The following is a 142,048-nucleotide window of genomic DNA, read 5'->3' as shown; positions in this document are numbered from 1 at the left end:
CTGCCAAATGTCCAGGCGTCCACCGCCGCCAACCAGCCGCTCCAAACTCCCATCAGGCCATTCACCAGGGCCAGTAGACCAACTAGCAGCTTGGGCGGTGTCAGCGAGGAGGCTGGGGAAAAGAAAACTGACAGGAGGACCAGGCTGTTGCTGACCAACGAGAGCACCGCGATGAGCCACATCCCCCCACGGATCAACCAGCTGCCGAGCAGATGGAGGCAGGGGCGGAAAGGTCCTGCAGGACGATCAAACCAAAAATCACTTTACGATCAATCCATAAATCATCAATAAATCCTTTTTAATTAATGTGATGTTTCTTGTGTCTATGATTTTCACGACCGGTGTGAGAGGAGGTAGTAAATCACTGAGGGTGGGGGCAGGTAAGGATAACCTTGTCTCCTTCACTTGACTGTAAATAATCGTAAATAGTATTTTATAGGTGTTATATGTAATATGTGTGGAAGTTTAGTGATAATCTGACATATATTTAGTATTAAACCACTGCAGTAGCAGTTCAGACCTGCAGCTTTAGTTTTAAGGTGTGTGTGTGTGTGTGTGTGTGTGTGTGTGTGCGCATCTCCGGGTGTGTGTGTGTTACCTGGTGTAGGGCTGCAGTGGACAGAGTGTTGAAGTTTGGGTTGATCTTCAAACTCCAGCAGGAAAGCATCCCAGTCCTGATCTGCTGTAAAGACACCACAAGGACAGCAGTCAGTATTTACAGACTTTTATTTTGAAATATCACTCATTTGCTCATCTCACAATGTTAACGACTCCTCACAGCTCAGTCTCCAGTGTCATGGCGGTATTTAGCAGAAAAACCAGCATAAGATGCCAATTAAGACTAAGGGTTAGGTAACAAGCTGCGCCATTCCTCCACCGGCAGACACTGATATCATGATGGGACACTCTGAGCTGCTGATGCTGCGTCGGACTCCAAGCGGCTCTGATTAAATAACTGATGATCAACTCTGAAACAGGCAGTGGGAAGTGCTCTCTTTGCTTTGGAGGTGACGGTGTGTGTCTGCCGTCACCTTGGCTGGACAGGACGGAGGTCTGTTTCCCAGTAGAGTCTGCTGCCTCCTCTCTCTCCCAGGATGAACCTCCTCCTCTCCTCTCACAGGAGACGAAGGCACAGCACTGGAAGGCATAAGGAAGCTCCATCACCCTGAACACACACAAAACCACTTTTTCATCTTTGCTATTGAACAGCAGATGTACTAACACGCTCAGATAAACAAGCAGAATGTCCCTTTAAACACTGTCCGACGGCCACAACAGAGATGTGCGTACGTGTGTGTGGATGTGTGTGCGTGTGTGTGTGTGTGTGTGTGTGTTCACCTGACTCTGGGCAGGTCCTCTCGGGGTATTAACTCCATCAGCTGTGTGTTTCCAACCAATCGCAGGTGAGTTAAACCATGCAGACCAATCAGAGGCAGAGACGACAGCTGATTGGATGACAGGTCACTGCAGAGAGAGATAACATCAGGATGTTTCCATGACTACCATCACTTTGGGGACATCTCGAATCTGCTCTGTCGTCCCGAAGGCTCGTTTTATGTGCGTATTTACGCATTAGCCTTACTGACCACTCATTTACCCATTCACACACACATTAACACGCTCATCAGCAGCAGATGCTAACAGCTGTCTCGACACTGCGAGCTAACGGGGAGGTTTCCTCACTGAGGAGGTCACTCACAGTTTGGTCAGAGCGGGCAGAGCGGAGAAGGAGTTCGGCTTCATTGATGACAGTCTGTTCCATGATAGGTCGCTGCAGAGAGACGGAGTTAGAGAACTTACCCAGAATCAGTTTGAGTTCACTGTATCTCTGCATGTTAACATGGATTAAACAGCAAAGCATCACGAGCTGTCATTTAACAGCCAGTCTTTGTTTGTAATCCCAGGATTAAAGGACGTGTGTGTAAATTATAATACTCTTATTCCGCTAATACTGTAATAACATAAGTCACGATGTTCAGAGAGGCGTCACTGAGGATGAAGGAGAACACGGTGAACGTTAATGTGTTACTTGATTGATGTCATCACCTCCAGGTTTTTAGTTTAAAAGGAAATTTAACTGTTGTTATTAATACCAGATGTAAATAATATTGCAGTATATAAGGTCATTAAAATCAGATCTTATTGCTTCACCAGCCACAACATCAAAGTGATGAACACATGAATGCTTTAATTATTATAGTTCAATAAAATCATAAACATACACCTAACCCTACTTTTACTTTTGGTACTTCAAATTTTGCTGCTAATACTGTACTTTTGTTGAATATATGACTTTTACTTGAAACAGAGTATTTCTTCGGAGTATCATTCATAGTATTTCTGTGTAGATTTCTGACTCTGAGCCAATCTATGGCATCATACCATCAACCAGCAGACCACCTGCATCTGTGTGTGTTTCCATTTGGAAGTATTTAAAGAGGGCATCCTCGGATCACTGCTGAGGATCTCCAGCCTAATTAAACCTGCAGACTGAGAGTGTGTGTGTGTGTGCGTGTGTATGTGCATGTGTGTGTGTGTGTGTGTGTGTGTGTGTGTGTGTGTGTGTTCTTACAGAGAGCGCAGTGACATCAGACCGTGGAAGGTGTTCTCCTCCAGTTCCTCTATCTCGTTATGGTGCAGATCACTGCGAGACACACACACACACACACACACACACACAGATATTTCTGAGTGATTTGACTGGTCAAACATAGACTAACCCTAATTATTCCCATAATTAACAGCTGGCTGATCAACATGAAATGATGAAAGCGTTAAAAGATGAAACTCACATCTTCTGAATGCTCTCACAGCCAGAGAAGCTGGGAAGAGTCTGGATCTGATTATAGGAGAGATCACTGCGGAAAGAAAGTGTCAGCTGTCAACACTGTGCAAAAGTCCAAGGAACACTGAACGCATCACGGTCAACACGTCAACACGCGGCAGACGAAGCATCGTATTAAAAATATTAAGTATCCAGCATCTGATGTTTTTCTGCCGGCAACATGCCGTGATGCCGGTCAGTCTGTCCAGACTGAATTATCCCAACAACCACATCAGCGATAACATAAAAGACGGACAAGTGGACAAATTAACGGACTACAATTTCAATACAAAGTGGTAAATATTGTGTGTTTAATCAGTTTATACTTGGACTTACAGCAGCTGAAGATTTTGAAGCTGCTCACACACTGAACTGGGCAGAGATTTGATCCGAGCTCCTGTGATAGTCCTACACACACACATACACACACACACACACACACACACAAAAAACCATATTACATGTGTGAGGTCATGGTCTGCTCAATGGCACTTGGGCAGTGTAGGCGTGAGGGGCATTAAACCTTGATTCTGCTGTATTATGAGCCCAAATAGGACAGGGGTCAATGCAGTGGTGTGTTCAAGTGCATCAAAGGTGCGATACATAGTAGTATGGTGTGTTCAGGTGCCTTGGAGGTGTAGTGGATAATGCAAGGATGTGTTCAAGTACTTTTTAAGTGCATTACTGTGAGTTCAGCTACATTTAGGTTGAATTAGGTTGTACTATGGTGTGTTCAGGTGCATCACAATTGTATTAGGTTGTCCTATGGCGTGTTCAGGAATAGTGAACATGTATGCAAATGTGACTAGGTAAATTATGGTGCATTCAGGAACATTTAAAAATCATTATGGTGCATTTATGAACCTTTTGAAAGCGTTATGGTGTGTTTCGGAGCACATGGCACTGATTAAGACAAATTAAACAATGCTAAAAATAAAACAATTACTAAGAAAACCCCATTAGATGCACGCCGTTAGTCTTATTTAATCTTATAATAAACTCTGGGCATAAATGAAAGCTAGCGATGCCACATTTTAGACGGATTTCAGTGGACATCAAATGTACATTCAATGTCCTGTTGAGACAGGACGTTGAGACATTCAGTAACGCTGTGTGGGATCATTTAAAGGCAGCGAGCTGAAGAATGTGTGACAGTTCAGAGTTTTTATTTCCACCTACCGGTTCAGCGTGAGGTTACTGTTAAACACACGCTTCCTTCACATACGAGTTTAAATGGAAAAATACAAGAAAATAAACATTGTGAAGGTGTTTATTATGACATGGAAAACTGGGTCGCAATGGGGGGGGGCTGTACGGATTAATAACAGCAGTTTGATTTGGGCTTCAGCTCTCAAAACACACTGATGTCAACTACAGCAGCAAACACACGCAGATATGAAGCATTCCTCTGTCTGTGTGTGTGTGTGTGTGTGTGTGATTGTGTGTGCGTGTATGTGCTTGTGTTTGTCTCACAGGCTTTCCAGGCTCTTGGTTCCTGTCAGATCTGGAAACTCAGTGAGATCTGCAGCTCCATTCAGAGAGCTGAGAGACACAGAGGGTTCGTGTTAGTTTCCAGCTGAGAGACAAAGAAACGTCGTCGCTTTTCGTTTGCTTTGTGTTTACATTCTTCGTCTGCTTAGCGTCTAATTTACTGAGGCGGCGGCTAATCCTGAATCAGCACATTGGACTGGTTTCCTCCTGATGAAGGAGAGTTCACAAACTGAAAGTTAAAGTGCTCTGATACTCAGATAGAATTGCAGTACAACTTCATGAGAAACTCAGAACCATCAAACTAATTTCAGAGGACACGATTAAAGTTGGATGACATGAGCCTTTATCACTTTTGGGAAACAAATCATCGTTTCCCTTTTAGGCCACTTCCTGTTACGAGTTTCTTATTCAAATCAGGACGTGCTGCACATTTTATTTTCCGGAATCACCAGGAGGATTTATGTGAACAATTTCAGCATTTAAGGTTTATATTGTCCATTTCTCATCAAGGAGAATGAGACAAAAGCACAGTGATGCTCACATGTTGCTCAGATCACTGAAACGTCACGCAGAGAGCAGCAACCATGTGTGACGGCTCAATTTGTTCATGAGGACCAGGGCTATTGATCTGATGATTGACAGCGAGACGGACCAATTGGTTACAGATATGCTGTTCCTGCTTTGACGTCACACATCGGTTGTGCAGCACACACAGGTGTTTTCACTTTCTGCCCAATTAAGACTTGTTACAGGACTGTGTGGGTGTGTCCACAGAGCTTGATTGACATCTGTCTGTTCCACCATTCTCATCCTTTTTTTCTCATCAAGTTCGGTGACTTTAAGTAATTGAGCAGAGGTTTAACTGATACAACTATCATCTCACACAGAACACACAAACCCAGGAATGTTTTCAGACCACGCACACAGACTATCATTCAACCATTTCACTACGATGAGCGCACGTTCAGCACGAACATTAACGTGGCAGTGCTGAACGTGCGCTCTCTTTTAAACAAGACCTTTTTAATGAATGATGTTATTTTAGATCATAAGTTAGACTGCCTTCTTTTAACCGAGACATGGCTTGGCACTGACGCACCTGTTGCTCTCAACGAGGCTTCCCCGCCAAATTTTAACTTTTTATTTTCTACTAGAGGGGGTAGAAAAGGAGGTGGAACTGCATCAATAGTAAATAACACACTGACTTCTACTGTAGTGTCTTTTAACAGTTTCTCATCATTTGAGCACCACGCCTTTGTTTTTAGCAGCCCTCCAATTCTCTGCATTACTGTATATAGACCACCCCATCACTCTAGCTCTTTTATCAGTGAATTTTCAGATCTTTTATCAATCATTCACACTTCTTACAACAGAATTTTAATAACTGGTGATTTTAACCTACATGTTGATGACACCTCGGATCCAATATCCAGAGAATTTTTAAATCTTTTAAACTGTCTAGATTTTAAGCAGCACGTCACGCAGCCAACTCACAACAGAGGACACACCCTGGACCTGGTCATAACCCATGGCCTGTCCATTGGTGTGCCCTCTGTTGTCGACCTGGCTGTGTCTGACCACTACTGTGTGTTTTTTAATATCACCAGTTTTAACCAGCGGGATGCCCCGGTGAGAACAGTGAGGAGGCGCTACCTAACTTCTGAAGTGGCTGCAAATTTTATCAAGATTTTACAGAGTACTCCTGCTGAAATTTTACCTGCACCATGTGATTTTATTGTTGATAGTTTTAACAGCAAGCTGACGTCAACTCTCGACTCAGTAGCTCCACTTTTAACTAAAACAATCACAAAAAAACCTATACCCCCGTGGAGAAACAACAGTGAAATAAAAAAAACTGAAAAGAGAATGCAGGAGTACCGAGAGGAGATGGAGGAAAACTAAACTATCAGTCCACCTCGAGACTCTACGGCAACAACTCAAAAGCTACAATAACGCAGTTAAACAGGCAAGAATTTCTCATTTCTCACAACTTATCATAGACCACAAAAACAATCCCCGGTTCCTCTTCTCCACCTTTGATATTTTAACAAGCACAAGTTTTAATAAAGTTCTTAACAAGCCATCAGATGCTCTCTGTGAGAACTTTGCAGACCACTTCAGAACTAAAATCAAGGACATCGGATGCAGCCTTTTATCCCAACAAGTTTTAACTGTTAATACACCTAACTTGCTGTCTTTGACCGAGGAAACACTGGAGAGTTTTGCCCTGGTTGATGCGAGGACACTTGGTCGAGTTTTCTCCCAAGTAAACCCAACAACCTGCCTTTTAGATCCAATTCCCACTTCACTTTTAAAATCATTTTATGGATTCTTTGAGGAACAGTTTTTAAACATTATGAATTGCTCCCTTCAGACGGGTGTCTTCCCCACCGCTTTTAAAACAGCTGTGGTAAAGCTCCTTCTGAAGAAGAGCACTTTAGACCCCAACGTTTTTAAAAACTACCGACCTGTATCCAACTTACCCTTTTTAAGTAAAATTTTAGAAAAACTGGTTTTTAACCAAGTCACTGACTTTTTAAACAGAAACAACATTTTAGAGAGACATCAGTCTGGTTTTAGGATCAACCACAGTACCGAGACAGCACTTTTAAAGATTTTAAATGACATCAGGTGGAACTTAGATAACAAGAAACTCACAGTCTTGGTTCTACTGGATCTAAGCGCCGCCTTTGATACAGTAGACCATCACATTTTATTAAATAGACTCAGACACCTGGTCGGCCTCTCTGGTACTGTTTTTAACTGGTTCCACTCTTATCTCACAGACCGATGTTTTTATGTAAGTATGGATACTTGTTCCTCAGGAACCCATGAAATTAGCTGTGGGGTTCCCCAAGGCTCAATTTTAGGTCCAATTCTTTTTAATCTTTATATGCTTCCTCTCGGAGACGTCATTAGGAGACACGGCATCAGTTTCCATAGCTATGCTGATGACACACAGCTGTACATTGCCGTGTCTCCTGATGATACAGGGCCAATTGATGCTCTTTTTAACTGCATTTTAGACATCAAGTCATGGATGGCAGGGAATTTCCTACAGCTCAACCAGGACAAAACAGAGGTTTTAGTTATAGGTCCTGAAGGCCAGACTGAGAAACTTTTACCAAAACTACAAGATTTTAAACCAACCCAATCTGTAAAAAACCTGGGCGTGATTTTTGACTCTGAGCTGACTTTTATCCCACATATCAAAAATATAACAAAGATAGGCTTTTATCATCTTAAGAACATAGCCAGAGTCCGCCCGTTTCTCTCTCAGGCCAGCACAGAGGTGCTAATGCATGCTTTTATTTCCTGTTGTTTAGATTACTGTAATGCCCTGCTCTCTGGTCTTCCTAAAAAGAGTATTTCATACCTCCAATTGCTGCAAAACTCAGCCGCACGCGTGCTGACAAAGACCAGAGGACGGGCCCACATTACACCAGTTTTACAGTCGCTGCATTGGCTCCCTGTCCGCTTCAGGATCGATTTTAAGGTTCTTTTACTAGTTTTTAAATGTCTTAACGGGCTTGCACCCTCTTACTTATCTGATCTGCTTTTACCATATCAACCCTCGCGGACCCTGAGGTCCTCCGACACCGGCCTTTTATCCATACCAAAAGCCAGAACAAAAACACATGGTGAGGCGGCATTTAGCCACTATGCCCCACGCCTGTGGAACAGCCTGCCAGAGGGCCTCAGGACTGCAGAGACTGTTGACATTTTTAAAAAAAGGTTAAAGACACACCTTTTTAATCAGGCTTTTAACTGCCTTCAAATTCTTCTTATGTTTTTATCATTTATCTTATGTTGATGTCTTTTATTCTGATGTCCTATATTTTGCATTATTTTACCCTATTTTATCTACTTTATTTATTATCTTATGAAATTCTCTTCTTTTAACTGTTTAATTTATTGCTTATTTTCTACTTATTTATTTATTTTTTGTTTTAATTCCAGTGTTTCCTCTGGGGGGTCCTCCACACTGAGAGTTGTCTGGTCTGCTCTGGGGGTGCTGTCCTCGGGCCCCATCGGCCCGGCTGGTGGGGGGGCTCCCTACCTTGGTATGGGGACTCGCCGGTACGTCAGGGTCGGTGGGGCCCGGGTGCTGGTGCCCCCTGTGCTCATAGCCCGTGATGACTCCTCTCGGTGTGGACGGCCCCAAAGGTGGCATTCTCCTCAATCCTCAGTGCCTTGCATGTCTCATTACTTCTGCTACTGTCTGTGGTGAGAATGTGTGTGTGTGTGTGTGTGTGTGTGTGTGTGTGTGTGTGTGTGTGTGTGTGTGTGTTTGTTTGTTTGTTTCTGTGTTTGTGTATGCATGTGGTTGAGGGTGTGTGTTAGCACACATGGGGAGTGGGAGGGTTGGGTTTTTCATGTTATTCTGTTTTTATTTATATTGTTTTTAACTCTTGTAAAGCACTTTGTGTTGCACTATGTATGAAAAGTGCTATATAAATAAAGTTTGATTTGATTTGATTTGATTTGAACTGTGTTGAGTTTGTGCGTTCCTCACAGTGTTCGCAGCTCCGGAAGGTTCTGAAAGGCAGATGGTCCGACAGACTGGATCGGGTTGTCGTAGAAAAATCTATAAAACAAATACAGACGCAAAAATACCTTGAGTAAAATGGAAACTGAACAAGAGTTAGTGACTGTAGAAGAGTCGCTCAGCATCTGTTTACTTTAAGTTTACATCACATAAGATATAAAAGAAACACAAATACATGAAAGGACTTTAAAAGAGGGAAGTAAAACTAAGCGTGATTAATTATTAAAGTTCATCTTCACTTCATCCCAACTCAAGGTGCCCTTACAAGCTTGAGCGGTACCCACATGGTGATGAGCGAGGGGTTCCCAGTGAAGGCGTGCTCCGGGATGGACTGGATGTTGTTACTATGGAAACCACTAAACAGGAAACAGCCGAAATTAGTTTTCCTCCATCCATCACTCCTGATCTCTTTGTGGTAAAACATTGAGTACTCAGACCTTCTCATTGTGTCATTACTGATGTTACTCAGTTCTAAAAGTCCTCCATTCATTGTCTTGCTTCAGTGTCAAAGTATAAGAAGAGAAGAAGAGAGACGTACTTTATTTATCCCAACACATAACACAATGCACATTACATGCACACGCCATGCTTCATGTGAAATTATTTCTCTGCATTTGACCCATCCTTGGTCAGTCCTTCCTCCGCTGCGGACCAGGAGCAATGGGCTGCCAGCCGACAGCGGCGCCGGGGACCCAGTTCTTTTTGTCACCATTGGTCAGGTGGTGATCCTATTGCATGTTTTTAGTGGGTTTTTTTTTTTTTTTAAACGGAGGATACCCCAGGTAAACACGGGGAGAACATGCACACAGACTCCACACAGAAAGGACCTTTTTTTCCTCGAGACGTGGCAGCAGGCACCAAAGGTGGAAGACACGCCCCACAGCGCCCCAGACGAGAATCGAACCTGGGACCTTCTAGCTGTGAGGCGACAGTGTTGCTACTGTACCACCGTGCCACCTTAAGGGTACGTACTTAAAGTATCAGCAGTAAAAGTACTCTTTGTGCAGTAAAATGTGTCCTGTGGCTGATCTCTGAACTGATTTACAGACGTTTGCTGTGAAACACTGGATACTTTGACATCTCTAAGTCTTGAACAGGTATTAAATCAAACCGCGTTGTTGTAGAAGTTTTCTGTTTGGTGTAACTCACATCGTGTCACATACTAACAATACAAACAGACTGTGAACAGTGATCTTTAATAACACGGGGATCTATGAGTGTGTCACTTGTGTTTCCTTGTGTTTTTGTCCCTTTGCGTCTCTTCAGTCCTCACCTTGTGTCTCCTCTTCGTTGTGTGTGTGTGTGGACTGGGCGGTTCCTTCTCAATCATGGCTCACCTGCACCTGATTCTTGTGTCACTCAGCCACCACAGCTGCAGCCAATCCACCAATCAGCAGCCACAGGATAAATGTCTGGTTGCTCTCACCAGATTCTCGTACTCATTAGCCTGGAAACTCCAACATTTAGCTCTCTTAGCATCTTATTCTTTGCTTTAGCTTTGCCTTTTTTCTGAGTAAAGTCCTTCCTCCTTGTGTCTCAGGTTCATCTTCCTTGTGAATCTACCTGCAGAGTCTGCCCACCTGACTCACCTCACCTGGCTGCTCTTTCCTGGATCTGTGCTGATCTTTTCTGTGACAATAAATCCTTTTATTATTTAAACCATCCAAATCTGCGTCCAGCATTTGGAGTCCAGCTGTTAACTCAGCCCAAAACAAACACAGTACTTGAGTAAATGTACTTCTTCAGCTTCTGTTTGACATTAAAATCATCATCATCAACCATTAACCACCATTATTGTACACAGCCAAAGCGAGTAACTTACACAGGAAGTTCTGTTTGTGTTTGCTTGTGTTGTGTATTTACAGACATCATCACTCATGAGGTCAAAGACAATGACAGAGTTCACACTCACAGCTCTTTGAGGTGGCTGAGCGAGCGGACCGCTGTTGGAAACTCCACCAGACTGTTGTAGTTCAAATCCCTGAGACACAGAGGAGAAGTTATACACACATGCAGTACACACATGCAGTACACGTACACACTGGGAATACCCGATCTGCACTGTAACTGTCAGCCCTCAGCTGGGATCTCTGCTGCAACTGATATGATCCAGCTAAACTGGGAACGTCGTACCTTTAAACCAGGGGTCAACTCTGTGCTGGGAATGGTGACTGGGAATATACTGGCAATGTCAGCTCTTAACAAGCAGTAACAGGTTCAACTTGGAACATGTAGATCAGGGGTCAGCTTTTAATGGGAATACTGGATCTGCACTGGAAGTTCTGTCTGATCTAGACTGGGAATACCAATTCCATGCCGGATTTAGTCTGTCCTAGACTGGGAATACTCACTGTACTGGGAACGGAATGCCAGATCCACACTAGAAATGGTCAACTCTGAACTCTAAACTGGGAATATCAACTACACTATATACTGGGAATGTCAGTTCTAGATGGGAAGTACTAAACACATGCTGGAAAAAGTCACAACTGGACTGGGAATAGCAGATCTGCACAGGGAATTGTGATCTGTAGACTGGAAATGTCAGCTCTAGACTGGGAAAACCAACTCTAAACTGAGAATGTTCCAGCTCCAGACTGCTAATACCGACTGTAACGCTATGCTGGGAAATGACACATCCACACTGGGAATATCATCTCCAGACTGGAAATACAGCTATTAGGAATATGAGCTGTATACTGGGAATGAGAGTCCTCCATGCTGTGGGAATGGAAAAGCGTTTCATGTAAATGTTTGTGTTTCAAACCTGATGTTTAGCTTAATCTTCTTTCCGCTTTCCGTCTTTCAGTTTATTAAAGAAACATTTAACTGTGCCTTGTTCTCTTCTTTCATCACCAGTAGAGACTAGAGCATTCTCCCAGTCTACACATGGCTCCAATTAGGTCCTCTCATCCATCTCTGGGATGCAGGTGGCTATTACACACACATACATCTTGTGGAATGAAGCTGTGAAAATACCATTAAATTGAAATTGCTTCAGTCTGGTGTGCAGTGTGTGAGTACGTGTGTGTGGTGTCCAGAGGATGATTTGCAACAACAGTCGTGTTCTGCCAAAGTATTGCTGGAATCTGGAAGGTTATGATTGGGTGAGAGCTGAATCAGAGGAGTCAGTCAGTTTAGGGGCTCATGGGAGATGCAGAGTTTTTTGGAAAGTCTTAATTATCGTAATGTCATGCTGTAAATGGAGCATGCTGATTGGGTTCAGCAGGTTATGTTAGTGTGCAGTGGAACATCAGCGTTCTGCAGCCACAGCATCTATTCATCAATCTATTCTTCTATAGATTATGTTAGAAACTCACTGTATCAAGCATGTTTACGTGTGCACTAGTGTTATGGTTTGGTTTTTGGAGTCTCCTGGTTCTCACCCAGTGTGCCCTGACAGAAACCAGGACGATGTGCAAGTGCAAGTTAAGTCCCAGTTCCAAATGTGTTGAATTATTCCTTTAATGCTGTTTAGGAATGTTTCTGTCTTGATTGACAGGCGTCTCCAGTCCAGTTCTGGTGGTTTCTGGGGGTCTCGTGTTGTGGAAGCCTCAGACAGTTGCAGTGTTTTTGTGGTGCTTCAGAGGTTTCTAAAGGGATGTTTTGAAAGTTGGATTTTGGGTTTTCTGCTCACTTACTGGAACCAGAAATCCTAATTTGGGCAGCGGGGGCTTAGATGACACTGAGGTGGGCGAGAGAAGGGAAACCAGCACAGCTGAACTGGACGCCGACATTCTGCTCAGACCTGGTTGTCTTCTGCCTTAAGGCTGAACTGAGCTTGTTGGATTCATTTAGTTTTTTCTGTTTTCATCTTCTCTCTGTTTGTGTTCATAGTTTCAGATGAACATGAGTCCCTGGTGCAGTTTATTATTGCTGATCGTACAGGTATACAGCCTCCTGACACACACAACACATGCTGCCTGCGTGTGTGTGTGTGTGTGTGTGTGTGTGTGTGCGCACGAATAGTAATTATGATTAGCATAAAGCCAGGGCCACACACAGAGCCACACACACACATGCAGAAGTATTTCCAAATTAAGGCAGTGTGTGTTTGTGTGTTTAAACCTGCTCCTCTGGTTGACTGAGAAAACAGAAACATTTCTATACACAGACACACAAATTCCTCAGATTACACACACACCAACATAAACACACAGAGGTTAATCTGTCTCTGACTCTCTAACATCCAGAACTAGTCACTAAATTCAGATGCTAACCGCTCAGCGCCGAACAGCAGCTGATATCTTAAATTTTGAACGTTTAAAAATGTCTCATCGCTCTTAGAGGGAGACACAGACTCTCACCACCAAACACCTGCACTATTAATGCAAAGGAGATGCTTTTCAAAGAAATATCTTCTCAGGCAAATATCCGGATAATGGCTTCACTGTAAATGAATAAGTTTACTTAAAACAACTTAAAATTACAGACTTTCTTAAGAAAGTCATCTGTGTGGTTAAATTAGTGCTTGTATTCACATTTTTTGACAAACAAAACAAATACAGCTGACCACAGGACGGAGCGGACTAATCAGATGCTCCCGTTTGACGATGGGGAAGATAAAAAACAAAGATTTCACAAACTTTCGGAGCGTGTTTGGATAAATCCTGCTGAGTTTTCTTTACAAATGTATAAATTAAAACTCCCTCTCATCTCCTAACCCTTCGCCCTGACCCCAACTCAACCCTGACTTCTCCAAATTCTCCCAAAACACACATCACGCACGCACACACACACACACACGCACACACACACATGCACACACAGAAACTCACAGCGTCTCCAAACTGTGGAGTCCGTGGAAGCAGTTCGTCCCCATGGAAACGATCCTATTGTTGTTGAGATGCCTATGGAGAGAGAGAGAGACTGATTGAAGACTGAAGAGTGTGTGTGTGTGTGTGTGTGTGTGTGTGTGTGTGTGTGTGCGTGTGTGCGTGTGCGTGCGTGCATGTGTATGTGTGTGTGTGTGTGTGTGTGTGTCCTTTTAAAAGAGGTCCTGGGGCCTCTCAAGAAGGTTTTTTTTCTTTTGGTAATTTCATGCAAATTAGCTTCAAGCCGATTGGACAAAAGAAATGACAGCAGACTTCAATGCTGCCGCGCTGAATGCCATCACACACACACACTCACACACAAACAGAGAGTTTTGCATGTTATTAAGGAGCTATTACAGACAGTCAGGGACAGTCACAGTTAAACTTAATGCAGAATGCAGCAACAGCTCCTAGCAACAGTACACACACACACAAACACACACACACAGGCTCAAACAAAAATATTACCAAAAAGTATTTGTGTAAATCTAAAGAGGAAACCTGGGTACACACAAGTTCAGTTAATTCGCTTTCTATCTGGCCAAACAAACAAATAACTAGCGCTAACTATCTCGGCGCTGACTGACTGCCTAATGTTAACTTAGTGGTTAATCAAATGCTAACCTTATCAGCTCAATAACCTACTAGCTACCTTACTAACCGACTGACTAACCTCATGGCTAACTTATTTGTGTACTTGGTAACCTACTATAACTGACTGACTATTGCTAATGTACAGCTAAGCAACTGGCTAGCCTGACTAATTTAGTGCTAACTTGCTGGATAATGTAGTGGCTTAACAAGTATCTAACTTACTACTAACAAACAGCTTAACCTCCGGGCTAACTTATCTGTAAACCAAACAGCAAACCAACTGATTAACCTACTGGATAACCTTGTGACCAACTGGCTAACAATCATGGAGAACTTACTTTTTAGCTAAACACATAACCAACTGGCTATCTTTCTAGCTTACTTTCTTCTAACCAACTGCCGAACATGCTAGCTAACTTACTTGCTAACTAACTGACTCACCAACATGGCTAACGACTAGCTCACTTGCAGGCTAACCAACTGTCTAAGCTATGGAGCCCTCTCTGTTCTTCTTCTTTAGTTTTTTTCTCCTTTTTTCCTCCACCTCCCTTCAGCTCCTTCTCCTCTTCTCATCTGTTCTCTTCTCCTAATTCCTTTAACTTTCTTTCACCTCCTCCAGTCAAAGCAGACCAGAGGAGCAGAAGAAGAAGCTCAAAGAGCAGAAGGACAAAGTCTGTGAGTCCAAACATTCGGCTGATTTGTTTTGATCTGTTCTTACAAACAGAAGAATCCATAACTCAGCCGATGGAGGAGCTTTATTTGCTTTAATGTGTTTTAATGGAGATAAATCAGGTGGAGGTGTTGAGTTATTGTCAACTCACATCACACTTAAGGCGGTGTTGTATTTAATGTGAAGTCAGTCCCATAATATATTGACTTTATGAACCTCCTTGTTGGACAAAGTTTAAAATGTCCTGCTGGAAATCTGAGGCTACTCAGAGACTCTCAGGCAGCCATGATGGAAGTCTTCTCATCTACCAGCTCGCCCAGTTCTCACCCTCAACGGAAACCTTGTTGATCTGTTGTTTGAGCATTTCTTAAATAAAGTCCAGCAGATTTGAGGATTTCTTTTAACCCTGAAAACTGAATTCTCTGCTGATTTTCAGGCCTGTTTTTAACTTGTCAGTGTGTTCGTGTTGTACGTACAGAACCACCAGGCGGCCCAGCTTGCTGAAGGCGTGATCTGGGATGTGGCTGATGTGGTTCAGGGCAAGCGTCATGGCCTGCAGGGCGGGCAGCTCGTTCAGAGCCTCCACTGGCACCTCCGTCAAAGAGTTATCGTCCAACCACAAGTGACGGAGGGAGCGCAGGCCGGAGAAACAGCCAATGGGAACGCTGGAGATGTGATTGGCATCCAGGCGTCTACGGAGAGGAATACAGAGTTTCATTTTACTCTTTAAGATAGAAATGACAATAAAAAAAAGGATACAGAATAAAAAAGAGATTATAAGAATACTATTGCCAAATAGTGTTTCTGCTTTTGCAGAGTAGAAAAAAAATACAACACAGGAAAAATTGTGTCATATTGAAAAAAAGTGCATAACCAATTATTGTTGGGTTTTTGTAATAATTCTAATGGTATGATTTTATTTGAGGCCCTGAAATGTTTGACTTGGTTCAACCAAACACTTTGTAAATTTGGTTTGAAAAGTTTTGTATAAATTAAGTTTATTTTTAACTCGCCTTCATCAGAGAGGAAGCATCAGGACGTTGGCCAAAAACTGCAGAAAGTGTGAGGAAACCAAACTGCTGACAGAAAACATCTACTTTTTCAATACATAAACAAGACTTCGTAGTGAGGCTCTGAATATAAAACACGAGGCTTCACCTCACTTTGAAGCAGTTTAAGAGGAACATTAGGGATCAAGTGTTTGAACAGCACTGAGGAATGATCGGCAGGCTGCTCGAGCGTCACTCCACCGGCCAACGAGCTCTCAGGCAAAACCAAGGGATTTTAATGAGCTCAGACTTATTGCTGAGAGCGTGTGTGTGTGTGTGTGTGTGTGTGTGTGTGTGTGTGTGTGTGTGTGTCAGTCAGTGCTGATGCATCCAATCAGCAGCCACACAGGGAATAAGAACTAAAATTCTAAATCATTATTATTGATTGAAACCAGAAAATAATGACTTCATGATCAAAAGGAAATGCTGCGATCTCAACATCATTCAACGATTTGTTGAAATTAATTTCTTGTGACCATGAATTGTTTTTATGTTCATGCTGAGATCAAAAAAATATTTATTAATGGACACAAGACAATGAAGCAGGAGATGTAGCAACCAATGGTGGGCAGCAACTACGCACTGCATATGTACAACTACTGTACTCTGTACTCTTTTGTACTTCAACAGTTCAGAGGGAAATATTTTACTTTTTACTTCACAACATTTATTGAACAGCTCTACTTGCGCTACAGATTCCATTTTACATTTAAACGTGATAAGATTAAAAATTGCCTTGTCAAAGATAAAACGGAGGGTTTCCAACCTTTTTGGCTTCAAACAAAAGAGCAGCTGTTATAATTTCCAGACATTTTCTAAAAACTGAGAGTTCTGCCAACGACCCAGATGGTTTCATTTATTGATCAAGACTCAAAGAGCTAAATATCTAATATTTCACAAAAAATGGAAAAATTTGATTAAAAAAAATACAATATATCCTGTGACCCTTTGGAGGGGCCGGGCCTCTATGTTGGGCCCCATTGGCCCAAACTAGCTAACTGTATATGAAGTATTTGAAACTATCTCCACCTGCAGCAGCTCCAACACGAAAATGCTGCTCTAACATTGAAGCTTCAGTATTAAATATCTAATAATGTCACAAAGAGTCAGTCACCGGAGACATTTTATTGCAGGATAAATACCTTTACTGCTCATACTTGAAGTCAATTCTACTGATGATACTTTGGTACTTTTACTGAAGTAAGACTTTTACTTGTAACTACATTTTTTATTGGCACAATTTGTTCAACTTTGTGTTCCTACTTCCTCCTTGGCCTTCAAAGTAAAAGCTTTTCATAACAGAATCTCTGAAATAAAGGGCTGAAGTTTAACGTGTGACAAGAAGAAAGAAAAAGACAAACAGTCTTAAAAAGTCCAAAGTCGAGACTTTTCAGTCAACTCCACAGGCCAGGCCACAAGTCCAGACTGCAGGTCCACCTTCACCTAGCCAGTGCTGGAGGAAGTACTCACACCTCACATACTGTAATAAAAAAGTTGTAATCAGTCTGGACTCAAACGTAAATAAAACCAGAATCAATCATTAATAATCAAACTGTGTTTCCTGACAGCAGTTTTCTAAGTCCATGTATTAACCTCAGAGGAATAAGGTTGTATAAAATGGAAAAACTCAAGGAAAGTACAAGTAGCTTGCGTTTGTACTTAAGTCATTACTTGAGTAAATGTACACTCCACCGCTGGTCCATCACAGTTTATATGTCTTCGCAAACACGAGCTCGCCACATTCACATTCAACTAGTTCTGTGTTGGTCCATCTTTGTGTTCAGGTAAAAAACTCACAGGTTAAAGACCTGTGAGCTTCAGGTCATCCAACATAAACATGTCCTGTCTGTCCGCCTGGCTGTCTGTCTGTCTGACTGTCTGTCTGTCCAGACAATATGTTCTCTGTTCACACACAAAAAGAGAAGGATGGGACTTCACATAATGGTCCATCAGATAAACGAGAGGGAGAGAGAGAGAGAGACCTTAGACAAAAAGAAATACTCAGACGTCTCCATTCTTATGGCCTTATCTACACAACACACACACACTCACAAACACACACACTCAGGTACAGGTACAGTTTCAGTATAATTACTATGTGTTATCAGAATGAGGGAACACACTGTCTGGACTGCATACAATAATATATAGGTCCGTGTGTGTGTGTATGTGTGCACACGCACGAACATGCATGCATGTGTGTATGACTGAAGATTCCTTTCCACCAAAGGGTAAAATGAGACAAAAGGATGAGTGTGTGTGTGTGTGTGTGTGTGTGTGTGTGTGTGTGTGTGTGTGAATTACTGACATTGTGGGAACATAAATCTGTTTACAGTTACATTGTGGGTGTGGGTTAAGGTTGGTTTAGGTTAGTCATGGTTATGGTTATGGCTTGGGTAAGTCTCCAGGAAATCAATGTAAGTCTATATAATGTCCCCAGAAGTGATGAAAACCGTGTGTATGTGTGTGTGTATGTGTGTGTGTGTGTGTGTGTGTGTGTGTGTGTGTGTGTGTGTGTGTCTCACAGTGACTGCAGGTTGTGCAGGTTGTTGAAGGCCTCAGCAGGGACAGACTTCAGCTGGTTGTTCTGAAGCATCCTGGAAACACACGTCAAGTAAACGAATGGAGGGAAGAAGAAAAAGAGACTGAAGGACAAAGATGCCTCTGGAGTTCACTGCAGGTCAGCTAGTTTGGACAAACTGACTGATGTCATTAAAAGCAGTGTCTTACAGAGGAGAGGAGTACTGGTTGCACTGGGTTTAATGGGAACAGCGCAGTCGGCTCAGTAGGACACCGACAGCAAATGTTGTGTCTTACTGGTTGATGTGGCTGTGGGAGCAGCAGTGGTAGTTGTACCAGTGCTAACAGTAGCAGTTAACTGTAGCAGTTGCTGTAATAGAAACTATACAGTAACTGTGCTGTTTGTGTCTAACAGTTGAATAAATGATAACCGAGCCAACAGTGAGGAGAGGGATGGACGGAACAACAGAAACAGTCGTTTGAAATGAATAATAATACTAATTTGTTTGATACAAGTAAACATGTGAAGCATAAATCTGAACTGTAGAAACTCTTCATCAAACCCAAAATCTCATGAAATCTTCAAAGTGTCTCTGTGAATGATTAGCACCAGTAAACACACACTCTGTGTGTGTGTGTGTGTGTGTGTGTGTGTGTGTGTGTGTGGCGGTCGTTGTGAGGACCCATGACAGCGAGGACATGTATGCTTTGTGAGGACATTTTAGCTGCTGCTTCAAAGGACTGGTTTAAGGTTAAGAGCTGGTTTAAGGTTCAGGCTGGAATCAGGTTTAGGGTTAGACTAGAGTCAGGACTGGGGTGATGTGTACCACACATCATTACAGTGTGTGTGTGTGTGTGTGTGTGTGTGTGTGTGTGTGTGTGTGTGCATGCATGTGTGTGTGTGTGTGTGTGTGTGTGTGGACTTACAGCACTTTGAGGTTGTAGAGGCCGGTGAACGCTCCTCTGGGGATGAATGACAGATCGTTTCCCGCCAAACGCCTGAAAAAGGCAGAGAGAGTTGAAGGCCGGGACTTTTTACTGGAATCTCTCCTCTGAAACTTTCAGCATGAAAACTAACAAAGAGACCTGAGAGCTGTTCTAGTGTGCAGAGGAGCACCACATGTGGTGAGCCAAAACCACTTTCTCTAAACAGCATTAGCCTGTTGTAAATACTGCAGTACAACTATAAAATCCATTTTATTACAGTAATAAAATGTGCTTAACTTTTCGACCTGTTTGAAGTAGACTGAGCCTGATATGAATGAAATGTGCGACAGAAATAGACGAGTTACTTTACAAATTAATTATTTTTACACAGAAAACACAGGAAGAGTTTGAAATGTAATGTTTTGTACAAAAACAGCTGAAACTTTTCATTGATCTTTAGGGTAGGGTCAAGAGGACAACAGACACAGAGGACACAATAATCTAAAGGGACCAGGGACAAGAGGACGACACTTGAATCCTCATTATACTCACTTTTACTGAAGTAATGTTTTTAATGCAGGACTTTTACTTGGAACAGGGTATTAGAGTAGACTTTTACTGAAGTAAAGGATCTGAATACTTCGCTATAAAAATAGATAAACATTAAGGATAAATGAAACTATTCAGAACTGCAAAATGGGAATATACTGCTAGTGTATTAATATTCTGTAGTACTGTAGTACTGTGTACACCATTAGTTAACACCATGATTAGTCCAAGTGTCAATCAGTATCTTTGCTGCCCAGTAAACATGATGTTCCCACTAAGTCTTTCCTTTAAAATCAGTAGAAGCTCTGAGCTGTAACGGGTCCTGCCGGTCTGTTTGTTTTCAGAGGCCACACAGAGTTCAGCCAGTCCGCAAGTCCCCAGCATGCATCTCTGTGGTGTCCTATCGCCGTAGTGACGTTTCTCACGCCACGGTGACAAATATCACACACACGCAGACACACATATAAACACACATAGCTGGCAGCACAGCAGAACAGCAGTCAGAGTCATGTTCAGGTCTCTGTGAGGTCAGCTGTTCGCTGGCTCAACCCTTTCTCTCTGGCTCTGTCTCCACATCTCTCCACCGTTCCGTCCCTCTCTCTGTTTTCATTTGGTCCATCAGATGCAGTCTGGAGAGTTTAATGTTCTGAAAGCGTCCATAAATGATATGACACTGCCTGCAGGTGAGGAGGGATGGGATTAGATATCATGTCTTTAAAGATATCTGAGCTCATCGCCCGCTCAGATGCCCTCGCTAAGTATCATCCGTCTCAGTCTTTCAGTGACTGACCGGAGTTCATGAAGACATCTGAGGGGACAGACAGCTCAATGCTCAACAAGGCAGTCTGACAGAACATATGCATTACGCAGATGACCACTAAAAGCCTGTCAATCACACACATCTTCCTGAAGCCAAAGGTCTGGCTCCTGGACTTCTGGATCCTTGCAGACTTTGGTCATAGCTGGAGGAAAAAAGACACTGAGACAGACCTCACTTCCGTATAGATGGTTCTGCTCTTTTGTCATTGTAAAACACAGGACTGCATATTAAACTGCAGTTGTCACCCCTCCAGTCTGGACAGACCCCATGCTGCACATGATGTGGTGCAGGTTGTAAGCAGGGCTGCAGGTAGCCAGAGGCTTGTTTGCACCTGACTGCTGCCAGATATAAAACACCATCCTCACCTCCCATCATGCCTCAAGTGGAGCAGTCCACTCTTGATCTCCGCAGTTTGAAATCCTCACTTCCAACATTCATGGGGGTTCAAGCCCGGAGGGGGCGGAAACCTTCTGGGTTTGTGACGGGTTTATTAGTATTATTGTTTGTTGTTGTCTTATGCTGCAGCTCAAATGCTGAGAGCTGGAAACATGAAACTTCCATTAACTGGAAACGATGCATGGTCCCAAGAAACATGAACCAAACTGGACAGAAGGTGGCGCCATCGTGAAGACCCAGTCAAGTCCACCATGTTGAATTTTTTAGAAAAACATTAATATGAATAGAACTTTTTTTTTTAACTATATCAACACCAGGTTGGGTTGTTGTCGTTGTGGGACTGAAGAACACATTTCTATCATGAATGAGCTCAGTCGAAAACATGGCCGCCATCAACCAATAAACAAGGTTCTGGGCTTAACAAGAAAATGGCCATAACTCATAATCTGGGTACATGTCTTCAGGGTGCGTGGAAATAGACCTACTGAATGTTTTCAGGTTCATAGTCTTCAAGTCCATCTACAGTTTGTCTCATGTCCTAACAGTATAAGACAGGACGCCAGAGAGTCTCTGTGACTGGTTTGTTTGTAAGACGTCATAAAACGTTTCTGGTCCAGACCTGGAAATCTTGTGGCTTTGTTTCAAACTGAGATTCCCATAATTTGAGTCACCTCCTGAACACAGTAAAGTTAACCTGTGTGTGTGTGTGTGTGTGTGTGTGTGTGTGAGTGTGAGAGAGAGAGAGAGAGAGAGAGAGAGAGAGACTCACAGTTCCTCCAGGAAGTGCAGGTTGGACAGAGCTCCACTGGACAACACAGTCAGATTATTCATACTGAGATCACTGCAGAGAGGGAGAGAGAGAGAGGGTACAAATGCTGCTAACTGCAAACACAAACAACACAAAACCAACATCCTGACGCAAACAGCCAATCAGAAACACAAACAGTGAATTAACTACTCATCAGAATGAATTAATAAAGAGGCAAAGTTCACAAAACGGCCTCAGAGAGTCACACATTTCACACATGAAAACATTCAGTCTGACAAAGCATCCAGTCATCACACACACACACACACACACACACACACACACACAGGGTGCCCGTGAAAGTCAACACACACCTGAGTGAGAAACAAGACGGCAGTGGAAGTTACTGGAAAGAGACAGAAAGCAGGAAAAGGATGAATGAATGAATGAATGAAGTTTCTCAGCCTCCTCCTGTCATGACCTGAGATCATTCACTGAAGAGAAAGTAGATACTAACCTGAGGTCAGATCAGTTTGTGATTGGTTCGCATCGTTTGCTCTGTGTGTGTGTGTGTGTGTGTGTGTGTGTGTGTGTGTGTTTGTGCAGACGTGACGTTCTTCCTCCTTTCTGTCTTTCCTTCCTTATCTGACCTGGTCTGTTTTCTGCTCTTTGTGTGTCTGATGGCTATCAGCAGGTAGCGTCTCAGGACGGCCGAGGTCTGAAAGGAAACAGACTGTCTCTGTCTCACACACTGAGGGCGTGTCTGCAGGTTGAATATAAAGCTTGTTAAGGAACTTTCTCAACACTCCATAAAGCCTGTTAATGTGTGTGTATGTGTGTGTGTCTGTGGCTTTACAACATTGTCAACAGGTAGTCCAGCCACACAAACACACACAGAGAAGGTTTGTTAGGACTTATTTTAGCCAAACGTTCCTTTACTCTAACCAGACTAACAGAGTTACGGCTGATTGGCTTTTACTGCTTTGACACACACACACACATACACACACACACACACACACACACACACACACACACGTTTGTATTACTGTGCTTGAAAGCAGATTTCACTGACTTCATTCATTAGTACCTCACTCAGAATATATGACACGTGTGTGTGTGTGTGTGTGTGTGTGTGTGTGTGTGTGTGTGTGTGTTTTTTCAGACAGTGAGCTGTTCATGGCCCACACTGAGGCCTCTGTAATATTCTCTGCATGTGGTTGCATATTTCAAACAGTTTTCACAAAAATCTATATTTACACTTTATTTGTTCATTATTTCAGACACGATTTAGAGAGAATAAGTCGAAAGGCCTTTATTAGAGACAAACAGCAGAAACACTTTGCAGCAGTTTAACGAGTTTGCTGGTTGTCCGGCTAACTGCTTGATCTTTTCGCTGAAGTTTAACTTTACAAGGCTAATATTATGTTAGCTTTTTGCCTTGTTATCTAAAGTGACATCACAGGTAGCTTTGACCTCTACAGTTACGTTAGCTTTGAGTGCTGGTTGCTAATATTAAATGGTAGTTTAGCATACCTTTGTGCAATGTTACCTGCCACCTGCTTGTAGCCTAGCCACTCTAATGTTCCCATAGCACTAGGCCCTGTCAGCTAATGTTGAATCACTGGTAGGCTAGCACAGCTTTACTCTGCGTTCCCAGTTAGCTGTTCATTTTGTGCTCTAATGTTATATCAGATTTGAGTTTGGTTAGCTAATGTACAGGTTGCTTAGCATACAGCTATGTGCCCTGTTAGCTGATGCTGAATCGCCATTAGCCTTGCCTTTGTATTATTACATTATCTGTGCCGTGTTAGCTAATGTTGAATGACAGGTAGGACAGTTTTGCCCTGCTAGCATATGCTGGATAACAGTTTACTTTGTCCTCTAATGACACGTTAGCTTTAGATCCTGTTAGCTGATTTTAGATCACAGGTAGCTTATCTTATATTGTAGTATGTTAGCTTTGTGCTCTATTAGCTACATCAGATCATTGGTAACTTTGTCCCTCTAATGTTACATTAGCTTTATGCCCTGTAGCTAATGTTGCATCATAAGTAGTGTGGCTAATATTACATTAGCTTTTTACCCTTTTAGCTATGTGAAGTTATCAACATCTCCAGTTCAGAAATACTTGTTGTTGCTCTGCTACAATTAGTCAATAAAAAAGTTGTTAGCAGACGAAGCATTTGGTTGGAGTGTGTGCTGTTTTGATTTCCTTCAGAGACATTTTTCTATTCAAAGACACATAACACTGTGACAAAGATGACAATGATGATGATGATGATGATGATGATGGCAGAGGCAGTTGTGCTTTAACAATAAGGAAACGCCCAGCACTGATTACCCTGCTGACTAAACCTGTGACGTCACATGACCTCATACCGTATGAACAACAGTCAAATCAACAGTGTGATGCTCAGATTAGTCTGTTGTGACTTTCACTGCTTTCTGAAAGCAGCTTGAACTTTGAAAAAGCTGGATTTATCTGATAAAGCATTTTATACTGCAGACAGACTTAAAAGTAGTTCGTAGTTGATGTGTTTTTATGGACTTCTGGAGAATTAGCGCCACTGTTGACATTTTAATAGTTAAATAAAAACTTTTAATGTAAATATTTTGTGAATTAAGTCAAAATGTGTGAGAAAAACATATAATATTTTGAGTTTAAAGTTGTTTTAATTTGACAATAAAATAATAATGCAAACAAAAGTCATATTGCTGGATTTGTTTTTTAGATGTTTAAGTTTAAATATTTTGTGAATTAAGTAAAAATTTAAGAGAGAAAATTGTAAGTTTAGATTTAAGTCATTTAATTACTCAAAAATGAAAAAATGCACAACTTTTTATATGCTATTTAATACTTTTTGCTGGAGAATGGCTTTAAGCTGTAATTATGAGAAACCGTTTAATTTGACTTTTACATGGATTGTAAGCAGTATGAAACTGATCCTGAAACAGTTATTTCGGGATCATGTGTGCCAAGGTTTGAGCTGCAGCTTCAGATCTTTGAACTGCTTTAGTTTTTTTCTGTGGACTGAAGAGAAAAAGAGGCACGAATGAAGAACAAGAAGGATGAAGGGATGTAAGAAGAGAAGAATACATTCACCATGTTGTTTTTTCTCTCTTGGTAATGACTGTGTGTGTGTGTGTGTGTGTGTGTGTGTGTGTGTGTGTGTGTGTGTGCGTGCGTGTGTGTGCATTGTCTTTTTCCGTCTCCTCAGGCTCAAACTGATGGATATCAGACGATTATTCAAATGGCCGCAGAAAGACAAACTCTGTAGAAAGAGAGAAAAGAGAGTTGTGTAGTTTGGAGGCGTAGTGTGACAGTGAGGCCTCTCTCTGGTTTTGTCCTCTTTCACTCTGTCTTTCTGTCTTTCTCTCTGTCTTTCTTTTAGTCTTTCGGGGGCGGGTCAGCGGGGGCCCCCCGGGGCGAGCGAAGGCGGAGGGTTTATTCCCTGATCCGCGCTGTCAGTCCGTGCTGCCTCCTCCCAAAGAAAAAGATACCAGCAGGATAAACAGCAGCTCTGTGCAGAGCTGCGTGTTTCTGGGTGAGCCAGGACGCAAACAAACACTCCAACAGAGTTTTAAAGGAGCCGATGAGCTGCTGTGACACCTCATTATGTTCGCATCGTACAGTTTCACTCCTTAGAGAAAGAGTGGAGGGTCTGTGTTTCCTCACTTTAAAACATTCTCACACAGCTTTGAATCCTTCTTTACGTCCATGTTTGCTAGCTTCTTCTTCTCTTTACTGGCACACTGCTGCATTTCTCTGTGTTACCATCACCTGTTGATGCTAGTGTAAATCATGATGCAGAATGGCCCGTTTCACAGTCATTTATCTCATATTTATATGTATTTATAATATGAATCTGCAAACTAATCAGCTAAAATTGATCAAATACACAGAGTGAAGTCCATACTCTGCTCTGAGGACAGCTCTACATCGCCCTACATGACCTCTCTCATGGGCTCACAGGGAGACAGGTAGTCCGTTTACCTGTCTGATGTTTGAAGCACCTGTGTGTGTGTGTGTGTGTGTGTGTGTGTATGTGCGTACATGTATTACATCTGTTTGCAGAGTCACGTTGTGAGGACTTTCCTTCCTTAACCTCCCCACAACGTAAATCATTCGATTATAGGTCAGTTTAAGCCTCCAGGAAATTAATGTAAGTCTATGTAATGTCCTCTGAACTGATGGAAACGTGTGTGTGTGTGTGTGTATGTGTGTGTGTGTGTGTGTGTGTGTTTGTGTGTGTTGGACCGTGGCATCCAAAAGCACCTCTTGGCGACAACTGAGCTCATCTGACCCTTGACGGAGACTTAACGCTCTCTCACACTCAGACACGAACAGTACAAACATCCAAACATCCTGCACAGGTAGACAGACCACCTGTCTTCGTCTCAGACCAGGAAGACAATGAGTGTATCTGTCTGTCTGTTCTCAGTTCTCCACCAGCCAGGCTCGATGAGGATAGTTAAGCTAAATGAGAAGCGACAGGAGGCGACGAAACGGTCAGATCAGCTGTTCAGCTCAGGATGTCAAACATGGCTGCCAAAGGGGGAGTGGCCAAAAATCCTTCATATGTACATCAGCTCATTCATCACAGTGAAGCTAAATGCATTCCTGTGCTCCTGCTGTCAGTCAGAGGCAGAATAGAGACTTACAGGCCCATTCAGAGCTCAGGCAGCTCTGCTTAGGCATGCAGCACACACACACACACACACACACACACACACACACAAAGGCATTGACAGATGGCAGCATTCAGAGTGACGGTGGTCAGACAGACAGACAGACAGACAGAAGGATTTTGTAAAGTAACTCCCTGATGTCCGTCTGTCTGTCTGAGATCAGCGACTGTTTCATTTTCTGAGAAAGTTTCTGTTCAGAGTTCTCACAAATATTCAGTGACAGAAAAAACTGCGTATGACCTCGACTGGGCTGACTTTGACTATTACAAACTGTAGTAACAATACCACACCACAGTATAAAATACTTCATTACAAGTAAAACTCCTGCTTTCTAAATCTTATTCCAGAAAAAATAATATCAGCCTCATCATTAACTTAAAGTACTCCTCACTGTTATATATGCAGAGTCTATGTATATTATTGGAGTATTATTATTGATGAGCAGCATTTTCAAACACCTTTTAACTAATTCATATACTGTTATACAGTTTAATTTATGAAATGCATCACATTTTATATGTAAAATCTTGACCTGAAAAGTTGCTAAAGCTGAAGAATACATGTGGTGAAGTAAAAAGCATAAATTAGCTGAAAATGAAAATACTCAAGTTAAGTACACATACCTCAAATTAGTGTTTAAGCACAGTACTTGAGTCTGTATCGTGGGCTGTGTATTGGAGCAATTTATACATTATGTTGCAGTATTATTATTAAAGTACCAAACAGTTTAAATGAACTCCACATCGACCAACCACACGTCTGAAGTACATGTTTACACCTCATCACTTACGGTCCAATAATGTGACACAGACAGGGACCACTGTGGCTAATGAGTACTTTTACTTCTGATACTTTGAGTCCGGTTAGATGCCAAAACTTTGACATATGTACTTGAGTACAATTTTGAATGCAGAACTTTTGCTTGTAGTGGAATACTTTAATGGTGTAGTATTACTGCTTTTGCTGAAGTGAATGATTTGAACGCTGTACTTCTTCCATCTCTGTGCACGATGTCTCACCTGTGACCAAAGAGCACCTGAACACACCTGGAAGATACCAACTGCTCACGTTTCCTGACTTAGGTTAAGACCACTGAATGCATCACAAAAAGTTGACCAGGGATGAAACTAAGCACATTTACTCAAGTACTGTACTCTTGAGGTAGTTGTACTTTGCTTGAGTCTTTTCTTTTCATTCTACTTCTAGTGCACCAAATCTCAGAGGGAAATATTGTATTTTTACTTCACCATCACCTTTACAGATTTTACCAAACAGTTTATTAAAGTACAGCTGACACGATCAGTCAATTAATAGATGACTGATCATCTATCGTTTTAATGGTTTCAGTGATTTCTGCTGTCAAATCATCTGATGTTTGATTTTATCAGTACTTTCAGTACTGAAGTAAAGGCTCTAAATACTTTGTTCCATTACTGCCCGCCTGCAGCAGATTGTGGGATTCTGGTGACCAACAGTTATTCTGACAGGACGAAGTTACCAACCGGCAACTTTCCAAAACTCACAAACACACAGAAACTCCTTGATGTTTTGTTGGATTCAATTCATGATTGGAGCTTTAATAAAGACACAAAGAACCTTTGATCGACTGTCGCTCTGTGTGTGTGTGTGTGTGTGTGTGTGTGTGTGTGTGTGTGTGTGTGTGTGTCCATCTGCCTGTCTTAGACAAACTGTAAGGAAAGGGCTTCCATTCATACACACACACACACACACACACACACACACACACACACATAGAGCTATTCTGAATAGAAGGAGGTTTCCTTTAATGAGAGTGAAATTTAAATCCTGGACATTGTGCTGCTTTTAAACCACAGCCAAGACAGGCAGGTTTTCCTTACACACACACACACACACACACACACACACACACACACACACACACACACAGCACGGTGATGTAATGGTTTTGCCAGAGCTGAAACATGTCTGGTATCGAGGCCGGTCACCTGCTGTGAGGTGAAATGGATTTGAATTAGTTTCAGTGTTTCGCTTTAACAGGAGTTTACACTCAAACAGAAACACTGAAACTCGCCTGACACTGTTGTTGGAGGGCTGAAGCTCTGCGAGCCAACGGGCAGTGCTCGCACATTCAATCATGAGTGCTCAGAGGAAGAACTCACAACTATAATGGAACTGATTGTTTTCCTCTTAAGTTCGACCTGATTTTACAAAGACAGAAATGATTTGATAAGAATCCTGGAGGGTCATCCAGCTGATGAGCGTCCAGGTAAAAACGGTAAATGTAAACAGCTGTTTTGGATGAACGGCAGATGTTTTTATGAAATTAAGAATTTATTAAATCTAAAATCAAATTTAGCTGGTCGGTTACACTTGAATCAAGTCTCCATTTGGTAAGTTCCACCTCTTACATCATGTCAACGAAGAGCTCATGTGTTTCTTCCTGTGTGATCACTGTGAAGTCCACTATCCAACCCTGCACAACATGGCCTCGTCAGAGGTCACTGCTTCCAGACAGAGAAAAGACCTAAAAATGCTGAACTGATCAGAATGAAGGAGGAACATCAAAAAACCCTGAAACCTCTCAAAAGCTTGTGGAATCTTATCAAAGTCCAATGGAACATCCTCAAGGATCCTTGAAAGAACCCCTAAATCAATTTGAGGATCCTCAAATCCTGAAGTTTCAAAGCTCTCTGACACCTCTCCAAGTACACCTGAATGCTCCTCAAGAACCACTGGAACCTCTTCAAGGAGGACACCTGAAGCCTTCTCAAAAATTACTGCAGGTGCTTCAGGAACTTCTGGAAGGACCTCTGAAATGTTCTGTAGAACATTTTACAAGCACCACTGGAACATTGTCATGGAAAACTGGAACCTGCTTAAATCTCTTAAAAACATCTGTACCTCTCAAAATTCTCAAGGAGAACTTCTTCAAGAACACTTTGTGCACTCTTGGAACCCACCCTGTCCGCCCATGACTCTGTGAATCTAGTTGAGCCTTCTCTATAGAACCTCTTTAACAACCACTAGAACCTCCTGGAGGAGGACATCTGGAACCTTCTCAGGAACCACTGAAACCTAGTTGAGTGCTCCAGAAACCTGTTTCAGACCCTGCAGACATTCCTAAAGAGACTTTGGAACCTAATCAAGAACCTGTGGAACTACAAGGAATAAATAACTAAGTAATTCTACTTCTACTGATGACTCCTGTTCCTCAGTCTCTTTCTCTGAGTAGCAGTGAGTAACAGAACTGAACCTCCAAAGCCACTATCTGAACAACATGACATGCGCGCGTCGTGGCAGCGCGCGAGGGAGATAAACAGAGGCAGCGCGAGACAGGTGCTCCGTTTCTCACGACTGGATCACGTCCGTGCAAGCGCCCTCACGCACGCACGCACACATACACAGTTTGAGCTGCTGTTTACTGACTGTTTGTAACAGGTTGGTAAAGAGTAATTCAGCGAAAACCCTGAGTGTTGACTTACAGGTAAGACGTGAACACGCTCAGGTTACTCGGTATCTCCCGGAGCCCCAGGTCCGAGCAGTCCACCCGGTGCAGCAGCCCGTCCACCTCGCACCAACAGCGGCCAGGACAACCGGCTCGTCCCGCTCCACCGTCACCGTCCTCGGAGCTCTCCGCTCCGGCCACCGCGAAGCTGCTCGCCGCAGCCGCCGCTGTCCTCTCCACCGCGGGCACGGCGGTGCTCTCCTGCACGGCCACGGAGGTCTGCATCTCCACCGCGGCCGTGGAGCTCCTCAACGCGGCCGAAAGGACTGCAAACACGGGCAAGAAAGCCACAAACCCCGGCATGTCCGTGAAAGTTTCAGGTCCAGAAAAAAACCCTCCGAAATAATGAAAATACACAGACTGAGTTGCAGCCTTGGATCCCGATGACGTTGTGTCTGTGGTCCGTTTTGGTCCCTGCTCTATGGAGCTGGACTGGAAACGGTTCAGATTAATTTCTGATAATCTGGACTGAAAGTTGCGCACAAGAAAGCAAAGCAGAGTCCTGAGAACTTCAGCTTGTTGGAATTGAAGTCTGCAGTTTGGTCGCTTTCCAGGCTGCACGCGTGCAGCCGCACAGCCGGAGTGTGTGTGCGTGTGTGCTAAAGAGTGTGTGTTAAAGTGTGTGTGAGTCCCTCCACTCACTACAACTGTGTGTCAGCCCCGCTTACTTTTATATGGCTTGTCTGTCTGTCTGTCTGTCTGTCGTAACAGATCAACAGCACAAATGTCAAGATCAACCAGAGAACCACTGAATGAATTCATAAAACAGAACCATGAATAAATAAATAAAAGCAAAATAACTGAAGAAACTGATCAACTAAATCATCAAAATAAAAAGACCAACTAAAAGCCCTTCTTTGGGCGGACATGTAATAAATGCTGATTTTATAAATTACATTTATGAAAGTACAAGTACAAAAGTATTAGCTACAAAAAGGCTCGAAAGTACCCCAAAGTAAAAGAAGTGAGAAGGACTTTCAGAGATTTAAAGCCCCAAAACAACTTTACCATCGTTATTTGTCAGTTATCTGTGAACTGAATGCTGGAACACCTTCAGGACCTGAACTCTAGCCTGAGCCACACACCTGAAAACACTGGTTTCAATTAACTCATTAAACCAATGTGATGTTTTTCAGATACAGAATCTTTGAAATGTGAGACATTTTGACTGAAAGGAGAAAATGATTTGAAGAAGAAGAAGAAGAAGAAGAAGAAGAAGAAGACATTTTGGGGACATTTGACATTTGTCAGAATTAACATGTTGATTCATCACATTCTTTTTTTAATTTAATAAATGCATCTTTTTGACTTGTTGAAAGTAAAATCTCACTGATATATTTCTGATTTTTGTCATTTCAATTGAGTTTTTATCATTTTGTTTTATTGTTCTACAGTGTACGTTTGTATTATTTTGATCTGTTTGTTCACTGTTTCGAAAAATGCTTATTATAGACATTTAAAAAGTTTAGTGTTTTATTGATATTACTCCAATGTGAACAAAAATGACTTAATACTGTGGATGTTATCAGTAAGATGAACTACTATCATAATCACTGGATAACAGAGATGCTATTATTAATAGTACTAAAGGTCAAATAGCCAAAATGAATGAACAAAATAATAAAACAACATAACTTGGCTTCACTGTTTAGAGACCACAGTGGAAAGAAAGACATATTATAAATGAAATCTAAGTGAATTTTTCTTAAAGCTGCAGTAAAGTACTTTTGGCCACCAGGGGGCAGAAAAACATCAAAACAAGCAGACAGATGCCGCTGCAGCTGTTTGTGCCAGCTGATGGATGTCAGTCCAGTATTCTCCCTCTTTTTGCTCTGGTTATGGTCTCCAGCAGCTCTTCAGGGAAACGCCTTTCTCTTTGTCTAGTGAACATCGGCGATGTTCATCGGCTTGTCTCTGAGTCCGTCTGTCAAAGACGGACTGAAGGAGGTGAAGACGCTGAGACTGAACCAGACAGACACCAAACAGAGAGGCTTTGTCACACCTGCATTTCAGCAATGTGGCTTCATTCAGTGTTGATATGATCCCTGACTGCGCGCGCGCGTGCACACACACACACACACACACACACGCACTCACACACACACACACACACACACACGCACACACACACACACACACACACACACACACACACACACACTAAGCTCTGGTTAATGATTGGTACTATATGACTGTCTTTTGCACTGACTTCTGTGCAGGCGTGTGTGTGTTTAATGCAGTGTGTGTGAGTGTGTGTGCGTGTGATACCTGCACTAAGGCAATGATGCAACTGTTGACAGTGTGAGGCAATCAGTCTCAAACCAGGAGAGAGAGTCTGTCTCAGTTTATTTAAAGGAAACTTTTGCATTTTTATCTTCTGAGACTCGCAGCAGGTGCTGGCTTCATATTGACTGACTGTCGCTTCAGTCTCATGAACTCACCAGCAGATAAGTATATTTCCCAAAGTGTCAGAACTTTTCCTTTAAGTGCAGAGCTGAAGTCAGGATCTTATTACCAGGACCAGGACCTATCAGAACCAAGCTTAGCATAGAGACTGGAAACAGGGGAAACAGCTCCCTGTCCAGAGTTTAATAATACACCTACCAACATGTCTAAAGCTCACTAATTAACACGTTGTCCCCCTCCTCCAGTGTCTCCAGCATGTCCCAGTGAGCAGGCTTTGCTTCAGATGTATGGTAGTCTGCATTGTTGGGCAGTTAACAGCTGCAGTTAGCATCTGCACAGGCTTTCTGATGCGTTTACCAACACAAAAACAGTCCAGACAGGTGAAAATTTCCTTCACATTCAATCTGAACGCACCTTCAGGATAACTGTCATAACTGAGTCCTACCAAGTGTTGAATTATCCAAAATATAATTGCAGAAAGCAAAAGTGGGAAGTTTCTGAAATAAGACAAATGAATTATTAAAACAATGAAACACTGGCGTGAAGAAAACTGAGCTCAAGATCGTTTCAGTTTGATCAAATGCAACTTTATTGACCCCTGCAAGGACAATTTCATGCATGTGAGAAAGTGCTGTTAATCACAAAGCTGAAAGAAAAGGCTGTAAGCTGAAAACAGGGTGAAATAAATACATGAAGAAAGCCGAACACCTCTGCAAACTCCTCAAAGACCCTCCAGGATACCTCCTGGAGTCTACTCAGCAACACCTCCTCACACTCAAGAGCTCCTGAAAATGAAATCTTCATAAGTTAAAATATTTTACAGCTGAGAAATAAATGATTGGACAACATGACTTCATATTATTTTCATCAGTCCTGGTTTGACATTAGATTTAAAGGTCCTGATGCTTCTTTGGGTGTCTGAAAGTGTTTCCCTGTTCTTCCATTCTCAGGCAGACCCTGACCTCTAGTGGTCGACTTTTGTCTTGCAGCCAGAGGCAGCTGTGATTAAAAACAAGTTTTCTATGTTTGAATCAAACAGTTAATTAACCCACTCAGGCTTTTTGGGGAGGTTTGAAGAGGTTTGTGAGTTTATTTCAGGGGTTATTCTTAAGTTACCAGAGGTGTTCATGAGTTTTCCAGGCCATTACAGGCAAGTAAGAAGTCATGATGTCTGTATTTTTGGGATGTCAGTAACCTGGTTTACACTGATCATTTACAAACGTAGACATGGTGGATATTTCATCAGCTGATGCTAGTCAGTATTTAATTTATTTGTCCATTGACATGCAAGTAGTGCAATTAAAATGTCCTACGTGTTTTATTTAGTTTTTTGTTGCTCTGGGGTAAGTCAGGGTGGTGACAGCAGTGTCCTTTTCTGTCCATGATGATTTCTGTCCATTCAAACTTCTGAGGAAAGAAGCTGAAGAAATAGACATAACAATTCTTAAAATGTAAGAATTAGAAGTGTTTATTTTTCCGCTGAGTATTCTGTGTCCTTTACATCACAATAAACGATTAATTGAATATGAAAAATGTAAAAATATGGGAAAAGGAAATGGAAAATCACAAAATGCATCAATGTCACATGAAGATTCCAGGACCCAAAGCGCTTTCTGAATCAGTGCCATTCACACAAAGAACCACGTCTCATTGTGCATGTTTGAAAATGCTGCATCACATGATGAGTTAGAAACTAAACTCTAAATCAAATCAATCCTGATGCTCTGAGCCTGTTTTTACTGGCTGTGCTTTGATGGGCCAACATCAGAAACCCCCCGCAGCACTGAGGGTTGTGACAGCAGCCGACTCCTTCATCATGTGACGCTGCACAGAGGAGGCAGTGTCGCTGAGCTCTCACTCTGCTACGGGTTCTGAGTACCGCCTCCTGGCAGGTCGATGACTCTGGAACCGGCTAACAAATAAACTAATAAGACTCCCAGGGTTGTGTTCCAGATTTCCACACAGCGGGTGAAATGAACCATCTTTGAGGAGATACGTTGTTTTAAGGACGGATTCAAAGCGATGATTAAATGGAGTGGGACGTGTGCTTCTTGCGCTCAAACAACTAAGTGATCCATCTTCCCTAACGTAGACGATCTTCGGCGGAGCTAGCCGGCTAACTAGTAGCGCAAAGAGACGCCATTAGTTGTGTGAAAAGCAGGCATTCGCATCAGGTGGAAAGGGGAAGTAGCTCACTGTTAGGACGCGTTTCCGTCACACCTGTTGGTAGATATTGATATAAGTCAGATTCTCTTATGCTGTCGAGGTGTTTTGTCCTGATTTTAGCTGTTTCTCTGAAGTCGGAAGCTGATGTGAGCTACGCAGGACTTGAGTTCCAACGGGGTTAGCTTTAGCAGTGCTAGCTTGATAACGCTTGTTTTGATAAATCCGAGGACTTGTTTAATAGACTGCCAGATATGGCGGCGGGGGGCACGGGCGGAAAAACCTACTCGTTCAAGGTGGTGTTGCTGGGGGAAGGCTGTGTGGGGAAGACGTCGCTGGTGCTGCGATACTGCGAAAACAAATTCAACGACAAACACATCACAACTCTACAGGTAAGACACCCAGGAAGCTGCTGCTAGCCCGGGTTAGCCTGCTAGCTAACCCGCCTCGGAGCCGTGACAGTACATGAGCTGTTAGTTTTTTGGGAATCAAAGCAGAGGGCGGTGGGGGTGTTGTGTTGGGGTGGGGGTGTTTGTGTTGCTGTCACTTCGGTATGGACGCGTGTTGCGCTGCCCGAGCCTTCCCGGGAGAGCGGGGCTATTGCGAAACTGAGCTGGTGTTGTGGTTGAAATCGGAGCTGCTCGTCCAGCGGGATTATCCGAGGTGACGGCGGTGAAAGCCAAGCGTCCAGATTTGAGTCGAGATCTGCACACCTGCCGAGAAATCCACCTCGATGTCAGCCTGAAATGCACAGATATCAGAGGGGGAGCTGACACACAGACTGTCAATCATCAATGTTTGTCTCATCACTAATTAAATCTAATCTTCGGCCTGAACTCTGGACAGAAATCTCACCAGAACATCAGCAGCTCTCTGCTGCAGCAGTGACTAAATGCTCACTGTGTAGCCTAAAACTCTCTTTATAATGTCATTAATACCAGTAACTAAGTACGTTTACACAAGTACTGCACTAAAGTACCATTACTTCTACTTCACTGGAGTATCTAAATTTTCTGCTACTTTAAGCTGTTACTGCACTGTATTAACCTGATTCATGCAATTACTTTCCAGCAGGGCTGCCTCTAACCATTACTTTCACTGTTGATCAATCTGTCCACTCTTTTCTCCCTAATTGATTAGTTTGGTCTATAAAGTGTCAGAAAATGATGGAAAATGTCGATCAGTGTTTCCCAAACTTAAGAAGACGTCCTCACATGTCGCGTTTTATCCACAGACACTCAGCTGACTGATCTGAGCTGTAGCTAAAAAAAAAAAACAAACTTCAAACTGATTAATCGATTATCAAAATAGTTGACAGCTAATCGATTAGTGGTTGCAGCTCTGCTTTACAGATTAAGATTGAGCAGATAAAGCTGATCGATTTAGAAAACATGATGCTGTGCTGCAGGTTAAACAATCCTACAGTTTATGAAGTTTATGAAGTGTTTAACATGAACTCGACCAGCTGTAATGTCAGAATACTGCTTATGGGTTAAAGCATCAGTAATAATACTCCAATAATATGATTTATATGTGATAATACAACTATGAAAGGTACCATTCTGCCTAACAAGTGCTTTAATACCTGAAGTACATTTTGCTGTTAGTACTTTTTTAGTTTTACTTGAGTAAAATTTGGAATGCAGGACCACAGAGTATTTCTACGCTGTGGTATTACTACTTATACTTACATAAATTACATTAGGTACTTCTTCTGCTGCTGATTTAAACTAGTAAGAAGCATGAAATCGATCTTTCAGTGCACATTTTTGAGATGCTTGTGTTGGTTCGTGACGTCACAGAAACATGAGGTCGGCTCTGGCTATGAGCTGGAGTCGCTCCCCGGATGCTGCACAGTGGCTGGAGTTAATCTGGAGTATTTTAACAGATTGCTTTAGCAGAAAGGCCAACATTCACCGTTCCAGCTTCTGAAATGTGAGGATGTGATGCTTCTGTTGATGATACATGAAAATAGACTCAATATCTTTGGCCTGAGGGAAAGTATAACCAGCATTTTTCACCACTTTCTGATCCTCTGTTGGTCAAACGATGAGTAAGTGGAGAGGATAATTACCAAGAAACATGAACCATGAGCTGCAGTCCCAGTTTGAACAGTGTGTGTAACGACAAGTGCAGGTTAGAAGTTTATTTTCCATTGGCTATAAAAATACAGAACAACATTATGATTCTTCTGAACCAGCGAAACAGAAAAATGCATCAAACCTTATAAAGAAACAACTGTCGCTTTCACGACCACAGTCAGATAATAACACATTAAACACAAATTACGAAGGATTAATATGTTGTAAATATACAAGAAAATCCTGTTAATTAAGAACACATTTATGTATGTATGTCTTTACAGCACACGTCAGCTTTTTTCAAGTCGTCAACGTTGAAAAACCAGAAAATATCACAGAATTACACAAAGCAATTTCAAAGTAAAAGCTCAGTTTCATTTCCCCTTCTGTCCTCCTCTTTAACAGGTGCTCACTCTCTATTTCTCAGTCCTGTCTGAGCTTCATGGAACAGTTTCTGATTCAACTTCTCAAACACTTTCTGTTTTATATCACAGTCAACTGAAGGTTTTTGGCTTTTAGATGCTGACAAAACAAATCACGTTAAACTATTATATAACATCTTCTTGGCTGAGCAGATGGAAAAAAGCCTTATTGACAGACTAATCAACAGTAAACATTTGTCAGTTGCAGCTGTGATCGTGTTTATCAAAAATGCAGGTGTGTCTGTGGTTAGCCAGGTGGGCGGAGCCTCTGTCAGTGTCATTGGGTTGATTTGCATCCCTGATAGGAACAGCAGTTCAGCTACGTCCAATCCCAGCAGAGAGGAGGGTCATGAAGGAGGATGACGCACCTTAAACTGAAACTCTGTGATCCTCCACCTCAGTGTGTGTTTCCAGGTGCTGGGGACTGAATAATGTTGTGTAAAGCCTCGAGTGATGTCACATGAGTCTGAGTCGATTGAGGTTCTGTTGGCGTGGAGTCAAAAGAAGGTCAGACCTCTGTAGGTGCTGCAGGCTACTTTAGCTGCTACCAGCATAATACACAGCTGTCCATCAGCCAGCTGTCAGAGGGAGAGTTGCATTATGGGTACTGTAGGCACCAGTTTTTGAGATGGAATCAGAATGTGTGGAATAAAAAAGATGATATTTCTGGTTAATGCTGGCTGTGACCGCTGAGGGTGAGCCTGTGTCTCTGTGTCTGTCCCACCTGAAAAGACTGAGGAAAAAGACTTCACCGGGGACCTTTCCATTCATATCTTTGTTGAAATGGCCTTTGAGCTGTGATGCTTTTGTGCTCTGTGTGTGTTTGCATATCCAGTTTCAGCTGCTCTGCTAATGCGACCATGTTTGGCTGTTTATCTGCTGCGCTCAGGTTTCAGAAAGCTCTCACCGACCATGCAGGAGAAAGGAAAAGAAAAGGGGAAAATCCAGGAAGATGATGCAGCATTTCCATCCGATCCGCCAGAGATGGAGCATCGGTAATGACTTACAGCCGCTGAATCAGTCCACCACAGTGTGTTCGTGCAGAGCTCCGGGTTTCGGTTGGCGGCGTGAGCTGGAGGTGTAGCCGAGCTCCTCGCACTGTGTCGGTTGCGTCATAATCAGCTCTTGTGTACTCGCAGCTTTTTGTGTTGGAGCCCGAAGCCAAACTTCACCCAGAAATCTGTTCCTCTTTACGATCTGTTTGACGGAAAATGATGAAATGTCTTTGTCGGGCCCGTCAGCACTGTAATACTGCTGCATTTTCATGCTATCGGCTGCTCTGATGTACATGTTTTGTCTTGAAGTTGCACGTTGAGTCAGTAGGAAAGATTTTGTGACGATAGCTTCACTCAGACATCAGTTTCATTTCAGCTGAATTCGCCCAGCATACTCAGATACTTCATGAGGTTTAACTTATCATGATGTGATACTTTGCTGATATCAGGAAGTGCTGAGCAGACCTGTGATTGGCCCAGAGTAACACTTTGATATATTTGATATAAACTCTAATCACGTCTGTTTACAAGTTCAATGGTAAAATGAACACGCTGACTGGCTGGTGGAATGAATGAAATCTGGTTGGTGGCCTCAGCTGTGAGGAAGCAGAGGGGATGATGGGAGGAGGAGGAGGAGGAGGAGGAGGAGGAGGAGGAGGACGGGATGAAGAATGTGCTGGACCCCCTTCAGGTCACAGTCACATGGTTTTCAGTGCTCCTCAGCCACATATCTGCAGGGCTCGGACTTGCTCACATGTGACCCACAGCCCAGCGGTGCATTATGGGATCACAGCTGGATGCAGTGACGCTGTTGGCACAAGAGAGGTGATTGTTTGCTGCCGGTTGTAGAGAAATGTCTCATTTTCGGTCGTCCTGTGTCTCTTTCCCGGTGGATCACAGTGAGCAGATACAGAGATTCTCCTCAGCTCTTACGTAAAGACCTCAAATTGAACGTGAAACAAGGCGATCAGGGGATGGAGGGATGGATGGTGGGATGGTGGAGGTGCACGAGCTCTGCGTGATCAAGCAGTTTCACAGTCTGTCACCTGTGACTGAGACAATGGCCGCCGTCTGTCTCTGTCGTTTTCAACATGTCCGGCTGTCACATGACTCATAAATTCATGCTGGGACTCGGCCACATGATACGGTGGACTACATGCTGGACCGTGACCAATCACGGCTCGCTGTCTTTCATGAGCAGCGTGACCGTTTAATACACATATGTCAAACTTATTCCACAAAGGGCAGAGTTTTTCGGGTTTTCTTTCCAACCAAGCAGCAGCACACCAGACTTGACTCATTTCATCAGCTGATCTCAGTCTTCAGACAGCTGATTGGTCAGACTGTGGCTCTTGATTGGTTGGAGGAAAAACCTGCAGCCACACGGCCCTTTGTGGAATAGGTTTGACGTGCCTGGTTTAATGTGTTATGATCTCTGGCCGCTCGCTCTCTGCTGTCGGTTTCATCATCAGTTTATTGGCTTTCGAGGTCTGTTACTGAGACGCCTTTGAGCAAGGTACAGATCTTCACCAGGATCAAGGAGCTCGTCTTCGGTTGCTATGCTTACCATCACGTATTACTGAGGTGGATTCTGTGATGTCGCTGGAAACACGTCCTCCATCACTGTCCACTGTGTGTTTATTGGTTATTTTCCATCTGTGTAGTCATACAAAATCAACAGATCCTGACAGCTAGTTAGCATGAAGCTAAGCTGTATGGCTCCAGGCTTGAGCTGTGGAAACGTGGAGTGTTGGTGACGATCAGTTAGTCATTAAAATCATTTTTATCAACTGAAATAAACAGGACATCGTTCTGACTTAAATCCATGTGAAAAAGTTTTGGCTGGGAAACTGAAAGCTGTTTTACAACAACAACAAAGAGAACAAACTGTTCAGCACCTTTTAAGACAAAGTTGTGTGTACAGGGTTGGAAAAGAAATAAAAGGAGGCAGAGAGACAAATAGATTCAAACAATTCAATAAAATAATACAAAATTAAATAAGATGTCCAGCAGTAATAAAGGCTGACGGTCTGTGGCATCTGTGGTTCAGAGCTGCTCATTGTTTATTTAAAGGTCGAGTTCCGGACCACAGCCAATCAGCTGACAGATCGCACACACATACGCGCACACACTCACTCACTCATTCCTTCCCATAAGCACGTCATCACTCGTTCATCTGTCTCTGAGCCTGAAAACATGAATCTTGACCCTGAACTTCTCTTTCCCTCCAGTAAATCAGGGAAACGCGACCTTTCACCCAGAAAGTCTTCGACCTTTCGGGTTCTTATCAGAGTGGCGTTCGACGCGCTGTTGGCGAGGAGCACTCAGACTTTACAGGTTAAAATGAAACCGACGGATTTCCTGTGCAACACTGCAAAAACCAAAGCCTGAAGTAACTGGGTTCACATGTTTCTGGTTTTCTTTAAAGGTTTTTGCTTTGGATTCATTCAGTGACGAAACTTTGAACTTTTTGTTCTCTGTTTAAAGTGAGCAGAGATAGAAATCAGTCAGATTTCAGCCATTTTTACACAGTTTTCCTTTATTCTGACACTGAGCAGAAATAAAACAGTAAAAAACACAAAGGAAAAATATTCTCATGCCTTTTTATCAGAGTATTCATGGATAGTACGTCGATTTCCTGTGTACTACTTGCTGAAATAGTTCTTTGTAGTAGTATTGTTTTAAGATAGGATTGGCATATTTTAAGTACGTTTGAGTACACTGACTAAGGAGTACTTCTACTATGAATACTAGAATTAGACCCACAGTTTACTTCTCACATCATTTAGTTTGTTCAGGCGTTGTTTCTCTGCAGAGAGATTAAAGTAAGTACAGCACAGTGTTAATCCTCAGGTAGTGGAGAGGTCAAAGGTCACATGGTTGTGAAGGTAACCATGTGACCACGTCGTCTCAGAGGAGGAAGGTGTGGAGGAGGAGGAGGAGACACGCTTCAGCAGCATGAGCAGTGTTAGCTGAGTCAGGCCTAAATGCTAACATGCTAATGCTAAACAGATATAATGTTTAGTGTTTTAGCATGCTAATATTAGCTCATTGGTACAAAGCAGAGGTGCAGCTGAGGCTGATGGAGTGTCAGAGGATCAGTGAGGGTGTCAGATGTCATCTGGAGGAAAAAAACTTTGACCTGTTTCGACTGCTTTTACTGCGTTTGTATCGCAGCGTCTGACTTGGATCTGCTTTCAAACACCAGAACCACATGTTTGATTCCAGCTGTCACTGAAGCTGATTTGTTTGATTATTGAAATCTGATAATTGTCTTCTTGGTGTCGTCCTCTTCTTCTGTAGGCGTCCTTTCTCACAAAGAAGCTCAACATCACAGGAAAGAGAGTTAATCTGGCCATTTGGGTGAGAGCCGCCATCCTGATGCTGCCTTCATGCCTCCAACAGGAAGTTCACTGCAGCAGTGTTAACCTTAGTGTGTGTGTGTGTGTGTGTGTGTGTGTGTGCGTGCGTGCGTGCGTGCGTGCGCAGGACACGGCAGGTCAGGAGCGTTTTCATGCTTTAGGTCCCATCTACTACAGAGACTCTAATGGAGCCATACTAGTGTACGACATCACAGACGAAGACTCCTTTCAGAAGGTAAACGCTTCTGATTAGATGATCAATATGTTTTGAAAGTGCCCGCCCTTTTCCAAACAGTCTCCATGACGTCTTCCAGATGTTTCTGCGTAACAAACGCCTGAGAGGTTAATTGAAGCAGAATATTCTGTTTCCTGCTTCAGTTCTCCATCAAACGTTTCTCCTCCCTTCGTGTCCTTTCTTCTCCTTATTTCTCCCATGCTTCTTTCCTCTTTCATCCCTCCTCTCGTCCTTTTTTGTAACGTTTTTCTGGTGCGACTCAGGCTGTGCTAAAGCCTCATTGATCTTCTTTGTTTCTGTCTGCAGGTGAAGAACTGGGTGAAGGAGTTGAGGAAAATGTTGGGGAACGAGATTTGTTTATGTATAGTAGGTAAGTCTCAACGAACGTTTACTTCACCTGAATGTTAGAGAGTCTTAAAACTACATCTTTCTCTCTCTTTGGAATTTTTCTTTACCCAAAACCTGACCTTTATCCAGTGTGCTCCGTCCCTCACTGTGACGAATGACAGATGCCAAACAAGTAAACCAGCAGCCAATCCCGGTCCAGCTTGACATTTGGCGTGCTGTGATGTTACTGGGTGGCAGGAAATCAAAACTTCAATCTGTTTACTTGCTGCTTCAAAGTTCAGCATTTTGTGAAATCCCCTCAGTCACAGATCGATCCCACTCTCAGCCAACAGACTGTTAGCTTAGCTTAGCATAAAGACTGGAAGCAGAGGGAATCAGCTAGCCTCAATCTCCAGATCACAAACGCAGAACGTCTCAATGGGATAGTTTGATTTGTTGAATCACAGAATCTGATTTCCAATGAGGGAAACACAGCAGATGTTTTTATGAATGTTTTTGTGGATAAACTGAATCAGACGCAAATTGTCCTTCAGATCAGACGGATGCGATTTGTCCTAAAAGACGTCTGGACGGGATCTTTAAATGTTAGAAGAGGAAAGCAGTGATGAAGGAATTTAAAGCTTCCTCAGATGTCTGAATGGTGTGTGGCATGTTTGGCTTCGAGTTGTGTCTCGATGAGGGACGTTTCTGCGTGTTTTGGTGCTTAACTGGATTATGTTGTTGATGTTCTGGTCATCATGTGTTTGGACCGGCTCATCGTTTGGGATGGCAGCAGTTATACAATCTTCTGTCTGATAATGTAATAATGTAATTTTGGTGTTTTTGATAAAGCAGCTTGTCACGAGGACGTTCTTCAAAGTAAGTTTAGGACGCTGGAGTCTGAGGCTCTGAGCCGTTGGTGCAGAACAAAGAACAAATATGTCTGAAAGTGGCGCTTAAAGAGCTGAGAGAAGAGAGGAAAGATTCTGTGGAGTTTCTGTTTGCTCACAATCTGGAAAACCTACAACAACCAGAATGCACTGTGCTGAATTAACATAAAGCCAAGCCAGAAGACAGCTAGCTTAGCTTAGCATTAAGACTGGAACCGTAGTGTAACAGGATGTGGTTTCATGGAGGTTATGTGGAAGCAGGAAGTCAGTGCGTCTAGCTCAGCACTTGAAACTGCGGCTTGTCTTTCCGGACAAACATTGATCATTCAGGGGCTGTAATGTAGGACGAGGTCAGGTTTAACTGATCTGAGAGCCAAAAAGATCAAAGGTCTGTTTGTCCTGTCATCCCTGCCATCGTCCACAGATGGAAACGTTTTGCCGTCTGTCCTCAGTTCACTCAACAACCACCACGTAAAACGAGAGCTGCTCTGAGGCTGAATCTGTCTTTCTTCTGCAGGTAATAAAATTGATCTGGACAAAGACAGACACGTCTCAGTGGAGGAGGCTGAGAGGTAAGAACCAATCAGAGGCCTGAGCTCTGCTCGTCTCCGGCCTGCTGTCGGTCTGAGTGTCTTTTCTGTGTCTCTGTGTAGTTATGCAGAGACGGTGGGAGCCAAACACTACCACACATCGGCCAAGTTAAACAAAGGCATCGAGGAGCTCTTCCTGGACCTCTGTAAACGTAAGAGACGCTTCCTAAAAGACGGACATCAGACATCCTGATGTTTTCACCGAGCTTTTCAAGAATATTCTGATCGTTTATTTACCGTTAGATTTGAGGCTTTTCCTGTTTCTGTCTTTGAATCACGCTACATCTTTCTGTGCTAAATGAATAAACTTTATTTATAACACACAGTTTGGAAACCAGCAGCCGATAAACTGAAGAAGTTTTCTAAAATGACAGAGAAGTTCCAGAGGTCTGTGCTGCTGTTTGAAGGTTTGACGTCCGTCTGTGCTCTCAGGGATGATGGAGACGGCTCAGGCTGAGGAGAGGATGAAGGGCAACGGAGCCAGCCAATCCGCATCGAGTAGGCGGGGCGTACAGATCGTCGACGACGAACCACAAGCCACGCCCGCCGGAGGATGCTGCTCTTCTGGCTAACACATGCACACGCACACACACACACATTATCGAGTGTCTTGTCAGCTCTAAAATCCTAAAATAATCCCAGTTTTTGTTATTGCTGTCTCTGCTGCTAAAGAGCAAATCATATTTAAAATGTTTTAATCATCGTTCCCTTCAAAATAAAAGCATCTTATGGTTAAATTGACTGTGCTTTCAGCCATTTAAATTTGACTAAAATCACAATTTCAGCACTAAAATTGAATAAAAGTGAAAGCTGCCTGACAGCCTCGAGCCCTCGGCTTAACGCACACACGAGTGACGTGAGATGAGTCAGACTTCAGATTTATGTTGTCGTTTTTGGGTTGGATCTCTTGAGGGATAAAACACATCCAGACACACAGACACACACTGTACAAACCTCCATGAATCACATTTATCCAAACACACAACATGTTTCCCGCTCCAGAGGCGGAGGAGCAGCAGGTGGTGAAACGGCTCCACCTGCTGGACGGGAGTCAGACTGCAGCACATTAAAGGGCAGGTTCATGAAAATATGACGTCTGAACTCAGCTGCTCTGAAATCCTTCAGTCTGTTTATCAGAAGCCAAACACCAAAAAGAAATAAAACAAAAATGTCCAGGCGGAGCAGAGCTGCTGTTGATCCTGATCTTTGGTTTGTGACTTAAAACTTAAATATTAAATTAACAATAAGAAGAAGATCACTGATCAGAACGAGGCTGTTTATTGTTTTATTAACGTTTATTTCCAAAACCTGAAGACGTGAATAAATGCTGATGATTGAAAAGCAGCAAATCTTCAATCAACTAATCAATGAATCGTTAAACCTCCAGTCGATTCGTCAAACGTTGTCAAATCACATTTAGAATCTTAAGAAAATGAATTAACACAAACCTGAAACGTCTCAGTTATGATTTTCATCAGAACAACATTTTTAGATTTGTCATTTTTCAAAGATAGCAAAGAGAAAAGCAGCAGATCAACAGTTCAAACTGATCGACTGATCGTTGTGCAGCTGCTCCTTCATCCTCCTCTTCCTCTACATTACACACACACACACACACACACACACACACGCACACACCTGGACAGAGAAGTTTTCCAGTGCATGTTTAATTTCTGTAAAAGGCTTCGTTTGTTTTTCATTTAAAAGAAATGACGAATTAAAAAGTGAGCAGCCGTTATTTAATAAGTTATATTCACGTGGCGGTGATGGAAGTCTGTACATGAACAAAGTTTTCTCTGTACTCTCTACTGTGTACTTTTACTGTTGTTTTCCTCCAGGCCTGTAGCTCCATTAATCTCTGCATACTGAAAGAAAAGTGCAGCGACGTTGTGCAGAAGTCTGCAGGATGTTTGATCTGCCTTTGGGAAAAATCGACGCTGTTCTGTCCTGTTCATCCTGGAATAATTAAAAAAAAAAAACTAAAAAAAAACTAAAATATGGTTGAAAAGGAAAAAAAAATCATCGCACTTTTTGGAAATGTCATTTTTTAAACTGCTAGTGTTTTTGTAAAGATAATAGAACAATTATAACGATTTACACAACGCACAGACGTGTTGCTCAGACTCTCCTTATTTCAGCCTCACATGTTCGCACAACGGGAATATTCAGGAAACTTACAGCAAAATTAAACCACATGTATTCAGTGAGAGTTCAGTGTTCCTTCATCACCATGAACACACACAATTACACACTACAGCACACACATGGATTCATCCGCCGCTGAAAGTTGTCCCAACAGAAGCTCTGTTTCCTCCCATTTGTCTGATAAAAACTACAGCAAGCAGCTGATTGCGGAAATGAACCTTTTTAAGCATGAATATTTATGAGGTGTTTTCAAAGATTTAGTCGTCAGTAGGAACAAATGGGATTGAAGCTGAGAGCCACAGACAGGAAGTGAGACAGACAAAATGTTGGGTTGGGTCATTTGTTGACAATAAGAAAAATACAGAACAGCAGCAGAATTTAAGTACATATTTACTAATAACTTGATCGGGATCAGAAATGTTAAATCTATGTTTGCGGTCATTTAGAAAGTTGTTATTCCACAGTTTGTCCACCAGAGAGCGCTGAAAATGTCTTGATCTATATCTTGAGCTATGTGCATGTGTGGACACATGAAGTCAGGCTACAGCACTGTGAGGCCGCACACAGAGCTAAATGCTAACGTTAGCATGCTGGTGTTTACCAGGTATGACATTCAGCTCAGTTTATCTCGACAGCTGCTAACGTTTGCTAATTAGCCGTTAACACATCAAGTGCAGCTCACACTGATGGGAACGTTTGCAAGTGTACACATGTTGACCTGATGATGAAAAGTCAGAGGATCAATAAAGTTATTAAGGTTCATCCTGAAGGGAGCACGAACACTGGAGCACATTTCAGCGAAATCAGCAGAATCCTAATCCGATGATAATCCAACAGGCTGCCTAGCTGGAGTCAGAGGACACGTCCTGCAGACTCTGACACAGACGCAGTTTCTTTGAAGGTTTTTATTGGTGTAAGTCGTCGGTGATCTACAGTGTCAGCTCACAGCAGAAAGAATCAAACATGATACAAAGAAGAGATGAAAAATTTAAAGAATATTTCCCTTTTCTCCAGTTTCACAAACAGCCTTATTTGTCTTATAAAGCGACTTCCTCCGAACATCCAGGTTTTCTCCTTTATTTTCACATGGAATTATAAAAAATAATCTTAACTTGGCTGAACCGCTCAGCCTCTGTACAACAGCACATGCTTTCAATTTTGCCCCAAAAGCTTTGTCGACACAATTTCCAAAATAAAAGCCTTAACTTTCCGTAGTTTGACAGATTTCCTCCGTCATGCTGGTTAACAGGGAAATGTGGGTTATGAAGCGTCTTTCTAGGACAAGCGTACAGTGATTACTGATTAATATTGTAGACAGGAGATGAGACTAACAGGAAAGAAAAGACCCTCTGAGACATTCTCTAACAAAAAGTACAGGATATATGTGTGTAATATTTAAAAAAAAATAAAGTAACTGAGATGAGAGTGACTCCTCCACAAATGTACCGCCGGTGGATTAACATCTTATCAGCCATCCAGGTTTGGGGACAATACGCTCTGAAGCTTTTAAATAAAAGGACAAATATTTTCTGTCAGTGCTTCTGTTTTTGGCACTTATGGTTTATCGTCTCACTATAAGGCCATCTGCTGAACCAAAGGAGAATCAGGAAGGACTGCTGGTTTGAAAAGAGGCTTTCATTCTTTTTTTGCATTGTGTAACATGCAGAAAGTGCAACAACCTTCAGGAGAGCGCAGCCAAAAACAAAATGAAGCTCTTCTGAGGTTTGAGTGGAATGAAACAGGCCAGACAGGAAGTGACTGAAGGTTTTTTCCCACCAACACAAGAAGATGATGTTTGTGATGCACAAAAAGCTTTGGCATTAGTGCCAAAATTCAAAGTAAAAAAAAGTGAATTTAGAGATAAAAAACCAGCTTTTGATTCACTTCCTTCAAAAGGAAGAAAAATCCGAATTTGGAGTAAATTTTTGTGACTTTTGTCGTGTTGAAAAGAACAAATTTAGCTTTTCTCGTTTTCTCACTGATGATGATGATGATGACGATCTCGTCTGATGGAGAATGAGCTGAAATATCATCTCGTGATCAGAAAAAACCTTTGCAGACACAATCCTCTGTTGAATGAAAACAAGCAGATTCTGACAAATATGCAAGTCATCAATAAGCCCCGCCCCCACAACACCAACCAATCAGCTTCTCTGTCAAACTAATTCAAATGAGTGACGCCGCGGATGTTTTCAGGGCTGCTTCCCATCAGAAAATGAAAACCAGTGGTGTCTCCATCCCGTCTCCACCGAGACGACAGTCAGGACTCTCACAGTGACGTAAAGGCACTTTGGACACTCTGTCCTCTAACTGCATAAATCACCTCAAATTCAAGAATAAACAAGAAACAACATAAACAACCTGACTTCCTGAACCTGTACATGAAGCTAACAGAGCAGAGGCAGCTTGTCGTTCCTCTAGTACTGTGGAGGGTTGTGCAGCTCCTGGTATTTGGGAGGAGGCGTGGTGAAGATGGCGGGGACAGACAGCAGGACGGTGGGTCTGTTGGGGTAACGCATCTGGTGGATCATGATGGAGGACAGAACCATTCCCAGCAGCTGGAGGTCAAAACAAGAAGTAAAGTTAAACGTGTCCTGTGAGACAGTTTTTCAGATGAAAACCTGCTCAGTGCATGAGAGTCAGCTGGAAGCAAACAAGCTAACAGATTAGCATGCTGGACCCTTCAGGGATCATGTGACCTTTGTTTTGCTGGTCGTGGCGTTTCCTGTATGTTTGAGCGTCAGGTTGGATGTGATCGACCATCGGGTCTGACAAATGTTAAAGTAAGCGTTGTTAAAACTCACCGCCAGAACAGCCAGTGTGAAGACGACCCCGATCATGATGTCAACGAGCAACAGGACGTAGTAGATGATGATGGGTAAGCAGGTCTGAAGACGGAGGAGAGCAAAGGTCCAGGTATTAGTTTATCTGGTTTTATACATCGTGTGCTCAAGCTGCTCAGTTACATCTAACTGACCTTCATGTAGACGGACTTCTTGGGCTGCATGAGATGCTGTAGGAGGAGGAGGAGGAGAAGAAGAAGAAGAAGAAGGTCAGCTTGTTTTTGAAGCCACTTACTTTCCGAAGACAAAGCGTTTGTGTGTTTTGAACTCACCATGTAGGCCACGGCCTGACACTTGCCCTCCATCTCCTCCTCCGGGCTGCACAGACAGGAGTCGGGGATGTTCTGCTCCCAGTCCTCATAGCTGAACAGCCCACAGCAGTGCAGCTAAACACCACAGAAGAAGAGGAGGAGGAGAAAGCAAACAGGAGGATTATTATTCACAGGAAGAAGAAGAAGAAGAAGAAGAAGAAGAAGAAGAAGAAGAAGTGTGTGAGTGCAGTGCTTTTTGTCTGAGAAGACAAACTGGACTGAGGGACACTGTGATGGACATTTCTCTCATGTGTTGACAAACAGTTTATGGACAGAAATAAAATCTGTCTTCGATAATAAGAGTGGGTCCATTTCTTCTCTGTGTCATGCAGATCAGCGTCTGCACCTTCATATTCCAACATGTCACCTTTCAGAAGAAGCAGGAGACATTTTGTTTTAGGAGATATGTTGTTTGAAGTTAAAGTTCCCATGAGGTCAAAATGTTTGAGTGTTGAGTGTTTTCATCCTGTCCTGGTCATTTTGGAGGACTTGACTCATCCTCACTCGGGCCGTTTTCTGATTTTGCTTCCACTGAGGGATTTTCTGAATGTTTCAGACGCCTCCACGGAGGCACGAAGACAATGACGCTTCTTACCGACTGCTGCCACTTTATTCACTGATTCTGAAACTGAATCATATTTTCTGTCCTCTGCTGCTTCATGGGAACTTTAAGAGTCGAGGGCACCAAAAATAATGAAAACGAAACTGAATATTAGAAACTTTTCAGGAAGTAGGCAGAAATGAAGGAACTAAAAGTCTCAATCCAGAAGTCGCTGTCGCCTAAGTTCCTCTTTGAACTCACGTCCGATTCCTCCCTTGAATAAATGATTCATATTCAAAGCAGCAGCGAGCCGACCTGCAGGCTCATAAAATAATTCACTAGCTCTTGGCTGAACTCCACCGATTTGCATTTCTCCCTGACGACGAACCTGTCGGTCAGCCAGCCAATCAGATGACCTGAGCCACATCTGGCTGCACTCCGGGCCCCGGGCGCCGATCAGATGGCAGCCCACCGCTCCTGGTCTGCCGCGGAGGAAAGACGACCAAGATGGGTCAAATGCGGAGGACAAATTTCACCAATTGCATAGCGTGTGAGCGCGTATGTGATGTGTGACAAATAAAGGGGATTGTCCCTCTGATTCTTCAACTTCACTCAGTGGAAACTGGTCAGCCAACAGCAGTTTGACTGCAGAGCTTCAGCCAGGTCAAACACGACAGCGAGAACACTCTGAAGGTCATGGTGATAAATTAAACTCAAACCCAGGATCAATTCTTCACCTCCACGACGCAGAGACAAACGATCTCACCACAAGGTCGATTCAGCAGCTCGTCTAAAGCTCTCCATCAAATCATGTGACCGTCATCAGCACATGGAGTTTGGCGTCTGAGTTGTAAGATAAACACTTTTGTTTCTGAGCACTATCAGAAGAGTGTGTGTGTGTGTGTGAGTATCTTACCTGTGTCTGCAGACTTTCAGCCATGTTCTTCACCTCGCCTGAAGCTTTGTCCAGAGGCAGCAACTCACGGAACTTGTCCTCCAACACCCCCACCAGCTAAACACACACACACACACCCATCATTATCATTATCATCATCATTATCATCATCATCATCAAATCAAACACGGACTATCAGCAGGTGAATTCTTCACTTCCTGCTGCAGGAGTTTTTTAAGTTTTACTCCTGCTGATTTCATCAGATTGCCTCAGTGGAAAAGACGTTTCCAGACGTTCCGGATGGTTCTGTGGAACAAACCATGTGGTGAGTCAGACTGTTCAATCAGGAACAGTCGGGAGAAACCACAGCAAGCAGTTAGGTCACGAAAGAGCCAATCGCTGACTGACGTCTTATTTAGCTGCAGGTGAATAAAACTGTGCGATCAGGTATGTCTGCGTTTCACTGAGTAAAGAAACACTTCGGCTGTTTGAAGGAGCGCCTCCTTCAACTCCGCGCTTTCAAGAGGAGGCAACACGGAGGGCGTGGAGGCTCCTCCCAGCACTCTGAGCAGAACCTGGCCTCCATCGAGGACAGCAAGGTCGTCTCATCCTGTGTGGAGGTCACAGCGGTCACAGTGACCTCCACTCACACAAAGCCTCTGCTCAGCCCAATCACCATGGGCTGAAATCTGAACAACTATAACAACGTCTAGAGGACAATTTATTAAATGTTAGCTGAGAGTGGATGTGTGTGCTCAACTCAAAAGAGCACTGAAGAACCTGAACTGAACGCAAATGTGGTCAATCTGGTCAATGTGATCTCCTGCAGAACCAGCAGCAGAGTGTCGGGCTCCTTACCTGGGGACGGGTGAGGGCGGTGGGGATTCCAGCTCGAAGCATCAGCAGACTTCCAATCACCATACAGACCAGGAACTGTTGAAGGAAACACAGAAAGTTTCACGACGACAGCCAGAAATTCACAAATTGCATCACCGTGTTTCAGAAAAAGTGAAGTAACCAGAAAACTGAGATTTTAAGGAAGAAAAATGGAAAATGAGTTGGCACAGTGTTTGTCCTGTGTGTGTGTGTGTGTGTGAGGGTTTTTGTCTTTAGGTTTGTTCGGTTTGGTTCTTCCCTCAGAGACGTCACAGACGACCTGAATGTGGAAAGTTCTTTCAGCCCCCCCGTTTCACCATCCCATGCTTCCCCTCAACCAGATGACCTTTGCACTCACCACGATCAGACACACTTTGCTCTCCTTGTGGGCGCCATAGGCTCCCAGGATGGCGATCACCATGGTCACAGAGCCCACGATGTAGAGGATGATGAGGCTGGTGGTCCGACCCTCCAGCTGCAGGCACATTGATTGACAGGTTAATACTTCTTAGGTTTATTTTCTTTACCTTTCTGCTGCTAAACGGTCAAGTTTAAACAGTTTGTTCTCACGTTGTCTCCTCCATTAACGTTTGTGAGGATCTGCCACAGCAGAGCGAGCGTGATGATAACTCCACCAACGATCTGAAACAAAACACAGACCTTCATCACGTCCAGAAACTAAAACATGAGGAAGCAGGAAGTGCTCCTTCACCACCTTCTAGTCTGAACATTACAGTCAACTGAATTTTTGGGCCGTTGTCAGACAAAAACATCCAGCCAAACATCTTTTAATCAAGGAAATAATCTGCAGATTGATGGATCATGAAAACATTCTTCAGCTGCAGCCCTCTGTGACGAAACACAGGAAGCTTTCAGGCTTTAATTTCACACATGTAGATTTTTGAGACGTTAGTGGAGGTGGTCTTCAGTTCAGGCAAGGTGGGCTGCCTCCACCATGAAACACTGCAGGAAGCTGTGACCATCAGCTGCTCTGCACTGAGTTCAAATGATTTTAAGTTTGCTGTGGTTTACATCTCCATTTAAAGATTTCCATGTGCAACACAATGAGTTTTGTACCAGAACTCTATTACAGCAGCCATCAGGGACGCACTGACACAGATACGGCATCAGTATCAGTATCATCACTGTAATGGAAACTAATCCAATAGAAGCACGCCTGATAACACTTCACAGCAGCCAGGCGTGAACGTTAACCTCTCATCGGCCGAGCAGGCGGAGGAGCTGCGACGCCAGCAGTCTGGAGATATTTAAGATAAGTGATGATAACAAAAGTAGAACAGACTGCAAACTGACCTTAAAATAACAACAACTGTGCTCAGAGGCAGTGTGTGTGTGCGCGCCCGCGTGTGCGTGTGTGTGTGTGTGTGTGTGTGTGTGTGTGCGTGTGCGTGCCTGTGCCTAATTTAATGGAGTTATTAAGCACTCAGTTCAGGGTGCAGAAATACCAAAGCTATGTTTGAGGTGTCACGATTCTCCAAATCCAGACACGATTCGAATTTTTTGAAGTGCGATACTCTCACAGGAAGGCGAGGTAAGTCTTGAGGGTAACCTGAACTCTAACTTGTGACGCAGACTAGCGGGTTTTTGTGCAAATGGTTCTTTAGGCGGCCATAATGAGGCTAGCTTAGCATATGGCTAACTGAGAGGCTGTGTGCTGCGTTCACTGTCACAGAGGAGAGATAAGACGTGGCTCTTGGTGCAGTGTCAGTATGGCGTACTCCTGCTTTCCTCATAGCACAGTTTTTGAAATGTTTCCGGCAGAAACGCTGAGCTAGCTGCTAAGATAAGCGCAGTGACGGTAGCCAGCAAGGGTCAAAGAACTGGATTCATCTCCGACTCCAATAGAGGGAAACGTAGCTGCGGGTGACATGTAAGATAATGGGTTTTTTCCCCGTTGGACATGAGCAATTAGGTGAAATACTGTGAAAATCATCGATCCTGCTTTTGATTTCATTTATTTTAAAACTGAGAGTTTGTTTCAAGCGATTCTTGATTCGGAATCGCCATCATGAAACCCTGATTAATAAGCAGTGACACCACTACTTAGTTTGTCCACTAGAGAGGATTAACAAGCTCTATTATTATTATTATTATTAGTAGTAGTAGTAGTATGTGTTACCGAGACTCATGAGGATCCTGCAAAGAGCTGCTGAGTGTTTGGGAGAAAACACAGAAAGTCAGGCTGGTTACTGTAAATAAACTCCAGGAGCTTTTCATGTGAAAAAAGGTCCAAACTGAAGGTTTGACTGGGAAACTGAACAGCTGCAGATCATTACAAGTAATTGTTGTTTAGCCTTCAGACTGAGTGGAAACAAACAACAAAACTGAGATAAAAGAAGAAGAAACGAGGAGCTGGCTAACAGAAAACCCATCTGCAACTACTTTCAGCGTCTTTTCAGGCTCTTTTTTCCTTGTCTGACATCATAATCCATTATATAACTACGATTGTTGGACAGAAGAGGACATTTGAGGACACCACCTTTGACAAACCAAATACTAAAACCTGTTTTCAACATAAAATACTACGACAAAGATGGAAAAAGCGAAAATACTAACAGAGGTAAACTTAAAAAACACCATTTCCTACAAAAAGCAGAAAAATGATTGAAGTAAATAACAACCAGGTAGCTTCAAACACTCAATTAAAAGGTAGAATAGGGGAAAATAAGTGAATAACAGGCTGGAAATGTTAGAAAAATAGTCCCATAGAGCTAATCTCATATGAGATATAAGATTTAAGCTAGCTTTCAACTTATTTCTTTAAGTCGCCAAAGAATCCCAAAGAAGACGATGATGATGACTGTGCACATTTTCATTCACCAACATATTTAAAATTAACCGGATACCATTAAAAAATATACATAACGCTTCATCCTAAGTTTTAAACTCTGAATCACGTCTTTTTTAGACTCACATGAAGCATATTTTAACTTTTGATCGGTTTGTTTTAATATTCTGAGCTCCTGTTGAAGGTGAATATAAATTCAAACGTTGTTGTTCATCTCATTTAAACCCTTTCTGCTGAATAAACCTTCTGTTTTAAATACATGCAAATTATTAAAATAACGCTAAATCTAGAAATGAGCTCCTGAGCCAGAAAGGCCGGACAGACTCCGACATCCACTACGCACTTTTTATTCCACAGAGATCCCGGAACGGATCAACCGCCGCCATGTTTGACGGCTTTTAACGCGCTGACTCACCGCAAAGAAGATGTTGAAGATGGTGAAGGTGCGTTTGAGGCAGGTGTTGACCTGAGCCATGTTTAGAGATGAAAATACAGCAAAAATACCGAAACGTCTCTCGGCTCCGTGGAGACTCAACAGCGGCGAAGTACAGTGAGGACTGAACGGGCGGGTCGGCTGGTTTTAGGTGATAGGTACAGTCCGACGGGCGAGGGCGGGGCTTCCAGTAAAACGCAGGCAGGAGGCGCCGCTGGGATGTCCGATATGGAGACTTCCGTTGGCTTCTGGGGCAAAAGAAAGGGAGAGTCAGAGGGAGGGAGAGAAAGACTTGATTCCGGGAAGAGAAGTGGAAAATCCCCATTGTGCTGACGGTGTGTGGAGCTGAGAGCGTTTCAGGTCTCAGCAGCTGGGCGGGCGGTTTGGCTGCACAGACGGACGGAGTTATGTCCGAACATGTATACCCGAAACAAGTCCAGATCCCGGAAATGACCGTCCTGCTTCTCCTCAGAAAACGGTTGATAAAATGTCACCAGCAGAGGCGGAACAAGTATATCCAGTATAAACTGTACTACATTCAAAGGGAAACAGAGACGATACTTTTACTGCACTACATTTATTTGCAGCTGCGCAAAGCACTAAGACAGTGAGAACTTGTACTTCAATGGAGTAATTCTGACACTTTGAACTTCTTCTAATTTCAGAGAGAAATACTGTGGCCTCCTTTTTACTTCATTACATTTGTTTGACAGCTGCAAACTCAGATTAATAATCCAGTGACATCATAATGAGTACTTCTGGTGTTTTACAGTAAATTTAAATACTTTTACTAATAACAGTATTTCTACACTGGCTGGTATTTACTTTTTCACTTAGAATGTGAAGTCTCAGTCATGAGGGTCATGGTTTTCCACAGAGGGCTGAATCTGGGGCATCTGGACTCGGTTATAGAAACTTGAAATGTGTGTGTCCACTGTCCTCAGAGGAGTGTCCCTCGTCTTCCAGGTGGAGCCTTGGCCTGAGGAGGTGGTCCTCCTCTGTTGACTCTTGTGCTTTAGTTGCCTGACAGCGTGTTCTCTCTGAACTGCAGACAGCAGATTCCTTTTGTGGTATTTTGGATGTTTGGTCTTTCAGGTGGAACAGTTTACGATAAAAGACACTCCAGGCACTTCTGGAATGACCTAGTCCGTGCCTCTGTTCTTGTCTTCGTCACCTGCAGGCTAGGTCTTCTTCCTGGATCTTGTGGCTGTTCTCACAAAGGTCCAGTTCAGGGATCCCTCAGATGTTTGTGCTCCTCATCTCGGGCTTGGACTCGCCCTGGTCCTCGGTGTTTTGGGGCTCTGGTGAGTCCTCACTGGAGGTTTCTTTTCCTCTTCGGCCCTAAAAGGCTGAACTGCTGTCCCTGACGTCCTCTGAGGTGAAAGGACTGTCCACACATTTCAGATTGTTTACGGACAATATAACTATAGTTTGAAGATATGATCCATTTTTTATGTTAAACTACATAAACACACATAACGTAGTTCCACTCCGACAAAAGGAAGATATACATTGACACATCAGTAACAGAACATAACAGGATACTGCACTGCAGTATTTTTAGAGTGCGTTATCATACTTTAACTTTGTTAAAGAAACCAACAGATTTCTGTTTCACTGTTTATTTGTCAGCTGAAGTTACCAATGAAGATTTTTTACACAAGATGTCGTCAGCCTCTGAGACTGGGTGTGTGTGTGTGTGTGTGTGTGTGTGTGTGTGTGTGTGTGTGTGTGTGTGTGTGTGTGTCACCAGGGTGCAGCATCACCTGCTTTTTATCAGTTTAGTTTGTAACTGTCATTTTCTGCTGACGGCCATCTTCCTGTGTAGTTTTGTCACAATGCAGAACATCGTGTCAGCACTGATGGAAAGTAACTAAGTACAATTACTCAAGTACTGCACTTAAGGTACTTAATTTTTAATGCTTCTTTTGTACTTTTACTGAAGTAACAGCGTCAGCCCTCTCAGCGGCTAAAGGCCACAGCTGCTCCTGCCCTCGCTGCAGATAAATAAAACCTTTGTAATATTCAGGTTTGCACAGCAGGCAGGAGCAGAGCTGCTGTCTGATGAAGAGTTAAAGTTCAGGTCAGCAAAGATCAAACGTTGAGCTGAAAACCTGAGTGCACACACAGAAAAACACACTTCTCTAAGTTGGGTGAATTTTAACATTGGAATAACCATAAAAGGTTAAACAGGCTCAAGCTTTTCATCTGATGTCACGACTTCAGTCTCTAAACAGACTGTGAGCAAAAGTAATTTCAGGATTTGTGGTGAAATGAATCCCCAAAATGACGCCAGAGTCCAGGAAGTCCAGTAAAATCATTCCTGTGCACAGAAAGCTGCTGAACTCTTTCATGACCGACAACAAACAGCCTGTTTGCCTTCGATGCTGATTTCAGAACACACGTACACGTTTTGCTCGTCTGCATTTCTGTTTCTTCATCTTAAATCTTCTTTTTCCTTGGATATATTCTGCATGCACGGACAGAATATGACAGTGAAACCATCTCAGATGTCGCCGTGGTTGAATGTTGACGCTGGTTTGACCTCTTGCCTCTTCTGAATTCATTCATTAATGTCCGTCTCTCTTCTCTCGCTTTGTCTAGCAGTGCAGCTTGAAGGCAGAGGTGGAACTGGACATTTTGCCTTTCAGGTAGACCGTCCAATCACTTCATCTGGGCTGAATGAGACGACTGAACAGACTTCTGACGGGCCTTCTGTTTGTCATAGCATTTGATTCAACAAACCGCTGATTTTTCTGCTGATAAATGCTCACATCCTTCACATCTTGTGCAATTTTTACTTTGCTGTATATTTTCTTCGGCTGTGCAGTTGAACAAACGCTCTTTATTATCCACGCTGGCAACAGTACTTCTATAATCTATACTTAATGTAATGCTCTAACAACTTCATTTCCCCGGCATGGGATCAAAAATCTTATTTTATCTTAAAAAGTGCTTCTTAATGTCATACTTTTTATATTTTCGGTGCCTGATAAATGACAAACTTCCTAATGCTAAAGTGATCAAACTGTGAGAAAAGTCAACAAACGCCGGAATTTAAACTGTTTTTCTCGTTCAGCAAGGATGAAGAGATACAAGGAGATGAAGAGCAGCAGTGAGATGATGGAGAAACAGCAAAGCAGGGGGGACAGAGGGGGTACCCGTTAAGCCTCGTCTGAAGGTTAACACGGATCCAAATACCACAGCGGTCCTGTGGAAACCCACTAACTGCAGCTGGTCCTGTGCTCCTGGAGATACAAGGTTTCTGGATGTGTCCTGGTGTTATGACTCACTGCAGAGGAATGTGATTAAGCCTTGGGCTTCATTTAAAGGAGACGAGTCCTGCCGGTCCTTTGAGGAGCTCGTTGGTTCTGTTATCATTGAAATGAGCCGAGCTTTGAGATGAACAGCTTCAGAAACCCCTCATCTGTCTGACAGAGGTGTCAGGACAGGCCAAATTTATGTTTCCAAGTTTATGTTTCCATGTTTTCTGGCCTGCAGAAATACTCAGTGAACACAGGACATTCATCACCTGAGGCTCAGAATGTTTATTTTAGACTCTTGACACGTCAGAAATAAATAAATGTCCTTCTTTGTTGAACTCATCCAGGTCGCCCACCATGTGACACCCCTCAGCTCAAGCTTCGAATGGTTCAGTCCTATCCACGGCTCAGGTGGGAACACCCACCTGTTGGCCTGTTTGGGTGTGTGAAGGAAGCCGAACTCTAAACCAAAATCAGGGTATCAGAAGCAGAAAGACAAACAAAGAGCTGATGGTGCATTCAGGATCACCTGCAGACACGTTCTGTTCAGAATATCCTGGTTTAATGTTGAAGCCAGTCGCAAGTGAACTGCAGCACAATGACATCACTGTGGTGCTTTGATTTTCTTCAAATACAATCAATAGATCCACTTCATCCTCTTACAACACTCACAGTCTGTACATCTTGTTTATTTCACCCAAACTGAATCAATATTTTAACCAATAATCAGCAGATTGATCCAGAATGAAGAGGATCATGAGTAAAATCCTGGTTTGACATGAATGCAGGAGTCTCAATAATCTAATGAGATGAGACAGAACAGGGGAGGCACCGTCATGAGAGGAACGCAGAGGAGCATTTTGAGCCTTTTTTTGTGGTTGTTTCTTCTGAAAGTGACCTCTGTCACTCTGGCAGGTTGTACAGCTGCTGGTAGGCTGGCGGCGTGTTGAACATCTGGTAGATAGTCAGCGAAGATAGCAGGAAGCCGAGCAGCTGCAGACAAACACACTGAGCTCAGTTTGAGGAACACACTGAGAGGTTTCACTCACTGATCTTCGTCCTGGACTGAAGGTTTAACTGACATCCAGCCTCCCATCAAAACAAAAACAATCAATTCCAAAAACATCAACACATTCAGTTAAATATTTTATGCTTTTTAAATGGATAGTTTAGATTATTGAAAGTTACAATATTTTCATTGCTTTACCTCGCTGTCACAATGTTTTTTAATACTGCTGTCCAAAGTCATGCTCCATACCAGGCTCCATTGACAAAAACAGTCATTTTACCTCACAGAACACAGGAGTTGCTGTCCGACTGCTGCCTCCATCGGTTAGTGAGTTTGTGTTATTGTGTGACATTGGTGGATAGTAACCAACGCTTTAAAACACTGAAGTCACACAATAACACAAACAAACTAAGCGATGGAGGCAGCAGTCGGCCAGCAACTCCCATCTTCTGTGAGGTAAAATGACTGTTTTTGTCAATGGAGCCTGGTTTTAACCGTGACTTTGGAGAGCGGTATTAAAAATATTGTGACAGCGAGGTAAAGCAATGAAAATATTGTAACTTTAGCATGGGTGCTCCTGCTGCTCCAGACTGGGGGCACGCTGGCCAACTGTGGATAATCACCTCATAAAACCCTGCTTTAAATAATCCCTTTAATATTTTTATGTTACTGTTGGCTGCTCCTCGGCTCAGAGAAAAGATTATTCCACATTATGTTTGCCTCATTTGTTCAGATTAAACTCCAGCACTGGGGCTAATAGTGTACTCTGTCATAAGAGCAAAGGTCAGGGGTCATCAGAATCAGCACAGTTCATTCTCTGAGGCGTACTGATGTGCAGAAACTTTGAACTCACCGCCAGAGCAAACAGAGTGAAGACAACGCCCAGCGTGATGTTAGCTTTGGTTTTAACAGAGTCCATGATGAGGAGGAAGCAGCTCTGAGGATGGGAGGAGAGAGAAGCCTGTTAAAGGGTCAGTTCACCCAAATCACAGAGAAACACAGCTCTGCCTCCTCCTGCTGGTGTCTGCTGTGTATTAATTGTGACAGAAAGAAGTCCTGTCCCTCTGACGTCCAGAGCAGCCCTGCTTGAGGCTAACAGCTCCTAAAATTGATCTTAAAATGGAGAAAAGAGAAGCTGTGAGGTGTTGTTAGCATTAGCACAAGCTCTCATTGCTTCACACACATTAAACCACGATGCTAACGTCACAGTGGTTCACTGATGAAAGTTCACAAACCTGCCTGAAGACAGACTTCTTCTGCCAGAAAAGGTTCAGCAGGAAGTTCTGCAGGAAGAAACAGAGACTCAGGAGTCTGTTTGTGTTTATGTGTTTCTATCTTTGTGAGGACTTCTTCAGTTTTAGAACCCGAAACAGAGCTCTCACTTCTTTTGAGATGAAGACTTAATAGAGAATAAATGTTTCTTAAAGGCTTCCTGAGTTTAGGTTCCACATTTTAAATCTCATCTCAGGACCTCTTTCTTCCCACAGGAGTGTGATTGATTCCTTGAGTTGTCCTTAATCTTTATAACGATTCTTGTCAAAAGTGCAAACAAAGTTTTAACACTCTTAATGTATTACAGTGTCTCACTGTGTTCATGGTGTGTTTTCGTCTCTGAAATACTTCAGATGTGTGTTTTGAACTCACCCTGTAGGCCACGGCCTCACACCTGCCCTCCATCTCCTCCTCCTGGCTGCACAGACAGGAGTCGGGGATGTTCTGCTCCCAGTCCTCATAGCTGAACAGACCACAGCAGTGCAGCTAAACACCACAGAAGAAGAAGAGCCAGTGACACCTCACAGAACAACGTGCTGACGGCTCTGAACTCAGTGAAACCAGAATCAACGAGTTGCTGCGTCAGATTCAGAATAAACAGATATGTAGAAAAATCAATGAAGCTGATGAGGGAAAACATTGAATATATCGACTTTCAGCTGTTTTCAAGTGAGTTTGTCAGAGAGGATCAGATCAGCTGATCACATCCTGTTTTCTTGATGTTTTACACAGAATCAGAGATATAGTGGAGTAAAAGTATTAAATTGCATAAAATGGAAATACCCATTTATTCTGTGTGTGCGTGTGTGTGTGTGTCTCACTGATGTCTGCAGAGCTTCAGCCTGATTCTTGATGTCGTCTGAAGTTTGATCCAGAGGAAGAAACGAACGCCACCTTTCCTCCATCAGAGTCTCCAACTACAAACACGACACAGACAAAAAGTGAGACAGAGGAGCTGCAGCCGATGAGAATTTAAGTGAGTTCACCTTTAGTTTAATCAGATTAAATCAGTTGATCAGTGTATATCAGTACAGAGCCTTGATTAGCTCTTGCCTTGGGCCGGGCGACGGCGGCAGGGACTCCGGCTCGCAGCATCAGCAGAGTTCCAACGACCATACACACCAGAAACTGCAGAAGAAGAGAAAACCAACAACCGACAGCAGCAGAGACTGAACCCATGCAGACGGGTCAGGTTTTTTTTTTTTTTTTTTAAATGACATTTAAAACCAAAACAAGTCTGCCCTCTTCAGGCAGACAGCAGGAACTACAGGAGCAGCTGAGGAAAAAAACTTTTCAGGCTTAACAAACAAACTGAACAAACAAACAAACAAACTGCGCAAACAAACAACAAACAAACAGAACAGACTGAGCAAACAAACAGAACAAAGAAACAAAGAAACAAACAAGCGTGATCACTCACACCTGGACTGTAGCGGCAGCACTGTGAGGATCACTTTCTTTGATTTCTCCAGTGTATTTAATACCATTCAGCTGCTGCTCCTGGGTGAGAAGCTGCGAGTAATGGGAGTCGACACGCCCACAATCTCTTGGATCACTGACTACCTGACAGACAGAGCGCAGTTTGTCTGACTGGGCAACGTTCTGTCTGAGACTGTGGAAAGTGGTGCAGGAGCACCACAGGGGACTGTTCTGTCTCCCTTTCTCTTCACCTTATACACCTCAGACTTTCAGTCCAACTCTTCATCGTGCCACCTACAGAAGTTTTCGGACGACTAAACGGTGGTGGGTTGTGTAAAGGATGGACGACAGAAGGAATACAGAGCAGTGGTGGACGACTTTGTGGAATGGTCTGGTAGAAATCACCTGCTGCTTAACGTGGCCAAGACCAAGGAGATGGGTACAGACTTCAGAGGGAACAGGACGACCACACAACCAGTGTGCATTCTGGGGGAGGATGTCACAGTGGTGGAGGATTACAAATACCTCGGAGTGCAGCTGGACAACAGACTGAGCTGGAAAACTAACATCAACGCTGTTTCCAAGAAGGGGATGAGCAGACTCTGTTTCCTGAGGAGGCTCAGATCGTTCCACGTGTGCAGCGAGATGTTGGAGATCTTCAACCAGTCTGTTGGTGTCAGCTCACTCTTCTTTGCTGCAGTGTGCTGGAGGAGCAGCATCGGAGCCGCGACACCAACACACTGAACAAACTGATGAGGAAGGCCGGCTCCGTTAACGACTGCAAACTGGACACTTTAGAGGAGGTGGTGGAGAGGAGGACACTGGACAGACTCTGAACATCCTCTTCACCACCTCGTGGACAGACAGCGGAGCTCCTTCTCCAACAGACTGCTCCAGCTCCGCTGTCACAAGGAGCGCTTCAGGAAATCATTCCTGCCACGAGCGTCACACTGAACAACAGCAGCTTAAAGAGTTCATCCACCAACCTCACAAACCAATACTTTACATTTTATCTGCACTACTGCAATATTGCACAGACTGTCCATGGTTTACATTTATTTATCTTCCAAAACTGCACAAATATTTTGCTATATTTTGCTATTTTTTGCTGGTTTTTGCTTGTAAATACTGTCTATATGTTTAGTTATATTGTATTTCTTATTATATTATTATAATATTATATAATATGTGTTATACATTATAATTCATATTATATAATGATATATTTAGTTTTATTCATTCATTCATTCATCTTCTATACCGACTATCCCTTTTGGGGTTGCGGGGGGGCTGGAGCCTATCCCAGCTGTCAACAGGCGAGAGGCGGGGTACACCCTGAGCCGGTCACCAGTCGATTGCAGGGCAACATATAGAGACAAACAACCATATTTAGTTTTACTAAGTTATATTTTTATTTTTATTCCTGCTTATGTTTTTGTCACTTCTTACTTGTTACTTTTTTCTAAATATTGTGTATACATTCTATGTTTGCCTGTATGTTAATGCTACTGCAACAAAATAATTTCCCAAATTGGGATCAATAAAGAAGCAGTCTAATTTTAAGTCAGTCTAAATCTAAGTCTAAGTCCAAACAGAACAAACAAACAGAACAAACAAACAACAAACGAACAGGTTTGAATGATTTCAGTGAACTCATAATTACTTCATATATAAGTGTATTCCTCTTTTCTCTCTGCAGGTAAACCGGCTGCCATGACTTAACTTTGTTCAGAATTTTGGAAATAAATCAAGACTTCATTCATTATTATTAGTTATCATTATTGATTATTAATAATATATATGTGGCTTTAAGAAAAAAATTCATCCTTTTTTTTTATTTGACAGAAATTAGCTTAATTTAGTATTGGGACCGTACTAGTGCACAGCCAGAGTGCAGTAATACATGTCCAAAGTACACATATCTGTGTATTACTGCCAATCTAAAGAAGTCAGAAGGCAGATACAGACCACACGCGTAGTTACTGCGTGTTGCCGTTGTTGGGCGGTACCGTACAGTTGCAGCTCGATGTGAGAAAATGTTTCTGGGTGAACTGGCCTTTTAACTGTCGATAAGTCACCTGAGCACCTTCCAGGTGTGCTGTGGTGTTTCTGCTCACCGCTGTCAGAGCCATCAGGTTCTCCTTATAGGCCCCATAGGCTCCCAGGATGGCAATCAACATGGTAACAGAGCCACCGATGTAGAGGACGATGTGACTGGTTGTCTGAACTTCAAACTGGATGACAGAGAGTTGATTGGCTGGTTAGTGCTGCGCAACAAACGTGTGTGTGTGTGTCTCCAGTGTCTGTCTGTTTCTGTCTTACTTCTTTTCCTCCATGTTGATCATCCAGCGATGGAGACAGCAGAGCCAAGGAGACGATGATGACGAGTCCACCCACAATCTGAAATATGAGAGGACAGCAGGGACATGAATCCACTACAAGGACCACAAAGAAAATCAGAGAGATGGAAAAGAACGAAAGGATCAAATAACCAGTCAATGAGAAGACGCCGCTGAAAACAGTCCCAAACAAATGCTCTGTTTTCTCCTGTTTGTTAGATTAAACTGGATTTAATTATATTTATATATGTGCATATGTTTATGCATGAGAGCATGTACATGTATGGATATGTGTATATGAATCTTTTTTTTTAATCATGTAGGCTACTTTGAACTGTATTCATAAGAAATGGTGCCTAGAGCTGAAGTTAATAATTGAATTGATTAGTTTCAGTTTAAATTTCGTTGAGTTTCACTTCACAGTGAAGCTGCTCAGATCAGTCACACTGCAGCTCTGCTGACTCCTTCAATATTTTGTTTATCAAACTGTTTACAATCAGTTTGACTCAGAGAAAGTGGCATGACTGGTCAAAATGTCTTAATCAATCAATCAATCAATCAATCAATCATCAATAACACTTCTGATCCTGACTCATCAATGCAGTTCATCCATTCCACCAGCAGAGGTCACTCACTTTCTGTGTGTTTGGGTGCAGATCCTCATGAGTCATCATCACGCACAGCCTCTCTGGGTGATAAACAAAGCCTTTTTCTGCTTTCACAGCCACGTACTCACCACAAAGAAGATGTTGAAGCTGATGAAGAGACGCCTGAGACAGACGCTGACCTGAGGCATGCTGCTGCTCGAGGCAGGGGCACATCACACTGCACAGTGATGCTCCTCTGAGGCGACTGCTGCTCGGAGGAGGCGGTGGAAGTGAAACAAGGAGTCAGGGAGAGCCAAAGGATGGGCAGGGCTTCCTGTAAAAGATGGGAGGTGGTGGGGGCTCCTTAAGGTATCCGTACTGACACGCTTCCAACAAGCATTTAAATAGATGTCACCTCTGAACCTTCAAATTTCAGCAATTCACACCAAACATCAGGGTTTACTCCTCCTTAGCCTGAGCCAGGCCAGTTTTTAGAAGCTTTCTGGTCATTGACCCCGTAAAACAAACCAGTATCGACTATTGATCCATCGACTAAAGAGCGATTTTCCACATTTTATGCAAACAACCTTTAGACGCCTAAAAGAGGTAACAGGCTCCTTTGATTTGCAACAAGCCCCCCATTACACTGTGACCCTCTGGGAGGTCCTGACCCTCAGACTGGGAACCAGCGTGCCAGATCAGTGTACCACTGCTGGTTTTTTGGTGCATCCAGTTGTGCAAATGTAAATGTCACCTGCTGGTTTCAAAAACTTGGATTCAGACGTGCATGCTGACATTGGTCATGTAGAGGATAAATGACTTCATTGATGATCAGATGGAGCTGACAGATCAATCAGTGGTGCACACAGCCAGAAAACAACCTGAGTTCATCCTCAGCTGCTGAACATGGTTTAGAGAAGGCAAAGAAAACAGACACCTGCTGCTAAAGTAAAGACGAAAATCTTAATTATGAGCTACAAGAGTCCACAAAGCTCCATTCAGCTGTGGCTGACATTGCATCTTGGTTATTTAAGTGTGTTTAAAACGTAAAAATGACACTTAAGTATATAAATATTCACTTTTTATGTTGTTATACAGTTGAGTTGATACAACATGTTAATATTTATGTTGTATTTACATTGTGTTAGCAGAGTGAAACTTTAGTCGAACAGTTATACAACATAAATGGTAGGGATGAGCAAGTAGACCACTATCTGTATCTGTATCTGTTCAACCATCTAAATGATCTGTATCCGTATCTGTACTCGGAGTGGGCGGGGTCTAATCCGGAAGTGGTGAGAAAAAAATCGGAAATGGGTGGGGCTTAAATCGGTACATTATTTTAAGTCTGAAATTGATATACAATAAAAACATTAATATAGGCTACTTTGTGTGTTCAGCTACATGTGTGTATGTGTGTAAGTGGTCTGTAAGACTGTTTATTTTTTCATGATCTGTGTGAACTTGGTGATTCACGCCAACATCCAGCGATGCAAACAGGGAAATAATATGTCAGCCTTGTTCATTGTATTCTTCTCAAAAGCACCGCGTTCAGTACGAGCAAAGTTTTCCAACTGACTTTATATCAGCAGCCAAACTAAGAGCAAGCAGACGGTAAAAAAACAAAAAAAAAAACAAAACAGACCGGAGCCGTTTTCAGCTCTGTCTTGTCAAATGCACCGCGTGCGTTACGAAGCAAGTCGTGAGAACAGAGCAGAGTGTGAAGACGGTCAGTTACCCACTGAGGGTTTTCCTTCAGCACGAGCACGGATAGTGACGAGTTTTACTTGTATCATGCTCGTACTCATCAAAAATGCTTTATCCGTATCGGATACTCGTCTGAAATGAGTATCCGGCTCAACGCTAATGAATGGTATTTCAGCATAAATTAACCATTTGTGGTGGTGAGTTAACAAGTTAAACCTGATACAAACAAGCTAAGTTTTATGTACCTATTTAGATAGACCTGCCAGATTTGTGGTCATAGTGGCAGCCATTTTGTCACCAGTTAACTTTGACCTTTGTAGATAATTAGAGGGGAGATTTCACAGCTGGCAGGAATCCTTTTTAACTTCAACTCATAATTACTACTGGCCTGGTGATTTGATTTGATTGATTGATTGATTGATTGACTGATTTATTTATTTATTTTTGCTACATTTGGCTGTTCGGAATTACGGTTTGTACGTATTTTTACTCAGAGGGCATACCACATGACGCAGCATTAGCATGTTCATTGACATGACGTTAGCATGTTATCATATATATATAATCTGATGACACAGAGGCTAACGACAAATAAGATAATTCAGCACGTTTCAGGTAAATTAACGTTAGTTTGTCATGAACTGGACATTTTGACTGGTTGGTGGCGCTATATAGAATCTGGGGAATCAACTAAAGTATTGTTTAAATTCGCACATTTTATGGCAGTCAGTCAGTAGTTCACAAAGTATTTAACCTAACTACACCCGGACCAAAGTAACGTTAGCACACTGACCGACAGACCAACTGACTTCAGTAACGCCGCTAACAGCAAGGCTAAAAACATGACATAATCTAAAACTTAATACATTTATCATACAAAGCAACGTAGAAACGCAGTCAACCATGATAATTGCTGCCAAAGTAAATCACAAAACATATATTTTAATTAATGTTTACAATTAAAAGCGTCAGTAGTGATCATGCGTTAGCTAATCCTCCTCTCCACTCCTCCCCTTCCTCCCTCTCTCTCTCCCTCCTCATCATCACCGGCCTCCACCTGAGCCCCGGCTCGACACACACCTCTCCTTCGTCTCTGGATCTCAGATGGGAAACACCTCTGCCTCTCCTGGAGCTGCTGCGGATTGCCTCTGCAGAGCGGCTGTTCCACTTCCAGCCAGGCCGCTGTAGGACAGCGAAGGGCGGGATCTATCGCCGCGGGGGGCCGGTGTTGGAGCGGATCTCTGGAGCTCTGGCAGCGTCTCTTTCCTCATGCTGCGGAGCCACGGATAGATGTGCGGAAATACACACCGTGTGTTTTCCTTGATGCATTATTTGAGCATCGAGGGAAGCTGCAGGGACCGTTTTCTTTCAGTTTGAGCTGCAGAAAGGAAGGATGCGCCTCGGAGGAGGAAGAGGAGCATTTCTCACCATGTTTCTCGTCTTGTGTCTAATATGGACACAGCTGCTGATTACAGGTAAGCGTCTGTTTTCCGTGTGTTGACTCAGACCAGAGACACTGCAGTAGCATGGCTTTAAGCGATGGATTAGCCTGTTATTTTGATAATGAATTGATCCTGTCTGTCATTCACCCTGTAAAAATACCTAAAATGCTATGATAACAGCTCTTCAAATGCGAACATTTTGCTTGAGTACAAACTGAATAACTGCTGCTGAGATGAACAGAATTACACCTTTAACAATTACAAATTAATCGTCAAATAATGTTTGTTGCAGGCCACTTTTTTTTTTTTTTTTTTTTTTTTTTATTTCAAGATTTGTGCATTAAAATCCTCACAACAGAAGCTCATAGAATAACAATATGGTAGTCGTGGTAATTTGTCAATAAAGGCAAAACAAGAGGTAATCCTCACAAGGAAAACTTAGGTCTTTCACATGAATGTTACTGGAATGTTCTAATATGAATATATTATATTTAGTGTGAGGAGAAATGTCTTAAAATATGCTGAATTTGCTCCATATTGTTCATGTATGACCCACTGAAGAGGTCCTGCAGGGATGATATGGTGATACTGTGCTGGAATTTACCATAAAATATGTTAAGATTCATCAGTATTTACATTATTGTTTCACTAATCAGTCATTTTTTTCCAAGTTATCATTTGGTGTAAATTCCAAATTTCAGTTCTTAGAGGTCCAACAGGTCCAAATGATTCAGTTTAAAGAAACAGACAAAAACAATTAAGCTTCACAGCGAAGACACCGAAACCAGACAGTGAGGGTTATTATGATGATGGTTCTGATTCTGGTTATTGTTATTTTTGTTATTATTATACTAGATTTGAAGTGATTGTGTCTGGATGGACATCTGAGAGTTTAAGGCCAAGATTTTTAGACCAATGCTGAATTAACAGGAAATATTTTACTCTACAACCAAAACCCTTAAATCAGCTCCTTCCTTGTCTCTGCTGATTTGAAAGCGCAGCACAAAGTGCAGATATACTGTCTCCAACGTCAGGCCGGGTTAATGCCACTCGTTTCCTGTGCGAACACCACCTGACTCAGGTCTCTCAAAACTGGATGCAATAATGTGAATGCAAAAAAAGTTGAGCTCCATTTCCAGGGTTATTTTCCATTTTTTAAAACAAGCAGAATTGGAGACAGATGGATGTTTGTGAGTTTGTGATTGATGAGTGCTGGCCTGCTGCACTCATTAGTGGGAGTTGTTGCTCGCTCAGCACCCTCAGCTCCTCCCAGGCTCCTTCACTTTACCCAAATTAAGATTTCCTGGCTCCAGAAAGGCAAGCAGTAAACCAGAACTCATTAACTGCTTTCAGGAGTTTGTGAGTGATGTTACAGACAATAAGGTGTGCTCATCTGGAGTCCGGTCAGCTTTTTAAACATTTTGTTGAGCCAAAATAAAAAGCAGCTCTATTTTTTTTTTTTTTTTTTTTTTTCTGCGTAGCGCTTTTTGAGACATTGGGAATCGAGGAGTTGACCGTTCATATAACACCAGACGAAGACATGATCATGCATCAAACGTTTTGAAGGTTTTTGGCTCTGTACCTGGTTAGACCTAAACAAAGATGACGGTGACACAAATCGTCCCACTTCCTGAAACTGGTTGAAAATCGACTTTTGTTAAACACCAGATGCACCAAAGAGTCCAAGAAACCAGTTGTTTTTCTCCTGATACTGATTTAAATGCCTCAGTTTGTGGTTTCTGATACAGATTATTGATTAGATACAGGTTTATCCTCTTCCCATGTTTAAACTCTGTGTCCCATGCAGATCAGGACTGATGGGAATCATGTTTATGTAGAGAAGGGTCACATGAGGCTGAGGATTGTAGTAAAACTCAAACTGAGTCAGCAGCCATAATGTGGTCATGTGATTCCACAGATTGGCAGTGGTGGAAATTAACTAAGTACAATTACCCCGTACTGAGATTTACTTGAACTTTTGTTCTTAAGTACAGTTTTTAGAGACTGTACTTCACTGTTTTATGCTACTTTATACTTCCACCACTACAGTTTTACATTGCATTTATTTGATAGCTTTAATTACAAGTTACTTTGTGAATATACATCAATGATACAAAATATAATCAACTAATAAATATGTGGTGGATTATTATGTTGTAAGATAAATTTAAACTTTAATTATCCCCGGGATGATTCCCAAGCTGCTCTGCTGTATGTGTAAAATAATTCAAATTAGGCTCATATTTAGCAGCAGCAACAATAAAGTGATGAACATATTGAAGGTACAACATGAGAGATATTAGATATGAAGTAGTTTAAAACCCTAGACGTTAAAATGTGAGCGTGTTACTGGGTCAGCCCTCTCTAACTCCACCTGTGATTGGCTGACAGGTCCAACAAGAGGCGAAGCAGGGCCGAGTCTTCCATCCAATCAGAGCACGACTCAGCTCAGCATCATGCATAGCAACCAGGACGCTGTAGCTAGGGAGAAAAGAAGCCTGAGAGCGAGGAGCTGTGTCAGAGGACGGTCCAGCTGCTGTTTCCTGCTAGCTTTAATTCAGCAGAGCTAAATACTATGCAGACATTTCTTCTCTGAACTGGCTTTAAAGTCATTTATAGCCAACCAGAAAAACCCTGTTTCAAGAACAGGAAGCTCACAGGAGTCAGTCAGACTTACTAACACAACAGATTTGTGGCACAGATGCAGACAGTCTGGTAAATGGGAGTCGGAGTCAGGAGTCAGAACAAACAGTCGATGCTAACAGAGTGTGTCTGCTCAGACTGTGGAGGTCTGACTGGAGCTGCAGGAGACACCTCAGCTCTGCGTCACGCAGCGCTTCACACACTGCACCAGCAGGTAGTCTTTACTGGACCCCAAGAAACACCTGCTGGATCTTTAGTTATCCAATCACAATGCAGCAAATTACGTGATGGTGACTCATCATGGTACTTCCACTGCATTGTTTTTTATTGGAGATAACAGCATGGCTCTGGAAATGGAAATGTCTGAAGTAGGTCCTCACTCATTGCTAAATCATACTTACATATTATTATTGATTACTGAAAAGGGAAGATTAGCCTTTTATCCCCCTGCACGCCCATGCTGACTGCAGCCAGCACACACAGGAAATGAAGAGGACCGGGCTCTGGTCCAGCTGCTGAAGGTTCTGCTCTGTGTTTCCTTTAAATAGACAGGCCCCTCTCAGTATGAATGCCTGCAGCAGTGAATGTGGAGCCAGATGCTGCTGCCACTTCGCTCTGTCCGGTTATTTTTCTCCCAGGATAAATAAAGAGCCGGAGTGATTTGTGCAGTGTCATGTTCATCACGGCTGGGAGAGTTCAGTGTTCAGGGCTTTCCTCTCCGCCTGCCGTAGACTGATGAAAGCCTCCATCCTGAACAAAGATGCTGTGACAGCAGAGACAGAGACGGGCAGGTGGGATTTCCTCATCTCTCATCTCTTACTCTGCTGTCTCTCAGGGAGTGCTGCTGGAGGACTCCATATTTAGAAGATCAGAGGAATGAGCACATCTCCCTCCTCATCCTCAATCTTTAAAGTCAAGTCTGAAATAACGGCTCGTTAAATCCCTCCACGGTGTGCAAGCCGGTGTCTTTTTTCATTGCATTTGAAAAACAAAAGTGGGAGAAATCAACTCAACAGTGCATTTGTTTGCATTGATGATCAGCAGTGATGAAGATGCTGTCGCCTTTATCAGTGTAAAATGTGTACGTGCTCTGCAAGAAGGTAAAACCAGCAGCAGCGCTAACCAGCCAGGCCGCAGCACAGCCAAAGATTAATTGTTTCATTTGGGAAAAATTGGTCGCTGCCAGAATTGTTAAAAAAAAAAACAAAACATGAAAGCATTTGTTCTCCGTCTTCATCTCACCTCACTTCATCTTCTTCTCTCCTCAGAATCGACTTCTGGTGATCGTGAGCTTCGTGTCGTCCCTTCTCATCGCTCCAGTCGTCTCCCTCCACCTCCGCGCCCCCAGCACAATGTTGACGATGCCCTTGGCCCCCACCACCTCCACCTCCACCACCATCATCATCATCACCACCGTAAGCACCCTGCCAAGTTAGCCGAAGTGATGCCCGCCGCCCTCTTGGAGTCTCGGTTTCGTAACGAGCCGGGTGGTCAGCGAACCCTCAATCTACTGGCACGGCCGCATCACAAGGTGCAGCCGGAGCATGCTGTGGTGTCTGCACGGCATCTGGTTACCGTGGTGAGTAATCTGCTCCCTGATTGTCTGAGAGAGTCATCAGAGATCACCTGTCTGAGCTTCTATAAACATCTGTTGGGTCGTGGCTGTCGCGTCTCATGCTCATCATCTTTAGTTTATTTCAAATGAACCAGAAATATGAAACACATTGCTTCCTGTCCAGCAGGACAGAGATGTTTAGAGTGAGTGTTGAGATAGACGTTGCCTTTTTCTCCCGTAATTTTGAGGAGACAGTTGGTGTCATCTGGTGATTAATATCGAGGTTTTGAACTTTAAGATTTAAGGAGGAACAGCTAAATGTGTTAGTAGTGTTGTTAGTGTGATGTGGGAGGATGAAGAAGTCTTCTGAAGGACGTTTAGGGTGTGTCCCTGATGGTCTGTGTCCTCTGAATGATCTCTACATTTGGACGTGTGGTTTTGTGACAAACCTGCAGCTGGCAGGCTGACAAAGAGACGTGCTCCAGCATTAGGGAGGGCTGTAAAACACAGAATCTGCTTCACTCCTGTAGAAATGTTTGAATGCCTCATTAATCTTCAGGGTGATACACACCAGTGCGCTCTGCTCGTTAGCGCTGTCCTCTGTCCAAGTTGAAATATATGCTTGAATCTGAGAGCCTCTGTTTGACAACCAGCTGAACTCCGGCGGCTGAAAGCTGCAGATTAGAAATTTCTGGAAGCTGGTGTGAGTAAGCAGTCCTGCACTCCCACTGAGACTCGCTGATGGGATGGTTTCATGAGGAAGGGTCATCGTCTCCCCACAGAGGTCACAGGCGACTAATACTGAGGAGGTCAGAGGTCGCAGCAAACAGACAGTAAGTGAATGACGGATGAGGAGCTGCAGACGCTGCTGCGGCGCTGCAGGAGCGATGCTGCGCTCTCTGTTGCCATGGAAACACAAATCATGAATGTGTGTGTGTGTGTGTGTGTGAGAGAGTGTGTGAGAGTGTGTGAGAGACCCACTTACCTACACAATGGGCGGTTGCATAACTCTTAGATAAACAGCAGCGACCTTCAGAGTGACATTGAGACACAGACAGACAAAGACACGCTATGTTCAGGTTGATAATGAGAGACAGAAAGGTAAAAAAGGACGGATGTGACGGAGCTACAATCAGACAGTCAGACAGGAGGATAAATATGGACTCTGACTGTTAGTGGTGGATGGAAAAAATCGATTCACTGAAGAATCCCAAGTTTTCTACAATTCTGAGTCAATTCCCAAAAGCCAGAAATGGATTTTTATGATAACTTCAATTAATAATGTTGATGGAATGACTCACCTGTGTGAGCACAGTGCAGCACCAGTGAAGGAAGGTGACCACAGGAAGTATTTTAGATTCAGTGTTTTAATAATTAGCTTGTTGAAGTATTTTGTGAATACTTAGTACTCCATCACTGACAGGCTGATGTGATAGCAGCTGATGGCGGTCCTGATGCTGCTGTAGAGAGGCTGCTCTTCGCTGCTGGACACAACAACAACAACAACAACACAACAACAACAACAGCAACTCTAATTTTTACTCCAGAGCACACACACTGACCTCTGTTTTTACAAAATCATTGAACCAGTGATTTTGATCACGATGTCACTGCAACCACAAAAAACTACATAAATGTGTCATCAATTATTGTGGCGAGTATTCTGTCAACTAATTTTTATAAAATGACAGAAAACAGAAAAAAAATCCCTGTTATAATAGAACATTTACATGCTAACATTATATCTGCTAAACATCAGTTTGTTAGCATGCTGATGTTTAGCATGTTTAGTGTTTCCCACAGAGCTGCTAGCATGGCTGTAGACTGGTTTTCAATCATTATCGAAAACTAATGAGTCAAATTCACATATTTAACATCCTGTCTTAAAAACTTGCTTTATTTTATATTCGTGTTAAACTGCACATTTTGTCTCATACTGAACAGGAAGTGGAATCGGTGTGTGTGGGATTTGGACTCTGATTCAACCCTGATTCACTTCAGCTTGAAATGTATTTATAGGAGAAATTCAGCAGATTGTTAATGTAAGTGAATATCTGCATGTCTCAGCTGTGAAGTCTCACCGCCAACACTCCCACAAAACAGTCATAGGTGTCGTCACCACAGATGCATTGTGGGAGGGAAGGCAATCTGGAGGAACCTCCAGTGGAAACCGAAAGACAGACGTGAATGCTGGGAGTTTGCAGACAGTTACCTGGCTGTTTGTTTGTTTCTGGTTCAGTCTTCACAGCAGTCACAGTCCAGGGGTCCTTGCAGTGGGATATAGGTCACCCTGCGCAGTGCCTGATAAATAAAACACTCAATCCACACATGCCTACTTGCTAAGAGAGAGATGAAAAATTAATCTGAAATCTAAATTTGTGCTTTAGCAGAGGAAATATTCATGTTCAGGTTACCTGGTCCTGCAGTGGCAGTTTTGGACCAGTAAAATATAAAACTGTCATTTTAAGAGCAAATAATTAAAGAAGTAAGTTTCCTGTTTAATGAGAGGTCTGAAGGAGCAGGTGATGAATAGAGTAGGTGATGAAGCAGCTAGCTGAAAGTATCCGTGAATGCTTGTTGCATTGCCAGGGTTCAGTGTGTTGGACATACTCGATGGAAGCAGACAGTAAAATGCTGCTTGGCCCTTTAAAAACGCTCAGATGCAGCCGTTGATAGGAGCACCACTCCGTGCCGTCTCTACTGTAAGGTGTTTCCATGCCATCGGAGCACTTAAAGCCTGAAATGTAACCCCAATGCAGAGCAGTTAGCGGAGGACAGACCGAACACGATGCTGCTGTGAGCGGCCAGATTCATCATGCCACGATCGAAGAGGCACTTGGACGCAGACTGAGACATCCACCTGTGACAGATCATATACACAGTCAAATCAGGTTAATTAATTACACAGTATGTAATTAATTAGATCATTTTGAAATTGCTAAAGCATGTGGCTCATGGAGGACATGCTTTTTGCTGTAATGCACATAAAGGGGAGATGTCCTCATGTCCCTCTTGACTCCTGCTGACACTGAAATACCTCCATGCAAAGACCTGCTGGGGAGTCCAGAGAAGAAGAACTGGTCTTTGCTCACAGCTCATGTCCACACTGAGGACATAACCTCTGATGATGGTCACATGTTGACGGCATAGGCCAAAGAGCCTGTGAAGCTTCTAACATCCACAAAACAGACGCCATCGACGAGATTCAACAGCTAACCTTACAGCTTTCACTCAGCGACCATCCAGTTGTGCCCCAGGTGCTGTGCAGACCTCACTAGGGTTAGGGGTAGGGTGAGGTCACAGGACAGGAAGCCACACAGAAGATAACACACACATTTTGAGACGAGGATTCGGCTAACAGATGCTCACTTGTCTCTGTTTGTCTCCTCTCTGTCCTCAGCTACCTTGTCTGCTTTTATCAATGGGAAAGCGCTCAGAGGCTCAACGCTGCCTTACATAACCCTCCTCTGTGTTAATTGACTTCCTGTGTGTGGTCACATGACCTGTCCCCGCAGGCTGCTGCCGTTCCATCTCATCACTATGACAACCATGTCCCTAATGGACGGGAAGGAGAAGAGTCAAAGCACTTTGAGAAAAGCTGAAAGAAGTCTGCTGCTGCGTGTTTGTCTGCAGTCTGAACAGCTGCAGGTTTGAGCTGCGTTCAGCTTCATCCCCTGTGTGCAGGAACGTTTCTGAAGAGGCAAACTGGATCAGCTGCGATCAATCAAGACATTCTGTCAGTCGATTAGAAGATGGAGGTGATGCTGATGCAACATGGTTCAGTCAGGATGGCTGCTTGTGCTCCAAGGTTCATCAATCAGACAAGTAAATGCTGTTGAACGATCACTGAAGTGAACGAATGATCGGAAACGAACTTTGAGTTTCTTAATCATGATTAGGGCTGCCACGATTAGTTGACTAGTCACGACTACGTCGACTATCAAAATCGTCGACGACTAATTTAGTAGTTGACGCGTCGTTTCTTTTTTTTTTTTTGAAGCTTTGTTTTTCTCTCAAAACTGCCGCTGTACCCTCTGCTGCCTTGTCTGCCTTTCTGTCCTTGACGCACATGCGCAGTAGTGGTAATCGGCGTCAGCCGTGATGTCACTGCCTGACTGGTATCATGGCTACCCGGCAACGGAGCTCTAAAGTTTGGGGACATTTTCACAAAACAAAAGACAAACATGTGCAACGCAAAATCTGCAAGGCAGAACTTGCCTTCCATGGCAGTACGACGGCGATGCAGGAGCATCTGAAAAGGAAGCACGTCGTCGTGGCTGGTTCAACTTCTGATGACGAAGAGGGACAGTCTTCTCGCTAAGCTAATTGGCTAGTTAGCTGCTAACATTAACGTAAACATTGAGCTACTTACTTACATTGATAGCTGTAAACGTTAACATTAACGACGACGATTTCATTAGCCTGACCACACATTGAAAAGAGAGCAAGCCTTTCTCCAGCACATGGAGATGCTAACTTTCCTGGCCATGAACAGGAGCCGTGTGTAGATTGGATTATACAGTCAAAGTTGAATACAGCTGTGACCACTGAGCACAAAATGCACTTTTGATATATTTGAGTGAGACCAAAACTTGATTTTTGTGGATAATGGCTTAGTTTCAGGTGCCTACCTCATTTGATTTTGTACTATTCAATACTTGAAAATGTAGCTGTGTTTCATGCCAGAGACAAATGAAGTATTTATTTTTGTGTTCTGTAGGCCAGTGCCTTGTCCTTATTTTACTCAGCTGCACTTAATGCTATATTTAAAGAATTGTTTGCTGCTACAAAGTTCATTAAAAGTTGAATGAACTATCATCTTAATTGTCTTTATTTTTAGTTAGCACATACCTTAAACACCTCAAGCTGGAAGCTAAAGATGTTAGATAAGAGCAGCTGCATGCTGGTGTGATAAGCTGCAATTTACGTATGAACAGAATCCGAATCAGAAAAAGCTTTATTGCCAAGTACGATTTTACACATCTACTAAAGTACAAAATATAACAATATAAATATATATATACACAAGTCTGTTTTTTGTTTGTTTGTTTTTTCCGGAAACACAGTCTGTTTTTTCAGAAGGACGTCCAAGCTGAGCGTTAATGTAACGCATAGAGTTGTATCTATGTCAGTGTGGCAGGATGAGGTAGAGGTGGAGTGTGAAGAGTGTCGGGGGGGTTCCGGGCCTTGTTGATCAGGCTGACAGCAGACGGGAAAAAACTGTTCTTGTGGCGTGAGGTTTTGGTCCTGATGGACCGCAGCCTCCTGCCAGAGGGGAGTGGCTCAAAGAGTTTGTGTCCGGGGTGAGAGGGATCAGCCACAATCTTTTCTGCAGGCCTCAGGGTCCTGGAGGCGTACAGGTCCTGAAGAGATGGGAGATTGCAGCCAATCACCTTCTCCGCAGACCGAATGACACGCTGCAGTCTGCCCTTGTCCTTGGCGGTGGCAGCAGCGTACCAGATGGTGATGGAGGAGGTGAGGATGGACTCGATGATGGCTGTGTAGAAGTGCACCATCATTGTCTTTGGCAGGCTGAATTTCTTCAGCTGCCGTAGGAAGAACATCCTCTGCTGTGCTTTCCTGATGAGGGAGCTGATGTTCGGCTCCCACTTGAGGTCCTGGGAGATGATAGTTCCCAGGAAGCGGAAAGACTCCACAGTGTCAATAGTGGAGTCACAGAGGGTGATGGGGGCAGGTGAGGCTGAGTTCTTCCTGTTGTCCACAACCATCTCCACTGTCTTTAGAGCGTTGAGCTCTAGGTTGTCCAGGTTGCACCAGGTCACCAGATGGTCAACTTCCCACCTGTAGGTGGACTCATCGCCAGCAGAGATGAGTCCGATGAGGGTGGCGTCGTCCGCAAACTTCAGGAGCTTGACAGACTGCTCCTGAAGTTTGCAATCCGACCAGTCGACTAGTCGACTAATTGCAAAAATAATCGGTGACTAGTCGACTATCAAAATAATCGTTTGTGGCAGCCCTAATCGTGATGTTCTGCAGCTCATCTTTGGTCTCTGTGACTGTAAACTGAATTTGAGCTACGACTAACGCTTATTATTGTAAATCTTTCTGATGATTATTTTCTAAATTCATCAATATATTTTTAATCACAAAAGCATTTTCAGAGCTCATAATGACGTCCACAAAACAGTCCGAAACCCAAAGATCTTCAGTTTATGATCTAAACTCAACACATTTAAGATGGTGCAGCCAGATGTTTGAGTATTTCCTCCAATAAAAGACCTAAATGATCGATTAGTGAGTTAACAGTTATTGTTGTAATTTATGTCAGTTAATCAAATAATTGTTTGGGACTGATCAGACAAAACAAGCCATTTGAAGACTTCTATTTTAATATTTTCTGACATTTTTATTTTGTCAGTCACACGCTCTGTGTTATCTGTAATAAATAATCATTATATGTAGTTTACTGCTCGCAGTCAGTCGTAACATGACAGAAGGAAATGTGTTTGGATGGAGGCTGAGAGGCAGAGAGGTTGTGTAAGTCCCAGATGGCAGCGAGTCACCTCCCATCTCTGCATCCCACCACATGCCTGCAAGACTGCGCGTGTGTGTGTGTGTGTGTACGTGCGTGTGTGTGCGGGTGTGTGTGTAGGGCCTTTGCTCCCCTGTTGGCTTCTCACAGCACGTGCAAACTGGTTGCCACACACAACCTCTCGTGTCGTGTGTGTGTGTGTGTGTATTTATGTATATGGGTGTGTGTGTTCAAGCATGAAAAACTGAATGTGTCCGTTGTTGGTGAAGCTGAGTTAGGCAGAGTTTTGACTCGGTGGGTTGTTATTGATCAGAGAAGGTTGAGTTTGAGGACCAGGGCTAATGAAGCTATGCTGTCTGCTTACACATAGGACGTAATGTGTTTGCAGCTGCAGGAAATGTTTGATTTCCAGGTGTTGGGGAGTTTTGGTGCTGCATAAATGAATAATGTTGTGTAAAGTCTGTGTGACGTCTGATAAATGTCCTCGAGTGATGTGTTTCAAACAGATCTGTTGGTTTGGAGTTGGGAAGGAGCGAGCTAAGCAGATGTCCTCAGCTGCTCCACATCTCTGCTGCAGGCTCCGTTAGCCGCTGCTAGCATAACACAAACCAATCTCTGACTGAGCTGTTGATGGTCAAGTGGCATCGTGGGTAATGCAGGTGCCAGGTTTTAATGAGGAAGAGTGTGTGGAATAGAGACGAGATCGCTTTTAAGCTGTCCATCATTTTTCCAGCAGTATTAGAGGAGCGCTATGTCAATCAGTGGAGTCAGTGGAATTAAGTGCAAAGGAGGAACAAAATTAGAGACATTAAGGATTAATGGTGGAGCTTGTAGACCAGCAGGGTGGACAACAACCACAGCTCACCTGAAAACACTGTTTACTTGTGAACCTGCAAAGCAGAGCAGAAGGTAAAGAGTCTGTGAGGCGAGCAGTGGGTCGACTGTAATAACAGACAGGTTTTGATCTTTTTGTTTGAAGCGATCTGATTGGCTGACTGTGTGTCCGAAAGTTGCTGTTTCACCTGCAAGTCTTTAAACACGCAGAATCCAATCAGAGCAGGTGAGTGCACTGCGTTCAAGTTCAAGCCTCAGCCTACGCACAGCGCTGAAGACTGTGTGTGTGTGTGTGTGTGTGTGTGTGTTAAATAATTCAGGACAGCAGTGTGTGTTACACCTGCTCGTGGAGGGAACTTTGACGCCACTTCAAATCCACAGAGAGCAACATGATTCATGGAGGACTCTGTGCTACGACTGCAGCTTCGTCTGTTTCCAGTATTTAAAAACACGTCTGACCTGAACATCATCAGCATATTTCTGTATTTTGCAAAAAATGCAGCTTTAAAGATGGTTTAAGAGAGGCTATGCAGTATTAATCTAGTAATTCAATGTCTACACTCGGCCATTAAAAAAGGAAGCTCTGATGTCAGATCACAGATTTCTGCTCTGAACTGAGATTTTTTTTTTCTCAAAGGAACAAAACAAGCGTGAATAATCTGACCTCATGCTAACTCACTCATTCAGCTGTGTGTGTGTGTGTGTGTGTGTGTGTGTGTGTGTGTGTGTGTGTGTGTGTGTGTGTGTGTGAGATCTCATTCAGCTGGATGTTGCACGTGGCGCTCACGTTTTTCCCCTCAGCACTCTGAAGAGAAGCTGCAACTAACACGCTGCAAAAAATGACTGAATCATTTCATTATTGGAGCTGATTCAACGCGATGTCCCACAGAGATGTTTTCACCTTTACAAAAAAATTTTCAGCGCTCAGAGGAAAACCCTGTTATTATTTCGAAGAATTTCTGGATGTTAACAGCTCAGAAAACAAGCAGTAAGAATAGATCTGAAAGGCCACAGTGGTGATGATGTAGCACGTCACCAAAGCCAAAGCTGATCAATGCAGCTGTGATCGAAAGACGTTCATGATGCTGAAGTGCGAGTGAAGATTCAAGCTGAAGAAAGATCCTTCCCTCAATTCATTCTCCCTTTAAAGCCTTTGACATGTTCATTATTTATAGCCACAACTTTACCCCCCCACTCACCCCTCCCTCATATCTGATTGGTCTGAATTGGATTCCCACCCCGCTGCCCCGAGGGCTATCAGCTAATTAGTGGTTAATAGTGTGTGTATGTGTGCGTGCGTGCGTGCGTGCGTGCCTGCCTGCCTGCCTGCCTGCCTGTGTGCGTGCGTGCGTGCGTGCGTGCGTGCGTGCGTGTGTGTGTGTGTCTGTGTGTTTGTGTCTGTGTGTGTGTGCGTGTGTGTGTCTGTGTGTGTCTGTGTCTGTGTCTGTGTGGGTGTGGGTGCGTGTGTGTGTCTGTGTGTGTCTGTGTGTGTGTCTGTGTGTGTACGTGTGTGTGTGTGTGTGTGTGTGTGTGTGTGTGTGTGTGTGTGTGTATTTGTTTGTGTGCGTGTTTGTGTGCATGCGCGTCTGTGTTGGACAGAAATAGCACCTGATCCTGACAGGAAGCGCAGCAGGATAATGGCATTACCTGGACAACGGCCAATAAGGTGGCAGGTTGAGCTCCGGCCCCTCTAAGCCAATCAGAGATCATGGAATGACTAGATCAGGAAATGGAGCGAAAAGTCCCAGAGCTGTGACTGACAGGCGTCCAGCGTCTCTCACTCCGTCTGCGTTCGTTGAGTGAAAAGCTTCCTGTGATCACCGGCAGGGTCGACAATGTTTCCAGGGTTAATTGGTAAGGTTGTTTGCTTGTTTGCTTGTTTGGAGTTTTGTTCTCAGGGTTTTACTCTCACTTATCGGCTGCACTCGTTATTGCTTGTTGTTCGTCTCCGCTGTTTGCTCGTCGGCTCAAACTCTTCTGGTTTTTGTCGTGTACCTTACTGCAGGTTATAGCTGAAACCGCTGCAACAGTTTGATTAATCTGGAATTTGTTTCAAACAAAAAAGGAGAAACGATCACCGTTTCCAGCTTCTTGAACGTGAGAATCTTCCATTTTTTTGGGTGTTTTATGACTGTAAACCGAATATTTTAGTCTTTTGATGGGACAAAAAAAGGCCTTTTTCACAATTTACTGTCACTTTCTGGACCAAACAATGGATTGATTAATCTAGAAAACATCAGAAATATTCATCAATAATGAAAATAATGTAGTTGCGTCCCACACTGCAGGGGACTGTTATTTATCTGACATGTGTTTGTTGTTTCAGCAGTTTTTTCATTTCTGACAGAGAAAAATAAGTTTAACAGAACAAACTGTAACAGAGACAGATAATGACATCAATGTGTGTGTGTGTGTGTGTGTGTGTGTGTGTGTGTGTGTGTGTGTGTGTGTGTGTGTGTGTGCGTGTGCTTAGCCTGTCTGGCTGTGGTTATTGTTCCTGATATTGAATTAAGTGGCAACAGAACATGTTGTTTTTCACCATTAGTAAACAACCTCCTACACACACACACACACACACACACAGAGTGTTGTCAGAGCAGCAGCAGCTGGTGGGTTTGAGGTGGTTGGATGGCGAGCTGCAGAGGTCAGACTTCATGTTTCTCTTCTCACCTTATTTCAAGGAACAGTGTGATGTTTTGGAGAGCGGTCTTTCCTCCAGCTTTGTGTCATTACAGTGAAGGTAGCATATGTGAATGAACTGACCAGTCAGAGCTCCTTTTGCCACTGTAGGTGCAGCTTTATGGTTTAACCTCTTAAGACAGAAGTTGAGACTGAGATGATGTTAAAAACTGGAGAAGGTGAAGACTTTCTTCACTGTGAGGAGGAGGAGGAGGAGGAGGAGGAGGAGGAGAAAGGTGTCCACGGTCTTTGTGTCAGAGCAGCATCAACACAAACCAATCAGCTGTGTGTGTGTGCATGCGTGTGTGCACGCTCATAAGCCCGCGGAGTAGTCTTCCAAAGATTCCTGTTGGTTTTGCTCCACACACACACACACACACACACACACACACACTGATTACAGTAAAATCCAGGAGTCATTAGAGTGCGTTTCACCTTTCTCCCATATCACTTTAGGAGAAAGCTGAGAGACTGTTGGGAAAACAGGAGGGGGGAGACGGGGGTGAGGAGAGACGGATTGCGGACGAGAGATAAAAGAACAGAGGAGGCGACGCAGCGAGGAGGGTATGATTCGATCTGTGTGGTGACGAGGCTGCAGACAGAAACCATCCAGAGCCATGTTGGTCTGTATCAGGACGGACAGACGAAACAGCATCCTGGTGGTTCATTCACAGAGCGTCTTCACGTCCACCTTGTCTCCGTTTCTGTGGCCGCAGCTCGTTCAGAGGAGTCACAGACGAGCTGAATTGCTAAGTTAACTCATCGTGAAACACACTTCACTCGACCTCGACAGAAACAAACCAGACCAAAACCGTCTTGTCTGCTCCATCAATCCTCCGGTGCTCTGAGCTCTCGGTCCAGGTCGACTCCAGTCAGCTAACAGGTCCGCTAGCTGCACGACTAACTGAGCTAACGAGCTAACAGCAGCTGGTAGCTGCAGCAGAGAGTACAGTTAGCGTTTACTGTGGTGAAATGCTGCCCCCTGTTTGTTCTTACACTCTGTACCTTTACAGCTGAGGTACACATTCAGTTTAATTCACATTTCCATCATGTTTTCTATCGTTTGACCTTCGACTGGAGCTCTTTCAATGACATCATCTCATATTGTCTCTTATTCTGTGGTGGTTTGATGACACTGACCACCTGCTGTTTGTCTCCATCAACCAATGAACTCATATTTTCTCTCTCTCTCTGTCTCTCTCTGTCTCTCTCTGTCTCTCTCTCCCTCTCTCTGTCTCTGTCTCTCTCTCTCTGTCTCTCTGTCTCTCTCTCTCTCTTACTCTCTCTCTCTGTCTCTCTCTTCTCTCTCTCGCTCTCTCTCTCTCTCTTACTCTCTCTCTCTCTATCTCTCTCTCTCTGTCTCTCTCTCCCTCTCTCTGTCTCTGTCTCTCTCTCTCTGTCTCTCTCTCTCTTTCTCTCTCTCTCAGTACCTGGCTGTGGATGTGAGGAGGCTGAACGTCAGTCTTCTTCGGTGGTTTCGGGAAGGTGTAGCAGCGGCGTTGGGCGTTCCTGCGGGACACGTGCACATCAACCGGCTGAATGTAAGACACATCATTCATATGCTACACTCCACTGATCGATTGATTAATCTGTCATTTGATTGATGGACTGATGGACGGCTCTTACAGGAGAAGAAGAATGGCATCGAGCTCTTCGTGTCCTCTGATAGGCTGGGGATCTCCGAGCCCCGCCCAGCCGAAGAGGTCATCCAGTCACTGAACGTCAGGGTCCTTCACCGCCACCTGGGACACTTCGGCATCACTGAAGTCTCCACTGAGGTGTGTGCGTTTGAAAACCATCAGTGTGCCTGCTCCGTCTCCTAGGTAACCATGGCTCGTTAAGCAGGCTCGTTAGTCCCAGTGGAGACGGACGGAGAGGATGGATCGGGATTATTAGAGAGCAGAGTGCTGCTGCTAAAAGTTTAATGGAACTATTAAAGTCCCATCGATCAGCCCGAGGAGGAGCAGAGCAGCTTTATGATTATATTACTGTTATTACTCTCACTGCCAGCTGTGACAGATGTGACGCTCCTCTAACAGTGTTACAGCAGCACATCAGAAACTCCCTGTGAGCACCAGAGAGGAGCAGACAGAGCCAAACAGGCTCCTCTCTCCTCTCTGCTCAGAAGGAGAAACCTTCCGGAGCATCTGATCTGACTCTGCTCTGTCCCTCATCAGTCTCTGAAGACGCTGCTGCTGACGAACACTCGACGTCTGATCAGCAACTGAAACTGAAACAATTAGTCCGTTAGCAGAAAATGAATGGCAGCTGCTTTGATTGGCTTGTTTAAGCTTCCACCTTCTCTAACGTAAGGATTTGTCACTTTCGCAGCCTTGTTTATCCAGAAAGGGGGAAGACGAGGCCAAACAGCTGATGTCAGCTCAACAGAAAGATGATTGAAGGAGTTATTAAAAAGCAATGTGGGACATTTATGGTCCAGCCTTTACACTCAGGAGCAGGACTTTGAATGTGTCTGTGCCTCCTTACAGGAAGTAGAGAGACGGTCTGTGATGTCACAGGATGTGTCAGAGACCACCTGAAACCTGATTTAGAGACTGAATTCTTTCTGTCTGCGTCTCCCGCAGAAGAACGTCCTGCAGGGCGAGCAGAGGGACCACGTCTGGAGCAGAGAAGGCTTTTACGCCGTCGTCCTTTTCTTCACCATCTTCATCATCATCATCACTTGCTTGATGGTAATACACAGTATCACACACACACACATACACACTTGTATTAGTAAACTTGTGGGCATCCTCTCTGTCCAAACCGCAAAGAGACCCTGGAAACAAGAACCAGACATGTCCTCACGTTCAAGGTGCAAAGGTCAAAGTGGTCCTCACAAACATAGAAGTAAAAGAGCACACACACACACAGATCAGCATAATCACTGACATCATGAAGCACGTTTTTAATCCGTCCACCATGACTGCTCTGATTGGCTGAGACAACCAGCCGCTGTTAGCCAATTTGTGGCCGTGGTCAAAGGTCACTGTGTCCTAGCTTTCAGCCACACACACACACACACACACACACACACACACACACACACACACACACACACACACAAAAACGCTCTCTCTCACACACTCAAATAGATATAAAAAGAAAAGCAGAAATAAAAGAGAGAGAAAGTAAAGATCAATAGAAATTATTAAATACATTAACAGGAGATTATGTAAGTTGAAAACGGATTATATAATCATATATGGTACAAAAACAACTTTTTTGTCCTCCGTCCAGTTTCTTTGTCTCAGCTGCAGTTTGACCTTTAGTCCACATTAGGGAGCTCACAAACCACTTCCTGTCACCTGACAGAGCTGAACAAACCTGAATGAAGAACTTCATGTTTAGAAATCCGTTTTCTCTCCACTCCACACACATTTTTTCCTCTGATGGTCTCCGGGAAGCAGCCTGAAATATGTGTTTTCATGCAGGCTTTGTTTTTTGTCTCTTAGTTTTGCCATAAAACCACCAAAAAGTTTAATTGCAATCAAGTTTCCTGGAGATGTTTCTCAAAACAGATGGAATATATTGACAGAATGAATAATGAAGGTTTCCTGATTCACAGATGTACTCCAGTTTATGATTTTCAGTGGAAACATTCAGTCTGTTCTTAGAAAGTGTCACTGTTTTATACATAGCCCTACAAATGTCATGGCGGGATGTGACTACTTGCTGAATTTCCCTTCTCAGCCATCAGTTTTTCATGTAAAATAAATTGAATGAATGAATTCTGTTTTTCTTTCCTGTCTGATCTCCAGGTTTTGTACCGACTTAAGGACAAAGTTCAGGTTTCTGACAGACAGCTGAAAGCTCCTCCCCCTGACGTTCACCTGACCTCGGCTGCCTCTCCAGACTCCGCCCAGAGGTCAAAGGGCACCAAGGTCAGTGGCAGACACCAAAACTATTTCTTTATGTGCGTTTAGAAATACCAACAAAGCATTGTGACGAGTCCCCTTCTTGTCCAGGTTGTGACGTCAGGAAGCATGGTCCAAGCTGAATGCCCTCCAGCTGTAGCCACACCCATTCCCCAGCAGCAGCCAATCGTAGCCTGCCGCCGCCTCGCTCCTCCTGTCGTCCCTCTGCCCAGGTGAGTCAGCTGACAGCGTAGCCCTAAGAAACACACTGAAATAAACCAAGCGTCTGACTGTGCTTCTCTTTCTAGCCCCGCCCCTGTCCACGTTGTCACCAGCAACGAACACGCCCCATTCGCCAGCATTGCCCCGGTGACAGCCAATAACGAGTTAAAGCCCTGCCCCTCCCCCTTCAGGATGAAACCTGCTGCAGGACTGCAAGAAAGGTAACTTTCAACCAACTCAAGCAGCAGGAGTCACAATAATCTAATGAGTCTAAGTCTGAATACTTCTCCTCCACTGGAGGGCAGCAGAGGGTCGTCACTGCTTCGTCAGCAGTGATGGATGAAGGTTTATGGAAACATTGAGGTGGAGGAAGCTGAGTGATTTTTCAGGTGCTCAGTGGAGACACCTGCTGGTCAGAATGATTCACAGCAGGAATCTGAGATCTGCCTTCAGGACGGCTTCATGAGTTCTTCCACAGCTTCCTGGTGAACGCTGTGGAGTTGATGTTGTGCTGGTCAGTGGGAATGACCCCCCCCATGATCAGCATCATTGATCCATATCATCCTGAACCTTCTGTTGTAGTTTCCTCCTCCTGTAGATGTAGATGATGAGCGATCATCACAGCCAGTTTTTACTTTGAGTGTTGTCCTTCGGACAGACCGTGTGCTTGTATAAGAGAGGGCTGTGTGTGTGACAGGATGTCAGGATAACGAGGTCTAAACAGCGAATCCTTGAGGTCTGACAAACACGTCGAGTGTGTTTCCTTCCTCAGAAAACCTTTGAAATCCAGCATTGTTTACAGTCATATTTACGAGCTTGCAGCCTTCTTCCTGTTTGCCTTCTGTGGCTCATTGCTGCTGCATGTCTTGGTGTGTTACCTCCACCTGTCGTTCAGTGGAGCAGTGTGACTCCACCGGTAGGTGGAGTATCGTGTTAGAGATACAAACAGGATGGTCACGAAATGTCTTGAGATTTTGAGGCGCAGTCCATGTTTCTTAACATACTGAAGTTTAATTTACCCGTTTTTAACATCCTGTAATATGGTACGTTTGTGTGGCTGCTGCAGAAACAATTTATTAGATTATCATCGTGCTCTGGAGCTGTTGTACCAGGTGACCCTCTCTCTTTTAAACCGGAGTCATCGACTATTTCTGACATCAACGTTCTTCAAATGAGTGCGTTTGTCTTTAAAGTGAGATATAAGAATAGTTTCCTCGTAGTTCTGGATCTTATTTTGTTAATTATTCACATTTCCCGATGACAAAATCTTCATCTTCCTCTGGAGGAAGCATGCCGTGATCAGTTTTCTGTCAAATATGGTGGGCCTCTCTCATGGAATGAATGAATGAATGAATGAATGAATGAATGAAAGTGTACTTTGAGGGGATTCCTCTGGATAGAAACAGATGTGGAAATGAGCTGATTTGGAACAGTAATGATCACAAGCTGCTGTTCATCAGTAACGTAGACAAAACGTGAAGATAAGATAAGATAACACTTTATTATGTGTTACAGGCTGCAGCACAAGAAGAAAAGAAAGAAAAGTGTCATATTGCACAATTTATTGCATGGATGCAGTTAGAAAGAAGCTGAAAGCTGAAATCCCACCACAGTGCAGACAGTGTGTGCGTAAACACACCAACACAGTGCTGCTTGAACAATGCTGGAGCTGAACCATGTGACCACAGCAGCGCTCCTTCTTAGAGTGGATGCAGCTGCTGGAGGTGGGAACCTTTGAGGAGTCAGCAAAGCTTCTAAACAACTGCTGATACACTGAAGTGTGTGTGTGTGTGTGTGTGTGTGTGTGTGTGTGTGTGTGTGTGTGTGTGTGTGTGTGTGTGTGTGTGTTTTCAGAGCACAGTAACCTCTAACCTGTGATTGTTGGAGCACTCAGGTGTTGAGCTGTGTACGTGAGGACAAGGAGGCTTAATGAGAGGCGTGTGTGTGTGTGTGTGTGTGTGTGCGCGTGCGCATTTACCCTCAGTTCACAGCACTTCAGGATTACCTTCGGTTAGTGGGGTCGGTGTATTCTGCTGCTGTTCATATGAAGGGAAGCTTCTCATTCAACGAGTTTCCTCTGAAACGTTTCTTACGTTTGTCTGAGCTCCTTCAAATGTTCCTGACCATCATTGAGCTGCAGGTTGGAGGTTGAAGGAGCTCTCACATGTTTCAGCTCGTTTCCTTCGATTCACATCAAGTTCACGTTGCTGCAGATTGCGGCTGATTTCAGACACAGACAGTTTATTTCACAACACAAATCGACGTGCAGACTTGATTCACGCTGTCTGTAAATCTGCACTGACAGACGTCTCGTTCAGACTGATGGCAGCGTTTCATCATTCAGGTCATTCTGAAGTAAAAGTCTGACTTCTTATGTCAGAATTCAGCTTTATTGTCTCACAATGTTAATTTAGTTCATCTCATAATTCTGGTGTAGTGGATCGTAGTTTTGATGTGATAAATCTCTCATTTCCCCTTTGTTTTTTTTGGCCGAAATGAGCTTCCGTACATCTGTTTGTACAGAGACAGGCTTCAGTTTTTGTTCCTCTGTGTTCAAACTTTTGGTTTCGTTTGATCAGGTGATGCATTCAGAGTCCACCGTGCAGTGACTTTGTTGTTCCTCCTCCACGTTCCCTCCAAAATGAACTTTTTGGTGACTGTTTAAGCTGTCAGACTATCTTTGTGTTTTCCAAAAGTTCCACACAAATGACTCGTCTGAAAACAGGAAAACTTGCAGTAAACATAATCAAGTAAAGGATCAAAAACAAAAAGTCATTGGCTCTTACAGACAGCAGATGTGTCTGACCTTTGACCCCTTTGATGAGCTGTCTGTCATGAAGAACATAGTTCCTGGTCATGGTGACACACAGCTCAGAGGAGGTGAAACGGAGTGCATGAGAACCACGACGGCACGGGTCCAGGTCCAGGTCCTGGTCGTCCCCTTAACTCCTGCATTAACATGCTGTCTGTCGGCCTCTGTGAGGGCGTGCACACAGCGGCTTACATCACAGCTGCTGTTAGCTTCTCCACGCTGATGCTCGGCTTAATTATCACGTCTTATTACTGCTGATGGTCGATATGAGTGAAGGGGGGGGGCTCCGGTTAAATAAATGACGCTTCCAGACTTCCTGTCATCGTCTGCGACGTGTCGGTGTTGCATCAGCTCACCTGGACTCTGCTCTGCTCAACTGGCCAAAGTGTCAGAGGCGATGCAGCTTTGGGTGTGAGAAAGATGGAGAAAGATGGATTGTGGGTTACGTAAGACGACCTCTTTTTTTTGTGCATGTTGCTTTAAGAACTCCCTAAACTGGAGTTCATTTTCCTCTTAAGTCGTTTCATAACTGAAAAGAAAACATCTTTATCTGCAGCTCGTCACTCTTCCGTTGACTTAAAGCGCGTCTGCGGGCTCGATCTGCGGCGGCCATTTTGTTCAGGTTACATCAGCGTGGAGGGCGATGGCGCTAAAAAGAGAGAACGCATGGATTCTTCAGGTGAGAGCAGGAAGGAAGATCCGGACTCAGAGTGAGAACAGGATGTTTTTCTTGGTGTGTGTGTGTGCGCGCACGCGTGCATGTGTGCATGTGTTTCGTCCACTCTGGATGGCAGCCAATCAGCAATCAGACGAATAGGAAGTAGCAACATCCTGGAGAGGAAGCCGGCCGACACGTAGCCAGACGAAGACGGCCCACACACACACACACACACACACACACACACACACACACACACACACACACACCCATCAAAGCACACCTTGTCTTTTCTTCTTCTTCTTCATCTTCTTCTGTTCTCACACTTCGATCGTTTCTCTGTCAGTTCCGTGTTTTTGCTCCTGGAACAGGAGGTGACGTCAGTGAAGAGTTGCTCAGCTCAGCTGGTAGGGTGTGCGCCCCATGTGCTGAGGCTGTCTGCAGTGGCCGCAGGTTCGACTCCCACCTGTGGCTCATTTGCTGCATGTCGTCCCCTCTCTCTCTCTGCCCCCTTTCCTGTCGTACCTTCAGCTGTCTCTATCATAAAGGCTAAAAAAAACAAGAAATATATCTATCTATATATATAAGAAATAAGTCCTCTATGAATGCAGACATTTAATATTTGTATTTATTTTGTTTAAAAACCTTTGAGGTACTCTTTCTTTCACACATCAGTAAACCACAGGAGGAGAAACGTTTTGGCTCTAACATCGTCTCTGCCTCCAGACGGGGCTCCAACGTCTCTCTGGTGTTGGACATGTCGGCGCTCGGCTCTGTGGAGCCCCTGAACGTCACCGTGGTGACCCCCAGAGAGACCGCCGCCAGGGAGTACCTGCTGTCGGCTGGCCGGCCGCTGACGCGACAGCAGCTCCGCGACGTCGTCGTCAACACGCACAAGCTGCACGCCGAGTTCGCTGTGAGTGAACGCCGCTTTGAGGAGGGGAATCGTGTCTGTTTTTATTTTAAAGGATGCCAAAGCCTGGAGTGAGAAACAGGTTCAGATCCCACCAGGTAACATGAGGACCAGCACAGCCTGTGCAGGTCTGCAGGTTTCATCCACATGGAGTACTGATTATAGCTGAATGAGCGTTTCTGTCCACTGCTGCTGCTGCGCTAACATCAGGGCTTTCTGTGTATGTGTGCAAAAAATGTGCAAATTGTGCATTAAATCAGGTTGGTGTGAGTTGGAGCGTTGGGGATCAAAGGATTTTTACTGAATAGATTTAATCTAAAGGTGAAGAGAAATGATATCAGCTGGCACCGATTGAGTCACTTCAGCTCAGTCGTAGTACGTCGTGTCCAGTCGTCCAGTGCTTCCTTTTACTGTGTAAATATGTGTGTGTACCTGTCAGGTGTCAGCACACCTGCAGGAGTACTTCTTTCATTTCTAACACTGAACGTTTCTTCTTCTCAGGAAATCCCCATGAATTTCATTGATCCCAAAGAGCTGGATATTCCAAACCACGGGACCAAGAACAGATACAAGACCATACTGCCCAGTGAGTACTCTGTGTGTGTGTGTGTGTGTGTGTGTGTGTTGCTAAGAAACAGCCACAGTTCCAAAACAGTCCTAATCTCTCTTTTCCTGTTGAACCAGGAAGTTGTTTTATTATGTGGGTGGGAGTTAAAGCCAAAGGCCAACAACCCCAAGGACAGCTAATATCGCACCTCCCTTTTCCCCGCACACACACACACACACACACACACACACACACACACACACACACACAATGCGTACAATTTCTTCTCACACTGTCAGCCAAACACTCGACCTAACTGAGACGTTACGCAACACACACACACACACACACACACACACACAGAGATGGTTATTAGTGTATGTCTTGGAGAGGGGGCGGGGTTATCAATGTAACAGTAAGCAGGGGGGTGTTCCTTCCTTCCTTCCGGCCAATCAAGGCTAAGGAATGCTGCTCACTTGTCGATCAAACTCCTTCCTTGTTTGTTGAAGTTTCTGTGAGGCGTTCGCTGCTCGGTCCAGAGCTGCGTTCAGGACTTGAGTTTGAGCTGAAGTGTATGAGGGACTTTAAACGAGAAAAGTTGAGACAGAGTTTAACAAGAAGTCAACGCCAACTCAAAGACATGAGATTCAGACCAAGTCCAAGACTAAAGAGGGGGTCGTGGCCAAGTCGAGACTGATTCCAGAAGCAGGCCACTGTCAATTATAGACTGAGCCTAGAAAGGGCATGAAACCAAGTCCAGACTAAGTTTAAAAGGTGATTAAAATCCAGTTTAAAAGAGGGTCTAGAGTGGAAACCAAGTCTTAAAGGGGGTAGAGACCCACTCGAGTCCTAACAGCGTCTTGAAAACAGGTCGACCTTAAAGGTCAGGATGAGTCTAAAACGGGTATGAGACCAAGTCTAGACTACATTTGAAAAGAGCTTGAAACCAAGTCTAAAAGGCAGTTTAAGTCTGGTTTACATAAGTTGTGATGGGGCTCAAGATCATGTCAAAGACCAAAAAAGAGTTTGAGACCGAGTCAGGACAGAATATACAGGAGACAGAGTTTAATTCAAGGCCGAGTCTAAAAGCAGGTCGAGATCAAACCCAGACTGTTTAAAGGGCGTTAGACCGAGTCTAAAGGCAGATCAGGGTCAAATCAAGACAGTTTGGAAGGAGCTTGAAACCAAGTCCAAAATGGGGTCAAGTCCCACTGAAGACGATGAGGGAAATGAGAGACTGTCTGTTTTTTAATATGAGAGCAGAAACAGCAGTGAAATGTCTCCTGCTCTCCTGCTCTGCTGCTCTGCTCTCCTCGTCTCCTCCTCACCTGCTCTCCTGCTCGCCTGCTCTTCTCCTCACTTGCTCACCTGCTCTCCTCCTCTCCTGCTCTCCTGCTCATCTGCTCACCTGCTCTCCTGCTCATCTGCTCACCTGCTCTCCTGCCCACCTGTTCTCCTCCTCTCCTGCTGACCTGCTCTCCTGCTCACCTGCTCTCCTGCCCACCTGCTCACCTGCTCTCCTCCTCACCTGCTCTGCTGCTCACCTGCTCTGCTGCTCTGCTCTCCTGCTCTCCTGCTCGCCTGCTCTTCTCCTCTCTTGCTCACCTGCTCTCCTCCTCACCTGCTCTGCTGCTCACCTGCTCTGCTGCTCTGCTCTCCTGCTCACCTGCTCTCCTGCTCGCCTGCTCTTCTCCTCACTTGCTCACCTGCTCTCCTCCTCTCCTGCTCATCTGCTCACCTGCTCTCCTCCTCATCTGCTCTCCTGCTCTCCTCCTCTCCCGCTCACCTGCTCTCCTCCTCCCCTGTTCACCTGCTCACTTGCTCACCTGCTCTCCTCTCCCGCTCACCTGCTCTCCTCCTCCCCTGTTCACCTGCTCACTTGCTCACCTGCTCTCCTCTCCTGCTCACCTGTTCTCCTTGCTGTGTGTTCTAGACCCTCATTCCAGAGTGATCCTGAAGTCCAAGAGCAGCAACGACCTGCTGAGCTCCTACATCAATGCCAACTATGTTCGGGTGAGAAGTCAAGAGATTCATTCACACAACATGTGGCTCTTTAGCTCCGCCTCCTCACATTTTGTCATGAGAAGCAGTGTACCTGCCTTCAGGTGACTCAAATCAAAAGCAGTTATCAAAACAGTCGCTGATTATTTTTTCTTATGATTCACAACTGATTGACTGATGATTGTTGAAGGTCATTCTTAAACCTGCTGTTGGGTTTTGTTCATGCTGCGTCGTGTTTTTAACGTTCCTCATACACACGGTGTGTTTCAGATCCTGATTTAAAGGTACAGTAACTGTCAAACAGGTGTCAGGTGTACATCAGTGGAGTAAAAGTCAAATCAAGTACAGCACAGATACCTCAAATTTGTACTTAAATATAGTACTTGACTTAAATCATAATTGTCATCATTTTCACTCTGAGGAGCTGTCAGTCATTTCTGACCATTCAAACTGTTAATTATGACATCTGTTAAATCTTCTCTAAACCTGAGGATAAACACAGACATCATCACATCACTGGTCTGGAATGTCAACACACACACACACACACACACACACACACGCACAGTGAAAGTGTGCTCTGGCAGAGGTCTGTAATGTCGCTCTCAGACTCTCACACAATAGATGTTCTTCCTGTCAGGAAACTCGTCTGAAACCGTTGAAACTGTCAGACCACATGAGAGACCTGAGGAGGCGTTCAAAGGCGTCGCTCTGCTCGGCTAATTTTAGGTTGTCCAAAGTAGGTGAGCACATCCATGACACATGGAGCCGAGTACTGCGTTATGACCAAGTACGAGCAAGTACTTGACTAAAGCAGAGGTACCACCACTTAGTGGTGGGCTGTGGGCCAGAAGCAGTTGTTCAGATTCAAAAAGGCACTAAGACCCCAAGTTCCCTGAATTGACTGACTTCCTCTCCTCAGATTCTGAAAAATAATTAATAATTAGGGATTTTACATATTTAAGAGCAGTTTCATGTCACAAAAATGAAAGTGGATCAACAGTGAACAAAGTTTTTCATCATTATTAATGTTTAGACAGTTCGATGGACAGTGAAAGAAAATCAGCAAAGTCTGTGCTAAATGTGGATTTTAAACATTTGAGTAATATTCACAAACAGTAACACTTCCTGAGCTCATGTCAGCAGCGCTGTTCACTACCCTCCAGCAGGCTGCTGACACTGTTGTGTGACTGGCTCCTGTCTCAGGGTTACCTAGGCAACGAGAAGGCGTTCATCGCCACGCAGGGTCCCATGGTGAACACGGTGAATGACTTCTGGCAGATGGCCTGGCAGGAGGAGTCGCCCGTCATCGTCATGATCACCAAACTGAAGGAGAAGAACGAGGTAATCTGACCAGGAGGACAGTGTACTATCACTTCATGTACTTTACGTACTGCTGGGTACTTTGATCAAGTATAATACATAATGTTTTATTTTTATGCAACTAAATTTATAGTAATTATATTAAAATACTTTTTACTCGTCACAAAAAGTACAATACTGGAGCTGATTTAAGAGTAGCAGTAGAATGTCACATAAAATGGAAATACTCAAGTCAAGTACAAGTACCTCAAAATTTTACTTGGGTATGATCGTTAAACTGTGAAATGTTTTTGTGTTTCTCTGTAGAAGTGTGTTCTGTACTGGCCGGAGAAACGTGGAATCTATGGGAAGGTTGAGGTGTTGGTGAACGGCATCAGAGAGTGTGAACACTTCACCACTCGCAGCCTCACTCTGAAGGTTCGCTCAGCTCCAGTAGTCCTCTTTAAACATCTTTGTGCTCGCAGTTTTATCATATTTGAGAAACTCTCCGTGTGTGTTCGTGTGTGCAGTGCGGGAATCAAACCCGTGTGCTGCAGCATTACTGGTACACGTCATGGCCCGACCACAAAACCCCCGACTCAACGATGCCACTGCTGCAGCTGATGGCCGACGTCGAGACGGACCGACGGACGGCTGCTGGGACGGGACCGGTTATTGTCCACTGCAGGTACGGACAGGAAACATGGAGCAGGCTTTTGTCCCACTGCTGAGTAATGTTTAGATATGACTCAGTTACCCACGCTCCTCTGCTTGCAGCGCCGGGATTGGCCGGACAGGCTGCTTTATTGCCATGACGATAGGCTGTCGACAGCTGCAGCTGGAGGGAGTGGTGGATGTTCTGAGCATCACCTGCCAGCTCCGAGCTGACAGGTAACGACAACGTGGTTTTTGTTTTGTCTTGATTCACAGAAATATAAACTGCTGTCATGAGTTTTCTTTAAAATCATCCCTTCTGTCTGTCTGTGCAGAGGAGGCATGATCCAGACAGGTGAGCAGTACGAGTTTGTCCATCATGCCTTGAGCCTGTACGAGGCCCGCCTATCTGCAGAAACCGGCCAATGAGACGCCACCACAGGAGTTGCCGACTCAAACCTGGAAGCGCGCTAACATATCAATTCCTGAGGAGGTATGATCTCTGAGATTTGGAAGTTCTCCAGGGTTTCAGGAATTGTGGAGGAGGTCTTTGAGTTTGATGGACAACATGGACAACCAATGAAGACTGTTGTGGGTGGAGCCTGTTGAAGGAAAGAGGAAAGGTACATTTCTGAAAATGGAATCTATCTGTTCTTCTTCTTTACTGTTTCTTCTTCGTGTGTTGTTGGCAAGCGGTTCTTTGGAGGACCTGGACAGATGCCGCTTCACTTCTCTTAACCAACTGACTGTTGAATCGTGTCGTTTTTAACCAACTGACTGTCCTATTACCTCTTTTCTGTCATGGAAACATAGACATAGTTTGATTGAAATTGATGGTACATTGTTCAATAACACTGTTGTGTTTGTGTCTTATAGAATTTTAAAATTATTTTGTAACCTGGTGTTCTCATAAGAAAGGCTATTGGAAAACGACTGTTAGCTGGTTCCAGCTTTGGTTAAGCTAGCAGACCACTGTTGAACCAACCCTTCCAGCGTAGCTCCTTTTGTGACATGCGTACTCCGTTGTTACTCATTCAGTCACATTGTGTTTCCAAACCGAACCGTTTGGAAAAGTCAAAACATTTTTACGGGTCATCGAGGAGCGCCGAGTTCAAAGGTGTTTCCACGATCTCACACACGTCTTAACCATTAAAACTAAACTGAATTTGTCAGAACACTTTCATGTCACGTAGCCTGAAACATTAGCTTGTTATGTAGCCACCAGAACCATTTAGCAAGTGCATTCATTTTAAAAGGTGTACGCTAATGCTAATTTTGCAGGTAATTTTGCAGCTAATCTGTTAAAGCAGACAATGTGGAGGAGGTGAGCCAATGCTACAGTTAGCCACCCAACAAACTGACACTTGCATGCGTAATCTAGAGTAAACAAGTTCAACTTTTTGATTTAATGTTTGCCAAAGCAGAGCTAACTTCACAGCGACTTCGCCACTCAGCTCATTTTCACTGGACACGTTTTGTCCTCAGCTCAGTAACTTACAGAGTGCTAAAGTCACAAATGGAGCTACATTCAGCTATAGATCAATGCTAAAAGCCAACAAACCAATGCAATGACAAATAAGCTCCTGCCAAGCTAGTTCTTCTAACACAGCAATCTCACAGAGGCTAATTCTAGCTTTAGTAGTTCGGTGTTACTCCATATGCTTTAATGTCAGTAAATTGCAGCTAACTTACTGTATGAGCTCATACTATTTTTAACGCGCAATGCTAATGCAATATTTTGTTAAACCAATAAAATGTAGTATTCCACTGCTTCTACAATAATACCAATTTGTTAGTTCTAACAGTACATCTCCTGTGAGACAGAAGTTCAAAAAGTACAAGAAAAAAAAAAAAAGAATTCTGGAAGCTGTAGTTTCTGGATGCATAATAAGCATAATTGTTTTATCTTTGTGAAGTGAAGGCAGTAAGAAAGACCCAGTTATTTAACATGGACACCGTGATTCATCGTTGTGTAGAAACTTTAAGACCACTGAACAAAATTTCTAAAACACAATAGAAGGAAGAGATGAGGCTAATGGAACAAGCTAGCTCAGAGTTGATTCTGTTGACATTTTAATCAGAGCGAGTACTTTGTGATACTGTGCTATAACAGTTTGAATGGACACAAGCTGCATCTGGCTTGACCTGCTGTCATCCTTACGAGGCTTCTTCCATGCTTGCTAATGCTAGCTTATTTCAGAGCTGGGTCTCTGAGGTTGGCAGTGTTGTGTTGAGGATGCAGATCAGAGCTCACTTGAATGCATCAGAGGTGTTCATGATGAACTCAGGATAGATTCTGCTCAAAGTCATCTTCTCTGCGGGTAAAAGCCAAAACCATCCTTCCTCCTGTGCTTGTTTAAACAATTTGATGTCAATATGTTTGTGAGGGACAGATACGGGGACAGCGGGGGATAGAGGGGCTCAACAGTCAAATAAGATTGAACCCATTTTTAATAGTGGAAAACAAAAGTGATAGAAAATCTGTGTGGTGGTCAACGATGAGTCAGCGTATGGAAACGCTGCCTTTTGTGCTGCTGGTCTCAGAGTTTATGCTCTCGTCTCTTGCATTGACAATTCCCCTGATGTGTGATGTGTTGCTTTATACCAAAAATGTGAAATAATTTGTCCCACTGGTGCAGTCATCTCATCGATGTGCTGGTGTGAGTTATGTTATCGAGTGTGTGCGTTACTCTGGTGTATCAAAGTAATAATAACTTTATTTTTATACTGTTTTTACATGTTTTGATGTGTTTAGCAGCTGTCAGCCATTTGCCAACTCATATGAAATCTCACTATTTGAGGCACAAACCTCATATCTAAACCTTCAACGTACTGGGAGCTGGACAGAATGAAAAATGTGCTTTTTATTTAAAGCGGACCCAGACCCCTGTCTCTCACTATCTTAATAAATGAACATTATACACTGAGAGCCAAATGCATTTCTTCAGAGCAGTTTTCATTTTCTTTACATTGATACTGCAGTGAAAAATGACTCTGAGTGCCAGTAAACAAGAAAAAGGTGAAGTTCAGTTTTCATATGTACGTTATGTATGTTAGACTAAAATGTGAAACAAAGGTTAAAACACTGCGCTGGTTTTGTTAGTTCCTGGAGTGTTTACAGATCTGAGGTTTCTGCAGTGAAGCCAGTGACACACACATCCAGTCTGCTCTGTGTGAACGGGGTAACGCTGTACAGTTCATGTTAAAGTGCTATTAAATCTAATGTGGGCAGTTCAGTCAAAGGACAACAAACATGGAGATCTTGCTGCTAAAACGGGGAACATTGGGACCGGACCATTAATGGACAATAAACAGAGAAACTCTGAGGACTGCTCCTTTTCTATGTACTAGATAATTTTATATCTATTCCTTTTCTTGTGATACAATCAAGAGACTCTGGACCTGTGTCTCTTCATCTACATGTCCAACATGCCTCCTGGGACCATCATCAACCCAGTCTTCACTTCAGTCAGTTCAGTGATCGGATCTAAACTGGTTCAGGTCTGTCATGTGACGGTGTGTTGGTGGTGATGTTCCCTGTTTGAACTGTCCGAAGTGAAAGTGAGTTGAACTCAGCCTCCAGACAACAACACACACTGCCTCTGACGTAGTATTGTGTATGTACAGTGGGTGGTGCTTCATGTCCTGTACTTTACTGTTGTTGACTGTTGACTGGAGCTTAAAGGGACGCTAGACAAGTTTCAGCCCAGGCAGGTGTCATAAAGACGTCACACCATTTACAAAACTAAATCTGTATTCACTTAAATTGAAAGCATTTCAGCCCTTATGCCCTTATTTCCTGCACATAATGATGAATAAATAACAAATACTATTTTAATTCAGTCACCATTTCTGCTATGGTGCATGTGCAGTAGAAACATCAAAATAGTGCTTCAAAAATGCAACAGAAGGTCCTGATGAGGAGGAGAGAGATGATGGGTAGCATCAATGATACGAAATGTGCCAGTGAACTTAAACTTTGAACTCTCATGTAAATGCTAACATTAGCGTCTGATACATTAGCGCCTGTGCTGTTTAGTTAACAAGCAGACAGTGTTGGTTAGATGAATAAATGCTGTTGTTAGCAGCAAACAGACTTCACCTAAACACTCATTTTAGTTCTAATCCAGAATAATGAGCAGTGATCGGTTTCAGCAATATGAACAAGATCATTGACTGATTAATTGTGTGTGAGTGAGTTAAAACTGTTATGATTAGTGAAACTGTGACGTTAAAATACAAAATGTTAGTGTCCCTTTAAACTTCTGCCTTGTGGGCATTACAGCTCAGTCTGAGTACATCTGATGCTAATTAGTGTACGTACGAATCGTGGTTTTTAGCTATATTACTAATCAACTTGAATGTTGTAATAGTCCGGAACATTAGCCACTGAGTAGTGCTGTAACCTCTTTATCTACTCTATATACATATATACTGTTACGTGTAATCTGTACATAAACACTGGACATAAAACCTGACTCATGTGGTCTTGACTGACTGACTCATCACTTTTTCAGAAAGGTGTTGCCAGGCACAAAAAACAAATTATATAAAGACTGACGAATGACTGTATTTCAGGGTAAATCTGATAATAAATTACATAAAACCAGAGCTGAGTTCACAGCGTATATTCACTTGTGCCATAGATCGTTCAGTGTCGAGGATCTTTCTGTCTCTGGATGGTATGGTGTCAAACGTTCGGTGTTCGTCGCTTGGTGTCATGGATCGTTCGGTGTCGAGGATCGCTTGGTGTCATGGATCATTCGGTGTCGAGGATCGCTCGGTGTCATGGATCATTCGGTGTCGAGGATCGCTCGGTGTCGAGGATCGCTCGGTGTCGTGGATCGTTTGGTGTCATGGATCATTCGGTGTGGATCGTTCTGTGTTGATTGTTCGGTGTCGTGGATCGTTTGATGTCAATCGTTCAGTGTCGATCGTTCGGTGTCGTGGATCGTTTGATGTCATGGATCGTTCTGTGTCAGTCGTTCCGTGTCAATCCATCAGGTGTCGTGGATCGCTCGGTGTCGTGGATTGTTTGATGTCAATCGCTCGTGTCGATTGTTCAGTGTCGATCATTCGGTGTTGTGAATCCTTCGGTGTGGATCGCTCTGTGTCATGGATTGTTCGATGTGGATCGATCGGTGTCGGGTATCGTTCTTTGTGGATCGTTCAATGTTGAGGATCGTTCGATGTGGAGGATCATTCGGTGTGGATCGTTCAGGGTCGAGGATCGTTTGGTGTTGAGGATCGTTCGTTGTCGTGGATGTTCGCAATCATTCTGAGGATTGGAACTTCAGTCATGATCAGGATTGTTGACGGTGATGTTGACTTCATGTCTGGAGCTCAAATGTTTGTTCCTAGAAATGAGAGAGTGAGACAGAGAGGAGGAGAGCAGGAAGGAAGGAAAGAGGTGTGGACGATGAAAAGCAGCTCCAGCTGAAACAAAAGCAGTTTGACCTTTAACTATTAATGCAGGTTTCTGTTTAAACTGTTCATTTATTTGTTTTTTTTTTTCAAAGAAGTCTTTTCTCAGAGAGGACTGTAATTTACAGTTACAGAGAAAATGGAGACTTTTCTAATTGCTGCACCTCTACTGAATGAAACCAAAAGTCAGTAGGTCATAAAGAAGAAGAAGAAGAAGAAGAATCGGGGGGAGACATTCCCCTTTATTTGTCACACACACATGGTCAGAAACACGGCACACGGAGGTGAAATTTGCCTTCCGCTTTTGACCCATCCTGGTCGTCCCTCCTCCGCGGCAGACCAGGAGCGGTGGGCAGCCAGACCGGCGCCCGGGGACCCATTCTGTTGCGTCACCGTTGGTCAGGTGGTGATCTTCTTGCATGTTTTTAGTGGGGGTATATTTTTACGGAGGATACCCCAGGTGAACACGGGGAGAACATGCAAACTCCACACAGAAAGGCCCTCCTCGAGCAGCATGCACCGAAGCCATGGTGGAGGACACACCCGGTGCCCGCAGCGAGGTGTTGCTGTGAGGCGACAGTGTTGCCACCGTGCCACCGTGCCACCAGGTCATAAAGAAGAAGAAGAAGAAGAATCGGGGGGAGACATAAAGGTAATAAAGTACTCGTGAGTGAACTCTCACTTTAAAAGGCACCAAATCAGTTATTTACAGGAAACGTACTTGAACTTTACAAGGAAAACATGGACCCATAAAATAAAGCATTGCTTTAGATTTTGGATCAATTGATTTTAAATGACACAGTCTTTTATCAGGAAGCCTTTTGGAATGTATTCACAAATTACAGACCTCATGAAGCGTCACTGTTATGATTCTCAGTTGGATCGTTTCACATCACACAGTCATTTGGTTTAGCCTGCACTGCTAATTAACACAACTGATTAATTATAAGCAGCACGAGAACCATAATAATATGTCACCACCAAAGCAGAAGAGGGAGTTAACGTGGAGCCAGAACTAAATTTACACCCTCACTGATGGAGCCACATCAAAAAAAGACTTAAAAGTCCACAGCGATCCCGTCTCAGTGGGAATCAATCAAACACTCATCTCTATTAATAACACCTACCTCTGCTGTTAGAGCAGCTAAGGTGTGCCGCTATTGTACTTTCAGGCCTATTTATAGCCTCCATCCAGGCAGAGGTTGTAGTCGTGCCTTTGCGGTGACTCACAGAGCTGTTGGCTTGATTGAGGAAGTCCGTTAGTGACTCCCAGCCTCGACACTATAGAGTCTGACCGACAGACAGACAGGAAGAGAGACAGACAGCTGGTGAGACGGGGAGGCCGTCCAGAGAAAAGTGAGGGACGATTGAGTTTGAAGTCTGAGAGGGTTGAGCCGAGGATGGACACGAAACAGAGACGAGACGACGGACGAAAGACCTGAAAATTGTTTCTGTTTTTCTAAAAGAGGAAAAAGACGTTTAACTCGTTGTTTTCCAGCTGTTTCATTTTCCAGAAGGAATTGTCTCCAGTGAAGACCTCAGAGATAAAACACAGGGACGTTTTCTGGGATTGGCCTTGAATCGTGAACATAAAGTCACATCTTCTACCTCAGCGTCAGGATTATGGTGGTGGCCGCTCTGTGTGAGGGTCTGAAGGAGGATCAAAATGCTGAAATGTAAAGTTGAGAGTCATCTCTGCTGCCTGTGCTTCACCTCACTGCTGCTGCTGCTGCCGGTGAGTCCGCTGCCGTTTCTTCGCTTCATACATTTATGATGCATGTCGGAAAAAATAACCAAGTTTCACTTTCAGTTCAAACGCAGTTTGAGTTAAAATAAATGCCAGTTTTTCATCGTCATATTCTAACAATGAAGAACAACGTAGAAAAATCTTTCTTGCATTTGTGTCACTGATCATGAATAGTATGTCGATACGAAAACAAAGCAGCAGCTTGAATTCCACTGCAGCTTGTCTTCTACATCACAGTTGTCTAAAATAATTCACATCCTCATGAAATCTTAGCATATAATATGCAAATTATGGTGTCAAAACAGTATTTTCAAATTCACTATCAAACCTTGAAATTTAGGTGAGACTGGAAACTGGAAATGCAAACTGGGCTACATTCAAAGATCCTCTGCTAGAACTGAATCAGGGATGTTACACGTGCGTCTTAATCATTCGGCCATCCTCAACCTGTCCTGTTTAAGGACACTTTGTCCTCTCAGTAGGTCGGTCAGTTTTTCTGCTAATTAAAGTGCGTTCATGCAGAATTTCAAAGGTTGGACTTTGGTGACTCCTAGTGGTAGTAGGAAAAAAGACACTGTGCCAGACAGTCGTGCACTTCTTATTATATATATCTTATCGATATTTTTATTATCACTGAACCAAATGGCCGTATGATGTGAAGCGGGTGGTCGTACCTCCAAACTGCAGCTTTAACCAACTGTTGAAACTTGTGCACTTGTGCACAGTGCACTGTTTTACTGTCCATGTTGTTTCTTGTTAGCTCACATGCTAATCACTGGTCCATCCTGTTGTCAGAGTTAGGACTTGGCTAAAGTAGTTGTTTGTCAACAAATAGCTCCAATGCTAACTGCTGCTAAAACCACAATGTCCCTTTTTGTAATTTTTTTTTTTTTTTTTTACAACTGGTAAAAACAAAGATACAACATGTAATTCAGACAGACTTGAAGTGTCTGTCTGTCTGTCCATCTGTCCGTCCGCCCTCCCTGCAGTATTGTTTGTCTCTGAACCTCCTGAACTTCATTATCTGGAACAAATAATTTTATTTCCTGTTCTGCTCTCCAGTATAAAAGATTGTGGAATTCAGAACGACATCGCCAACAATACCGTCACGCTCAAGGTCAAAGTTCAGCCAAACCAAAAAACTGACAAACAGTCGCAGCTCTTTAAATAGCTGCAGCAGATTAACTGTCATAACAGTCCATTTCATACTTTCTTCAGCACAAAAGATTCGTTATTTTTGGTTTTATAGATTTTTTTATTGCTATGAGTAGAAAACGTTTGTCAGCTCCTCCATTGAGGATGAATCCAGTCTGCTTCCATTCAGATCCTTGAACTTAATATGAATAATATGAATCCACAAACAGCAGATAGAAAAACACTGACAGGGACACTTTACTTCTACAGGAGGAGTTTTACTTTAAGTACTTTATGCTGATACTTGTAGTATTAGTACTTACTACTGAAGTTTTTGGTGATGGTCAGAACTCACTCAGTTCTTCAATGTACTGATGTCTTGTCTTGTCTCCTCGTCAGGATCTGAGCAGTGCGGCTCCTGCAGAAGGTCTGTCCATCCCGTGCAGCGTCTTCGTGTCTGATCCAGTTTCTGGTCTGGACTCCGTGTCACTGACAGTCGTCACACCTGGACGAGACTGCTCCTTCACACTGATGTCTCCAGACGCTGGAGGAGACGGCGCCGAGTGCAGGACAGGAAGAGGAGGAGGCGGCGAGGATATAGAGACTAATGAGATCAGAGGAGGAGGAGAGGAGGAGGTGAAGGTGGAGGTAGGAACTAACTACCTGGGAAGCAACCAGCTGGGAGTGGAGGGTGGAGGGAACGTGGAGGGAGGAGGTGTTTTCACCTGCGTGCTGGATCACCTGGAGCCAGGGACCACCTACCAGCTGCAGGTTCTGTCCCAGAGCGACGAGGAGACGGCGAACATCACCCTGCAGACCAGTAAGTCCTCAGCCGGTCCAGACTCACCGCACTGCTCCTTCCTGAGCCTTCATCACTGTCTTCACCTGCAGCCTCTTTTAGATCCAAGACAGAAAGCTGCTGTGGAACAGCCAGAACGACAGAAAGTCAACACATTAACATCCAATAATCTCTTTGATTTGTTGTCAGGAGACATTTTGGCTCGAGTGGAAACGAGGCTCAGGTGTGACTGATAACATTATTGATGGCTGCGTTCCATTAATAATGCTGTGAGTTCCAGCAGCCCGCCACTCGTTACTTTAATTTGTACAGTGAGCTGCAGGTTCATTTCATGTTGAATGGTTCGTTCCACCTGTTTGATGCTCAGAGGTCACAGCTAAAGAGTCACTTGGCAGCAGATCTCAGGTCATAGTTCAGCCTTGGTTGTGGAGCCACGCTCACCTGTACCTGCAGCAGCCTGAGCGTTACCTGCTGGAGACCTCTGAGGTGAACCAGCCCTCACAGCCCGTCGATGATTTTCAGGCAAATATTCTTTTGTGTTCTGGTCTTTTGTTTCCATCTCCTCTGAGCTCGTCTTTGAAGTAAGGGGACACGACATGACCTCTGTGTGTGTGTGTGTGTGTGTGTGTGTGTGTGTGTGTGTGTGTGTGTGTGTGTGTGTGTGTGTGTGTGTGTGTGTGTGTGTCTCAGAGTTAATGTCATGTAGCTTCCTCTCTGTAGCTCTGTGATTAGCTACAGGAACCACAGCCCTGCTGAGAGAGAGTGATAGGGCAGTAAAAGTACATGTACTGTGTGTGTGTGTGTGTGTTGTGTCTCCATGCTGGCAGGCCTCCAGAACAGAAGTTGGACCCTCAGTGTGTATTTCCATCGTGGGCAGAGCTCAGGGTTCAGCCATTTCCTGCCTCTATTGTTTCTTTGTTCTGTGGGAAGCACTGGGAAAGGGTGTGTGTGTGTGTGTGTGTGTGTGTGTGTGTGTGTGTGTGTGTGTGTGTGTGTGTGGAGGAAACCGGGTGTGACTGCGCCCAGTCGAGTCCTGACAGTAACCTTCTCAGCGATGCAAACACTTGTGCTGTTGTTTGTGGTTTCTTATCTTTGGAGGTACTCTGACTTTTAGATCTGCTGACCTTTCGTGGTCACATGACCGCGGCAGGTTTGTTTTTACCTGCTGTTCCCGTCGGCAGAGTCCGAAAAATGTGTGTGTGTGTGTGTGTGTGTGTGTGTGTGTGTGTGTGTGTGTGTGTGTGTTTCAACCCGATGAATCCAAGTCCTCTGTTTTAGCTGTTTTAGGTCTCCACCAGCTCCCAAGGGAAACATCTGGCTCTTTAGCTGCGAAACACTGTGGTAGTAGTACTTTTCCTTCAGTTAAGGATGTGAGTACTTCATCCACCTCTGGCCCAACACGACGGAGCAGCTGACGGGGCTGAAAGTGGCCACAGACTCTCGTGTTGGGGTCAGGGTGGCACTCGGGTCGAGATGTCGCAGCCTGATAATATTGTTCCACCTCGGTTTGAAGCACCAGTGGCGACACGGTGGCACAGACACGCACAGAGGCATTGTGGGAAAACAGACCAGGAAGCGGGGAGCTCTCAGACAGGCAGACGGCTTGAAGAGAAGCAGGGGAGTGGGACTGTTTGTTAGTGCGTGTTTGTTAGTGCGCGCGCGTGTGTGTGTGTGTGTGTGTGTGTGTGTGTGTGTGTGTTTGCTTGTTAGTGCATGTGTGCGTGTGTGCATGTGTGTGTGCACACGCGTGTCAGCAGGACTCCTGCGGCGCTCACTCTTTGATGGCGAGGCCACAGATGAAGGCGATGGATCCTCTTCCTGCTGTCCGACTGAACCTTGTGTTGAAAACAGATAACTCACTTTAAAGGAACAGTCCCACTGTTTCAGGAAACGCCGTGTAAAGGCTCCAGGCTTCGTGCTAAGCTAGGCTACGAGCGCAGCACGCGGAGATGAGCGGCCGTCCTCCGACTCCTTTGAATCGTTCAATCACTGAACTCTGTGCCTGTTGTAGTGGTGGAGGAAGTACTCACATCTTTTACTCCAAAGCTGCTCTCAGTCATCACCAATGAGCCACGAGTCGCTGCTCTCTGCCTGGATTTTCTTATTTTCCTCTTATTTTATTGGGTCTGAGACGTTTCTGGGCTGCAGCCTATAGGCAGCCGGTGTGTAGCCTCCAGCCAATAGCAGCACAGGTGAGCTCAGGACTGTATAAATAGGTAACGACCAGGTGTTTGTTCACAAGTAGTAACCAACACTTCCTGCAGAGTGTACCTCTATTAATGTCAAAAATATATTTAAGGTACCAAAAAGAAGAAGTACTCATTGTGCATCATTTCAGAAGATACATAGTACTTGTTTACTGACTGTATGTGTGTGTGTGTGTGTGTGTGTATGTGTTCATGTGTGTGTGTCTGTATGTGTCTGTATGTGTCTGTATGTGTCTGTATGTGTCTGTCTGTGTGTTCGTGTGTGTGTGTGTGTGTGTGTGTGTGTGTGTGTGTGTGTGTGTGTGTTGTGTCCTCAGAGCCGGCAGCGGTCAGTGGCCTGGCTCTGACCTCCAGGACCAGCAGCAGCCTGGGTCTTTCCTGGCAGGCCGGCCCGGGCAGGACGGAGCGCTTCAGGCTGCTGCTGTGGGATCGTTCAGGTGCGTCTGACCACAAACATCATGTGATCACACCTGGTTTGTGGTTTCAGCAGTACTGATGTGTACTTCATCATATTCATCATCATATTTTATACACACTTCATATATTATACATGTAATAATCTAAAAACTAAAGCTGAAGTAAAAGTACAACGTGCGTCGTGGAGTAGAAGTAGTGTCATGAAAATTTGTACTACAGCACAGTACTTGAGTAAAAATACTCAGTTATACTCCTCCATTGGTAACTTATCAGCTGAGCGTCTTCCGCCCAATGAACGAGCTGCTGGACAGTCATGTGACCTTCTCTTCCTCCTCTGCAGGTCTGCTGAGGAACGAGACGTTGGAGAGCACGGCGACACTGCACACGCTCCTCGACCTGGCGCCGGGACGACTGTACAACGTCACCATGGTGACGGAGGCTGGCGGGCTGCAGACCAGTGAGACAATGGATGCTCAGACAGGTGAGGGGGAGGGGAGGGATTGAGGGAAGAAGGGAGGAAGACAGGGAGGAAAGGAGGGAGGAAAGGAGGGAGGAAGGAAGGAAGGAAGGAAGGGAGGAAGGAAGGAAGGAAGGAAGGAGGAGAGGAAAGGAGGGAGGAAGGAAGGAAGGAAGGAAGGAAGGAGGAGAGGAAAGGAGGAAGGAAGGGAGGAAGGGAGGAAAGGAAGAAGGGAGGGAGGAAGGGAGGCAGGAAGGAAGAAAGGGAGGGAGGAAGGAAGGAAGGGAGGAAAGGAGGGAGGGAGGAGAGAACTCTGACACCTCACTCTCGTTCTAGTTCCCGCCGCCGCCTCAAACCTCACCGCTCACTGCACCAGCACGAGCCTGTCGTTGTCATGGCAACAGCCCGAAGGTGACCTGGACGAGCTCGTCGTCGCCCTCTCGACCAATGGCTCGAGCCGCTGGGAGACGACACTCCCTTCGAACGCCACAGAGGTCGCCGTCGATCGGATGATCCCCGGCTCGGCCTATCAGGCCGTGGTGACATCCATGAGCGGCCAACTGACGAACCAATCCAAAATCACCGTCAGGACAGGTGAGATTTCTTCTGCCCTTTCTTCTTTTCCTTTACCTTTCCTTCTCGTCACCCTGTCTCCGTCCCATCTCCAGCTCCGGTGGCGGCGTCCCTCCTCTCCCTCTCTCCCTCCTGCTCCGGTGGACTCCTCCTGTCTTGGACGCCCCCCGCTGGCCGCTGGGAGAGCTACGAGCTGTTCCTGTTCGACGGTGCCCGGCAGGTGGTCAGCGCCGCTCCGGACCGAGAGGCAGCCAACTTCAGCTTCCCTGGGATGGGACTAACGCCTGGGAGGCTGTACAGAGCTGTGCTGAGAGTGGAAAGTGGAGGAGCGACGGCCGAGAGCAGCTGTGAAGGAGCGACAGGTCACATGACTGCAGAATACACAACAGATAGACACATGACTGCAGAATACACAGCAGAATACACACGTTACTGCAGACACCTGGCAGGAGACAATCTGACCTGAAGCTCACCTGAGTGAACGTCCCTCCTCTTCCTGTCTTTGCAGCTCCAGCTGCGGTGGTCGACCTCCACATACGACACTCGGACGAGACCTCGCTCAGTGCCATGTGGAGCCACGCCCCCTCTGGGTCACGTGATGGCTACTTCCTGACGCTTCGCCACGGTAATCGTCACGATGAGCCTGAGGCATCGAACGCAGCAGAGGATTGGTCTTTGTCTCATCTCTACTTCCTGTGTCTCTCAGGTAACGCCACTGTGGACACCAGGGAGGTGGAGCCAAACATGAGGGAGTGCACCTTCAATGTGCTCACACCTGGGAGGCAGTACACCATCACCGTGACGACCGCGAGCAGGAACCTGAACACCTCTGTGTCTGTGGAGGGGAGGACAGGTGTGTTTGGATCAGTTAGTCCACCTGTGAGGTCGACGTACGACGTTACTGCAGCAACTTTGACAACTTTTACTGCGTTTTAAAGGCTCATGGCGTCCTGTTTTTCTTTAGATGTGAATTTTTTAGGTGGAGGAAAAGTAAAAATACAGAAATGAATCATTTTGTTCACTTTTTAAACACTTTCAGCTCACAGTGAAGCTCAGCTCTCAGCTCTGTTCAAAAAGAAGAACAATAATTGATTCACGGCAAGATTTCCACAAACCCAAGCCTCTAGTTCTCGCATGCGTGGTCAACTCTGTGTGTGTGTGTGTGTGTGTGTGTGTGTGTGTGTGTGTGTGTGTGTGCGTGCGTGCTGCAGTTCCGATGGCGTTGCGTACCATCACTCTGAGGAGCTCTGGAGTCAGCAGCCTCCGGGCATCATGGGAAAAACCTCCAGGAGACCTGGACTCGTACAGACTGACGCTGCTGCAGGACGGGTGTGTGATGTATCTGTCAGCTTTCATTTTCACAGCTCTCGCCATCTCTGATTGGTTGCTCTCATCACCTTGATCACATGTTTAACCCAGCGGTTCACAACGTAGGGGTCCGGCCCCTCCAAAGGGTCACATGATGAATCTGAGGGGTGGGAGGTCGTTAAAGGGCGGCAAAGAAGGAGGAACACTAGACTTTTATTTTGACAGGGTCACTGGAGGGCAGGTGTGTCTGTCCTTACCTGTCAGGTGTTTCTTCCTCTGACCGGTCATAGCTGTCAGTCAAACTGTGACGTCAGTGTGACCCTCAGCTGCTCTCTATCTTCACAGCATCATGCTGCAGAACCACAGCGTTCCCGTCGGTTCTTCTTCTCTGCTCCTGACGGGTTTGACTCCTGGCGCCCTCTACGGGCTCAAGGTCGCCACCGTCAGCGGGGGTCTGCAGTCTGAAAGCACCAGCCTGGAGGGACGCACAGGTGAGACACACTGAACCCAACCTGACTCAGTCTCGTCTCTCAGGTGTCGGAGGGAACACTTTCATTTGAGAAGTTTTCTCTCTTTGAACAGAAGCTCAATTTAAATAGTTTCTGCATGTTAAAGTGACCTTTGACCCTGATCCATTTTTCTAATCGAATCACTGAAAATGTGTTTATAACCGAGAACGAGCTCCTTCAATAAACAGACCTGATTAAATGCTTTTTATTGTGAAAATCTGTCCAAAAAGGTTTCAGAAGTTCGTTGTTTACCTTGAGAACAGAAGTTTGACAACAGTCTTCACACGAGGTCTTTCTCCTGAGCTTTCAGCCTGTTCTGAGGACATAAAGCAACGAGCTAAAGAGACGAAAAGATGTCCTGTCACGCAGGAAATCAGCTTCTTGGCGTGAAGGAATAAACAAACTGAAAATGTACGACTGCTTTAATGTCCATCGACCAGCAGCCAGCACGTTCTGTCAGTGAGAGGAATGAAGCCGTCCCCTGAATGGATCTCGTTAAAGAATGAAGAATGATCGAGTAACTTCAGCTTCCTGTTTTAGATGATTAGACATCAAAACTGTTCACAGAAAAGCAGCGACATGATAAATATTTAAAGGCCCAGAGGTTAGTGTGTGTGTGTGTGTGTGTGTGTGTGTGTGTGTGTGTGTGTGTGTGTGTGTCAGGAGTGTATTATGTGATAACATCAGAGAGTTTTTAGAACAATAGCTGAAATGCCAAAAATGAGACACTCCCAGTGCTCTGCTCAAAGGCTTCCTGCCACACACACACACACACACACACACACACACACACACACACACATCCTGCTCAGAGCGCCCATTGTGTTCTCACATAATGTCCCAGTTATTTTCAGGAGAGGACTGTGTGTGTGTCTGTGTTCGTTCACCTGCCAACCAATCAGCACTCAGGTAAACAGACCAAAGCCCGCCCCTCAGATGACCTCCTGTAGGCGCGGCCGTCCAGCAGGAACTCTTCTCTTCTTCTGTGTTTGTGATGGGGTCACATGATCAGACAGGCGCTGTGCGCTCACAGAGGCCTCTGCTAGCTGAACGTGATGTTTGACCTTTGACCTTTTGTGGAGAAAACTAAAAACGCCGTCATCTCTCACTTGCAGCCCCGGCGTTGGTCTCCGAGGTAACTGTCGCTAACGGCGGCAGATCTGACGCTCTGCGGGTGTCATGGCGCCCAGCAGCGGGCGCAGTGGACAGCTACCTGGTCCGTCTTCAGGACGGAAGTCGGACCATCCACGCGCTGCCTGTGTCCCGCTCCTCGCCGCCCGAGTGCTCGTTCGGCTCGCTGGTCGCCGGGCGACTGTACTCGGTTGTCATAGTGACGAGGAGCGGCGGCCTGGAGAACGCCACAGCGGTTCAAGAACGAACACGTGAGCAGAGTTCACGCCCACGGCCATGTTCTGTGTTCACGTCAACATGTGTTCAAGACGCAGCTGAAGCTCAAAGACTCAATCTGCAGAACGACCTGAAACACGTGTTGTTGTTTACTTGTTTGTTTACAGAACCTGCGACGGTTCAGAACCCGACAGCTGTTCACTCCGCCAGAGACGACTTCCTCAAGGTGAGTCACAGGTTAAAGCTCAGTGGACGAGCAGCTTGTCCCTCTCAGGTTCTTCAAGGTTTTCAGAGTTGAACCATGATTACAGAGAAACTTCACATTCAGGCAGAAGTAAACGATAAACGATCGATTACGTTCAGTTGTTGGAAACTTTAGCCCTCATGTTTGTTCTTTTTCATGTACAATCAGTAGTACAGTAGTAGTATTGCTCAGTGGTAGTATTGCACAGTAATGGTAGTAGTGGTAGTAGCAGTAGTAGTACTTGTCCTGCGCTTTGTTCAGGTCTACTGGCGTCATGCAGCTGGAGATCTGGATCACTACGTGGTTCTGATCCGGTACAACCACAGCGTGCTGCAGAACAAGAGCGTCTCCGCCGGACGCAACGAGTGCGTCTTCTCGTCCCTGACGCCGGGGAGACTCTACACCGTCACCGTTGAAACCTGGAGCGGAGACTACGTCAGCAGTGTCTCCACCGACGGACGCACCTGTGAGTCAGACCTGAGGGCACAAGGTCAAAGTCTTTGGAGTTTCTTTGTCGATGGCTGACTTCAGGTCTCGTGTTTTGCTTCAGTTCCAGCAGCTGTTGGGAATCTGTCGCTTGGCAACGCAGGAACAGGTGACCTGACTGTCACCTGGAGCCCCGCCCCTGGAGATGTGGACCACTATGAGGTGTGAGCTGGTGTTTAAACATTAAACATGCTTTTATTTGTTGTAAACATGTAACAGGTAAAGATTCCGTTCATGTTTAATTTGCTGCTACTTCTTACATTTACACTGAGTCCTATTCTCTATTGTTTATTTTGAGTGTTTGTCTTTAGTTTATTGTTTACTGAAGTGTTAGCATATGTCTGTCTTTATTCTTCGTGCCTGTGCACTTCACTGTTTATTCTTGTCTTGTCTCACCGTGGGATAGTGGGAAACGTAATTTTGATTCCTTTGTATGTCTGGTACATGTGAAGAATTGACAATAAAGCCGACTTTGACTTTAATATGCTGCACACAGTCACTGAGACACTGCAGCACAGGGACAGATGAGACGTCTCCTGAGGACATTCACGTGTTTCCCTTGTCAAACGCCTTCAGTCCCCCTGTGTAACCTTTGCTCGTCTGCAGGTCACTCTGCTCTTCAACGACACTCGGGTTTTCCCTCCAGTCACGCTGGCCAGCGAAGAGCGACATCACCGCCTGACGTCTCTGACGCCCGGACGGCTCTATAAGATCGTGGTGTCGACGTTCAGCGGGCCGTACCAGAGGGCGCAGTTCATCGAGGGCCGCACAGGTGAGGCCGTCCAGCAGCTCTCAGCAGCTTTGTGTCAAATGTCTTCGGCCCAGTTTTTCTGAACGTGGACTCTGGTCTTCAGTTCCCGGTGCAGTGCGGAACCTCCGCTTGACGCCGTGGCCGGGGCTGACGGACTCTGTTGGTGGGCTGTTGGTCTCATGGACGCCTGGAGACGGAGACCTGGACATGTACGTCGTCTCCCTGTCCACCACGGTGAGTCCAGCTGGACAAAGAATAGATTCAGGATTTATTCAAATGGAGCAGAAATCAAAGTGAAAACATGTCTCACCTGTGAAATCCAGTTTGACCTGTGAGGTTTTAGCTTGAAGACGACCTTCAAAGGAAAACACAAGTTTGTCGTCTGTGTATCCCTTGAAATGAGACTTCCTGTTTCCAGGATGGAACCGCCATCGAGACGCGTCCGATCCCCAAACACGTCTCCTCCCTGGACTTCCTGGATCTGGTCCCAGGCCACGTCTACACCATGACCGTCCAGTCACTGAGCGGGAAGCTGACCAATAGCAACACAGCCACTGGCAGGACGGGTAGGACACTGGACGATCCACGTGAATGTATTGATCAGTATTAGTTATTATTGATTCCCGTCGATGTTTGTGTTGAACAGCTCCGGCCAGAGTCACCGCCCTGCAGGCGGATAACGACCACACCACCCACAGTCTGACCGTCAGCTGGGAGCGGCCGGTGGGCGTGTACGATGGCTACAGCCTGCAGCTATTGGACGAGGCCGGTGCCGTTCTGGCCAATCGGTCGGTTCCTGTGGAGAGTCGAAGCGAGCGTCTCGAAGGTCTGACATCAGGGAAGTGGTACCGTGTGAGGGTGGTGACGCTCAGCAGCGGCGTCCCGTCACCGGAGGCCACAGCAGAGGGACAAACACGTGAGTCAGACGTCAATACAAATGTGGACGACGCGTCTGTCTCAGCTGACTGACATTTGATCAAAGACATGAGATCTAACAACGTTCAGTCTGTCCTCAACATCTGAGTGGCTGGACCTGGAGCTGAGGCTCCAGGACCTGGCCCGGATTCTGTCTCCATGTGTCTGTCTTGTTGTGCAGGTCCGGCTGCGGTCAGTAATCTCACTGTCACTTCGGCCAACACCTCCTCTCTCTCCTTCTCCTGGCGTCCATCGGACGGCGGCGTCGACATCTACAACCTGTCACTCTACAGTGTCACTGAGGTGACAGCCAATCACAGACCGGATGCTGCGGGGAGCAGGAAGGAGCATCACCAGGTGGGATCAATATTTCACACATGCAGTAACTGATCATAAAGAAATGACATGTGCGTGACTTCCTGTTGTACTTCCTGCGTGCAGGCGGTGGGCGAGCTGGTGGACCTGCAGAAAGTGGTTCCAGCTGCAGACAGCTGCGTGTTCTCCGGCCTGCGAGCAGGAAGTCTGTACAGGCTGCAGGTGGTGAGCTGGAGCCGAGGAATGAGCAGCGACTCGTCCGTTCTTGCCAGAACCGGTCAGTTCTTCTCACATCAGGGCGCCGTGAACACCTGATGCTTCCATCTTTTCTCTTCGTTGGTCCTTGATTTTCTCCTCTTTGTCTTTTACCTCTCTTCCATCACATTTTTTCTTTCTGTCTTGTTTTCTTCTTATTCTTCCCTTCTCGCCATCATCATCATCGTCTTCTGTTTCTCTCCGCTCTGCAGTCCCGTCTGCGGTTTTGTCTCTTCAGGTCCAGAGTTCAGGACGGACGGACAGACTGACGGTCAGCTGGCAGCACGCAGAGGGAAGCTGGAGCAGCTATCAGGTGAACATGCATCCTTTATTTCCTTTGCCAGGTGGAAGTCATCATTTTGTTGCAGAGAAAGAAAGAAAGAAAGAAAGAAAGAAAGAAAAAAAGAAAGAAAGACCAGGTGCACTGTGGAGGTGGAGCTCATTAGAGGTCAAAGGTCAGCAGGTCTGTACTGCGCTCACCTCAGGAACTGCTGGTCTTGTGGTTTCAGGTGGTCTTGTATGATGTCTCTGGAGCCACTCTGGGAGCCCAGACGCTGGGGGCCGAGCACACCAGTCACATGTTCTCTGGGCTGATTCCTGGTAGGCTGTACCGCGTTGAGGTCATCACACACAGCGGAGAATTGACCAATAACGTATCAGCGTTTGGCCACACAGGTAAACACAGAGCTGCTGTTGGCAATGCATTCACGGTGTTGACGACAGCTCATCTTGTTTTGTTTACTGTTTTCCCACCAGCTCCAGAGCCGCCCACCCACCTGTCTGTCAAACAGGGACCGACCAATGACACGATAGAGCTGACGTGGTCCGGTCCTGCCTCCGGGGACTATGACAGGTTCAGCCTGCAGTGGACTCCTCAGGACCGCCTGTCCGTCACACAGACTCACCTGACTGGCCGAGTCGTGGGCGGGATGTTCCCGGGGCGACAGTACAACTTCACCGTGGCAACCATCACTGGGGGGGGGGCCAGGGCGGAGCCAGCAGTCATGAGCCAGCCAATCCAGAGGAGCGTCAGGACAAGTAGGTGGAAAAAGTCTTGAACGTAGTTTTAGTTTAAAAGTCTTGAAGTCTTTGAGCAGAGTTCTGAGGACCTGGACTCTGGACTCAGGCCAGTCCAGAGTCCAAGTCCTGCACAGTGAAATGGAACCAGTTCTGGTGGAGCTGCTTCTCTGCGTTTGAACAGGAAACAAACTGTCGACACAAAACTCACAGCGAGCTTTCTGAACCTGATGATGCTGTTTGTCAATGTGACCACTAGATGGAGACACAACAGAGGCTGAAACCAGGACAGACTGTCCGCCTTCAGTCCATTTTTAATCACATTCTGTTTGTCTGCGAGGCTTTGGCATCAAAAGCGATTACCAGAAGGAACAGAGAAATGTTTCCACACACACACACACACACACACTATAAATATGTATGTAGTGACCCAGTTTCTCATTTCTTTCAGCTGAGGTCGGCCAAAGAGGTGATGCAGTATTAACCAGATATAGATACTGACACACACACACACACACACACTTCATTGTGAAAAACCTGTGGTACAAGTACAACTCATTACAATACATTAAACGTGCTTGACGTACTGAAAGTAAAAGTACGTGGTGCAGTAAAATGACCCTATAAAAGATGAATCTAAAGTGGTTCAGCAGCTTGGACCACGTTCATGTTTCAGATCAGTTCGTTGATTAGGAGATGTCTCCTTCATCACGAGCTCTGGCTGATCGTCCCTGATCTTTGAGGCAGATGATGATGATGATGAATGTCTCTTCGTCACATTCCTCTTTCTGCGCTCTCACACATTCATCATCCCTTTAAGAGACACTTCTCGTCCAATCAGAGCAGATTTCTCCTTTGACTACACTCAGGGTGTTTGTACCATGCTGACGAGGGTTCACCTGCTGTGAAAACACCAGAGACGAAGAGAACCAGGAGCAGAGGACACAAGGAAATATTCTCAGACTGACTCCTCCTTTCTCTCCTCCCCTCCTTGCCTTACTGCCTTTCCTCCTCTCCTCCTCCCTCAGGTCCGTCTCCACTCAGGTCCATTCACTGCTTCCCTCTCTCCTCCTCCTCCCTCTCCTGCTCCTGGTCGCCTCCTCTCTCTGACTTTGACTCCTACGAGGTCGAGTGTCGACGCCATGACGGCGGAGAGCTGACCTCGGCGCTGCGCCTGGCAGGGGGCGTCACCGTGGTAACGCTGGACCACCTGGAGGCGTACAGGAAGTACTCTGTGACGGTCAGAGTGTCATCAGCTGGACAGACGAGTCCACCGGCGACACACACGACTGTCACCATGATCGACCGTGAGTGCGCGCGTGCACGCACGCACACACACACACACACACACACACACACACACACACTCCCTCAGGTGCAGCCATGGCGTCACCTGAGAGACAAACAGAGACACAGAGACAGGGAGCGATCAGAGGACAGCAGCTTGTTTATTCAGCGAGGCAACAACATTAAAAGTTAAATACAGAATAAAATCAACTTCACGTTTTGTCAACAAATCACGTAAACGGACAGAAGCTGGATCCAGGATCACTTCCTGGTTTTGTGAGTCCAAAAGTCTCAATCCTGATTGGTTCACATGGCCTGTAACACTTTACAAGTTTTATTGATCATTCATATCAGAACAATTAGCCTGAAGAACACAAAAACATCCTCAACCAATGCACCATTTCCAACCAATCAGCTGAGAGCTGAGAGCCACAGACAGGAAGTGGGTTTATTTATGAACAACCAGGCAATTTAAAGGAAGTGATGCATCGTCTCCACTGTTAGAAAGAGAAAGAGGCCGCGTCTGATGTCTGATCACACTCACACACACACACACACACACACACACACACTCTCTCTGTGCATCTCTTCATCTTGACGTGTCACTTCCTCAGAAAGTCGCTGTGACCCACTGAAACTTTTCTTCTTCTCCTCTTCCTTTGTCCCACTCGCTTCTCCGTCCGTCTGTCCGTCCTCTCCGGCTCGGCGCTGCATTATAAATCATCCTGACACAACTGGACTGGGAGACAGAAAGAGACAAAAATAAACTGAAAATCCCCCAGAAAGTCCTTTATTAACGACGATTCAGCTGAAAAAAGTTGAGAGAAAGAAACAGGGCTGAGAGAGTTTCTACGGAAGCTCGTTACTGCAAAGAAAAACACTTTAATTAGTCAAATTTATGATTGACTATCTAATGATAGTCATAATAATGAGATTATTCATTACTGTAATAATTAAAAAAATAAAGCCATAATTATGTCAGAATTATAAAATAGTAAAAATTTTATTATGCGCTTAATCATTAAAGTCGGTCATAACTGAAAATGATGGAAACAATTTTGAAAAAAATCATAATCATTAGAGTTTAAGTCAAATATATGTTGTTTTCTCTAATTAGTCAAAATTCTGGTAGTAAATTCTGAGATTATGGGATGTGATTAAAATCTTTCACCTCTCATGTAGTTTGATTTTTATCATAAGCACAACTTTCCATTTTTTTTCCTTTTCTTGGCAGCAATGGGCTTCCATACTTTTTCTGTACATATCAAATAGAAGAAGTCACATGACCCAAAACCAGGAGTCACACCACTCAAATTCAGCTAAAAGACTGTTGTTTTAACTCATCTGACTGACAGTTTGACTAACAAATCCGTTTCCTTTCAGGCCCTCCAGTCCCGCCCCCCAGCGTACGTGTCAGCGAGAAGTCGTCGAAGATCACTCCGTCCTCCATCTTGTTCCGCTTCAACTGCTCCTGGTTCAGCGACGCCAACGGAGCCGTCAGATACTTCGCTGTGATCGTGGCCGAGTCCGAAGGTACGAACACGCCGAATGTTTTCTGTCAATCGCTGATTTCATCACAGACACACAGGATTCAGACGTTCAGACAGATCGTTACTGACGCTCACGGCGGAGAAAACAGGGACCTGTGACACCTGAGACGGAGGGAAACGTCCTCTGAGCTCGTGTCCATGAACGTCTCCGCTGTCCCTCCTCTGTTAACACCTCCTTCATCTCACTTCTGACAGCCAATGAGGTGCTGCAGCCGGAGCAGCGCCACCCTCTGCCCTCCTACCGTGACTACATCAGCAACTCCTCCGTCAGAGCCTATCAGACCGGCTACTTCGCCAGCCGCTGCCCGCAGGACGCCGACACCTCTGCCGGACAGGTAACAGCAGCGAGACTCAACAGGTGCTGCTGAGACGAGGCTTAGTGGAAGCCGCGAGGGACAAACTGCAAAGCTTTCCCATCAGTTTATCAACAAAAACTGTTTTGTATCCAATCAATCAATGATTGATCAGGTGGTGGAGGTGAACCTGGGGGCTGGGGGGGATCGGCTGGGAGGGGCGTGTGATCGTTACCATGACGACGACCTCTACCTGAGTGACAGCTACGGCGGCTTCTGTGACGGGCCACTGAAATCCAAAACCTCCTACAGGTATGACTGACGCACACACACACACACGCACACACTCTACAAGTGCAGAGATAAAAATCTGATTGTGTGTGTGCGTGTGTGTGTGCGTGCGTGTGTGTGTGTTCAGGCTGAGTGTGCGAGCTTTCACCAAACTGTTTGATGAAAACCACCGAGAGTTTCTTCAGCCGCTCTTCACTGACACTTACCTGTCCTCGCCACTCAGGACGCACTCAGGTGAGTCACTCACTCACACACACACACACACACACACACACACACACACACACTCCTGGATGTGTACACTGACCTGTGTGTGGCCGTCCTTCCTGTGCGTTGCTGTGTGTCAGAGCCTCTGGGCGGCGTTGTGGAGGGTTTGAGTGCTGGGATGTTCCTGATCGGGATGATGGTGGCCGTCGTGTCTCTGCTGGTCTACAGACAGAGGCTGCGGAAAGTGTGAGCGCACAGAAACACACACACACACACACATTTAGACGTCTTCAGCTGCTCGTCTCACCCAAGTCTAAACTTTATCTTAAGAACTTAGTTTTTAGTTTCCAGCTGTAACTAACAGTAGACAGAAGCACTGAAATATCAGCTTCATGTAGCTCAAACAAAGAGACGCAGCATGTTCCTCAGCGAGCTTCAGGTGTCCTACACAGTCAGGCTACCGTCCAGGCTTTAGGCTAAGCTAGGCTAATGTCTCTGACTGGACTCGGTCTGGACGCTCACTGTCCGCTGTCTCTAAATGCTGAACAAGGCCTTTGATTCTTTAGCGTGAAGAACGAGCTACATGCCTTTAAACTCAAATGAAATGAGACCGAAGCCGTTAAAACAGCTGGAAAATGAAGTGAGACGAAGCGACAAGAGAAATATGATTTGAACAACGAGTAATCTAAAAGTTCATGAAGCACATCGCCATTAAAGGCCACAGTAATAACAAACAACAATAAACAGCTGCGACGTCTTCAGGTGCTTCCTGCAGTTTGTGTAACTCTGTGCGTGTGTGTGTGTGTGTGCGTGTGTGGGTGCAGGGCTGTGCAGGAGAACCCGGTGGTGAGGATGAGCATGTGGAAAGAGGTTCCAGCTTCAGGTTTATATATGGGTGTCAGGAGGTAAGTGTGTGTGTGTGTGTGTGTGTGAGTGACAGATCAGTTTCCAATAGCTCCCACGTCCGATATGTGTGTGTGAAGCATCAGTTTCCAATAAAGTGCTCACTCTCTCTCAGATCACCTCATCACTCAGCCACCACAGTCCACAGCATCTGTTAATTACTCTGAGAGCGTGTGTGTGTGTGTGTGTGAGTGTGTGTGTGTGTGTGCGCGCGTGCATCACAGCTCATTAAGTGACTGAGCGTGGACACGGAGCTTCTCTAACAGCTTCAGTTCTTCTATCATCGCTGCGTTCAGACAATCTGCTCGTCAGTCAGAAAACAATAAAAACAAGTTTGATGTTATTTCAAAACAGCTTTTAGAAAACGAGTTGATCAATAATTTGATCTGAAATGTCATATTGGTCCTTTTAGTTTGAGGAAGAAATGAACAAATTAAATGTATAAACAGTAAACTGGAGCGCTCAGCGGACACACACACTCTCTGTCTGTCTTCTTCATGGTTCACGTTGTGTGTCTGGTCGTGGTTGGGGGTCGTGACCTTTGAGCCGACGCGTCGCCAGCTGACGAGCGCTGTCGCTGTTTCTGTAGGACGCTGAACTGAACGGTGTGAATGAATTGGGATGTGAATAATGTGTGACGTCGTGTTGGTGACGGCTCGCGGGATGCAGATTCTTTTTGACTGAACCTTTATTGACAACCACATTTCATTAACATGAACGTCTCTCTTCCTGTTGCAGCAACCGTCGCGTCACCAGGTGAGATCTCACATTCACGCTGCTGTGATTTCTGTTAACATGCAGCTGGACATGCTCATCTTCCTAACCTCTGTCCATCCATGTCCATGTCCATGTCCATGTCCATGTCCAGCCCCATCAAAGCCTGCCACTTTGAGTCCCATCTGACCAAACTGCAGGCCGACTCCAACTACCTGCTGTCTGAGGAGTTTGAGGTAAAAGAGGACGTTTGATGCTCAGCGTCACGTCAGGACAGCGTGAGAGCTGGGATCAGTGAGCCCATGAAGACCAGGATTTAGTCTGATCCTGACACAGATTACTGCTCAGATTTATAATCCTGTTTACTTGTTCAGGAGTGACATCACATAGTTTCATACTGTACTCAGACAGGAGGAAGTATTCAAAAGCGTCCTGTGAGAACCACGTATCTGTCTGTAATATCGTTTTTTTTACAGTTTATTAAAATAGTTTTTGTTGGAAACATCTGGCAGGCCGAATCAAAGCTCATGGGGGGCTACTTTTGGGCCCGTAGGCCCCACGTTGGGCCGCTCTCTGACTGAATCCTGTCGTTTGATACAGGATCTGAAGGATGTGGGCCGAAGCCAGATGATGGACGTCGCCCGACTGCCGGAGAACCGCGGAAAGAACCGCTACAACAACATCCTGCCATGTGTGTACTGGTGTGTGTGTGTGTGTGTGTGTGTGTGTGTGTGTGCGCGCGCGCGGTGAATTAAATGGGCTTTAACTGTCTCTGCTACATTCAGTAAACTGTGTTTCTCTGGAACTTAAATGGAGCCTAAAATAAACGAGGAGCGTAGACGTCAGCGTGAACGCCGACGTGAAAGTCATCTTGATGACATCGTTAAGGGTTTAATTAGTGAGACAGCATCTGTTCCCATGGCGACAGTGATGTACCCGTCTGAGGGTCGAGGTGATGAAGACATTAATAACTGCACACGCTGATGATGAAACTGGATTTCCTCGTTTCAAGAACATGAATTCACCTTAAACGGCTTCGTGTTTCCCCTCATCAGGACAGTTATCCTTTTTTTTTTAAAGAGTTTTTGTAGGTTTTTAATAAATCTGCAGCTACTTTTCATTATTGATCAATCAAGACTGTAAGTGACAGATTGATCTATCCATCATTTGGTACAGAAAATGTAAAAAAAGTAATAAAAATTTAATGCTAATTTCTCGGAACCCAAAAAGGCAAAATATTCAGGTCACTTTGCGTTTCGGTTGACGAGTGACTGAAACGATTGATCGTTTGCTTTTCTGTCCATCAGCTGATCACTGAGGCTCTTGATTGATTATTATGGTCTGTCTGTAGAACTCATCGTGAGCTCTGCAGTAAACAGGAAGTCAGTCATCTTTGAGATCAAATGAAAACATGAATCTCTCCTCTTCACGTCCTTCATCAGTTTCCAACAGAGGTTTAATCTTAATTTAAGGATTGTGACAGAAAATGAAGAACGGCGTCATTTATGTAAACTAATGTGTTTTAAAATTAAGTGAAGAAGCCTGCAGCTCGTGTGCACACACGTGTGTGTGTGTGTGTGCGTGTGTGTGTGTGTGCGTGCGTACGTGTGCACGTGCACGCCTGTGTTCGTGTCCGCGCGTGTGTGTATGCCTGTGTTCGTGTGTGTGTGCGCGCGTGTGTTCACAGACGTGTATTTGTCAGTATCAGTTGAAATGAAGTAATTAAGCGTCAGTCATGTGTAACTGGAGCCAATTTTCTATACGAACAGCAACATCTGATCTATGACTGGAGGTGATAAATTTACCACAGCAGCTCTATGATCACACACACACACACACACTCACTCACTCACACACACACACACACACACACACACACACGCACACACACACACACAGTGTCATAGTAAAATGAATCACGGTGAGTGTGAGTCATAAAGACATTTAACATTTTAAGAAGTATTCTCACATTCGATAATAAAAGCTGTCACGTGTGAAAGTTGGTGTCGATGTTTCTTCACAAAACAAGAAGTGTGCAGGAAGTCAGACATCAAAATCAATCATCAAAGTGATCAATGTTCCTTCTTTCCAGATGATTCTACCAGAGTGAAGCTGTCGTACCTGGAGGACGACCCCTGCTCTGACTACGTCAACGCCAGCTACATACCTGTACGTCCACACACTCGCACATACTGAACACGCACATGCAACGCACACACACAGACACAAACTATCCCCTCTCTCCTCTGTGTGTGTGTGTGTGTGTGTGTGTGCGTGCAGGGTAATAACTACCGCAGGGAGTACATCGCCACCCAGGGCCCGCTGCCCGGCACTAAAGACGATTTCTGGCGAATGGTGTGGGAGCATGGCGTCTACAATGTTGTCATGGTGACGCAGTGTGTGGAGAAGGGGCGGGTGAGTCACCGACGGCTTCATTTTGGGTCTACTTTCATTATTTTGGTCCATCCCACTTTAGTCGAGACTAAAACACCTCCAGGCTGAACTTTCTGTATATTCATGGTGCCCGAGGACGAATCCTGGTGATTATTGTTAAGGTTGGTTTGGCTGAACTGTGAAAACATCAAAATCTAATGACAAAAAACTGATTTAAGAAGGTAATAAACATCACGATTGGATGGATGATGTCTGCAGTCATACGCGGCTGTTTGACTTCTTATCAAACGTCTGAGCTCAGCTGAGAGTCGATGTTAAACTTTGACGTTTCTTCTCTTTAAGAACACAACAAACAGACCCAACATCAACTAAACATATCAAAGAAATTAAGACTGACGTTATTTTCTTGATTGTTTTTGCCAATAAATGCTGGAAAACGGTGACGAATGCAGAACACATTTTCCTGTAAGGTTAATCAACCAACAATCCAAAAAGACAGAAAAAGACAGAAACACAGCAAATCCTCACAACTGAGATCTAAAACTGAAGAACGTTTAGTCCTGTGAAATCAATGAGCAGAGCGGTTAAAGAGTGACGGCTGGTCTGGGTCTGTGTGTGTGTGTGTGTGTGTGTGTGTGTGTGTGTGTGTGTGTGTGTGTGTCTGCGTCTGCGTCTGAGTGTGTGTGTGTGTGTGTGTGCGTGTGTGTGTGTCTGCGTCTGAGTGTGTGTGTGTGTGTGTGTGTGTGTGTGCGTCTGCGTCTACGTCTGAGTGTGTGTGTGTGTGTGTGTGTGTGTGTGTGTGTGTCTGCATGTGTCTGCGTGTGTGTCTGTGTCTGTGTCTGCGTCTGCGTGTGTGGGTGTGTACACGTGTGTGTGTGTACGTGTATCTTTGTGTGTGTGTGTGTGTGTGTGTGTGTGTGTGTGTGTGTGTCTGCTCTGCAGGTGAAGTGTGATCAGTACTGGCCTGCAGACAGGGAGCCTCTGTACTACGGTGACCTGGTCATCCAGATGCTGTCAGAGTCCGTCCTGCCTGAGTGGACCATCAGAGAGTTCAAGATCTCCTCGGTACCTGATCTTTACCTTGTTGATCTGTGCTCACACCCCTCAGAGTGTTTACTGACATATTATAATACCTGATCAATAAACCGTGACAGGAGAGCAGCTCCAGTTACCCTCGCGTGCTGCGTCACTTCCACTACACTGTGTGGCCTGACCACGGAGTCCCAGAGAGCACCCAGTCCCTGATCCAGTTTGTGAGGACGGTCCGAGACTACGTGGACCGATCGCCCAGCACCGGAGCCACCGTCGTACACTGCAGGTAGGACTGCGTGTGTGTGTTCCTCAGACATCAATCTTATTGACTGGAAGTTAAAGCTCTCCATGATGAGCTGAAATCATTTTAAAGTGTGTGTGTGTGTGTGTGTGTCAGTGCTGGTGTTGGCCGTACAGGGACCTTCATGGCCTTGGATCGGGTTCTGCAACAGCTGGACTCTAAAGGAACCATAGACCTGTACGGCTGTGTGTTCGACCTCCGCCTGCACCGCCAGCACATGGTCCAGACTGAGGTACGCCCCCAGACCCTGCTTCTGACACCCTGACCTCTGACCTTCTAATCACATGTTTGGACTTAAAGGTGCAGTAAGTGTCTTTTGACCACTCAAGAGCGGGAAAACAAAAAACACAGAAGCTCATCAAGATGCTTTTGCTAACATGTTAGCAAACAGTTAGCAAGCACAGAGCAGCAGGAGCGTCCTACCGAAGTCATGTTTTGTGTCCACACGATGAATACAGTGAATATTAGACAAAACCAGAGCTGTAACACCAGTAAACACTGGGCTGGACTGGGGCTAAAACAGGACGAGGCCTTTTGAGCCAGTGAATACTGGGCTGAAGCGCAGCTGACAGAGAATACCGCTCCAAACAATGCTGAAACACAATTAGCAAAGATGATTCTGCTGACTCCTGCTAAAAACTCCAGACAATGCTTCACTAAGCGACAACTAAACCAAGAGTTAACGTCAGTCCAAACCAGGACTAAGACGAGACCGAGAACTGCATCAAGACAACAGTCCACCAGTACTGGACCAAACAGAGCGTCAGAGGTGAAAGATGTGCTGATGTACAAACAGTACTCCACAACAGGGTGTTTGTTCTACTTTTAAACTCACTGTGTGTGTGTGTGTGTGTGTGTGTGTGCTGCAGTGTCAGTATGCCTTCCTGCATCAGTGTGTGCGTGATGTCCTGAGAGCCAGGAAGCATCGCAGCGAGCAGGAGAATCCTCTATACCCCATCTACGAAAACTTCAACCCTGAGTACTGCCGCGGTGAGACTCACACAGACCGTGACCTCTGACCTCTGGACACAGCCACGCTAGCTGTTTCCCTCTGTTTGCAGTCTTTATGCTAAGCTAGGCTACCAATGTCCTGACAGATCACCATCTTATCTGACTCACCAAGATGCAGATATTTCCCCAAATTTGGAGCCATTTGTTTTAGTGAAATGATAAATTTGCTCTTTTTCGTAATCAATTTTTTTTTACTTTAAAAAAAACAAAAAAACAAAACACTATTCACTTCTGGAATTACTAAATTTTCCGGGTGTGGGATCAGTTAAGTCCTATCTTACCTATCTTATCTTATTAAGCTGCTTTGTAAATGGTCAAAGTATATTAGATTAAAGTAAGCGGTTCCTTGTAGTCGTGCTGTTGCACGACTGCAGTTCTTTGACTTTTATAAAACCACTTTCATTAAACTGAGACAGTAAAACTTTTTATTTCTTCTCCTCAGATTTCATCTACACCGGACGCTAAACAGGCGATGGCGTCCATCCGATCGAGACAGAAGAAACTTTCACTCCTACATTATTAAAACTATCTGAAGTGACAGAAAAAACCCAAAAAAACCAGCAACGTATAAAAGTAAGCAAAGAAATGATTCGAGAGGAAAAAGCTGGTCAATATTTCACCAGTTAAATGTATTTTTCTCTGCGGTGTGTCCGGCAGCTTTTCAAGTTTTAACTACTTTAATTAGAGTCACGAATGCCGAACGACTGAAAACACGTCAGAGTCCGTTAATGAACGTGATGAACGATGCTCTGAGGCGCTGAAGGAAAACACGGGTCGATCTCAGGTGGGTGGAGGATATTAAAGACGTGTTAGCTCGCGGTGTTAGCGTGTTAGCTGTCCGTCATGTGACTGATCACAGGGAAGAAAGAGCCATCTGTTTTTTCTGTTCTATGTTCTCACTGCTCAGTATAAGCTGTTTATTTAAAAACCTACACATATTGCTGTATGTAAATATTGATGTAATACTCTTTTATATGATTATGAATATATACTGTATGCCATCTATTTCTATCCTGTGTAACACTGACACCCTTCCAGTTAATGAATTTATGCCATCAAACACTTCTAACCTGCTGGATTCAGACTTTAACTCACTGAAAGTTAATTCCTAATAAAAGAAACATTAAAACATTTACTGTCTCTTTCATAAACTCTCTAACATTTAAACATATTAAAGAAAAGTCTGAATACGCAGCAGAAACTCCCTTTTCCTTTTGTTTTGAAACAAGTCCAGTTAAAAATATTTGAGACATGTTTAAGGTCCTTTGAGTGTGTGAACAAAATAAGTATGATTTTGTGAAACTTCACTTCTGCAAACTGAACATGATTAAACATCGTGTACGTGTACTTTAAGTATTCTGCTGGTCGTTTGGTAAACCCTCTTTCTGCTGGAGGACTTTCAGGGTTTTGAAATGATTTCTGCTGTATGGATTTATTCCTGAGGACATATTGATCATTGGTTTTTAATCACTGGGCTGTGAAATAACTCCATATTATTGTTTCTGTGTTATTATGATGTGATCTTACTACAGCTTTTTCAGACTAACAGCATCAGTTACTAAAGGTTTGGGCTTTGTCCTGTCGTCAAACACCAGTGTATCATCAGAACGATGTTTTAATGATGTTGAATGATATTTTGATCCCACCCAGCTCTCAGAATGTAAAGCACTTTTTATAAGACGCTGTCAAACGCTGTAAACTGGATTATTAAACGCTCATTAAAACTGTTTCTGTGTGGGTTTTTTTTTTTTTTTGGTCTCATTAATGATTGTAAATTAATCTTTGATCATCAGTTACACTGAATTAATTTGAAACTTTACTTTAAATCATTTTCTTTCCCTTTCAGATTTAGTTTTTACCCTAATCTGTCATCTTCATATGTACATAGTTTATGTGACCATTTTTAAAATATTTTTCTCTCACAGACCAGCTGAAGACTCTGCAGTTTTTCAGTATTTTCCAGCTGAAATGCAGAAAAAGGACAGACCTCCTAAAATAAAGATAAACCTGATCCTGGTCTTTAATCTGACAGTCAAAAGCAAACGATCATCCTTTGATCTCAAGTCTCTGTTTCAAACTTCTGATCTCCATATTGATCTGGGGCGCCGAGGCCGGAGCAGAACTGGGTAACCCAGATCCAGCAGCTATCAGGGGCTTAACGGGGGCTTAGCGATGAGGGCCTGAGCTGAGCCCGACTCCCTCAGGAGCAAACCTCCTGCTCCTCCTGCTGCTGCGCCTCCTCCCTCCTCTCTGTCCTGGCAAAGCTTCATACTGAGGCAAAGTTAGGAATCATGCAGCTTCACGTCCATCCTGACGGTCAACTCAAAGAGGGACAAACCTGTCCAGGCAGCAAGGACGGTCCAGAGACAACAAGCTGCTCAGAAGAGACCCTTCAGGTTTCAGTGGTTCAATGTAACAAAGTTTTTTTACTCCACTACATTTATCTGAAGCTTTAGCTACTCTGCAGATTAAAATTTTACATTTTTACACACAAAACATACGAAGAGTTTATGAAATCTGTTTTGTTATAAATGAAACCACCAAATAGTTTCTATACGTGCAGCTGGAACTACTAGACAAATAAATTAGATAAAAATAGATGGACGGACAGAAAGATAGATGGATAGATACTTCATTCATCCCCACAGGAAATTCCACATTAGACATTAGTCGACTGACAGTTAATAATTAATGAACTGATAGTAGTTTCATTGATCTTTGCTGTGGAATCATCTGATGTTTGATCTTCTCACATGTTTGATTTGCTGCTTTTCCTCTCAATGATCTCAATGATCTGAATGTGTTTGGAATCATGTGGAGCTTTGGACTGTTGGCTGGACCAAACAAACATGGTGAAGGTGTCACTTTGGGCTCATTGTCACCACATTTCTCACTATTTTCACAATGTTTCAAAAGCAAACGATCGATCGATTGATCGATCGATGGAGAAAATGATCAGCAGAATCATTCAATTAATCCTGCCCTAAAAAATGTAAACGCTAATGAAAAATACTACAATATAAAACTCTCCTGTTATTGTTTATCATGTGCACGGTGGCGGAGTGACGCTTTGCACAGGAAGTCAGTCCATTCAGGGAATTTGGGATCCTCTAATGATTTTGCGTCTTAATAAAACAAAACACTCCAGCAGATGTTTGGCTCACAGCATCAAGCTTCACATTTGTTCCCCTGAAGGGAAAAAGTTTCCTGCGCTCTGATCCTTTAACTTGTTCCGCTGACCTGAAGCTGAACTCCTCAGACGGACTCGTGGTATTTCAACAGGAGACTCGTTTTCATCCCGTCTGCACCTCAGCAGCGAATCATTACCTGAGATACTGGACGAGTCCTGTCTGCCCGTTTGAGCCGTAATGGCGGTGCAGAATATCTCAGAGCTGACCTTTCAACACCTCCGGTATCAGAGACGCTGACATTTTACATTTCTTACTTTACACACACAGAGTGCAGCAGATATGAAGAAGACCATTAAGACCAGAAGACACGGGAGGAGCTGCAAGAGGGACGAGACAAGAGGATGTCTTTTCAACTTCTTCTTCTCCTCTTTACGTGACTTCTGTTAAAAAGCTGAAAATAGACTAAAACTGGATCCTCTGTTTCACGAGACGTTCAGACAAACATCCACTGTGAATCCAGCCTGCGGTCATTTACACGTGACAGGTATAATGTTGACCACGTCCACCATCACAATGTAGCATGTTAGCATGCTAACATGTACTGATTAGCTGTAAACAGAAAGTCCAGCTGAGGCTGATGGGAATGTCTTTAGCTCTGTAGGTATTTCAGTCTGGACCGACAAACTGACGCCGGCATCCACAGCATCACGCTATCAGCTACATCATTATCATCATCATCATCATCTGCTGATCATCATCTCAATTAACTAATCCTTTGGCATAAAAATGTCAGAAAATGTCCATCAAAGGTACCAGAATAACTTTAGTTTGACCAACAGCCCAAAAACACATTCTGCAAGTACTCAGTTTACTGCTCACAACGGACAGTCACTCTCATTATTGATTAATCTGCTGATTGATTAGCTGCTTTGTCCATGAAATGCTGCAAACTATGCCAATCACCCTTCCTCCCAGTCTGAGGTGGTGTATTCCCAACAGTCCAAAACACAAACACGTTTAGTTCAGTCACATAAAAATCACAGTTCGTCATAAAATGGATTTTTAAACTCTGAACAAAACAACTAATCTAATCTACTAACTAACTAACTAACTAACTAACTAATCTATTGATTACCAAGACAGGCGAAGGGACATGCCTGATGTCGTCCCATCAGTGATCAATGCTGTGACGTACTTACTGACGGCAGCCCTGCGTCCACAGTAGATCTGGAGCGATCCCTGAGTGTCTCTGCTGCATATTCAGGGCAGGACATGCAGCCAATCACGGCTGTTTTACTGAGTCTCCCATGAGCGCCTGCTGTCAGACAGATGGACCGACATTAAAATAGTTCCAGTCAAATATTTTCAGTTAGGAGTCACTTTTCAGACGAGCAGCTCGGCTCGCAGCCCCTCCTGACGCCATAGAGCGTCACGTGACGGTGACTGTTAGCGCTGAGTTTCTCATCATACATTTACTCCTGGTGGCCCACCACAATATCCACATTTCCTGCCTGATATTGATTTATGGATTGATGATCACAAACATAACACAGTGTTCAGACTTCACCTCGGCAGCCTGCCCAGGTGTATCATGGCCACCAAAGTATAATTTACAATCCATTTTAGCAGTTTTCTTTTAGTCTTATCTTTTATCTGTCCAAGAAAATGACACCATCCGCAATCAATTAACAAGAGGACAATGTGTCAAAACAAGGAAATGTCTTTGTGAAACCTGATGGCTGCGAGTCGTCAGCAAAGTGAATTTCCCTCTCAAGCTGTTTCACTGAAAGTTCAGGGCCCTCAAAGGATAAAACTCTGCAATATTTCAGGAAAAAAAAACATTATTATTATTATTATTATTATTATTCCATAAAAGAAGAAGATTTAGAAGACAGTTTGAGGTCATTTCGGGTCTTTCTTCTACTTTGATGTCAGCACTGAAGAGAAGAGCTGATGTACTGCCTCAGTCAGCTTCCTGTTCTGCTGATGGTGGCACTGATAATATTTACGGGTTGAGAGAAGGCAGCTGAGAGGAGGTGCTGTCTGCGGAGGTGCAGAGAGAGGTGTTAAATGGCCACAGAGGGCCAAGAGTTTGCAGGTTTTTAATCCAGCTGAGCAGCAAAACTGATGCTCTGACGACTCTACTTACTGCTCGTTAAAATGAGAGCCGAGATGGAAAGAGGAGGCTAATTAAAACTAAGCTCTGTCAGCAGTGACGTACAGAAAGAAACATCTGTGAGGGAGTCTAGTACTCTGAGGTGGAAAGGTGCTATCACTTGACAGGCCGACGTCACTTTACAGACTGACATCACTTTACAGACCGACGTCACTTTACAGGCCAACGTCACTTTACAGACCGACGTCACTTTACAGGCCAACGTCACTTTACAGGCCGACGTCACTTTACAGGCCGACGTCACTTTACAGGCCAACGTCACTTTACAGGCCGACGTCACTTTACAAAGCCGACGTCACTTTACAGACCGACGTCACTTTACAGACCGACGTCACTTTACAGACCGACGTCACTTTACAGGCCGACGTCACTTTACAGGCCGACGTCACTTTACAGGCCGACGTCACTTTACAGGCCAACGTCACTTTACAGACCGACGTCACTTTACAGACCGACGTCACTTTACAGGCCAACGTCACTTTACAGGCCGACGTCACTTTACAAAGCCGACGTCACTTTACACAGCCCGACGTCACTTTACAGACCGACATCACTTTACAGGCCAACGTCACTTTACAGAGCAGACGTCACTTTACAGGCCAACGTCACTTTACAGAGCAGACGTCACTTTACAGGCCAACGTCACTTTACAGACCGACATCACTTTACAGGCCGACGTCACTTTACAAAGCCGACGTCACTTTACAGGCCGACGTCACTTTACAGGCCGACGTCACTTTACAAAGCCGACGTCACTTTACAGGCCGTCACTTTACAGAGCAGACGTCACTTTACAAAGCCGACGTCACTTTACAGAGTCAACGTCATTTTAACAAAGCCTACAATGCATCATCTCAAAAATAAAACAAATGTCCAGATAAACATTCAAAATAAAACAGGAACAACTACAAGTCACACTCGACTAACTTGTACAATAGATCTAAAAATATCAGGACCAAGTCAAAGTATATGTATGTAAAAGTTTATAAAAGTCATTGAAGTAGGCTCCACCTTTACCAGCTGCACCATTAGTGATATTTACACATTAATTCATCATAATTATAATCCAATTATGTATTGTATGTATTATTTGGATTGGCAATTCTGCTTAATGAGAACTTTTACCTTACTTTAAAGAAAGTTTGCTATGTGTGGTATTGTTACTGTTGTTTAAGTAAAAGAAAGTACTTTTCCCATTTATATCAAAATGTATTAGTTGCTTTAAATTTTGTTTTGAATCTAAATCTGCAAAGTAACCAGTAACTCAGTGTAGTGGAGTAAAAAGTTAAATATTTTACTCTAAAATAGAGTGGAAGTACAAAGTAGCACAAAATGGAAGTACTTCAAAACTGTACTTGAGTAAATGTACTTAGTAACTTTCTGTCACTGCTGACAGTCAACATTGAAGCAGCAGGTAAACAGAAACTGAAGCTGTGAGGACGGGTTAAATATGTGATATTTAGGAATCAGACTGTGGTCAATATGACATACAGTTGGTTTATACATAAAACAATTTTATTATAGCCTTTCCAATTGTAGACGTTACTCTCCATTATTTCACTTGATAAATTACAATAAATCCAGTTATTTTCACAGTTGAAATGTCTTAAAAACAAACGGAAATAAAGTTTTTGGGGACGATCACTTTTTGGCGCCACGCTGGTTCCCATATTAGTCACAACTACTTCCTGTTTCATGGAGAAAGGTCAAGTCGCGCCACCACGGTCAACGAAAACTCCATCTTTTAACAGTTTGTCATCTCAAAGATGTTCACATCGCATCGACGGAACCTGAAGTCGATCTGATTCATTATCAAGGAGGAGTTCGTTCAAGTCAAAACGCCGGTAAATCTGCGCTGAAGTTACACAGTAAATTCAAAATGGCTGACTTCCTGTTGTGGTGGTTCAGGTTGCCTTCACATGCCCATCACGTCTGTACGCAAGGATAATCGTTGAAATCTTATAGGGGAGACTATCGAAGCATTCTGACACATTCACACACATAAAATCTTTTTAAATCATCATTTTAATTAAAATAATTTTAATCACCACTGATTTGTGAGCAGAGTTTTCAGAAACTGGATTCACCTGGCGTTGATCTGCGTTAGTGTGCAAACGTCACAGCGTCCTCGCACCGCCAGTGCTCGAATGTGACCTAATGACGCAGTTTATGCTACAGACAGAAATAATGTGTGTTTGTTTTACTCACCATTCCTCTTTTCTTCGGGAAAGTTGTTAATATCATGGTCGGATACCTTCCCACGGCGCTCGTTGTTGAAGTCTATATCCTCTACAGCAGGGGTCACTAACAGGCGGACCGCGGTCCGAGTCCGGACCCAGACACCGTCCTATACGGACCCGGACCTATAACCAGTAAATTATTAAGGGATTTCAAATTTTGACGGGACACTTATATTTTAACCGGCGCAACTTTTCTAGTCTTTACGGCACCGGTTTAGCGGCTCAGGAAACGCACAAACCAATTGCATGCGAGTTAAGCCATCCCACGTGATGCTACCCAGCCAGTCGCATCTCTGCATTGCGGACGATAAACTTAGCAACTCTGACTGCAGTCAGATGAGGAGTGAGAAGCGAACGGAGAGACGATAGAAAATTAGAAAGTTAGAAAGATAGAAAAAGAAAGAAGCGATACAGGGCGAGAAGACGGAGAGGAGAGTGAGCGAAAGGCAGGGAGAAACTGAACAACAAAAAGTGTGGAGAGTGGGAAAAGAGGGAAAGAAAGAGAAACTGTATAACTGTTCAGCTGTTATTTTCAAATTAGTTGAGACTGTTAAGATGTGAAAGTTAACAAAGAAAAAGGAATATTCAAGCTGTTGCTTCACTTTTACTTTTTCTAAAATTAAACACTTTCTTTTATAATGCACAATTTTTCAAAAAACATTTTATTTTCTCTATTTCATTTTTAAATTCAAATCTGCCTGGTTTAATGTTAAGTGACAATAAATACTGTCGAAATGTTTTTGAATTGTACTTTTTTTTTTTTGATCAGATGTTGATTACATGCAGATGTTGATACAACTACTAGGCTACTTCAGTATATATATCACACAAATCATAACGTTATGACATTATGATGTTCCGGACCTTTGCTTTAGGAAATTTTCTCTAACTGGACCTCTTTGAATTTTAGTTGAATACCCCTGCTCTACAGCATTAAGCTCGCTAGCTAACATCCGACAAACCAAGCAGCTGCTAGCATTAGCACTGCTGGACGGCTAACGCTGTTAACTTAAACATAACCGCTTCTTTCAATGGCTGTCGGCTTTGTGACTGTTGTTTGGTGTAAAGTGGATCGTTCGCGGTCTCACGACAGTGAAATTAAAACTCACGACTGACTGACGACATCTTCACCTGGTCTCCTCCATGACGGTCTCCTCCTCCGCGGCTCGACAGGTTCACTTTTTGTCTGCAATACTTCGGCTGACCACACACCAACCGATGTCTAGCACACAGTACTGATGAGGGGGTCGCTGTTTCACCACTTAGCTATAATTCAATCAGAAGTGAATTACAACAATAAAATATTATTATGTGACGACAAATACTTTGTTTGTTTCATTACAAGAATAGAACAGAGACTATTTGTGTCACCCCTAAAACAAACATGTGATGATCATATCATACCTTGTTTTCCTCATTGTAAATGACACATTCACAATGATGTAACTGAAAACACATAAATGTGTGTTTAAATGAACGTCAGGTGGATTCATTTGTGCTCAGACAGAAGAAGAAAAGGCTGCAGTGAGACTCACGATGAAGACAAATGTTTTTATTTAAAGATCTCTATCAGGCACTATAGTTCTCATCGTAATCGATAAACATGGCGAAGCGGCTACCTGGGTCACATGGTACACAGCTGAGGTTCAGAGGAGATGAAGGACGCCACAGTGCAGAGTACAAAGAAAAGAGAAGGAGCCTCCTGCTCACTAACAACCACAGTAATAACAATAATGACATTTATACATTAAATGAAAGACTTTTTCCTCCATGTGAGCCATCAGATACTGGATTTCACAGAGTGGATTAACTTTAAAATAAACCAGAAAATTAATTAAAATCTCATTAAATACCAAAATCATGCCCGTAAGAATATAATTAAACATTTTCTATTTTTGTGGTGAAGAAGCGAAATACAGCGTTTCGTTGCTACTGCAGTTAACAGCTTAGCATATGGCTTCAGATAGAAAATCTAACATTATCAATGTTGGACAGAAAGACAACAACAGCTCATTAAGTCTCATAAAAATACACAAAAATGCTACGGTGACGCTACATTTTCTTTGGAGAGTTGGGATGATTCAGGGGAAAAATGACAACAGCATGGCTTTTACTCAGTTTACACGACTGAAACACACTGAAACCTCGTCTATGCTCTAAATATCAGCGATGTTCAAAACAGCATCTGACAGCAGATCAACACATCTGAGTCCTAAAAGTTTCATGATTTTGTCTCATCAAAGTTTTCAGAAATGATGCTTCTCTGAAACAGGTTTGTAATTTTAGCACAACGAATGAAAGAAAATGCCAGGAGGGAGAGAGACAAGAGAAAAAGAAAAGTTAAAAAGAAATGCAAGAAATAGGAGCACGGGAGAAAGAAAGGAGGGAAATGAAAGAATTGGAGAGAGAAGAAGAAAAGGTAGGAAGAGGAGGGAACAAGGGAAGATGAAAGGAGAGAAGGGAAGGAAAGATGGATGATGCAGTAAACAAAGCTACATCATGAAGCTACATCAGTTTTCCTGCTCTGCCTCTTTATATTCACTCTCTACAGTCTTTGAACTCATCGTCAGGACCCGCCCTGTGTTTTCCTGATGTCTCTGAACGTCACACGGCTTTCTTTGGACACTGGTGTTTGGAGAACCTTCAGAGTTTTGCTTTTTATCTTAATGAGGGCATGACTACAGAGGCCCTCGAGGGACATAAGCAAAAACCGCTTTTTCCAAGCTTCTGGTGCATCAGGAGTCTTGACATCTATCATTTTTTTCCCGTTCTGTGTGTAAAACACGGTCATTCATTTGTTTGTTTATGTGAATTTAGCCGAAAAATCTGTTAGAAAACGATTGTAAACTGAGATCAGTTAAACCTGAAACACTGTTTCTGCACGTTACGCCTCAGGAAGGATGAAAACCAGAGTTTGTTTTCAGGGAAAGTTTGCTACTGACAGGCTGAACTCTGCTCAGGTCGAAGTGGACGGCACACAGAGAAGGACAGAGAAGAAGAAACGTGTGCGACGGACACATTTACCACCAAACCTGAGGAGGAACACTTGTATTTACACCAACAGTCGGGCCACCGAGGACGGAGGCAGCCGCACACTGAAGTCCGCCTCCTTCACTTTTCATTGGCAGCGACATCACTTTGCCTTGTGGCTGTTGCTAAGCAACATGTAGGTCATTTTTAGACCGTCGCGATGGCGGTGGCAGGAATCTGGAGACGATGCTTGGTGATCGCAGCTCGCCCCTCACGCGCGGTGAATCATGTTTGGTGATAGCAGACCTGTTGTGAACTGACTGCGCGGCACAAAAGTTATTTAGTCTCAAATTCAGACATTAGAAGTCGATTTACGGAACAATACATCTGCTTTTATGCAAAGCTGCTTCTCCTCTTTCAAAATTAAAGAGAAGAAGAAGATCACACAGGAAATGGCCAAACTTCAGCCAAACCTCTCACACTCATCTCTTAAAACATCGTCTGATGCTGATACGCCGTCACGCCGACGGTCAGCTGCTGTATGACCAGCATATAGCTCCCGTAACGATACGACCCGATCTGATCGAGTAATGACAGGAAGTGGAAAAGAGAACCCAAACTCCAGACGAGGAAACAGTCCTGCAGACGCTGGTCTTTGTACTGACTTTGGGAAGTTTGGGTTTGGTAACACTCAGCTAGATTTTTTTTTTGACTCTTCTTTTAGCATCCTGACATAAAACAGCAGTTTCTTTTCTGAAGAAGGAGACGATCCAATGAGTGCTGTCCAGGGACACGATTAGCCAATCAGTGCTGTGGGCGGGACTAACACGCTGGAACCAGACAGGAGGAATAACAGCAGTGATGATCTCTGTGGACTTGAAAACATTTCTGACTCAGCAAACATCTATCTTATCTGTGCCGGCATGTTCCAGGTCTGCAGCCCAGACCTGGGCCTCCTGAACCACTCGGGGTCCCCCTTCCTCAGCACGGGGTCCAGGCCAGAGGGTGCCTCGTTTCCACTCCGTCTGACTGACTTATATTTGATATCATGTGTCATAAATCATATTTCAGAGTCATGAATGAATCCAGATCATCTTTGCCAACAGACCCACCACCTTCTGATGTGAGGGAGCAAACAGCCAATCAGATTTACAGGAGTGACGAACGACAGGCTGCACGAGAGACTGTTGATGAAGGAAAGAAAACCAAATATGGCAGCCTGTTAGTTTGACCATAGATTTCAGCGGTGGAAACTAAACCATCACAGACATTAACAGTTGAGCACTGATGGCAGATCGAACAGCTCTTCAACAACAACACGGTTCCTCGACTTTCAGCTGCAAATCCCACAGACAGATGTGAAAAAAAAAGAGCCAGAATTATTATTGCTTCTCTACAATCAGTCAACATAAACACCTCAGAGCAGCTTGAGACCAGAGGACCACAGCAGAGTGGACGTTAACCGGATCAGCTCAGATCATCAGTTCAGAGCAATGAACCATCTGCACCGCCAGGATTTACTCAGACCCCGTTTACACATTTCATCTCTGTCCATCACATGACACATCTGACTGCAGTCCCTCGTGGTTTTGGGGCTACATGTGGACAAGTCAGTCAGAGGCTGGACTGATCAGGGATTGATCGATATGTGTAGAAACAGCTGGAGACACAGAACAAACTTGAGCTGCACAGAGGAGACAGACAGGTGCAGACAGACAGGCACACAGGTACCGAAAGTAAAGTCTTTGTCTGAGTCCTGCAACGGCGGATGCATTTGAATCATTGAAACCATTGAAACCATCAGGCTTCAGTCCATCTCGGATGCTTCTCGGCTGCGTTCACACGTTACTGTCTGAGCTCAGATAAGTGGACCAGCCTGGACCTGCAGCGGCTCGAAATAAACAGGGTCAAAGCCTCCTGCTTCAGTCACATGGTCTGGATCCTGGGTGGCCGCTGAAAGGCCTGCAGGCTGCAGCCACGAGCTGTTCTAACGTCGTCTTCCTCACTGTTTCCTGATGATCAGCAGTGAGCACGACAGAGCTCTGCTACATCCTCTCAGTGTCTTCTTCTCGAGTCTCATGAAGTCTCAAAGGCCTGACTGATGCTCTGATTGTTCGATGGCAGGAAGACTCTGAACAGATTGATTTTATTCATTTTACAGCCAGGCTGAAACGACACAGACCAAACTGTGCTCGTCTCTCAGCGTCTTCACAAATTCATGTCAAAGCCACTCAGAGTAACTGTCTTCCTCTTTTTGTCTTTGCTTTTAACGACGGGGCCATCTTGTTTGAATAAAACTTTAATGGAATTGTCAGTGGGGTCGTGTGATTCGTACTAACGTTGAGCATGAAAGTCGAATAAAGGACGAAAAAAATGTGTTTAATATGACTGGATTAATAAGAACACACAGCGTTGGTATTAAACCCAAATGAGAGACTTCAGAGCTGAAGGATTGTCTTCATGGTATTTAAAAATACAAATAAACTTTATGGGTCAGATAGGGAAGGTGAGGATGGCCAAGTTTGTAATCATTTACTGAAATGCTCTCGAGATAACACATATGTTTAAAAGCAAACCACAAGAACTTTTTAGGAACTTTTGCCATTTGTCACCATATGAGGGCATTGACATCATGGCTGTTTGGTGAATGTTTGAATATTTGCGTCACTCCTGGTTTTCCTGACGCATCTGACAGCTCGTCACTTTGTCGTGGCTTCATGAATAAAAGTCTGAGCTCCAGCATCAGAGCCTGCGGTTTGTTTCTGCTTTCTGCAAACACCTTCAAGGTTCAAAGAGCTCTCACATCAAGAGCCAGGAGGCGGTTTGGAGCCCCTGAGGCAACAGGAGTCGCTAATGGGCCCTCTGACGAGTCTACAGTGTATTTGAATTCATAAATAAATGATGAAGTCAGTTCAATTATTTAAATTCACCTCCAATCACACTGATTTTAAAATGTTTCCTCTGTTGACAGTTTATTTTCCACCTGATGACAAGAGGCAAGAGAGTCGGTATAAGATCAAATGAAGGAACAGCTTATTGATCAGATCAGCTGATCATCCTCGGCTGATTCGGACGGGGACGTGATGGATGTGACGGAGCGTCCTGCAGGACGACCTCTGCTGGGCCGCTGGTGAAAGTAACTGGGTACATTTACTCAAGTACTGCACCATACTTAGGTACAAATTTGATGTACTTCACTTGAATATTTCCAGTCTATTATACTTCAAACTTCTACTCCACTACACTTTAGAGCAAAATTTTGTATTTTTTTACTCATCTACATTCATCTGATGGCTGTAGTTATTTCCAGAGTAAGATTTCACTCAAAAAAACAAGTGATGACCTTGAACATCTCATCTTAAACTGTGACTCTCAAACCATCTGTTATCAGTTCAGATATTTCCCTCCTAAACGTCTCACCTGGTTTCATTTCAATAACCGTTCAAATGATCAAATATTGTACAAAAAGTCCATCAAATTAATACAAATCTGATGACCGTTCAGATTGATCTGCCAGTCTTTTGGAGTGGCCTGACCCCTTGGTTGGGCACCACTGGCCAAAACTAGCAAAGAGTATGAAGCTACTTTTACTTGAAGTACATTTTGTAGAGTGAATGCAGGAGTTTTACCTGTAACGGAGTGTTTTGTTTTTGGTATTGGTACTTTAATAAAGTACTGAGTACTTCCCCCACCGTTGATTCAATGGCTCTTAGGAGCACAGGGAGGTTGGACCACAGCAGAGGGATGGCTGGTGGATGACAAACATGAAACCTGTAGTTTTCTGGATGCTGTCTGACTTGTTAAACTCATACCAGGTTCAAGCTGCTGGCAGACTCTCATCCATCTGTGAACGTGTCATGTAAACGTAGAATCCGTCACTGAGGCCAAGAGGCTGGAGGAACGGTGGCTAACCTGACGGGAGGTTGACTTTGGCTCTAGTTTTAACACTTATGGCTACTGGGACTCAAAGGGAGACTAGATGAGGAGGAGAGCTGCAGGTCAGACGGCAGCTGGCGTCCCCGTCGCTCGCCGTCATTGTTATAAGAACTCTTCGTAATGACAGAAAACATCCTGATTCAAATCGGAAGGTTCAGCGTCCAACAGTCAATCAAAGGAGAGCGGCTGATTTTCTGCTGAACTCTGGAGACAACAGGTGGATTTCCCATCATCCTCCATTTACAGCCACTCCTGGTTTTAACATCAGACGCCTGCTGGCAGTTTGCTCTCGAGGACTCACGATGTGAACACAGCTTCCTGTTTCGTCTTAATGTTCTCGATCGCGCCGTCGCACTGGCACCGCAAACAGCGGTAGGGTCCTTGTGGGCGACGACAGCTCGGGGTCAGAGTTCGTGGAGAGGGGGTCTTCGGCCTTGTTGCAGCGGCGATCTGAGGCGGCTGACAGGTCTTGGCACACCTCGTAGGAGCACTTCCTCTTCTGGAGAGCTTCGGCTCGAACGGCCAGCGAGCGAGCGCACACCGTCAGCAGCACAATGAGCGTGCCCAGGAGGAGCGACACCATTGGCCAGAGGACGCAGTGCAGCAGGACGCTGGTGTCATGGGAGCGGCGCCACAACACGTCATCTGGCCTGAAATCACAAGAAGAAGAAGAAATAAACAAGCAGCAGAGGCAGAATCCACTGACTAAAAAACATGGACGCCCTTTCTGAAGATCCACCATGAAGCTCAGTGACTCCAGCCGTTGCCATCTTGGTGGCGTCTGACGCCACCAAACTCCTGGCTAATCCACACCTTCAGACTGGAGTCAATTCCTTCTTTGTCTTCACATACTCAGCCAATAAAGCAGATTCAGATTCGTGGTGCTGATCTACTTGTAATCCAGAAAAGGGGCAGAAATCTAACGTCACGTTAGCATGGCTCAGTATTCAAACAGCTATCCAAGCATGATGCTAACAGAGAGAGGCTAAGCTAGCTGCAATCCAACATTAGTTAACTGGACATGAAGCTAACATGATATCAGTGGAGTTAATCTGCTGCTGGTGCAGTGATCCGATAAAAGGCTGCAGAGACAGAATTAGCTGGACTGAACTGCCGGTGATGCAGCATTAGCTAAGAGGACGGGGCCACCAGCAGCCTGGACACTGTCCTGTGTCCAATGAACAGTTGAGACAGAGCAAGGAAAAATCAAGTGATGCTAATACTGCAGGTTTTTAAATATAACCCCACACACCAGGAGAAAAAGTGTGTTTCCTCGTCTTAACAAACCTTTTGAGTGTTCCAGTTCTTTTTCTCTAAAACACAAAGGAGCAGCTCGTTGGTAGCAACGCAAGCCCCCACCGGACCCTCGTTTATGAAGCTGAGCTTCCTCATTCTGATTCTTCTGGTGCAGAGATAAAAATAAAACCAGCCAAGGTCACAGGTAAGCACCGTCAATGAATAACAGGAGGATTAAGCTGACACACTAAAGGAGATTTCTGGTTTCTCTGCCTCATCAGTTTTCGGTCACGGCAGGAAAAGCCTTTGCTTCCTCACGGGCGACATAATAAATCAAATCTAAAAAAGAAAAGGATCCTTTCTTTATCTCTAATCATCTACAGCCACCAAGTGTCCCTCCAGGTTCCAGCATGAGAGGATTTTGTGCATTAATCATTTCCTTGTTTTATTTCCGCATCAGTGTTTGTTCAGGGTCAGGTGCTCGATGCTAAAAGAAGAAGGTGCTCAAGTAAAGTACAAGTACCTCCAATTATAGTTAAGCACAGGACTGGAGTAACTGCTGTCTTCACAAAAAATTAATCCCAGAACCACAACTCCTCAGATTCAGACTGAAAACATGATGACTGTGAGTTAAGAGTCACTTCTGTGAGGTCAAAGGTCACAGGCAGCAAATGAAAGAGTGGGAAAGGTTCTGTTAAAAATATCCCCATGACACGCCGCAGGTAGCAGCGGCCATCTGTAATCTCCCGAGGCAACAATGATCTGTCACCGAGGCAAATTTCACAGCATCACACTTCCTGTTTCCAATTTATCTGAATCACACCTGGAAATAGACTCCACCACACGTGTGTGTGTGTGTGTGTGTGTGTGTGTGTGTGTGTGTGTGCTCATCTCACCTCCTCTGCTGGTTGAAGAAGCAGGTGAAGGACTGGCTGCTGACCTCTTTGGTGAAATAGTCTTCCCACCACAAAACGCTGTCTTTGTTCTTCTGGTTGTCCCTCTCACATGGAGGGACGAACGAGCACTGAGGGCCAGAAAACACCACCAAGATCAGTCCTCAATAAGACGAGATAAGATGAGATAAGATAAGATAGACTTTATTTATCCCACAATGGGGGAAATTCACGTTACAGCAGCAACAAGACAGAGTGCAAAAAGTCAGAGAACAGGAAGACAAGAAAATATTGCACAAGTGTTATATACCCTATGGAATTTACAATATATACAATACGTACACTTATTTACTCATACATAGTACTCATTTAAAAATGACGATTGCACATGAAAACAGGAAAAATATGAGATGTGATCAGTACAACTTGCATTTGAGTGGATGTTATTGTGCACTGAGAGATGAGCCTTCATCAACCCCAGAGGAGAATTCAAGAGTCGCAGAAGTGAGTACAAGTACACAGAGAAAAGTGAAGAAGAACAAATCATAATAACAGTCACAGGGGACACTTTACTGCAGTACTTCAAGTACATTTTCCTCATTATACTGACACATTTTCACTGAAGTACATTTCAATGCAGGACAGAGTATTTTAACAGTGTAGTATTAGTACTCTAACTGTTGTCTTGCATAAGAACTTGTCACAGAGCTGATTTTAAACTTTCATTTTAACATAAATTCATTTGTCTCTGATTGGATGGCCGTGGCCTCTGCTGCTCTGACAGTGACGGTCACCCAGCAGGGGGCGCTGCAAAACGGTCAAAACAAGGTGACAAGTTTAATACTGATTGGCTCAGAGCGGGTCTGCAACGTCCTCCTCTTCAACAGGCTCGTTTCAGTTTCACCACCCAAACATA

General features: G+C 44.3%; 7 protein-coding genes and 1 long non-coding RNA gene across 8 annotated transcripts in view; 4 read left to right on the top strand and 4 right to left on the bottom strand.

Annotated features, from left to right (window-relative positions):
• Positions 1 to 30,597, bottom strand: part of LOC143315185 (leucine-rich repeat-containing G-protein coupled receptor 5-like) — a 34,547-nt gene extending 3,950 nt beyond the window's left edge. Inside the window, exons 1-18 of the mRNA XM_076722720.1 lie at positions 30,108 to 30,597; positions 21,973 to 22,044; positions 19,439 to 19,510; positions 18,517 to 18,588; positions 15,419 to 15,634; positions 13,643 to 13,714; positions 10,777 to 10,845; positions 9,149 to 9,220; positions 8,832 to 8,903; positions 4,298 to 4,366; positions 3,161 to 3,232; positions 2,793 to 2,858; positions 2,573 to 2,644; positions 1,700 to 1,771; positions 1,339 to 1,464; positions 1,032 to 1,165; positions 599 to 682; positions 1 to 235 (exon numbers count right to left, since the gene is read on the bottom strand). The exon at positions 1 to 235 is cut by the window's left edge and continues 9 nt beyond it. Of these exons, the coding sequence (XP_076578835.1) occupies positions 1 to 235; positions 599 to 682; positions 1,032 to 1,165; positions 1,339 to 1,464; positions 1,700 to 1,771; positions 2,573 to 2,644; positions 2,793 to 2,858; positions 3,161 to 3,232; positions 4,298 to 4,366; positions 8,832 to 8,903; positions 9,149 to 9,220; positions 10,777 to 10,845; positions 13,643 to 13,714; positions 15,419 to 15,634; positions 18,517 to 18,588; positions 19,439 to 19,510; positions 21,973 to 22,044; positions 30,108 to 30,433 (1,973 nt within the window). The 5' untranslated portion in view covers positions 30,434 to 30,597. The remainder of the gene's footprint in view (positions 236 to 598; positions 683 to 1,031; positions 1,166 to 1,338; positions 1,465 to 1,699; positions 1,772 to 2,572; positions 2,645 to 2,792; positions 2,859 to 3,160; positions 3,233 to 4,297; positions 4,367 to 8,831; positions 8,904 to 9,148; positions 9,221 to 10,776; positions 10,846 to 13,642; positions 13,715 to 15,418; positions 15,635 to 18,516; positions 18,589 to 19,438; positions 19,511 to 21,972; positions 22,045 to 30,107) is intronic.
• A 4,029-nt stretch (positions 30,598 to 34,626) lies between these two features.
• rab21 (RAB21, member RAS oncogene family) lies at positions 34,627 to 47,251 on the top strand. The gene is made up of 7 exons (XM_076721695.1): positions 34,627 to 35,091; positions 41,501 to 41,560; positions 41,687 to 41,794; positions 42,101 to 42,164; positions 43,529 to 43,583; positions 43,665 to 43,753; positions 44,034 to 47,251. Exons 1-7 carry the CDS (start codon positions 34,954 to 34,956, stop codon positions 44,171 to 44,173), a joined length of 654 nt encoding a protein of 217 aa, XP_076577810.1. The 5' UTR covers positions 34,627 to 34,953; the 3' UTR covers positions 44,174 to 47,251.
• Positions 46,637 to 54,938, bottom strand: LOC143314651 (tetraspanin-8-like). Its single transcript, XM_076721693.1, has 9 exons — positions 54,437 to 54,938; positions 51,783 to 51,854; positions 51,571 to 51,687; positions 51,195 to 51,269; positions 50,358 to 50,453; positions 48,862 to 48,975; positions 48,724 to 48,759; positions 48,551 to 48,634; positions 46,637 to 48,304 (listed from the first exon to the last, which is right to left on the bottom strand). Exons 1-9 carry the CDS (start codon positions 54,494 to 54,496, stop codon positions 48,164 to 48,166), a joined length of 795 nt encoding a protein of 264 aa, XP_076577808.1. The 5' UTR covers positions 54,497 to 54,938; the 3' UTR covers positions 46,637 to 48,163.
• Positions 54,939 to 55,635: 697 nt separating this feature from the next.
• LOC143314655 (uncharacterized) lies at positions 55,636 to 63,958 on the top strand. Its single transcript, XR_013075813.1, has 5 exons — positions 55,636 to 55,758; positions 57,059 to 57,105; positions 57,534 to 60,974; positions 63,117 to 63,677; positions 63,767 to 63,958. It is a non-coding gene; the product is annotated as an uncharacterized LOC143314655 (long non-coding RNA).
• Positions 58,571 to 67,258, bottom strand: LOC143314652 (tetraspanin-8-like). The gene is made up of 10 exons (XM_076721694.1): positions 67,131 to 67,258; positions 64,493 to 64,677; positions 63,740 to 63,817; positions 63,535 to 63,651; positions 61,052 to 61,126; positions 60,820 to 60,915; positions 60,371 to 60,484; positions 59,962 to 60,009; positions 59,580 to 59,663; positions 58,571 to 58,710 (listed from the first exon to the last, which is right to left on the bottom strand). The coding sequence occupies exons 2-10, from the start codon at positions 64,550 to 64,552 to the stop codon at positions 58,621 to 58,623; spliced, it is 762 nt and encodes a 253-aa protein (XP_076577809.1). The 5' UTR covers positions 64,553 to 64,677; positions 67,131 to 67,258; the 3' UTR covers positions 58,571 to 58,620.
• ptprr (protein tyrosine phosphatase receptor type R) lies at positions 67,135 to 99,140 on the top strand. Its single transcript, XM_076721692.1, has 16 exons — positions 67,135 to 67,525; positions 71,404 to 71,714; positions 83,124 to 83,237; positions 83,325 to 83,474; positions 84,282 to 84,389; positions 85,458 to 85,580; positions 85,665 to 85,786; positions 85,862 to 85,996; positions 89,972 to 90,161; positions 90,660 to 90,744; positions 92,639 to 92,718; positions 93,913 to 94,050; positions 94,336 to 94,446; positions 94,539 to 94,696; positions 94,786 to 94,899; positions 94,998 to 99,140. The coding sequence occupies exons 1-16, from the start codon at positions 67,444 to 67,446 to the stop codon at positions 95,089 to 95,091; spliced, it is 2,115 nt and encodes a 704-aa protein (XP_076577807.1). The 5' UTR covers positions 67,135 to 67,443; the 3' UTR covers positions 95,092 to 99,140.
• A 2,262-nt stretch (positions 99,141 to 101,402) lies between these two features.
• Positions 101,403 to 126,277, top strand: LOC143314649 (receptor-type tyrosine-protein phosphatase beta-like). The gene is made up of 40 exons (XM_076721691.1): positions 101,403 to 101,821; positions 103,367 to 103,787; positions 106,291 to 106,410; positions 106,731 to 106,871; positions 107,184 to 107,441; positions 107,516 to 107,782; positions 107,929 to 108,045; positions 108,127 to 108,273; positions 108,632 to 108,749; positions 109,074 to 109,219; positions 110,353 to 110,619; positions 110,752 to 110,810; positions 111,090 to 111,294; positions 111,379 to 111,476; positions 111,921 to 112,086; positions 112,169 to 112,299; positions 112,484 to 112,631; positions 112,712 to 112,981; positions 113,162 to 113,337; positions 113,422 to 113,572; positions 113,763 to 113,863; positions 114,060 to 114,225; positions 114,307 to 114,588; positions 115,596 to 115,874; positions 117,238 to 117,387; positions 117,600 to 117,739; positions 117,873 to 118,009; positions 118,116 to 118,222; positions 118,336 to 118,441; positions 119,020 to 119,100; positions 119,837 to 119,854; positions 119,967 to 120,048; positions 120,413 to 120,503; positions 121,905 to 121,981; positions 122,093 to 122,227; positions 123,149 to 123,271; positions 123,361 to 123,524; positions 123,636 to 123,771; positions 124,409 to 124,529; positions 124,993 to 126,277. The coding sequence occupies exons 1-40, from the start codon at positions 101,753 to 101,755 to the stop codon at positions 125,013 to 125,015; spliced, it is 5,994 nt and encodes a 1,997-aa protein (XP_076577806.1). The 5' UTR covers positions 101,403 to 101,752; the 3' UTR covers positions 125,016 to 126,277.
• Positions 126,278 to 133,665: 7,388 nt separating this feature from the next.
• The window catches only part of LOC143315259 (calcium-activated potassium channel subunit beta-4-like), a 27,753-nt gene continuing 19,370 nt past the window's right edge, over positions 133,666 to 142,048 (bottom strand). Inside the window, exons 3-4 of the mRNA XM_076722859.1 lie at positions 141,136 to 141,263; positions 133,666 to 139,653 (exon numbers count right to left, since the gene is read on the bottom strand). Of these exons, the coding sequence (XP_076578974.1) occupies positions 139,332 to 139,653; positions 141,136 to 141,263 (450 nt within the window). The 3' untranslated portion in view covers positions 133,666 to 139,331. The remainder of the gene's footprint in view (positions 139,654 to 141,135; positions 141,264 to 142,048) is intronic.

This window comes from Chaetodon auriga, chromosome 22 (assembly GCF_051107435.1).
Source record: "Chaetodon auriga isolate fChaAug3 chromosome 22, fChaAug3.hap1, whole genome shotgun sequence".
NCBI classification, from domain to species: Eukaryota; Metazoa; Chordata; class Actinopteri; order Chaetodontiformes; family Chaetodontidae; genus Chaetodon; species Chaetodon auriga.
Note: the sequence above shows the minus strand (reverse complement) of the source record. Positions and strands in the feature narration are given on the sequence as shown.

Excerpts from the sequence above, each read along its gene's own strand:
- ptprr (XM_076721692.1), top strand. The coding sequence starts at position 67,444 with ATGCGCCTCGGAGGAGGAAGAGGAGCATTTCTCACCATGTTTCTCGTC. Across the intron at positions 84,390-85,457 it reads TCATCATCACTTGCTTGATG|GTTTTGTACCGACTTAAGGA; the intron begins GTAATACACAGT and ends TCTGATCTCCAG. Across the intron at positions 94,447-94,538 it reads CTCGCAGCCTCACTCTGAAG|TGCGGGAATCAAACCCGTGT; the intron begins GTTCGCTCAGCT and ends TCGTGTGTGCAG.
- LOC143314652 (XM_076721694.1), bottom strand. The coding sequence starts at position 64,552 with ATGCCTCAGGTCAGCGTCTGTCTCAGGCGTCTCTTCATCAGCTTCAAC. Across the intron at positions 63,652-63,739 it reads ATCAACATGGAGGAAAAGAA|TTTGAAGTTCAGACAACCAG; the intron begins GTAAGACAGAAA and ends TCTGTCATCCAG. Across the intron at positions 60,010-60,370 it reads GTGAGGCCGTGGCCTACAGG|AACTTCCTGCTGAACCTTTT; the intron begins GTGAGTTCAAAA and ends TTCTTCCTGCAG.
- LOC143314649 (XM_076721691.1), top strand. The coding sequence starts at position 101,753 with ATGCTGAAATGTAAAGTTGAGAGTCATCTCTGCTGCCTGTGCTTCACC. Across the intron at positions 109,220-110,352 it reads CAGCCTGGAGGGACGCACAG|CCCCGGCGTTGGTCTCCGAG; the intron begins GTGAGACACACT and ends TCTCACTTGCAG. Across the intron at positions 113,338-113,421 it reads GCAGGAAGGAGCATCACCAG|GCGGTGGGCGAGCTGGTGGA; the intron begins GTGGGATCAATA and ends TCCTGCGTGCAG.
- LOC143314651 (XM_076721693.1), bottom strand. The coding sequence starts at position 54,496 with ATGGCTCAGGTCAACACCTGCCTCAAACGCACCTTCACCATCTTCAAC. Across the intron at positions 51,688-51,782 it reads ACGTTAATGGAGGAGACAAC|CTGGAGGGTCGGACCACCAG; the intron begins GTGAGAACAAAC and ends ATGTGCCTGCAG. Across the intron at positions 48,305-48,550 it reads TCACACTGGCTGTTCTGGCG|CTGCTGGGAATGGTTCTGTC; the intron begins GTGAGTTTTAAC and ends TTTGACCTCCAG.
- rab21 (XM_076721695.1), top strand. The coding sequence starts at position 34,954 with ATGGCGGCGGGGGGCACGGGCGGAAAAACCTACTCGTTCAAGGTGGTG. Across the intron at positions 35,092-41,500 it reads AACACATCACAACTCTACAG|GCGTCCTTTCTCACAAAGAA; the intron begins GTAAGACACCCA and ends CTTCTTCTGTAG. Across the intron at positions 43,754-44,033 it reads CTTCCTGGACCTCTGTAAAC|GGATGATGGAGACGGCTCAG; the intron begins GTAAGAGACGCT and ends CTGTGCTCTCAG.